This window comes from Streptopelia decaocto (assembly GCF_964273445.1).
Source record: "Streptopelia decaocto genome assembly, chromosome: 2".
In the NCBI taxonomy this organism is placed as follows: domain Eukaryota; kingdom Metazoa; phylum Chordata; class Aves; order Columbiformes; family Columbidae; genus Streptopelia; species Streptopelia decaocto.
The window spans coordinates 132,386,886-132,521,466 of NC_138655.1; the positions used below are offsets into that span (position 1 = coordinate 132,386,886).

The following is a 134,581-nucleotide window of genomic DNA, read 5'->3' on the forward strand; positions in this document are numbered from 1 at the left end:
AGAGACTACTGCCTCATATTTTTATAAATTAAAAATTCACTGTAACTTTTATAAAATGAGCTGATTCCATTAGAGTTAATACAGCTGTACAGCCCAGAGAATTGGGCTTTTTTTACAAGAGAAAGGGCTTAAATTTTTTGTGACCATCTATCTTCTCTGTGGACAATTTCTTTTCCAAAAATGCTGCAGTTGCAAATGACCATACTGGGAACCATATGTTGAAAATAGGTGCTTTGTTTTACAGGAAAAATGGGAGTGTTCATGCAGATACAATAAGCTATTATTTAGTGTTCATAAATAAGTGAATGCATTTCTTATAAAGCTGTAGTTGCCAAAAGGCATGGTAGCAATGTAGGTGGTCTTCTAACTTTTTTAGTTGTTATCAACTAATTGTAGTAAAGAAAGTACTGTGAAGCAAAAGATGCTGGAAATTAGACAGAACTGGTAACTAAAATGATGTTTTATGGGTAATAGCTTGCAGCCAGTGTAATTCATACTGCATTAAAAAGTGCTGTGTCGCAAGAAAACTCCAAAAGAAAACAGATACTCAGATAGTGACACATTTTTTCAGGCTAGTCAGACTTCCAAATATGCACATATGCATATAAATATATCATTCACAAGAAGGAAATGCTACAACATAGTCTATTGAATAGTTATTTGTCATATTTAACAATGTGTCTGTGATTATACACAGTAATTCTGACTCAGATCTTGGAGCAACAGAGATTTATTCCCACTGATGACAAACCTGTCTGTTTGGTTTTCTATTCCCTATTCTGAAGAATGAAATTGTATCAATGGCTCATATTTTTACATTTTCCTAATTTCTTTACCTGGGCTCCTTAAGTATATTGCTTTCAGTAGCTTTCCAAAACTTCCTTTCACGTATGTCTCTAAGCTTCTCTCATATCTTGTTTCTTTTAGGTATTCTGTTGGTCCTTTTCTCCGAAAGACCAGCAGCCTTCAATCAGTTCCTTCTCAACACACACATTTCCTAGGAATGTCAATACTAATCTGTTGGAGACAGAGATAATGTAATGAAATAAAGCTGCACAACCTGAGAGATTAGACCCCCATCTGATCATTCCCCACAGTTTATTTATGTGTCTGAGTAGTACTGTTTATCTCACTGAATACGTGTAATCTAATGGGGTGGCCCTTAAGGTTTAAAAAGCACCACAGTCAGTATAAATGCTCCATAAAATACAGTTATGGTCTACATTAAAAAAAAAGTCATTTTGTGTGTCCAAGTGGATGGCCAGTTTTCAGAACAGGTGGCCCAGCCAACTCCGTACCAACATGGAAATGATGTCTGTGCTGTGACTTTTAAACTAAGAGGTCCACTGTTAAACTTTTGTGCCTCATCCTGATAGCAGAGAAAGATATGTCCAAATCTGTGTTTTAGTACAGTCATTAACTTAATCTGTCATTGTACCATTGACGTATGTATCATTGTACCATTGATATTAATTTTCTTCCCATCTTGCTTAATATTTAAATATTGAAATTTAAATTCAGTTTAAATACTGACATTACTTAGCACGGTTAGCAGCCCCTATCTGACTACTATAAAATGATTTGAAATTCGGGAGAATACTCCTTGTTGATACCTATCAAATGAAAGGTAAGAAATAATTTTACTCTAGACAAATACACTCAAGAAAAACATGCTTTCAGGAAAAAAAAAAAAAAAAGAAGAAAAAGAAGTTTTGTTTATAACTGTTATAACAGCGGGATAACAGGGTTTATTTGCTTAAAATGAGGAAATAAAAAGTTGCTAGACATTGTCACTTAGGTCAGTATAATCACAGGAACTGTCTTTCAGCACATTAGAAATTAAACAAAAAAAATTTCTCTTGACAGGTAAGAAAAAATTCTCTGCCAGGTATTGGAAAACACATTATAACTGTAATGGCTGAAAAGGAAACCTACCAAATAAGAAGAAAAAGGGAAAAAATATAATCTCCTGGCATAGATAATTACCAAATTTTATTCTATCTCATACTTGGATTTAAAGACAAAATGAAAACTTTTTTGGGGCTTTGTTGTGGTTTTTTTTTTTGGCTAACATTTTAAGTCCTAGATTCAACCCTGTATTTTATAACGGGGATCATTCAGCTTCGCTTAATGGAAGAGGTAAATGAAAAAGCTCACAGGTTTATATGGCTGCATGTTAGGGATATGCACACAGGAATCTTTTTGTTGTTGTTGCCACAGGCTTATTAGAAACTAGCTATTTTGCCTCATTATTTTCTACAAGTTATCTTTATTTTGTGGATGACTAAACCTGACCTGCCACTGTAAGAGGTTTCATTAGGTATTCTAAAGCATCCAGTTCCTTCAAATAATTCTTTTTCAGTCATCATAGCACTATTCCTGTTAAAATCATAGTTCAGGCATGAGAAGACATTGGGAAGTACTATCAAGTGCAGCTCCTTCTGTAAAAATAAAGACCAGTACCCTGTGAGCTAAGGCTAATAAAAATCAAACCTAGGGACTTTTTCCTGCAGCCATCGGATCTCACCAAAGCTGGAAAGTCAGTGAAAATATTACTATTCACCTCGATAAATGCAGGCCAGTCCCATGCCCAAGGGCTTTGCAACTTGCTCCCTGGTGTCTTGCCACTGTTGGTGCTGCTGATACTGATGTGTCCCATACACCTTTGCTGAACGTGGAGAAAGCTCGTCCAGCAGATTTGGATGATTTACATTCTCAGACATGGCACTGCAAAATAATAGGCTATAAAAGTAATTCATTTAGCAATGTGACAGTGCTGGCTCTGAAATTACTAAAAAAAAAAAAAAAAAAAAAAAAAAAAAAAAGTTTATTTATACATCACCTCTAATCCACAACAAATCAAGGCGCTCACCATATTTTGCCAATTGATTTATGAACTGTATATCAGAGGGATCATATGACTTAGAATGAAACCTCTGGAACAGAGTTTCATAGAAGAGCAGTGCAGAAAACAGTATGGACAAGAAATAATGTGCATGTTTAACAGTACAGTGTTGGTACGTGCTGTGCCATTTGGAATTTGCCCAGGACTCCAAAGCTGACTCCACTAACCTTGTGAAACTACTACAGCATCATAAAAAATCATGCCTGATATTTCATCCAAGACTTGAGAAAAAGTCTAAAAGTGCAGATTATTGATCACCACTGTAGATGACATTCTAAACCTCATTTTCTTTCTTATCCAGCCAAGTGTCTGTTAAAAGTTTTTGCAAGAGTTGCTTGCAACAACTGCTTTCAACTGCTACAAAGTACGTTGCAGTGACCTAGACAAAGCCATGACACTTGAGAACATTTTCTTTCTCTGTTTACACACACACTCCACACACTCTGTCTCCAAATGAAAGCAGATTTGTTTACTAAATTGGGATGGGAACAAGAAAGTGTCCTGTAAACTTTCTTGGATAATTCAGAAACTACTAATAGACCTTGTGCAAGCATTTTGTTATCAGTGAAATGAACATCACCCATCTCTTGACTGCTGCAACAACAAAGTATATAAATAAAAATATTTTGCATCTGAGACCTGCATAAAAGCTAAATGACATCTTCACTTGAAAATATGAGGAATAGCTATTAGTTTAATTCATTAAACTAAAGAACCAAGAAAAAGAATTGCTGTATTTCTTGTTTATAAAAATGCTTTCTATATCCTATTTTTTTACAATATAGACTACAAAATGCCTTGTATTTCATGGACAATGACTACACAGCTAGATTCTAGATCTACGTATTACATTTTTTATATAAGAAATTCGTCACCTGAAGAAAACTGTAAGGTGCTCAAACCTGAGAACAAATGCTTTCCAACAGTCAAACTTTTTATTTCTCCATTAACATTAGGGGAAGTATGGTGACTAAGCTGAAAACATCTGCTTTGCTCCTTGTATATGGAAACTATAATGGTCTATGTATGGTGCCAATATCAATATACTGCTTCTTATTTGCCGAGCAGTGCTGGCTATCATCAAAAGCACACCTTTAATGGAGTAGCTGAAAGCTAAGGAGGCGATTGTTTCTAAATCTGTTCCTCATCATTTTACATCCCAGATGAGGTGAAAAACAGAAACACAGTACCCCGCTCCCCGCCCTCTCTAACTAGTGACACGTACGGGTTTAGCTCTATCTCCAACTCAGAGTCTGCCAAAACCAGTGCTAGTGAAATGTGATCTCTCTCCTTTTTCTTGCCTACAGAGCTGTTAGTTAGAAGACTTAGTGAGGAAACAGAAACAAATCACAAATACCGAGTGTACTCATCTCTATATGGGTGCCATTAACAATATCCTTCAAGCCAGGCTCCAGGGATTTCTTGTTGGTGGCAAAGGAGCCTAAATAAAGTAGATAAGCCAAACACCCATTGTTTAGTACCAGCAACATAAAGAAGATTTTGGCAACTCAAGTTCTCCACTGGTCCAGCTCTTCTCACAGTGACCACTGAAGGTGTTTGCTGACCCAGCATCCAGGTGCTGCACACAGATAACTTTGCCTTTAAATTCTCTCCAGAAGAAACAAAATACTAGTTAATTCCATGAGCTTCAGAGTTCATCCTTCATTTAACACCAGGAAGGATGTAACTCCACAGAGCTGCGATCAGTTTGACTTTCCTCAAAGCCAGATCTGTACCTACAATACCCACAGCAATTTATTAAAAAATGGCATGATATGCATAGGAAGAAATTAAATTCTCTGGTGAGGATTAAGGCCAGCAAACAACCCTTTCTGTGCCTAGACTGTAAACAGCACTGACTACACACAGGTGTCATTTAGCGCTCACTGCTCATAGCAGCCAACCCCGCACACATGCATGAAAAAGTAACATCTTTCTTCTTTCCAGACTAGATTTTCCCAAGCAAAAAGTTATCAAGATATACTGTGATGCCTTCCTGTCTTTTATCTTCTCCTTAATTATCCTTCATTTTCCTGTTGTAGCTAAGTCAAGATTTCCTTTCCATCCACTTTTCCTCCCACCTTGCCTTAGGAATGACTTCTCACTGCACTCTCTCGTTTTCGGCTGATTCTTTGGTTTGTTTTCTATTTTGTCTCATACAGTGGGACTTCTTCACATGCCTCTGTGTTTTTTCTCATGTCAGTGAAGCATCTGTCACACTGTTGCTATGACCAGAGGCTAATAATATACAGTAGCTGTGGACTGAAAGGATATGGGGGGACAACAACATTTTTGACATACAAAGGCAGAATCTGTCAGGAAACACTCGTTATATGAAGCTGTAGGTTGTGCCATTTTTCCCTACTTCATTAGATAACTGGGTCTTTGCCATGAAAGACATAATTCAAGAATCATTTACACTAGCGTATATGAAAACCAATCTCTCTACAGCTGTTGACGCCTAAGAGGACATTACTGTCCTCTTACAGCCCAACCTCCAGTGCTGAAATCACGCTGGTGTGCCATGGTGTGTTCAGGCTATAGCTCTAGGGCCCTGGAAGGTCTGATGCAGGATTAGCCACTAGTGCTCTAGAGACAGACTATAAGTTACTCAGCACTTGCATTTCATAGCTGTTTGGAATTATTCAAAATAACAAAAAAAAAGTGTGCATTTTGGAATAAAAAACTAAGACAATATTACTTACTTGAATTAAGAAACAACAAAGAAGATGCCACTGTAAGCACTGCAATGATCAGTTACAACATCTTCACAGTGTTGAGTATCACATTTTACTTTATCTTACATATATTTCTTACAGAATGAAGGCAGTGATGTCTGCCATGTGGACAGGAATAATTTTTTGCCAGTTTCCCTACACAGTATGCTAGGGACTTGATATTTTACTCCTGTTAGGATTAAAGTAATTTGTGTTGGCAGCTTTTTTGCAGAGATCCACAGAGTGTGTGCATCTGTTGCTCATTAGCAATTGAGTATAAATATTTTTTAATGGTTAATAAATTGTAGCAACAATATGTTAAAATGGTTTAAAATTGCAAACTTGTTTACTGTTTACTATCTTTTCTTTCATAGGTATCAGTATAGTGATGGGGAGCGCAACATCAAATTCACAGTTTGGATCAGTTTTCACAGTTATCTCACTAGCATGACTAGCAATTACTCCAAATATTCATATATTATGAAGATGATAGCCATTCAAAGCTATTTGTGAGAGAGATACCCTCTTCCAGAAATAAAGCAACTATTTGAATTCACAGTTGGAGAACCTTGGGGATATTAAGCTGAACTTCTAAAATCTTAAACCTTAAAATACACTGTCTAGGGTTGGATATTTTCACAAGTTCTGTGCTGGAATAAGCACCCAAACAACAGCTCTTCATCTGTAACTTCTGTATTTTGATCTCCTTGGTCTGCAAAATTGTGTTAGAAATTTTGCAACAGTTGTCTTTCAAATGAAATTTCTGGTACTTCCTTATTTGTATTAAGATGAGGAAAAAAGTTTCAGAGTAACATTTATTTCAGCACATCAGTATTTTACTTCTGCTTCTGATCAACACCAGAAAATGTAAGAGCAGACAAAGATAACTAGTGAGTGACAAGGAGAGGTAGGGAAGAGTTCAATCAAATTTTCTTGAGCCTCAAAGCAGATCTAGTTCACATTTTAAGCAGAAGTCTTAAAACCATTATTAAAATTGATTTTATTTTTCCCAAATCTTCATGCTATATTTGTTTACAATGTCATTTTCGGACATTTTTGACATAGCTTATGCCCCTTTGGACAGCATCCAATTGAGCCACTGTATAAACAGAGAAACACCTGAATACATGCACCCCATTATTTTTTCCTCCGTGAATTGTGGGAGATCTTTTTCCTGCTCTCTCCCAAGAGAACAAAGGCAAGTGTTTATCAGCTCTATCTTTGCCCTGCAGTGTAACACGGGCTCCAATCTACGTGGTCTGAAATGAACTGGTGTGCCTCAGCTGGAAGCATCACCTAACAAAATATTGATGGGAAGAATGTAGGGGAAACTTGGGCAGGTCCTTAGAGAGTGCCAGCTATTTAGCCCACTCCTAGTAAATGTTGTTTCCATTACTTTCAGGTCTTCTCTGTAGATCTTAGCTCCTCAGTTAGTGATTACACTGGAACACCACAAGCAAACCCAAACCTAAATGACATGCAATAAAGGACCTTCTGCCTTGCTGTTTCAGTAAATATTTTACATCAGTAAAGCCAGTTAGACCAAACTTTCTGCCACAAATTTGGGAAAAAATCCTTCTTGGAAATGTGGTAATCCCTGTGATAAAACAGATGTATGTTTGGAAAAGGTGTCCCAAGCATTTCTATTGATGTGTAGTTGGGGCATTTGTGTCTCAACAAGAAGAGCAGACATCACAAAACAGCTGCTTTGTCTATTTGGAGTGGAGTGGAAAGAACACATTAGAAAGAAGGTGAACAGCATCCAGTGGTGACAGAACCAATTTAGCCAGTGTGATAAATATGCCAATGTTACTAGGCATAATGGCAGCATTCTGCAGAGACTGATGACAAACAGCTTCTTCTTCAGTGCTGGTGCAGCATTCAACGTGCCCAGACTGACAGGAAAAGGGGAGGAAAGGAAATGAAAGGAACTTTCACATTGAGTTTCAGTTAATTAAAAGCAGAAATTTGGGAGAAGTCTTACCTTTTGAAATCTCACTTGTCCCTCTTTAGATTATATAATGCCCAAAGGCTGAATAAATATTCTTTTGGTCTTTGGAGCCAAATTATGACTCTGCTCCACAAACATTCCCAGTGCTGTTGTATGTGCCATAGAAGAAGCTGAATGTATGTGTTTTATTTTTTTTCTCCACCATCAGCAATGAAAGTCATACAAGAATGTTAAGTATTTGTGGTCAATTTGTTCTCGAAATAAAAAAAAAAACAAATAGATAACAGGAAATCACACTTCTGTTCTGCATTTGTAAGATTGCTAGAAGGAGCTGATTGTGAAAAGGAAGCTAAAAATCTGACGATTTACAAGAAGTGACCACTTCCCCTTTAGGGGCTGTCATCGTATTCTGATTTACCGAGGGTACATTTTCCTGAATCTTATACCAGAAATAAGACAGTAGTTCCTCTATTTGTTAAAATCACCAGTAACAAATAGTGATTTGCAGTATCCATTCTAGTAGTTATTCATACCTCAATATATGAAAATACTTCATAAATCAGAAATTCCAGGAATTGTCTCAGAATCTATTTGCATTTCCTTTTGTACCATACACCGTCATTTCCCCATTTCAGCCTCTCAAAAATAACACTGTGCACAGTCCAACATTTCATTTCTTTCACATTATTTTAATGCAAATAAAGACTTTATTAGAATAATAGATTGTGTATAGTGATTGGTCATTAATGAATTTTAAGGGATAGTTTACCTGAAGTATTGAGATATTTCCTGTAAAATCTTGGAGGCCCTAATCCAGGAAAACATTCCAGTGTTGAAACAATTCCCATCAAGTTGATGTATTTTAGTTAAGCATTTGCAGGTTTGTTGTTTCATTTTGTTTTGTTTTGGTTTTAATTTTATTTTAAAGTTTCCCACCTGCCTAAAAGATTTGCAGTTGGTCATGCTCCGAAGTACCTCAGTTTTGAGAAAACCAGTCACTTGATGCAGCTCTTGCACCCAGACCCAGGATCACTCAAGCAGACAAAGAGCTGTGGGATGGGATCACCCTTGGTTTGGCACATTCACTGCCCATGCAGCTGGTGGAGATCCTCACAGAATGTCACAAGAGTCACCAGTTTCTGATAAACACCTCCAGCAATAGAAAGACTGCTGTGATTGCCTCTTTTTAGCATAAAGCCCAGTTTCAGCAGTCCGGACAGAGAGGAGTCTGAACAGAGAGCATCCTTCACCTAGGTTTTAGTCCACTTTCTGGGGTGTATAGAAAGTGTAGGTTAAACCTCCTCAATTAAAAAAATTACTGAACTCCAGAATTTCCCCATTGCATTGGGTACTCCAGTCATTACTGTACTGCATAGTCATACCACCTACACTTACCCCACCTTCTCGACCACGCTGAAAGAAAAAAAGCAGGACCAGCTCATTTCCTCAAAAGCAACAACGTAAGGCCCTTACATTTGAGAGAGAATCTCAGGCTATAGATCACAACTAGAAAAGTTCTTCTCCCTCCAGCCAAAAGTGAGGGAGAGTCAGGAAAGAAGAAAGGGTTCATAACTCATTCTTGTCCTCATGGTTTCTCATTGGCCCCTGAGTGACACTCTCGTGGACTCTCTTTGGCAAAGTGCTGGCTGTGCAGGCCTTGTTAAATACTGTGCTAAAGAGGGGACATCGCTGCTCTTTGTTTAGGGAACACAGGTACCCACTGCTTCTCAGCATCACATGGAAACTAGGACTGTTCTTGATGTTATTCTTAGGTAACTTTCTTCAGCCTACAAATTCTCTCTTGGTACCGTGACTATCACAGCCTGGCCCTGCTCCTGGTTGTCCTCTATCAATTACTTAATAAGCATGAATAGCTTTTTAAAAAATAGTATGAGAGGAACGGTAAACTCATTAAAAAGCATAGCTTCCTGGCACAAATATAATTATCAATTCCATCATCTGAGAATGCAGCTCCTGTGACTCCAGTGACACAACAAAAATGCTTCTGCACTAACATCTGAGGTCACGCAGTATTTGAAAGACCTTATCTCACTCCATACTTGTTCTAGTTTCTTAAAATTCAGACCAATTACTACCTCAGCCAGTTTGTTCTCATATAACCATTTTCTCTTATAACCTCTCAACTGTGCTGTCCAGCCTCTTCTTATAGCGTGCATCTTCTCTGACTCTTTTTTAATTATACTTTCTGAACTGGTTCCATACATACTTACTTGATTTTGAAATTAGAGTTGAACTGTGAGCCCCAAAAATGAATTTCAAATTGAATTAAAATGTGTGTCTTTAGTTACTGTGATTATCTATATAAAAGGTTTTATATTCATGTTTTAAAAAAACTTGAAAACAAAAGTATGTTCTTGTTCAAATTGTGCAAGCTCAGTATTTTCAGATTTTGTCCTTTCATTATTTTAGTGAAGGAACAGATATTAATTCCCAGTCCAGTGCTATGCCATCTCTGAAGGCCAGCAGAAACAGGAGTGACATTTTAGTACTGTTGGATAGATGTGATTCTCTTGACTTATTACTTGAACAGAAATGTTTATCATATGCTTTATGTTTCTCTGGGAAACTACTTTAATATTTGGGTCTGATGCAGCTCTCATCAGCAATGTCTTTATTAGTAAATAAAAAATGTCCTGAGCAGAAAGTCAAGGTTGATAGATGCCCCATCTCTGGAAACATTCAAGGTAAGGTTGGACAGGGCTCTGAGCAGCTTGATCTCGGTGAAGATGTCCCTGCTTATTGCTGGGGGATTGGAGTAGATGACCTTTAAAGGTCCCTTCCAACCCAAACTGTTCTACAATTCTATGAGTCTAAGGTCTAATCAAGAATCACCCAAACCATACATTTCCTTCAGGTGCTTTGGATGTGGTTGCCCTGCCTGGTGCATGGGGAAGGCTCTAGATATGGGCACAAGCTGGGCCATGTTACTCACTTTCAGAGCCAGAAAACAGTCTCAGGTCTCTTTGATGACCTAACACAGCTGCTGGTGTTCTCATCATCAAGTCCAGTGAAGCTGGGAGAGCACCTTTGTCACTGGGCCTAGTGGGTGGTATTGGTCATTGTCCTGCAGTGAGCGACAGATGAATTAGAGCTCTGTAACTTATTGCACTCTATGATTTCATCTTAGAAGTGCTAACAAAGCCTATCAGCTGAAAATGTCATTTGCAATGAAGTAGAAGCACAAATAGGACAAACAGAAGAGAACACCTTGAACAATGAAGGACAAATTTATACCTCAACTTCTCTACCGATCTGATGATTAGAACCCAGCTAACAGTGTGTAGTACCTAATTGTGGCCCTCAATATTCTGTGAATAACAATAGAGCCAAATGCCTACTCCCAATGTTGGATTTTAAATTTTTTTGTCAATAGTGCCAAAAATTATGGCTGAATCAAGTCAGATTGCTGAATCTATTAGCTCTGGTGAGTTGGAAGTAGGCTGTTAGATCTTCTTCCAAATTATGTATTATACTAATAGATAATGTACTGTGTTGTTACAAAGCTAATTCTGTTTAACTTAGATAACAGGACTAGGGACTGGGAAAAACACTGCTTCAGGGATAGCAAATGATCTTCTATCTGTAAAAGCACCCTTATAAACACACAGACATGCATACATGTAGTTGGTACCCATCCACACGATGGAGGATGGAGAAAGTGGACCTTGCTCATGTCCTTGGAAGTCAGAGTGAGTTGTGTAAGCAGACACAACACCTGTGATAGCAGCAAATTAGAGCTGGGGTGGGGGACGGGGAAAGATTGAGAAAAAGATTGAGTGTTGTGCATGTAAACTGCATGGATCAATAATTGGAAATAACCAGCTTGACTGTGGGGTCAGAGCTCACTTGGTAAGTAGGGACTCACACGTCATGCACACCTCAGCACTCCCTGCTCAGCTTCCTACCAAGGACAATGACAACTGCTCATTTGTCATTAAAGTGGTCTCATGACACATCTTTTCATCTCTTCCTGTTCTCAGACTCAGGAAGAGCAGTTTGATGTCTGGCACAACCAGGGGAGAGCTGATCTTTTGTCACCCATGTTTGAAATAAGCATGTGTTATATTGGCAGTATTTCTGCTTTGTCTAGACATAAATCTAACCTTGGAAAAGGCTGAACAGCCTCAAAAATATCTAAGATCTCTGTGGCAACAAAACAAAACAAAACCAAAAAAAAAAAAGAGGTGATTTAGATCCAGTTAATTTGTAGAGTACCTTTCACATTTGGCCTGAATTTTCTCAACATATGCTTGCCTGAGGAGCCTAGTGAGTGTGGTGTGCTGCTTGTTTCTTCTGCGAATACAAACCAATAGTGAAGATACAAGAGATTACAGGGCAGGCTTCACACTTTTACAGTTTTCAACAATTCTTTCCTGATCTCTGCATACTGAAAGGGCCTCACTTAGAGGTGCTGCAGGCAGTAAGCATGGCCAGAAGGGATGGGTTTCACCTTAACTCAACTTGCCTGGCTGAAAGACAAGCCAGTGTTCCTCTAGAGTCACAGGAGGGAACGAGGCATCTCGCACCTATCCAATCCTTAGCATAGGCTGCACTATTTTCCTCTTAAGTGCCTCTCCCTCTCTCCTGCTCTTTCCAGCTGCAACAGAGCCCTTCGCTTGCTCACTTTTCATTCGCTCACTTCCCTGTACTCCTCAGTTCCATGTGCAACTGAAAGAGGAAGTGTTGAAACAACCGAGATCTTTTCTCACAATATTTCTGGATGAAACGGAAGCACTGAGCACTGGAAACCTTCTGTCTAGTTTTGCACACTCTTGAGGACAAGTAAACAGCTTCTCTAGCAATATAGCTGTGACTAGACAAGTTACAAACATGAGTGAAAACTTGCAGACATCAAGGACTCCATGATTTATAATCACTATTACATTTTAGCTCTACCTCATGGTTATATAAATGATGTTTGCCTTCTGAATGAAAAATATTAAAAGGGAATAAATCAAAATACACTTTTGTTTGTTTGTTTGTAAAGGAGAAAGAAAAGCTATCAGTGTTTCCCTCCCAAAACTTACTTGGATATCTCTGAACTCAGACCTAAAGACTTTTCAGGTATTTTAAACTTGCTGGTCCAAATAAGCATAGACCCTGACTGCCTAAATCTGGTGGCTGAAAATTTCAGCACCACAGTTGCACCAGAAGTACATTGAAAAATGGAATTTTTTGAACTAGTTGAGGACCTAAACACTTTACAGAGTAAAGCCCTCATATGAGACTGCATGGTAAATAATAACCAAATAGAGTGGGGAAAAATGGGAAGGAAAAAAAAGTAGGGGAAGGATAGAGAGTATTATTTGATATTTATGACTGTAGTTTCTGTATGACCTGTATGGACAGCCCTATGCAAAAGGCATTGCAATAATTGAACTAGCAACTGAAGAATGAATAATTGCCCTGACATTTTCATGTGTTATAAATATCTATCCAGGTGCTGATGGAAAAAAAAATTCACTTGTGGTTTTCCATGCCACCTGAGACACTGAGTTCCTAAAATTAGATCTTGACAAACAGCTGAATTTGTTCTTAAATGGTTTCAAAGGTTTCTCTGGTTTGTTTATGTTCTTTATGAGCATTTATCTTGGAGAAAAAATTGCTTGTTGCAAAGACAGTAACTACAAGGGATTACTTTAATAAACAAATGACAATTCAGCCTAAGGTTTTCTTGTAGCAATCAGAGAGAAAAAAAAAAATATTTAAAAGAAATTTGCCCAAGCCATCTGCAAACAGACCAAGAATATCCTTCAAGAAACTGTATCATTTCTTTCTGGACATAGACAAGCAAGAAATACCAAGGTCATCCTTACAAATGTATCTCCAACCAATTTATAAAAACATGAAAGAGGTTTCCCAGTATTCTTCAGTTACCTGTTTTATCCTTCAGTACTTTTATAACAAGGAATTAAAAAAACAAAACATCACAAATATCTTTATAGCTAAAAATGTGATTGTTTTTTCCTTGTTCTACCATAACAGAAAAGAATAACCGGCCTTCCTCACAGCACCTTTTGTGTATCAAACGCTATGTTCTATGCTATCCACCACTACATCTTAGTCTTCTCTTTTCTAGTCTACTCCTCAAACCTAATGTTTTCTAAACTTATTTGAAACTTATTCTAAACTTCTCTGTGTTACATCCAAGATATCTACCAAGATGTCATGAAGTCTGAGACCCAGTAATGAATAAAGTGTTCTTGCCAAGGCACAAATGGTACAATGTAAAGAGTGAAAAGTACTGATCTTTTATATATGGTGCTCTTATCTCTGAATGTCTTCTGCTTTTTTCTAAAAGTGCCATATTGCTAATGCCTTTTTTCATTTGGTGTCTTAGATCTTCAGTATTTCTTGCCTGACCCTCATTTTTATGAAAAAAATACTCAAATCAGGCCTCAGATTTTTTGTCCCTGTGTTACATTTACCTTGGATAGAACATGTTTTGGGGACTGATATTAATATCCATATGTTTTTTATTCTGCCATGAAGATAGCTTCCAGCCTTAGCAGTCCTATAGAGTCCTGCCACGCTTGCTTTACAAGCCAAGGCAGCTTTAGTCCTGCAGTCCAGTATTTACAATACAAACCTAATTGTCTTTATTAGCCATTATATTTTTCTTAACAAATTAACATTTGAAAGGCTTGGTAATTCTATTTAGAAGGTCTGTTGTGGGAAAAACAACCTCCAACAAATGATTGAATTCCTCAGGCTCAATGCAATCATATTATAATTGCTTGGTACAAGGTACAGATTGCCTTTGTGTTTTCATAAATGGTATTAATGCTTGGAGGATTCAGTAACTCCTCATTAACAGGCAAAATGATTGAGTGCAACTGACTTCCAAATAATGGCTTTGGTCAGATTATGAGTGTGCCAGAGAAACATATACCCTAAATGTCTGAAATAGTATTTTCAGCTTTCCCTTCTGTGCAGACCATGTATTTGAAGGGATAATAGACTCTCAGCTAGCATAATTGCAAAGTATTTTCTTATTATCTCTGGCTAAATATCTACGTGGGCTAAGCAGAAAGGCAAAATTTGAATACCATTTCCTGCTGCTGCAGAATTAAACTGTAATATCATGGCAGCTATCACAAAGGATTGATCCTAGATGCAGAAGTACGTTTGTGGACTGACCATACTTGTTCACCATAAAATAGCAACAGCCTGTAGTGTAGTTCAGAATCTCCGTGGAAAGGGGAAAAAAAATGAAGCATCATTTGGCACATAAGAGTATTCATGCTGTTATTTTTTTTCTTAGTGCTTGAAGCATTGTATGTCTATATGTTGAAGGAAAGGCAAGTTCTGTGCTTTGATAAGGCATTGTGCACACCCATTATATAAATATCTGATCGAGCCAAACAAGGGTTTGGCACTGTGTCCCTGGTCTCTGCTTTTTTTTGCAATAGTGATTAATGATGTTACTAGGCGTATGATGCCAGGAATTTTCTTCAGTTTCAAACATCTGGCAAACTCTTAGCCTCAACAGCTTCCAGAGAGGTAAATGAAGAACTCTTAAGTGAGCCTCTCAGGACAAACGACCATGACATTGGGAGTATCATCCCACTGAAAGCAATGAAAATTCTTGCACATAAAACAAAGGGAGCCAGATTGGGCTACTGTCACATGGTTACTTCCAGATAACTTCTTCTTAAGTCATAACAACCATGAAGGCACCTCTACAAAGATTGTCTTACAGCACTATTAATGCAAGGAAAATTCACCTATTACAACTTACAACTAGAAAATGCATGTCAAACCTACTTCCAGGATTAATAATATTGCTATTATTGAGCTAAAGGCCTTTACTTACCTTAGAAATGTGCTGCTGAATATTGTTTTCTTTGCTCAGGATGCCATTATTTTAAATAATAAAGAAAGGTGGGAGTGGGAGTGCGGGGGTGGGTGTGTTCTCAGCACATAGCACTGTGTATCTAACCAGCACATCACTGCCAGCACTGTGAGAGTACCCCACAACCTCAACTGCACCAAGATCACACAGGGTAACACAGATCTTGCTCACACAAATTTCTATTTTAAGTACTGCTATGCTGTAATTGAAGCGCCTGTTTGTTATACTCTGGTGATTTCCAGCTGTAGAATAGAAATAAGTTAAGCACTTCAAAGAGCTGAAATAATTTACTCAGCATCTTCTAACTTATTATGCATATCAGAAGACAAGATAACTGAGTGATAACATGCAAGGATGTTGCATAAACAGCTTTAAAGCATTTCTTATTAAAGCACTGTGTGGTTGGACTAGATGGTGTATCTACTTGCAGGAGGCAGCACACTCTAAGGAATTTTAATGGATCAAAAATTACAAGGCAGAAGTAGGAAGCTGTAAAATAAAGACTAAGAATGAACACTTCCCATTTTAATAGTGACTTCAACAGAAATCTAGAAGACAGATCATCATTCAGATCAGCTGGACAAGCAAAAAAGCAGGGTACCATGTCAGGAGAAAGTAGGAACTGTATTACAAAAAAATCAGGAAAAAAAATCCCCTAGCATCACCTCTGAAAAAAATTTCAAGTTAAGAATTAGGTTCCTTATGTCTCACAAGACTGAAAAATATTTTCTTGATGTCATCCATAGGCACAAAAGATAACGAAGTATAAACCCATAGCACACAAACAGGTTTGTCTCTTGTAAGAGAGGAGGAGGCTTACAATCAGCAACCATTGGGTATTAAAGTATTTCTAGTTAAATGTGACTATCAGTTTTGACCAGGTTCCCATTTTACACTCTATTGCAGAAAAATGAGCAAACTGAGGAAGCAGGGAGCACCATCAAGCAGGGTCACTACTGAGCCGAGGAAACAGAAACTCAGCACATGGAATTTTTCTTTAACTATGGAACAATGTGCTTAGCCCTAGGCAGTAGGATGTAGGATTTCTGATCACCAGCTCCCCTTTGAAGGGGCTGCTCTCCTCCACCGATTGGGGATACAGGAAAGGTGCGTCTCCCCAGAGGGAGTTGAGACAGTGTCCCCAGCATGTTGATCCCTTGTTTCCAGTGGGAGTTGTTCCTCAGAGAGGTGCAGCACAAACCTCCTTGGGGTTTATCAGGTTAGGCAAATGAATTAAATACTTAACCTCAGTTTCATATGGAGAGACATTTTTGTTTAAATGGGAATTTCATATCTACCAGTTTCTTTTCAAATCTGGTTGACATGATTTCTAACACTATTTAGACCTAAGTTGTTGGCTGGTTTGTTTTGGGTTTTTTTAAGAATTTTAGAAGCAGATGGAAATTTTCAAATTAATGGGGTTTTTTTGTAGAATTTCTCCTTGTCTGGTTTAATTCCAAATGCCAGTTAAGCAGGATAATAGTCCAAGTGAAAAGAAGAAGGTGTGTGGGGGCAGGGAGGGGAAGACAAATGAGCAGTTCAATATCACACAACATTTATCACTTAATTGGCAACTTGTGAGTCTTTTCATCAAAATAATCCTGTCTGGTGTTATACTTTCCTCTGCTTTTCACATGTGCAAAAAAAGTCTCTTTCAAGAGCACTTAATATTTTTCAGTTATCTCTTCTATGCTTAATTAGTTTCTGAGAAAAACAAGAGACTGCAATTAAAGAAAAACCATTTTGTTTTGTTCAGTGTCTCATTCATATTTAACAGTGATAACATAGATTATTAAATCATGACTAGCAGCATAATACTTTTGTACATACATTGTTCTTTATTTATGCTCAAAAGCTAAGGAATTTATATCTTAACCACATACAGTGTTATCTAACACAGAGTTTTCTGGAATATTTTTAATGATGTGGGTGGTAAAGATGATTAATGTAAAAGACACAAACAGCCTTCTCCAAGTTTTTTTCTCTCACAGAGTTAATACTTCCATGTCCAAACTTGTCCATTGATGGGAAAAGATAAATTTATGTTAGACTATACCAGAACACAGCTACACAAATTCTGCCAACTTAGGCTTGCTCCTCTGAGCCAGCAGTCATTGGTGGAGTCACTGGAGATCGCATATGTGACGACTGGATACAATTTCCAATGTCTGTTGCAGAAAGCTTCATTAAAGGAGGTTCAACAGTGAACTTATATCTAGCTGCAGGACTCTGGAACAGTGTGTTGGCCACAGGTAGGACAAAGGCAGGTCTGGAAAGTACAGTGAATGTGCCCACTGGTAGTACTCTGCCAAAATGGTCCCCAGGACTATAGGCCAGGCATGCAAAGTCATGTCCTTTTCAATCCCGATCCCTGTTGCCTCAGGTGTGACACCTGAGTACGGGCACTGTATCTGGGTTCCCTCTTCAAGGCAACCAAGATACAGAGCAGGAAGGCTGGTGCACTCACCCCACCTGCAAGCTGTGGAGCATACTCAGGTCCCAAACCTTAGACACAGCATAAGAAACCACTGTACTTCTGCAAACCAGAGAAAATTTATTCCCTGTTGTCCTGAGCCTGGGGAAGGGAAAAGTGCACTAAAGGTTTACCCATACCTATGCAAAGCATGAGTTTAATGGGAGCTGAAAGCTTTCAACATCTTCCCAGAGGCAAGTTAAAATGCTGGTTTAGAATGCTTGGCAGAATTTGGCTAAACGTAAATAAATGTGACAGTGGAGGTAACTCTGTTTACCAGTTAAGTCAGGCTTGTGCCTAGGCTAGTAAGGCTGGGTCCTGACCTATGGACCACTCAGACCATTAATCTCCTGACGCACAGTCTGATTGCTCCTGCTCCCACCTATGTGTCTGCAAACTCCTGTGCAATGGAGAGGCTGAACTTAGTCCTAAGTGCAGACCCAGCATGTTCACCTGTTGCAGTCTGAAAAGAACCATGATGGTGAACACCTCTTGCCAAGGGCTGACGTATACGAGCACCCTAGGTCTCTTCCCACAGTGCAGCATGAGCCACCACTTGGCCCTGTAATGCAACAGGGGAAGTGTACTCATATAGTCAGGTACAGCTGTAACAGAATCCAGCAGAATCCAGCACTGGTTCCAGCTAAGCCCACCAGCTCAGACATCTGCCAAGCTACAGCCGTGTGTGTAAACACTAGCAATGAGCCCAGAGACTCACCAAGACTAGTGTCTGGTTTCCGGGTGGCTATATATGTAGGTATGTATGTATATGTAACACAACATGGAACTGGAATTCTTCAAGGATAAATGTCAGTTCTGTGCAGTGTGTATGTAAGAGATTTACATCCTCTGTTGGCTGTGACTGGTAATGTGCACTGAATATTATTCTTTATTATTAAAACAGTTCACAGAATTGTAAGGATAATAGAACTACTCATCTAATCTGATATATTGCATAAAAATTAATCAAATTTTACATAGTAATTAACCTAGTATCACCATCTCAGTTTGAGCGAGAGAGTCCTGATTTTGTTGGGAAATATCTTCAGGGCAGAGACTGAAAGATATTTAAACTCTGTAAACATGTAAAACACACGATAGTGGGTACCACATGTATCCTGGTTGGCTACTCTGTGAGATGCTATTTCAGAGACAATAGACTGAACTTCATTCAGGAGCTGTCTGTTTAAGAACAAGTAAAATCAGACCCTAAATCATAAATTTTGAACATAACCCAGGAAGAAAGACACTCAAGATCCCTCGACAAATATCTGGAGACACCTGTCTCAACACTAACTACAGAAAAATTTTAGGAAGACACAAATAGCTTCAGTGTGAGTCCTTCTGCAAGAGTCAGTGGCTCTGTCCACATGTTTGAAATCTTCCACCAGGAAGCCACTGTACTCTCAAGCCACAATCCTAAATCCCTACCTTGTCTCCAATGGCATTAGTGATATCTTTTTTTTTTTCCAAAAGAGAGAATTATTTGCATCATGTGATCCAGAGACATTTCTCATGGTACAGACTGGTTTCATTTCACCCAAAATCTCATCGTCAATACACCTCATCATACACTGCCCAACTTTAATGGTGTATCTCACAATGAGTGTATTATACCCATTTTCCTCATCCTTCCACAATAACTACTAGCAATGAAATAATGCACACTGTGATCACTGTGAAGAAAGATGCACTTTCCACTCCTCAGGGTGAGTGAGGAGTAAGGGGAGAGATCTTAGATCTCACCAGAGCAATACAAACAAACATTTGTACATATACCTTCCTTGGGAGGGTGTCCGTTCTTAATACACGTGTCCCTTTGCATATTTTTGGACTGTTTTCCCTTCTTGCTTGCTAGATGGCCATGGAGGTCTTGTAGTAAGGACCAATCTAATAAAGGATTTTTAAGACCACTGCAACAAAAATGTATTAAAATACATTTTCTTTCTCTCAAATATTGGTAATGTTATGAAAACACACGTATTCTGAAAATGATTTTGTTACAGAAATACAATGCATATTGTTCAAGGGGTAGTACTGAGCAGACTAATCTGATTATTCCTGCTCTTTCTGAAAACAACTGTCCCTAATTTTTACAGTAATAAGCTGTATGATATAGGAACTTGAAACACCTATATCCCTGAGCTTCAGAAGACTCAGACAATATGTAACACAACTTCAGATATCAAAAATCTTTTGTAAATACCCAACTCGTGATAATCAATAGCGTAAGCTAAAAATGTTTTAGTTTAAAGCTGTTAACCTCCAAATCCTCCTGGTTTTTTTAAGCTGAATAAAGGTTTAGACCAATCATTTGAAATCTGATTGCTCAGCTATACCCGGGGCAGCAAACCAAATTTGTTTAAGTCTAATTTTATTTCAGGCTTGAGAATTTTGGTCATCAAAGGTTGCTTCAATAATCGTGTTAGCTTTACATTGGAACAGATGCTCCTAATTGTAGGACTAAAGTCCTCAACTAAAGACTTTACTCACATGAAGTCTTTATTCAGACAAAACTCCCATTTATCCCTTTAAACACAAGCCAGCGTACTTTCCTGAAGGAGGACTAGAGACTGAACTAACATCCTGCACTGGAGTTTTTCCTGCTAGTCTGTGAATGACATCCACTTCCTAAACAGAAGGTTTGATGGTGTTTTTAAAATATCTGAAAAACTATGACAATTTGCAGGGGTGGGTTTTATTTTGCATTATGAATTCTGAGAGTAACGAATTAGCATAGAAAGTCTGAAGAATAATTTGAACTTCTGCTTTGATTGCCACTTTGGTTACATGGCTTACAGTTGTAGAGAAAAAAAAATGAAGATTTGTCTAGGGCCTATCTAACGGCAAACAATAAAAGTGTCATTCTAATAAGACAGGTTCTAATTTGCAGAAGGTCAGAAGGAAATACTATAAACAATGTAATCTTCTCTAGGATCCCACCCTTTATGAAAAGGAATCAGCAAGTTAATGCTACAATGTTTTTAACCACCTTTGACCCTTCTTGCTGTGGAAAGGGTTCGTTTCTGTGGCACATCTAACAAATAATTCACAAAACAGATTACTATCACATTAACCTTGATAATTGTTTTCTCTCAACTATAAGAATAAATTCCTTAGTATTACAGTCGAGTTGGACACAGTCATATATTGCATACTGAAAGTTAATTTGGACATAGTTAGAGTTGTCTTGGATGCACCCTGAGAAAGGATACCTGCTGGAAGCCAGTGAGGGTGAGGAGCAAGGACAGAAGAGTCCAACGCCAAAGGAAACCAGGACTTGATAAGAAGGAACTGGCTGGGCACAGAGACTCAGAACAAGGGACTAGGAGGCAAATGGTGAAAGTTTAGACTGGGACGGAAGAGCTGGGCAGTTTACCTTCAGACATATTGAGTAAGAACGATTGAGACATCAATATGGGCATCTGCTTCTCAGAAGAGGAGTGTGACTGGCTATCTAAGAAGGGGGAAGGAGAAGGGTGAATGAAGGTGAGAAAAATACAAAGTCAGGGTGTTGGGGAAAAACTGAGAAAAATTTGTGTTCCCTCAGACAGAGGCCAGGGCTGACACCAGAGCTGTTTCATGGAAAGGCTTCATGCAATGTGCTGCTCCTCCTCAGGCTTGAGACAACCATCTTCTCCTGCCATCATTTCCTCTCTTAGAGGTCCCTGCACAGATTTAAATGTTACAATCCTATGGAAGACTATGTGGAGGAATTTAAGAGTTATTTGCTTGCTTGTTAAATAAATAAAAAAAAAATAATAAAAAAAAAAAAGTTATCGGGGCCCTGAGTGCTTTACTGGCCCATCTGGCCTCACCTAGACCCTCTACCTATCCCTGTCCATGGACCAGAAGCCCCTTTCCAGTTCAGCTCAGGGCCTTCTGTCTCTGCCCCAAGAATACTGTAAGATGCTGGTCTCCAGCCCTGTCTCCTGCTCTCCCTGCCCATGTGGGCACTGCTCAGCCAGGGCTGGGCTCACCCTCCGCTCCCAGCTCCAGCTCCCTCCTGGGCCAGCACCACTCTCCCCGCTCCCTGGAAAAAATAGAAATAGAAATATAGAAAGACAACTGAATCTGATTTGGCCCATTCCTATGGAACAACTTTGTGAACAATAATATAAAGAGCCTATGACGTAATAAATAACTTGATCTTCTATAAAAAGTTTGAGTAGTGTAAAGTGACAGAGGCAGTGTCATGGGTTGAACAGCAAAGGGAAATGTTAACAGTGTTCTTCTTAAGTTCTGTGCATGTACCAAGATGAGAAGATACTCTGGTTAGGATGAATTCTTGTATGAATAGCAGTGCTTCAGCTAATAGTAAAAATAAATCAAAATAACTTCCCTCTTTCAGTACTCCCTTATCACGAGTTGGATAGAATCTGTTCAGTTCAGAAATTATGTCGTCTGGGATTGTTTGCACAACCCATGACTGCCTTGAGATGAGTCAATTCTGTTGAATTAAGGTTATGTTTGGTTTGGGTTTTAACTTAGTAATGCTATAGCTCAGTTTGCAGATTTGGCTGTTTTAACTCCCACATTGCACCTGAGTGTTTTTATGGTATCCACCTACCATGTACCTTCCTTAGATAAAAGATTTCTGCATTTAAGTCTTTTTAGTTTTTCCATTGGTATAGGACACGCCAATATCACATGATATTGCTTAAAAAAAATCACATTAAATGTGAAACAGTATAAGAATAATTTTCTGAGAGATGGGGGAGGGGAGGGAGGGGGAGGATGGAAAAAAACACCCACCACACAACAAACATGTAGACCTAAACAAACTCATTCTTCAGACTTATTTTTTGACTTCCAGTGAAAAAGAGCTAATTTCCTGAAATCTGTGATGTTCTGTTACAGTTCTTATCTCATCACTCTTATTCATTTCCAAGAATAGATATTATACATCATCTGATGTGATAAAATGTTATGTTTGTAAGTCTGATATGAATCATCTTCGAGTAAAGCTGTGGCACCAAATTGACTGCTCTCTGTACAGGCTCTGGTATATAAATTAGCCTGATGCCATAAATTTGAATTATGGCACAGGAAATACCAAACTTACCCACTTAGCCGCTAGTAAAACCAAAATACTTATCTGGATTATTTGCCCTGAAGTGATTGATGCATGACAAGTTTTAATTATGTGTTTTATTCTGAAGCTGCTCCGCCAAGAAAAGCTAGTAGGTAAAAAAAAAGACAAGTTTTTGAGGATCTACACTCTTAAGAATCTTTAGGGTAAGCCAGTTAGAAATGCCTTCTGTCTTATGGAGAAGTTCAACAATGCTTATGGGTGTGTATGCACACCAGGTCTCCCTCTCACTCTTATGGTCTAACTGACAGCTGATTAACGTCTCTTGAGAGGATCAAATGGGCTATGAAAATGCTTAGAAGCCAGTTGAAACACTGAAATGGTGTGGACATGAGAATAACTCTCAAAGGAAGGCTTCATGTTTTATCTGCTAGTAGCGCATGCCTGCAAAACGGGGAAGAGTCAAAATGACTCAGTAGCTTTTGATTACAGTACTCTGCCAAATCAAGCTTTTAACAGATTTTGGTTAACAAGATAAGGTTATTTCTGAAATTATATCGCAGCAAGTTGAGTACTGTACTCCACGTGAGAATGACTTTTAAAAGAAGGTGGGGGAAAAAAAAAAGGGGAGGGGGCTGTTAGGGAGCTGCTGAATCCAGCAGCCAAAGAAAGGTAAGACTGCCCCTGGCACATCCCTGGGTCCAGCAAGCCCAGTAGGCATGCACCCAAAACACCACATCTACACATATATACACAGCATATTTACATATCCAGCCATGCAGATTGACACTGACAGGCACACTAAGCATGCACACGAATGTAAACAGCAGCTACATCCTGTTTGCGTCTGTGGCTGACCAGGATGAAGGTCTGTTAATAGGAATATACATATGCATATGAACAAGGTGGGTCCTCCTGCAGACACCAACACACACCTGTCACTCAGCCCCAGACACCATGGTCTCTCCAGGAATTGCCCTGGACCTCCTGGTCCCCATGGTAGCCAGCTCCTCTGGTGGTCTCACACACACTGACACATATCTTATGGGTGTTTTGAAATGTGGCTCGCAGACAGTTGACCCGCTTGCTGGCTAGTCCAGTTTGATATTTGCTAGCTATCGCACACTAACATATGTGCTCTCACTCTGGCACCACAGTCATGTGGTCCTCTTAACCATGGCCTGACTCTGTTTGCTGGTACGTAGACCTCTGAATACACACACACATACACACACACACACACACACAGGAAAACAGTTAGAAATGGAGTTTAATAAGAAGATAGGACAGACTGTACTGGTTGGGCACAAGGCACAGCCAGATAAATGTGGTGACTAGCAGGCTGTTTACATGTCTACTGACTAGCAGCCTGTTTACATATGACCAGCCCTGACTATTTTCCCACATTTCTTCCTCCCCAAATTGCCTTGATCCCTCCTTTCCTCTGCCTTTGGTTAGCCCCCTAAACCTCCCATTGTAAACCTTGAGTAATGTCAAAATAGTCTTCGTCTGCAGCCTATAATGTGTCACATACCCTCAGGCCATGCCACCCTCAGTCCAAAAGGTGCTCCAGAGAGCAGCTGCTGTTGGTGCTGAGTGTCACCTCCCAGCTGGGGGCTGATGGCATTGCTGGGAGAGACTTAGGAGGGACCGTGTCCCTTTCTCTGACTGGGTTATGGGCTTCTCCCACTTGCCACTGTGCCCTTAAACTCCTTCTTGTCTGTGGAGATGAGATTTTTATCACATAAACTAGAAAAGTTTTCCTTCCAGACTTGGATCCCATTGTGCAGTTTTGGGGCTGAGACAGAAGGGGACCCTGTTAATTATGCCTAGGAACTGAGGACAAGCACTCGCCTAGCTAGACCATAGCGAGCCCCTGAAGTCAGCCTTTACAAAACAACTGGAATATTACAAGCAAAAAAATCACCATTTCAGACTGAATCTTAAAAGGGGCTCTGTCACCATGAGCACAATTAGGAATCAGAAATACCACAAGAGACCTGAGGCAAAAATCTCCAAGGCCATGTTCACAGCACAAGGAGTCCCACAAATTAGAGCAAAAGCAGACAGCAAGATGACATGTGATGTTTGGAAAAAATACAAGAGGCTCAGTGGTTTTTAACTCTTTGCCTGAATTTGTATTACCATTCAAGTGTACAAAACCTGGGTAAATACAAAAGACATCAGAATTGCTAGGTCAGGGCAATTACTCCTGTAATAAAGAGCAACATTGCAGCAGGATATTATCAAACTACTCTTTTGCACTGAAAGCAGAAGGGACTGCATTAATTTAGACAGAGATCTGTAGGTCACTGTAGGAAAGACTGGCAAATCTGGATTAAAACACTGGGCATCACAGAAACATCACTGCTCTAAAATCCAAATATCTCAACCACAGTAGTCATTGCAGCTGGTTCCTAGAATATCCCTCTGCTGCTCTAGGCCACTGGGACAGTAATGTCTCTTGGATACTCTGTGCCATGCACCACATGGATCAGATATTACATGCCTTCAGCCTCCCACTCCATCCCCTTAATGTGGAGGCAAAAGTAGCAAAGGTTTTGGTTGCTTTGTCCCAGGCTATTTGCAAATGCAGATAAAGGTACTGACTGCTGGCTCCCAACAGCTCTTCCGCATGTCCTTGCAACGGCATCACAGTATCACAGTATCACAGTATCACAGTATCACAGTATCACAGTATGTTTGGAATTGGAAAGGACCTCAAAAGATCATCTGGTCCAATCCCCCTGCTGGAGCAGGAACGCACAGGAACACATCCAGGTGGGTCTTGAATGTCTCCAGAGAAGGAGACTCCACAGCCTCCCTGGGCAGCCTGTTCCAGTGCCCTGTCACCCTTACTGAGAAGAAGTTTCTTCTCAAATTTAAGTGGAACTTCTTGTGTTCCAGCCTGATCCCATTACCCCTTGTCCTATCATTGTTTGCCACCGAGAAGAGCCTGGCTCCATCCTCGTGGCACTCACCCTTTATATATTTATAAACATTAATGAGGTCACCCCTCAGTCTCCTCTTCTCCAAACTAAAGAGACCCATCTCCCTCAGCCTTTCTTCATAAGGTAGGTGCTCCACTCCCTTAATCATCTTTGTTGCCCTACGCTGGACCCTCTCCAGCAGTTCCCTGTCCTTCTTGAACTGAGGGGCCCAGAACTGGACACAATATTCCAGATGTGGTCTCACCAGGGCGGAGTAGAGGGAAGGAGGACCTCTCTCGATCTACTAACCACCCCCCTTGTAATACACCCCAGGATGCCATTGGCCTTCCTGGCCACAAGGGCACAGTGCTGGCTCATGGTCATCCTGTTGTCCACCAGGACCCCCAGGTCCCTTTCCCCTACACTGCTCTCTAATATGGAATTTCCCAACCTATACTGGAACCTGGGGTTGTTCCTGCCCAGATGCAGGACTCTACACTTTCCCTTGTTAAATTTCATCAGGTTATTCCCCGCCCAACTCTCCAGCCTGTCCAGGTCTCGCTGGATGGCAGCACAGTCTTCTGGTGTGTCAGCCACTTCTCCCAGCTTTGTGTCATCCGCAAACTTGCTGATAGCACACTCTATTCCCTCGTCTAAATCGTTGATAAATATATTGAATAATATTGGCCCCATCCATAGAAGGGTCTCCCCAGTCAGCTCTGCTGGGCCAAGCTGATCTGGGTAATAGAGATTTTGTCAGTATTTGAAATTCCCTTGCCTGGAAATGTCCACTGTTGGCTGATAATCATTTTATATTTTCTGAGAGAGAGGAAGGTGGAGAAAGGAGTACCTTTCAGAGGCTCTGATACCAGTTACTTGGAGCCACTTGTATGATACGTCTCAGCCTTTGTTTTACATTAATGCTTAGGCTGTAGACAATGTGAGGCTATATCTTGCCTCTGCTTTCTGCAGTACCTTTCTTATCCCATCCCTACCCTCTGCATAGGTTCCCCAGGTGTCCAGACAGCATGAGACATATCATGGCACCCTCACAGCCTCAGCCCCCACAGTTGCACCCCATGGATAAGCAAGAACAGCTTGCTGGGGCTGGTGCATGCCCAGGTCTTGCTGCAGAGCTGGGAGACAGCCAAGACACATACCTGGGAGGAGCTGAGTCACAGAGTAAGAGACTCCTTGGCTCCAAGGTGTTGCTGAACAACACATGACATGTTGTGACCTTAACCACCTTTCAAAATGCTCCCCAGCCCTGTTACACTATAAAGGTTCCATGCTGCAGTTGGGTTTGCTATTCATCCAACTACAAATATGTCCCAGTGAAAGCAATGGAGAAAAGATCTCAGTTACTTTGGACAGTGAGATATATTATAAGGAAAATGAATATGCCTGTTTCCTTTATTTATGAATCAACTTTACCATTTGTGCAAAAGCTCTTAAAGACAAAAATAATCTATTCTCCAAATGACAACAGATGAAAAAAAAAGATAGGGAAAGAATAAAACTACCTTTTTTTTCTCTTCAAAACATGTATTTTCAATAAAAATCTGACAGAATGTTTCACTATCATTAGCACTAGGGAAAAAAATCTCATCTGTTTTCACTGTAGCCTCCAGTCCTGTCATTCTGTTTCTTTTCACATAGATTATTGTAAAATACTGCTGCTGTTGTGCATTCACCTTTCCGGCTGCTCTGGGAGACATCACCTTGGGGCCACCAGAGCAGCTCTTCTGCTCTGAGTGCATTACTCTCCAGCTTGCAAAAGGATTTTCCATTATTGTTAAGTACATTTGTGGTATACTTAGAGCATTTCTACCCTGAGGTAGTGTCAAACTGGCATCGCACAGAAATGCAGCCATGACACAGCGATGATCTTGTTAAATGCTGAATAAAAGATGTTAATATGCTGGAGTGCTGCCTGGTGAAGGCAAAGAGCTGCACCATTTTGTGCCCACTGTACAATGCACTGTCAGCCAAACCCCCTCCTTGCTGTACTGCCCAGCTCTGCCTTTGGTTGTGTCTTTCTGTGCCCTTTGAATCTTTTAGCCACAAAGTGTAAAAAGTCTGTGCCTATTTAGGCTCAATATGGTCTTTTTTTCAGTGGTCAAATGTTCCAAGAGCATTTTCTCTAGAGCATCTGAAAGTATTTTTATAAGGTGACTCACAGCACATCTTTTTAGTTTCTCTTTGAGTTAGGACCTTAGAAAGTGCATCCCACATTGCATCCTCTCATTAAATACCTGTGGAAAAAAATGTAATAATATCCCAAGAAACTACTGCAAGAAACTTTGCAAGCTTCTGCTTCACTTCTCTTTGAGCAGGGAAGGTGAAGTCCTCACCAGGTTTACAGTTTCACAGGTCTTTCAGATATACAAGGAATGTGACAAGAGATCCCCAGGAGGGTTTTCTTTCTCCAGATTGTTGTTTCTTTCTCAAAAATGAATGCTCAGCTTTATTAGTGATCAGAAATCTTCTAAGTCAGCACAGAAGGCTGTTTCTGTCCCACCCATCAACTTCACTCCTACAGTCCGAGTCCCACAGGCTTGCAGAAAAAAAACAGAAACCCCAGACACACGATCTAGAGAGCCATGGATACCATGAACCTCTGACCAGAGGTAAGATCTTCTGGGCACGTGAAGCAGAAAAAACAGCAGTGAATGTGAGTGTGTGAAAGCCCCAGAGAGAACTGGCGCTCTGCTGCGGACACACAGAAAGACACTGCACCCTTCTCGAGGAGCCTCTGGCCCAGAGGGAAGTGATGCTAAACTTCAGCTTCCAGAAAGAGAGGAGAAAGTAAATGTAAGTTTGCCTTTTGCAAAGCCATTGATAAACACTATTTTTCTGCATGAGAGTAAATCACAGACAATTTAAAAGTCTTCACTGCAAGAGATACAAGAGGACTTCCCCAGCCTCGTTCAGTGACTCTCTTCCCACTCTCCCAGTTCATGGATGGTATTACAGAAAGACGCTTTTTGTTTTTACCCTATTTTCTATATTCTTGTTAAGTATTCCCTGCTAGCAACCTTAGCTGGTAAAATACTTAGTTAAACAGATCAGAGGCTTGACTCACTGTGACTGCTCTTCTGTTGCCTTCTCACCCATTTCATATCACTTGCTCGAAAGGGAAGGGTCACCCCTCCTTGGTTCTTGTATTTGACACATTGTTTGGACCTTGGTAAGTGGGTATTAACCTGACCTCTCAGTAGAGCAGAACTTTGCACTCACATTTTCACAGAGCAGGGCATGGAAAAATAGAGCAAAGCCCTGTGAAATCAAGCTGACAGTTCCTGTAAAATCCCAGACACCTCTCAGAAAACACAGCAGTATTTCCTGACCCTCAGAACCTCATGACAATGGTAGTAAATTAAAGATTTTAGCATTACTTCTATTTAATTTATTTTTTCACAGTCTTTCTATTATTATACCCATGGACTCCATTTTGTGATTAATTCTGAGCAGAAGTTTAGCATTTGTTTCCTATAGTTTTAAGACTGGTCAGAGACGACAAAACACAAGAGCACCTTTTGGGGAGAGGCTTCCTCACACAATGCACTGAAATGCAGATACCTGTTTCTTTGCATTCAGTCATGTAGAATGACATCTCCCTGCAGACCATTGCACTGACTGCAGTCATACTTCGTCTGCACCCTTGGGGAAAACATACAAAAAAATCCCTGCGACATCCAGATGGTGTAGTGAGAGGCTGGAGTGAAGAGAAGCTCCGGAGTTCCCTGCCTGCGCGGAAGCAGCCAGAGCCACTCTCCAACAGCTACACAAAAGAGCCTCTGTCTCGGCTGATGAGAGATCCCTTTGAAGCTTGGGAACCCTGACTGGCAGCATTTCATATCTGGGCATCTTTAGGTTTGGAGCAATGAAGAATGGGAAAAAAGAAAAATATGAGAAAGGAGAGAGCAGGGGAGAAAAAAAAAGGTAGGATCAGCTCAGAACAGGTCTGGCTAAGAGCCAGTGACAACAACATACATTTCGTGTTACCCCACCTATGCCATTTTTTGTTTTAAGGTTTCCTCATCAGTATGGAAATTTCCAGTCTATTTTTGACCTTTTGACAAGAGGGTGGGAAATCGCTCTCAGCTGAGAAGGCATATTATAATTTACTGTTAAGAGACACAAAACATCCTCATTGTAAAGGTACATCATAAGACATAACAAGCTAAGCCAAGAGCATGCAGTTTCATTTTAAAGAAAGTACGCATTGCTAGTTTCTCTATCAGATTACAGGGAATTCTTTATACAAACAAATTCCAGCTACCTGCAAATAAACCGATTGTGTTTGATTACAAATATTTCCAGGTTTAGAAAACTATAATTCACTTCTTAGTTCCCTATTGTGGTATGGTTACAAAGTATTTTTACCCCTCTATGTCTTGCTTTCTCCACTCACAAACCATAAAACTTCCTTGTTCAAAGCTGAAAAAAATTTGTAGCTGATTCTTGTACAGCAGTAAACATTTGTTCTTTAAAGATGTAAAACATTCTAGAAGTTGTAAAGTTAACAAATCTGTTCCCTTAAGATGTTTTTCTTCATCACTGACCAGTTCCTGTTTCCCTAATGTAGAAAAGAGGAAAAAATGCATTCACTTTTCTGACCAACCGTTCTTTTATCTTTTTTTCATTTTTGTACCTTATTCAATTAAATGTCATTTACTGTGGCTGCAGTGGCAGAAAATGTCTTACAAAATCAATTAAGCTTTCTGTCTCAGGTCTTTGAATACAAAAAGAATTAACAACTCATTTCATCTGCAATATTCTCTTGTTTATTTTGTTTCTCTGTTTAAAATGCATAGCTTTGATCTTATGAGCAAAGAATCCTAATATTAAATATTTCAGAGAGAATGCAAGTGGCATGCGTAAGACTTTTTTTGATTGGATATAAAAGGAAGCTAGAAATTTCTGTCCACATCTGAAAACAGGACAGGCTGTGATTCATCAAGGCCAAAGCAAGAATGGTACAGAAAGAAGTAGATTTCAAGAATTTGTGATTCAAAACTTTAAATCCTGCTTTTTTGAACGTGTCAAACTTTCACTTTCTTCTAAGTATGCTTCCCAAACCTTTCAACATTTGCACTTTTATCATAAACTCGTAGGACTTCAAAATGTCCTTTGTTACTATAACAGTCTCTCTTATTAATGTTTGGAGCAAGGGGCTGCCCAGCCATGATATCAGACCTGTATGCAGTTCAGAGGTGACGCCAGATGACCAGACGCATGGCCCTGCTGAGGTGCTGCCGGGCTTAAATGACCGTATGATGAGTCCACGCAGGGCTCAGCTGTCCTCCACCTCATCCACATCCTGCTGGAGGAGCCCCAGGAGGCCACTGTCACACACCCCGTGCTCTCTCTGAGCCTCCTGTCCCCTTCTTTCCCCAAACAACTGGTACTGGTCTGTCTGTGGAAGAAGTGGGTGTAAGGGGAGGAACACTAAGGAAGGTTGGCCATTCCTTGATTAGTACTTTCATTTTGCTCTGATGTGTGAATGTCTCAAAAAAAAAAAAAAAAAAAGATATTTCAACATTTTCTTCTTCCTCCTACAGTTCAAGACAGGCCATGGGAAAGAAAATCCACTGATGATTAATTTAATGAGTGAGGAGATAGGGATTTTTATTTTACACACCTAAGTAGATAACAATGAACGATTACATTTTTCTTTAAGATCTAAAATATGTCCTCAAAGGGGTAGGTGTAGCTGGGTGAAAGTTTGTGTTGTAGAAAAAACATAGGAGACTGAATTACCGCTCTGCTTAGCCTCAGAAAAAAAAAAAAAAAAATAAAATATTTAAAGCCTATGAATATAATTTATTTGTGACTTGCCTACAACTTTTGTGCTCACTGATTTCACTTAATCGGCGCTGGCAGAGTACTTCAGCCTGGCAGAAGTGCTGCTACGTTACAGTGCACTGGCTCCCTTAAAACGCTGTGCAGCAGCTAAACTGGGGCGGCCCAATGTTTATCGAATCCTCAGCTGGCCCTGGTGACGCAGGAGAAAAGTCAGCCCAGGCAAAGGGAAGCGGAGGCAGGCTGCCTTCCGCTGCACACCTGGAAGCCTGCGTTTGCCAAAAAGAAGCCCCAGAAAGTCCTCCCGCCAGGGGACCCTTGCTTCCCTCCCAGAAACATTGTCCCGCTGTGAACAGCATCTCTTTGCTCTCAAGGGAGCAGTTGCAGAGCCCCAGGCAAAGCCACTGTGTGACTGCACTTCAGATGTACTGATATGAATGCAACCACTTGGCTGCATTGTAACGGTCAGCCCAGTGAAAAGCCAAAAATCATCAGCCATTAAAAGAATGGTCAGAGTTCAAACACACCCACTACCTCTGCCATGATTCACTGGTGGGGAGCAGAGAGCCATGACTGAAATCTAGCTCATCAGCATCAAGTCAAATATTTGCTGTCTTCTCACGTAGATGCCACTTGATGTCCGAGCTGGCGCCAGCTGGGCTCCTGGTTGTTAGCTGACGAGACATCATAAAAACTCAGAAGCAACAGTTAGCTCATATACAAATGGACTTACTAACATCTCCTTCTTGGATGTGACACAGCCTAACATGTCCTGTGTTCTTGCTAAAATAAGTACACACAAGCACAAAGAGCTTTAGTTATCATTACTGTTACTGCTAATAGCCAGGAATATTAGGGCACTTACCACAAGCCGATTGCTCCCTGCCTGGAAACCTCTGCTGGGAGCACAAGGCGGGTGACTCACTCCCTTCTTCCTCTGGGACTTTGCTCTTCCTTGTCCTGAGTATTTGAAGTCCACACCGTCATCACAAGGTTTTGCTTTCTGGTTTGTTTTTTTTTTCCTCTTTAAGAGAAGTGTTTTCATTCTTGCAATGGGTCTTGTAGCATTCGTGCCAGGCTCTGTTACTCTGAATGGTCAGACAGGAATTTCACCAGGACAGTTAGTTTCCAGCTTTCTGCTGAACTTTTGGGAGGCAAAGATCTATTCATTTCAAACGAATAGCTCAGGACCTTTCCCTTTATGGCTTACCACAGTCATAAAATAGACATTTCTTTCTCTCTCCTATCCCATCTTAAAATACAATCAGCTTTCGTATAGTCAATTGCATGTACAGCTCTGATAGTACTTTAGCTAGGAGGAATTAGTAACACTGTTTTGAGACATGATACTCAGTACAGAAAAGCCAAGTGACATACCCTAGATCACTGATCAAGTGTAACACATATAAAAGTGAAACCCAGGTCTACTGCCCACAGGAGCTTTCCTGTGCAGTGTAGCAGAGCTGAAACATGGTTCCAGTCCTGAAGGGTTCCTTTAGGATCTTCCACAGAATAAATAAATACAATTTCCCACAAACACGCCAGGCATTTCCTGCTATTAAGCTGTTCATTGGTTAACGTAGCAATGTCAAGAGATCAGTTTTAAAATATTTGGCACCTAGAGTGACAATTAGGTTCAAAAAGATGTTGTCCAGATTGTGAGAGGCAAATAACACTTGCAGCTTGCACTCTCTTGGCATCAACTGCTTGCCCAAGTGTCTAGATATAAGTTATGTCCCTAGCAGATGTCACACAAGTTTAAAAGGCTGTTCTTTACTGTAAACTCACATTATTTCCAGTATGTTGGATTAGTGTCTGTGATAAAGAGCTTCACATCTGACTGAAAGAAGCATCTTTTTTTCTCTGAACTGAGCAACAGCTGACTTTGCTGGCCCTCTCTCTTTTTCATCCAGGCACCTAATTGTCTTGGGGAAAATGGCCTGTTTATTAAGTTAAACAAAACAACTGCTCCCCAGAACAGACCAATTAAACAGAATTTATATGAGGACCTATGGGTTTATTGGCAATTGGTTTAAGCTGCTTGTCCTATTTTAGGAGAGTATAATTTTCATTAGTTTTTTCCCTCCTGTTGAAAAGACTACCAATTACATTGTCGTAAATGAGGAACTACATTGTTTAATATGGCTGTTTAAAAGGATGTTTATAGATTACATGATGACAAGGGTTCACTTAGGTCTCATAGTAATTAATAGAAATGAATGTGTAGCAGGAGAAGATACGCTTTTACTTGACCTTCTTGCCCTACGTTTTGGACCACTTGGAGATTGTTTTATGTAACCTCTCCAAAACCTGACCTTCATTGCCCTCTGCTGGCTACGTCGTTTACTCGTTGCACAACATAACTCCCTGTGCACAAACTGGGACGTTAGCTGGACAAACAATGGGACACCCTAAGACAGCTGCTAGAGGTAGGAGCTGTCTCAGGGACTGCTGGTAGCAAAGCTGTGGTCTAGCTTTGCTGCATACCACATCCATGGTAATGAGCTTAGTTCCATACAAGTACCTTACAGCAAGCAAACTGCTGCTTAGGGCAAAAACATCATTTTAGAAAAAATCAGTTAATATACCAGCAACAAAAAAATGTTTTTGAAAAACTCACATTAGTTCAAACTTGTACATTAGAGCCTTCTCTGATAATCTTGCAAAAAGGCAGTGATTGGACACTAATATATTTGAAAGCCTATTATAATTACTGCATTTAGAACAATTTTATTTCAGGATCAGTGTAAAAATAGTCAGCTTCTGCAATATCATAACCCCAAACTAGTCTACCAGTGTTTCAAAGGAACTGGTCGTGAAACACTGCACAGTGATAGCCACCTCTAGGTTACTGGTACGTAGTCTCACGTCAGCAGTAAACGGCATTTGTTAGTAATGTGATGATTTATGTGAAATGTGGTTACAGGCACAATCCGGCCTCTCACAGATGTGTTTCCATGAATCCAGAGAATTTGATAGTCAGATATTTGGTTGGCAGGGGCAGCTGAGGGGCCAGAGCTGAAGAGAGCACTGAAGCAGAGCTCATCTCGCCTTCTTAGAAGTGAAGAGCATAGACCACAGGTTATGTGCACTGGAGGAGCAGGGACGTTTGCAATGTGGTTGCCTTTACTACACCTAATTCTTGAATAAGTACAATGTTGTTGGGCCTCCTTTCATAAGCAGTTAATTCACTAAACACTGAAAAAGCTCTCCCTTCATACATTCCCCATGTGCTTGGCAGGTGCTGATTGCACATGCTGTAGGAAGCTGGCTTTGAAAGAGTGATGAAAATCCCCTTTCTCACAGCGATAATGTAGCTCATGACTCTCTGGCTCTTTTATTTTTTCAGCCATATCCTTTTCCTCAAAAATAGTTCTGAGAAGATGTTTTTGCCAAATATAAGATGGCATATTTGGCAGAGCAACACGTAGACGTTTTCTCACCAATCAGGAGGATTATATTACAGAAGTTGAACCCTACAGGTAATTTATGCAAGAAAAAGATTCAGAATTAGGAGAACAGAACATTCTGGGCACCTTGAGTTCAACAATTAGATCAAAATAAAATCACAGTGTAGTGGACATAGAAAACTGTGGAGTGGAAATGTCTTTGAGGAAGAAAGAATTGACTTGAAAAAAAATATTATTTAAAGAGGAGACAAAAAAAAGAAAGTTAAATGAGTCATAGTCTTGGAATGGAGAAGTAGGTATTTCTCTTGTTTTGCCTGAGTTCCCCTTCAAAATCAGCAGTAATAATGCCCTGCGGTTTTCTTTGAAAAGGTTTTAAGACACAGAGGACTGCATCCATTTTCCCACGGTTCATCAGTGGACTTTATCAATGCTGTCTATAACTTTCAAGCTAGTTACTGGAAACTCTCAAGTCTCTGCTAGGTCTGCTAGACAAGATTTTCACATGAGATCTCCGAGTTTCTTGTGCACAAGAAGGTAAGGAAAGTCCCCTCTGTGTAGCTGTCATAGGACCGATTAAAGATGAATACACCATTTCCTTTAAAGGAAAGAGAAAGAGGGAGATTGCTATTCTATTAAATTCAACAATTCAACTTTCAATAACAAGTTTATACAGCTCCCTAGCTCCTATCACTTATTCATCAACATTGAGACTTGGACTATTGTCAATGCATTAGGGATAACAGGCCATAAGAAGAAAGCTAGACTTCATTAGAGCAAAAGATGAGACCTGACTGACAGAGAAAATGTTCAGCCTGCAAGGATCTTCCAGGCTTCCCAAAGAGCAACATGCCTGTAGTCAATGTGCTACACAATCAAGGCCCCAAAGTTTAAACCTTACTTAACCCACCCACTTCCCTCTGGTCTAATTTGGCTGTTAAATCCACACATCTTGAAAGAGAAAACAGCTGCGGTAAGTCCTGTGAGCTGCATGTACGTAGAAATGTGATGTGTTCTTCGCTCTAGCTCAACAGACTCCACATGGTGAACTCCTAGATTTGTCTGTCTGGGTGCGGGTGAGTCAGAAGTGAACAGTACAGTGTGGGTAGAGGAAGTCTCCTCAAACAGAGGCAAGGCTGAAAGTGGCTACAGTCAAATTCTTCGGTACCCTGGTGATTTGCCACCTGTGACTCATCTGGCTGTCTTACCATAACCGAGTATCTGCTCTACACAGCCCCAGAAGGGAACGCTTCCCGTCACACACCTCCTGGCCTTGAAAACAAACATACAGTGTGACTTAATGCTTCACACCCAGTACAAATTAACCTTAAGAAATTATATCATTAAAATGATGTCCTCCTGGTGGTTATGAAAGGCATACATTAGACAGCTAAGCAGCTGTCCCATTATCTGACGTTTTGTCTTTACATAGTTGGGATTCTCGATACTGACTGGAGTTGAATGCCAAAATAAAGTAAGATGCATTGGGGATTAAAAAAAAAAATAAAAACAAAATATAAAAAAAATAATATTGAAGAGTTGAAAGTATTTACACTCCCAGGATCCCAGGAGATAAGAGAGAGAGATCATAAATCCTTCCCTGTCATTAGAACAGATACTAGAGTATCTGTCCTGTTCAGGAAAACCCACAGAAATGGGAAATGTCATTTATGAATAATTATCCCTTTTTCTGGGCCCTTCTCACTTTACCAAGCCATCTGTAAAAACGACCCCACCTCCATCAGAGCAAAGGCAAAGAAAATTTATTTTTGACAAGATGACAAAATGTCAGAAGGGATCCTCAGCAGGATCCTAGGAAATGGATTAAAAAGAAGACAGCCTTCTTTTTAAAATGTCATGAAATCAGATTTTCTAATGGTATCCCATGGCTTTTTCCTATTCTCCATTAGTCTGGAATTGAATATGTTCAAAGGATCTTGCCATGAAAACTTTTCCTATAGAATAATGAAAATCTCTGCTTCCATCTTGAAAGCAACATGAGCCTGCTATACATTAAAAGAACAGACAACAAATGAAGTTACCATGCAAGTTCTGGGAAAGAGAAATGTAAACTCATAATCGTCCCTCCCTTGCCCCTTTTGATGTCATACATACATTCATGAAAGAAATGCAGAAACAAATTGAGTGGAGGATAACGAGTCTGAGGAAAAGTTTCAGAAAGTTCTGGCTTCTCTTTTAACAAACACCAAATCAACAACACATCATTAGCTCATAAGAGACCCCATCCAGAATCAGTGAAATCAGCGGGAAAGCTCCCAGTTGGCTTCAGTAGGTTCTGAATCAACAAAAGCACAGTTACAACGCTTAAAAATTTCTTCAGTGAAATTACTTTTTTTAAATGAAAATAGTTAAATTCTCTTGGGGTCATTTGTTTTCATTTATGTACTTATCTGTCTTTGGTGGAGCAGGCTGGAAATAAATAAATAAAGTGGTTTTCATGTCACCCATCCACTAAACCTTTAAATTTCATGTCTTTTTCACTGGAAAGCAAAAATGAAAAACAGCACAAAACAGGGAAGAGTTCAAGAAGGCAACAGAGCAGTCAGATCAGAGAGATGGCTGACCTGGAAAGCTGAATGCCTGCTGGAAGTCGGGGACAAATGATCCCAGACGTGGGCAGCTTGAACAGTTCTCTTACTTTCTTGATTGTCACAGAAATAAAGTCATGGATAGAGTCCAGTAGGGGGCTACAAAGATGATGGGGTAACTGGAGCATCTTGTGAGGAAAGGCTGAGAGAGCTGGGTCCATTTATCCTGGAGAAGATTGAAAGGGGATCTTATAAATATCTTAAGGGTGGGTGTCAAGAGGATGGGGCCAGACTCTTCTCAGTGGTGCCCAACAACAGGATAAGCAGAAATGGGCACAAGCTGAAACAGATGAAGTTCCACCTGAATATGAAGAGAAACTTCTTTACTTTGAGGGTAGCAGAGCACTGGAACAGGCTGCCCACAGAAGTTGTGGAGTCTCCTTCTCTGGAGATATTCAAAACCCACCCAAGCATGATCCTGTGCAATTTGTCCTAGGTGAACCTGCTTTAGTAGAGGGGTTCAACTAGATTATCTCCAGAGGTCCCTTCCAATCCCAACCATTCTGTGATTCTATGTGATTCTGTGATTCATCCAGCTGTTGACCAACACACACAGGTCCTTTTCTGCTAAGCAGCTTTCCAGCCACGTCTTCCCAAGACTGTACAACACTGATCTGCTCTTAACAAGTGAAACACACCTGCAGTAACATTAAACCTCTGGTTTGCTGAGGATGTTCAGACAGGTAGAGTGGCTATAATTATCTGTACACATTCAGACATGCTCTTTTTTTAGGAGACAGTTTCAGTTGGGTTGTTGTATTTGGTGTAGGTATCAAGGTGTTGGGCAGGGGGGAGCCTGCAGGTGTGGTCCCTGTGAGAATAGGCCAGGGACACAGCTGGCTGCAGCCAGCTCCAGCAGACCCACTGAGCTAAGCCCATCAGCCCGGCTGGTGGCACTTCTGGGAAAACATATATAAGAAAGGGCAAAGACACCAGACAGGTGGAGGAGAAAGAAAAAACAACAACAACAACAAACAAACAAACACAAAAACAGTGGAGCGAACACCAAGGCCAAAGAAGGAGAGGGGGAATGAGGAGGAGGAGGAGCTGCACGTGCTAGAGAAGATATTTCCCTGCAGCCTGTGAGAAAAGCATGCTGTAGCAGATATCCACACTGCAGTCCATGGAAGACCACACTCCAGAGTCAGTAGATATTTCTTGAAGGAACCACAGCCTGTGGAGAGGGGGAAACTGTGAGGAGAAAGGAGCAGTAGAGAGGAACTCTTATGGACTAACCACAACCCCCTATTGTCCATCCTTCCTGAACCTCCTGGAGTGGGGAAGAGGTGTAAGAGCTGGGAACAAAGAAATAAAGTTGAGCCTTGGAAAAATGGCATAATGGGAGGAAGGTGTTGCTTTCGTTTTTGCTTTTCACTATTCAAATATATTTTAATTGGCAATAAATTGAATTTCCACAAGCCAAGTCTGTTTTACCCATGATGCAAATTGGAAGTGATTTCCATATCTTTATCTTAACCAATGAACCAATGAGCTTTTTCATTCTATTTTTTCCCCTTGTACTGTTGAGGGGGAAAGTGAGTTAGCAGCTTGAGGGGTCTCTGGCTGTGGCCAACCCACCATAGTTGTATACCTTTCTGCTGCTACTAGCTGTCGTTTCCATTGCATTATTGTCTCAAAGCTCCAGCTCACACATGAGTTCCTTTGCACAAGATGTTTCAAACATACAAATTTCTTCTCAGTCTCTGCCAACCACCAAAGTTAATAAACATGTAAGCTAAAACAACACTAAGAAGCCATCTAAATAAATGCATTAATGACATCAGTTTTCCCTTCTTTCTTTTTGACTCTTATAAAGTGCCGTATGTACTTCATGCTGTCCTGCCATCCTCTCAAGAACAGTCTTCAGTCTTGTGTTTAGCATTACTAAAATCTGGAATAACAGTCTCTTTTTTTTTCCCCTTCTAAATGTGTTTTAATTAGCAAAATCTTTATGCCTTGAGATTTATTACATGTCAGTACATGAATTGATGTTACTTGAGTCCATAACACTTTATCTGTTACTTCATAGCCATAATTTACTGCATTCAGGCATCCTATTTGTTTTGCTGACTACTTATCCATATTGTCCAAACACATTTGCTGAGTTGTCTGCTCAATAACAGAGCTGCCAAACAGAGCTGACAGTTGGGAAGCTCTGGTAATCTGCAACATCTGAAGACATTGTACCCATGGAAACCAGGTCTCTGCTGTCTTATCACACTCAGGACATTACTTTTATGATTTGCAATGTTTATAAACCCACCTAGCAGAGTAGGTCTCACTGCAAGAACCAAGAGAATGACTTGAATCCTCACACCTTGACCATAGTCAACCACATTAGAAATGACTACCTGCTTATTCAAGTTGGAAGGTCAGAAGTGATTGTACTTCATGCCAGCTGCACCATGCCCTTTGAGTTGTGGCCTGCATAAACTAGTGTATTCCAGCTGCACTAACCCATAGGATTACATAGACGCAAAGTGTAGCTCAAATTCTGTCAGGGACAAGGCAAAACTTTGATTTGTGTTTTTTCTACCCAGTATTGCTATACAGCATACAAAAATTACATATGTGCTTTTGTCCTTTTAATAACAAATTGTCAGGACTATTACCCAGTTAAGTCCTGTCTGTTGCATTCTTCATAGCTTCCATGTCTCAATCCTTCAGTCTTTCTCCTCTTTTGCATTCCTTCCCTAACAATCCTTTCTTTCATATGGGGTGAAATAACACTCCCTCCAAATTAACATGGACTTACAGGCTGGCACAAGGTCTCTGTCACTACTCAGGGTAAATCTCTCAGCCTAGGAGAGAACTTGAGCCTGAATGCGTCTTACAGGTAACATCTCAGTGGAAATTTTTTTCCACAGTTATCAGAACACTGTAGCATTATGTTTCCTGAGTACTGCCATTTGACTTGAAAAAAGATGCAAAATGCTTTATGCTATCTGTGCACACAGAACTATGTGAAAAAAATATGTTTTTTTGTTTTCCATATGGAGGAACTCTATGAACTCTGATTTTCTGTACATACATTCAGAGGTCCATGACTACGTCTGAAAATGTTTCTTGTTATCCCTTCATGTTTCCTATAAAAATCCAGTATGGTACCATAAATGTCAAAAATGAGACCAGATACTTTCAATTACTTGTTTCAAGAAGATGCCTTTTCAGTCACAACCTCTTACTTAAATGGCAGCTGTTTGGGTCACATTACACGTCAAGAGCCAGACTTAGGATTATTGAAATTTTCTGTATGTTTAATTCTCAGAAGGCAAGGAAGAACGGACTTCCTACATTTCATAGTTTAGGTATCAAGTGAGGATTATGTCAGACACATAGGCTATCACTGAAAGGATGGAAGTCTTGAGAGGAATATGCCTATACTGAATGGTTTAGTTTCATTTGATATGCATCACTGTGGTCAGAGCTGTACAAGATCTACAGTCGTATCATGCCAATGTTCCCAGCAAAGACAGGTGAGTATTAATAGATGTGGTTTCATTGTGGCCAAAGGCAGCACCTTCAAAACTGTGTGGAAAGGCTTTCAAGAACAACGAGGAATTTAGATGAGGTGTTTGTTTTCTATGGTTTAGCCAAGAACTAAAAGAAAATGTAGCAGGAGGCCTTGCAGATGGCCTTGTACAAAATACTAACGTTTTTTGTTACTTTACCAGTTTCTTCTCTAGGTTTCAATTTAAAAAAACCCTCATTCTTGGAGTCAGAAGGGTCTGGAAGACATGCATTCCATTACAAACCTGAAACAGCAGTGTTGTAAGGCTGGGAAATCTTGCTATGGTACACCACACAAACCAAATCTGCCAGGCAGGCATGGATTTGTATTACTTTAACTGTGTTAGTTCATCAATTTAAATACGTGCTGCAAAACTTAGAAAATTCAGCTCAGCTGCAAGTCTTACTGGTGAGGTGGTTGCAAAAGAAGTAAAACTCCTTTCTCTATCTATAGCCTTTAATACAACTGAGGGAGTCCATTAGTAAAGACTCCACTGCTTACTCAAAAGAACAATCTCTATAGCCCCACCATGGTCTTCATATTAGCTGAAGAATCCTGTAAGCAGAACTTCTCATTGTCCATCTCTAAAATTTATTTCTCACCCTGTCTTAATGTAAGGTGTTTCTGTGGAGCTGAAATTTGTCCCACAGGAGCAGGTATGGACCTCCTTATGTAGGTACTTTACACTTGCTCATTCTTGCACACAATGACCTAAACCAACAACAGTACCAGGGATCCCCTCCACCTGTGAAAGGATGTGGGAGAGCTGCCGGGAACTGTTGGCTTTAACAAATCAACTCAAACTTCAAGCTCTTTTATTAAAAATGTAAATGGTCCTTCTGTTTTCTGTAATATGAAATTTTTAAAACTATATCTAAAATGTTACTTTTGTGTTACAATACTGCCAAAGTTCTGAAAAGGAAATCCTGTCTAGACATTTTCAGACATATCTATACTTTATTAATCTCTGAAAAAAGATTTAGATCTCTGTGGTAAATGTAGTTTATTTGACACAGGTAGTGGTTTGTAAATCTTCTCGTGCACATCCTGTTCTCTGAACCAAAGAATAATGAAGAAAAGCTAATCATAACAAGCTTCAAACAAATTAATTTTTTACAGTAGGAAGTTTACCTCTAGCTGGGGGAGAGACACAACTGACTGCACATGGAACTTCCAGGTAACACCTTTTTTCAGAGATTTCTTAAAAATACTTCGCTAGCTAACCTCCATCTCACTAATGAAAGACACTGGATTTCTCTTTGTCTTCTAATACTGTTCTTCACCTGCAATGCCTTCTAGAGGCTCATCTTTTTATACAATTCATATTTAGGGAATTGTTTTTGTCTCACGTGTTTGCCATGAAAACACAAACCAACAATTCAGGATGAAGTTTTCACACGATAAGGAACAAATTAAAGTAGTTAAACATTTTACATTAAAAACTACAATTACTGTTCATCAGTTACAATAATAACAGTAAAAACAGCAATAATGAAAACATTACTGCTGATATTTTTTACTTAACAGTAGTCACCTCTTTGCCCAGCCTGAAACTGGTCTACAATAAAGTGTGCTATAAAAGCTCTCATGGAATTTACATCTCTGTGTCAGAACTGTTGAGAAAAAGCTCTGATAGACATAACACTATGAGCATGAAATAATTATAATCAGAACTGTTAGAAAATATTATCATAACATACATAATAGTTATATATACATTATAATGCATTTCCCAAGGGCACAAACGTACCAAAAATGCTGTGATTCCATAATACAGAAATGGGGATTTAAAAAATAATTTATGCAAATGATAACTCAAAAGTGGTGGAAAATGCAGGTCCTGAGGCTCATCATTAGTATGACCAACAAGTATTGCCGTAAAGTTCCAGAAAGTGTAGCTCAGGCAAACACAGGAAAAATCATTGAAGCAAATATTGCACAACAAAAAAAAGTACCAAATTAAATAAATAGGAATGACTATAAAATATTGATTAATGATTAAAATGTGACATAAAATTTGACAGATTTAATTAATATTTTGCAAAGTAAAATATCAAAGTCACAAAGATAGACATTAAGAAGTATTTTCCAGATGTCAGATATCAGAACCATGTGAAGTAAATGGTAAATCTGATAAAATATCGCAAAATAAATTATGCAAGTGAATAAAATAAGCAGTTATGAGAAAGCTATGTAACTTCTTTTTTTTTTTAAATACAAGTTAGTCATAAGTAACTTACCTTAGATCTTCACTTTTAAGACAGAAAAGATGAAGCATTATCAAGATATTCATGCATTATTAAGATGTTCACAGAGAAGATGCAGGAATAATGTAATTTTGAAAGTTATTTCTCAATTATGACTTTACTGATGTAAATTATCTTTAAGTAATATTGATAATCAAAGGAGGTAGATTACTTCGGTGGCAAGAACCATGGAAGAAGTCCACATGTCTGTGTTCAAAGCTACAAAATATACTTTCTAACTTGTTCAACTCATACAGGTTGTGTAGCAATCCTTTAGGATTGAAAAGGAAAGAAAATACTCTCCCTCCTAGTCCTGCCCAGAGACAAAGGAAATGTGGACTCTGATCTTCACCTCTTGTGCATTTGACTGCCTTGCCTGGGCTTTCCTCAACCCACCAGCTCATTCTGCAGTGGGTTATACCTACAGTGGTCATGTGGTGTAGAACAGACAGGCAAGTTCTACGTGTACTTCATCAATCCCCAGCTTAGGGCATCCTCCACATCACAGTTGACTTCACTGGTGTAGGATGAAACTCACATTGAAAGAAACAGGACATGGCTAGAGACTGAGGAACACTAACCTTGAGCTGTGTTTTGGTCTTGTGGTATTAAAGGCACCCATGATTTAGGTGTGTTGCACATAAAATAACGTGACAGCTAGGAAAGCACAAAGAAGGCTTTGAAACTTTTTGCATTACAGACTTCTTTTTTGTGCATTTTGGAGAGACTTAGAGAGCTGGCTTGGATAACCTGAGTCAGGTTGACATAGACAATAATTTTTAGAATTAATTACTGCACTTTGGAAAGAAATAGAGCAGTTCTGTTAATTCAATTCTACATTTAGATACTGTGACTTTGTTTTCTGCATTATTTGTGAGTGTCTATGACAATCACAGCTTACCAGCAGAGTACTGGCACTGTGGCAGCGAAGCACCATGCATGCTGAAATTTGGCTGGGGTATTTGACATTTTTGTTCTCCTTCTCTACTTTGAAGACCTCCTCCTATTTCTTCTGCTGTTTTCATCACATAAAATCTTTGTTCAAATGTTCCCCTATTTATTTCTAATTGATATAATTTCTCAGTGGTTTTACAAACTTTCATTTTTTGCTGTGTATAACAATTAAGAAATCAGAGAACATTATTGTCACTATTGCACTAATGAATAAAATTCAGACACATCACTCACCAAAGATATTGTGTAGAGTATTTTGATAAAAAACAAAAGTAGAACCAAACAATCGTGGAACAGATGAAAAGATGCCAAGAAAGATTAATATAGCTGCGTAAACATGGCTACTTAGAATAGTCTGAGATTACTTGTTGTAAATAAAAATATTTTTATATTTTTTGTCTAATATCTACTTTTATACATTTGCAATAGCATTTATCTCTGTTTTCTAGTTTCAATTATGCCTGCTGGGATGATTTTTTCCAGGTTTGTCTGTTCTTTGGCAGGTTGAAAACACTTTTGAGATTCACCTCTGGGATAAATTCTGATATATATGTGTTTCCAAATCTCATTTTCCAGATGCTGCTATGAATATCAGAGACATATGAGGTAGTTTTAAGAGTCATTACAGACTGTGCCATAGACAAAACAGAAAACCAGTTTGGTTCTTCTCATACACAAGAACTTTTCCTTCCTTTAGGGCACAGTTGTGAACACAACCTTTAAGGGTGTAAAGTTGCAGGCTTGAGCTTTAAATCTTTAATTATGAACTGCTAAATGAAATGGAGAGATTGCCTCTAGGTCCCTGCCTGCTTTTAATCACATCATCTTAACCTGTGGTTGCCCAATTCAAACCATGTCTGCTTTTCCATTCTAACCATTTCTGCTGGTTGTTTGAGTGAGGAGAGAATATAGACGTGCTTTGTTCTAAGCCTAAATTAATGAGATTATATTTCTAGAGTGTCATGAAATTCAAAAAGAAAAAAATGCAAATTCCTGAACCTGGGATGAGTTGATCCACTGCAGTGATGTAGTCTGGAAACTGACCAGCTGTAATAGCATCTCTACTGAAAAGGACTTGGGTCTTGGTTGACAATATGCTATATATGAGGCAGCAGTGTGTCCTGGCAGAAAAAAAGGCCAGCCACATCCTGGCTGAGTTAATAAGAGTCCTGCTAGTGATTAGTCTCATTTATTTGGCATGTATTAGACTGCATATATAAACCTTCATCCACTTTTTTTTTTTCCCCGAAATACATGAAAGACAAAGATAGACCTTAGCAATATATTTAGCAAGACAACCTCATGATGATCAGGGGCTGGAGCAACTGTCCTGTAAGGAAAACCTGGAGCATTTGGGCTTCTTCGTCCTGGGAAAGAGAAGTTTTAGGGCAGACCTAACAGAAGCCTGCCAGTGCTTTTTGGGAGGTTAGTAGAAGGAGGCAGGCTTTTCACTGAGAGGATAATGGCTGTAAACTGGAACAGGGAAGGTTCCCACTGTACTCGAGGACAAAAAAAAAAAAAAAATCTCTCAAGATAATTAAGCATTTAATTAGGTTACCCAGAGAAGCCATGGAATCCTTTTCCTGGCAGGTTTTCAAGACCCGACTGGACAAAGCCCTGAACAATGTGGTCTGAATTCAGTGTCAAACCTGCCCTGAGCAAGAGGTTGGACTACAGACCTCCCAGGGTTCTTTCCAACTTGAATGTTTCTGTATTTAAACACCACCAGTTAGAAAACAGCAAATAGATTTCTCTTACAATAATTGCAGAAAACATTGATTTCTCCATTTTAAAATGTATGCTTTGGAAGAAGTCAAAATAGCATGAGCTGCTGGCCAAAAAGGAGAGTTTTATGAAGGTGAGAGGAAGATAAATAAACAGGCAAGAAACCACTAGGTTTTAGAGCATCATCCAGTTATTCAAATGCCATGTCAGCCCTGCAACTAATTTGAGCCTCATGATGCCCCTCTGAAGTGTTTCTCTGAAATGTGCTCTGTGTAGTGCATGCAATAGCTGATTCTTCCTGTTCCTGTCATGACCCATCATTTGCTTATGCTTGCTTTACAGTTGAGAAGACATTGTCAACGTAAGAGAACTCCCTTCAGTAAGAGCCCAGAGTCAGCTTTCTGCACATGAGGATAGGTTAATTTTGGCTGTTGGTTCCTCCAGAGACATCTCCACTGTACCCTCCTTGTCGTCCCCACCTGACACATATGGGGTAGATTTCCCTGCACATAGCTTTACTACAGATATCTACAGTACAGGATTCCATATCTGAGCTAGTCAATGTGTCTTCCATGGATGTGATTTGTGATCAGTGGAACCTCAACATGTAGAGATATCCACCAACCTATTTTAGACTTCTACATTAGAATGAGACTAGTCATAGTGCAGATATCTGCATTTGCCAGAGGGAAAATCCCCATGGCATTTGATTATGCTCATATTAGAACTGGGTCTTTCATCTCAGCTAGAATACAAAAGCATAGTAAATTGTGCTATGGCATCCATATAGCACGGATATGCAATTTATGCCTACTGGAAAGCTATGCTAGAATTAAATCAATGTGCAAGAGAAGGGGAAAGTATTTGTAAGCCACTAGCATTCTCCCAAGTAGTCCAATTCCCACCAATGAGATGCCGTACCAGTTACCTCTGCAGTAACGCTCCATCATGGACCTAGTTCAGCATACTATCTAGTTCATGCTCTTATGAGAAACAGCAGACATTCTTTCCAGCAAGTTTCCACTGATCTTTGCTATGTAATTTGTGTTAGGTTTTCCTGCCATAATTAAATATCATAATTAAATATTTTATGGTTTTATTATTATTAATTTATTTGCATTTGTCTTTCCTGCAATATGGGCAAATTAACTCAGCCATTGGTAGACTTTCTTTTCCATTCCAGTTTCACCACTGAAATCATACAAATACTGATGAAAACTACATAATTTTCCTTCTGTCTTCACTTCTCAAGGAATGTCATGCCTTGGAAACTCAACTTTTTCTGAAAATTATTCTCTCTTTTCCCTCACTTATATTCTTCCCATAAATAGGTAGGTAGATAGATAGATAGATAGATAGATAGAGAGATAGAGAGATAGAGAGATAGAGAGATAGAGAGATAGAGAGATAGATAGATAGATAGATAGATAGATAGATAGATAGATAGATGATAGACAGACAGACAGATAGACAGATAATGAGTTATACTGTTCTACAGAGTGGCAATAATGCTTTTTGGCCAGCATTAGAATTGCTCTTATGTATCATCCTGAATAACTATGGTTAAAATGAAGGCGTTTTTATCCCCTTGGAAAACCATGACAGAAAATAAATTCTTAAACTTTTTTTCGTATCAAAACTATTATGAAGTTTTCCGGATAAAATTATATGCTGTAAGAAGATGGGTTTATGTTTCAGAAAACATACCATCTCATTTCCAAAAGAAAAATACTGCTGAACATGACAGCACAGGATCATTAACACAAATGAGAAAGTTGCCTTTTGTTGCAGTGGGATCCAGATTTCGCTGTATTTTCTTGAAAGAAAAGTATGGAAAGTAGTCCTAAAATTTTGGCTAAAGTCAATATCTAAGATAAATACAAGACCTACATGCTTTTCAATGATCTATGTTTCCCCATATATCTGAGGATCATTTGTTTTTTCCAAACATATTTATTTCTGTTTAGGCAATAGTTCTTGCAGAATATGGAGGAATCTACAGTTAGACAGTCCAAGGCACCTAAATTTGCAGACGAGGACAATCTCCTCAGTATTTGCCATCAGTCAACTGAGAAATGGGGGATCTCCCAAAAGGGTAACTGAGAACAGGAGTCTAATTTAATTTATAGCTTAGCCTAGACAAAGTATCTTCCTCACTAGCCACATAAAGCAAAGAAACGTGAATCCCACTTCACAAACTTTAATCTGAACACATTGTGGGCTGCCTCAAATTTGCAGTGGTGTAAGCTGAGAGAGAAATTTCATTAATTTGCTTTTCATCATAGAAATGCAATGTGGCAGAACCTGAGCAGAACCCCGGGGTAGTTGCAACCTGCACCTCACCCTGAACCACGCTTCCTGTAACACTGCACCAAAATCTTTCAGCCGAAGATCAGTTGCAACACTTTACATGTGCATGCAACAAAAACATGTTTCTTATTCAAAAAAGGAGAAAAGACAAAGTCCCTGGAACCTCTTACAACATCTTTTGTGCAACATTACCATCACTGATAACAAAGAACTGCCAGGTTATACCTGTCTACTGAAACACCTCATTAATCCAAACAAAAGATCATCCTTTATTCTCAAAAAAACATTTATAGGACTGTGCCACAGCTGGAAGCTATTACGCAGGCCTTGGAAATGATTGTCAGCAGAATATCAGTTGAACAGTTGTATGGTGATGGCTAGGGCACATAACAGACTCATTAACTTCAGTATCAGTATCACAGGCTTTAGTGTTTTGGATATCTAGACATTTGGGCCTGAAATCTGTTAAGATTTTTTTTTTTTTGAGATCTAACATCATCTATTTCAATGTACATGCTAAGAAAGAATGTAGATATAATGAGATCTTCCAAATATGTTACTGGAAAGGTATCTAAAGGGACTAACATCAGCTAGTGGGAACAAATCTCCTAAGGTCTCTTTATCTGTTGCCTCCCATCTGGATCCTCTCTGGCTTCTCTAAATGGTGATTTAGAGTAGACTTAACCTACATGTATGCTGTTCATCTCCATTGCCTAAAGTAGTGGCTTTATGGAGACAACTGCTTTAGGCTAGGTAGGAAAAATGCAAATTGTTCCGGCTTTCCTCACTGTAGAGGCTGGCTCATCCACATCTTACAAAGATTGTTAAAGATGGAAGAGGCATTCTTATACAAAATTATTTTCACAGAGACTACTGGCAGACTTTTCTGCTCAAAGCTGGAGGCCTGTCAGTTGGAAAAGATCCTGGAAGATAAAGGTGTGGGTGTAATCATGGTCAGCCGTAGGATGGATCATACTATGATTGAGCGTTTGTAACTAATATTGCGGGAAAAAAAAAAAAAAAAAAAAAAAAGAAAAGAAAAAAAAAAAAAAAACCTGAGGGAATTGTGACACTAGGAGGTATCATACTACACATTTCCAGAGAGACAGAGTGGTTGTACAGGCCCTCATGGGGCCATATCAGTAATATAATGGTACATTTCTGTTTAAGAATGCTGAACTCCTGCTAGAATAGATGCACAAAAGAACAACTAGATGTAGTGAATAAATAAGTTTTCTTGCAATGAAAAACTCAAAATCCCTTCTTTGTTCAGTCCAGAAGAAAGAAGACCAAGCTGAGATATTATTTCCCTGCAGAAATACTTATGAGATAATGCTCCAGGGCAATGCTGGCAAAAGAGCACTTGATCAGAGGTTGCCAAGTGTACATTTAGGCTGGTTAAATCAGAGTTTCTCTCAAAGGAGTGATTTTCAAAGGTAGGCTTGAGACAGAAAAATAAGCAAAATTCCTAAGTAACTTCAATGCATATATAAGCAGAATATTATGGTGTGGCTGCCTTCAGGAGTGCAGCGCTTGATGATTCAGTCCTACATTTCTGTCTGTCTCCTATTAATCCTTGGCTTTGAAAAAGCAACAAGAAGAAAATACTGTAGCTAGAAGCTAATCTGGAGCTAAAGTTGTTTCTACATTGCGATGGCCAAAGCTGAAACCTTTCTGTTGGTAAAGCAGCGTGGTCTGTCAGTCGGTGAGGAATGATCAGCAGGAGTCCCTTTCTAGCAACTGGCTGTTGGGCACAAACACAGCTGCAGCAGGACAGGTCTGCATCAGAAGAGAAGCTTGTCTGGCTTCTTTAGGAGAAGCCTTCTTGGAGACTTGCCAGAGACCTCAATCCCATATTCTCTGATCCAGTATAGACACTCAAGAACAAGCTTAACTTTAAGCATATGAGTGGTCCTATGGACATCAATGGGGTTGCTAATGTGCCTGAAGTTAAATATATATCAAGTGCTGTGCTGGAATTGGGCCAACGACTCAAAAACTCACAGGATCAAGGTTTGGCTGAAGAACAGAGAGTGCAAAGAGAGACAAAAACTGAGAGATACTGAGTTGTTCTCGTGCCCTCTTGTGTCAGTTCTTCATGGAAGCAAGTCCTGGGATAAACCCCTTATAACAGTAAAAGTGAAAGGAATACCTGTGCAGAAATCTTAAACACTTAAAGATGCTGTAAACACTCTCATTTTACAGCACATGATGTCTTTTGATTTTTAGATGGTATTACATTTTAAAGCAGACACAGTGATGTCACTGCAGGAAAACATCACAAAAACATCACAGCAACAGGCATCTTTTTCAACAGATGCCTGGTTGACTCACTCTCACAGCTGCAGGAAAATAGTCCAATGTGTTTCTGGAGAGCATTCTTGCTTGTGAAGTCTTTATTGGGACACTCTGACAGTAGGGGAATGCAGCCGCTTTTCATTTCTTGTGGCAGTCAGAAAGTTACATTGAATATTTCTGAGCTCTCAATCTCTTCCAAAACACATGCTGAATTTCCTGGCTCTCTTTCTTAAAATCTGGTCTGTGTTTCTACCCCTGTCACCTCTCATATGCATGTGAATCTAAAAAAAAAATAAAAAAAAGGTATTCTGATTTTTCAAAATCTATTTTTAACTGCTTTTCCAAGCTTTGTGGATTTTTATATGCAATGACTACTTTTATTTTTAAATTATTTCTATTCTGTACTTATCACTGGAATGCTGCAAAGTTAAAATAATTATATTTGTCCTTTTGCTATTAGTAATGCAACACTGCCAACTAGAGGCATTGCGAACTATCAAGTTATTGTCTTATAGACCACATCAATAAACTTAAAGGGTTGTATAACTATAAATACTGAAAGCTTGTATTTGTTCTACAGAAATCCCACCCAAAGCCTCCAACTACAGTAGTTTTTCCATTTAATTTTCTTTAGATTTTGATGCTTCAGTAAGTCATTTATTGAATCCAAACACCAAAAGCGTTGTTATTCTATTAAAAATCACATCATCTAGAAATATAATTAAGTCAAATCTCAAACTACTTCAGGTTCCTCAAAGACTTTCTAACAACTTTTATAAATATACATCCACAAGACATTGCAAGTATTAACAAAATTTAAAATGTTAACTTCAATGGCAAAATAAATCCTAGATATCATTTTCTCAACCCATATTTTAAATAAGACTTCATAATCTATTGAAATGAAGAAATCATGCTCACTATTCAGCTGGGCTAAAAACCCATTTCTGTAAGTTTTCAGCTCTGTGAGACAGCATGCACTTTGAGGAGGCGGGTATTTGTTCTCAGTTGAAGCAGTAAGATTGAAAATAGAGAAAACATGGACTTGACCGGGAAGGCTTAGTTGCTGCCTGCCTCATGGATGTGCTTGCTAGATCACTGTGTGAGAAGAGACTCAACATGAAGCTGTCAATGTTGATACACCATGTGCAGACCAGATCTTCCCAGGCCCCACTTGCAGCCCCAGCCCTCTTCCCTGCCATGCCCATGGTGTTGTGGCACAGCAATGTGCAGCTGCCCAGGATCTGGCAAGAGTGAGCTAGAGCAGAGAAGGACAAGGACCTTCAGCAGGTCCTCATGCCAACCAAGGTCTAACAAAGCCCTGGGGAAAAGCTCATTCCAACTGCGCCCCATCCCTCTTCTGCCATATTACCAAATCAAAAGCAACCCTGCGTGTAGCAGAGTCTGGTGGCAGGGAGAAAACCAAGAAGCCTGAGGCTGCACCATACTCCCAGGCTTCTCCGCCATGCTCCACACTTGAAGGGTGCAGGACATACAACTCTCACTACTTCTAGTTAAATACTGCAAACAGAAAACAGCTTGGGAAGCAGTACCTGCACCAGGTCTCTTTGGAAACCTGTTCCCAAGAAACTCTTCTGAGATGGTGAACTAAAAACAGGCAGCGGACAACCCTTTCTGCTCTTTTGCAGCAGTCAGGAGTGCACTGTACGTCTCCTCCTGGGGTGCACCAGGAGCTTGGGAGGCCAGAATGGCTTCCAGGGCTTCCCTTTGCACCTTATTGTTCTGCACCAATATTCAGAGGGAGAGATGCCTGGATCTAAATAACATGGTTTTTCTTTAGCAGTAACCTAGAGGATTGTTTGAAAATTGCATGGCTAGAACCACAATGTCACAGGATGATCTGCTGGTAGAAGGGCAAGCCCTGCCTGTCAGAGCTCACATGGCATTAAACAAATGTACTGTCCAGAACAGTTTGTACTTTTGTACTGAAGGGAGGAGCCAACAACATCCAGCGTTGGTTTCCTTTTATTTACCAAAACACATTTATTCTGTAAATCTCAGCAAAATTCATGACAAATAATAAACCACATTTTTTTCCCTGACAGTCTTCAAAGCTTTATATCTATAAAAGTGACTGGGAAATTTGAGAAGCCTGGAGGGCAGGAAAATAATCTCATTAGGAAGTGGAAGCCAATGGATAGTAGTGACTCACAGAGGCACAGAGCTGCAGAGCAGCTTACAGCGAGGCGCCAATTAAGCCTGGAACCAAGTTTTCTAGAGACTGGACCGCAGGGCAGTTTAAGGCTGGAGGAGCCAGAGTGTCCCAAAAATGCAGAGAAAACACTGGTGTGGTTTAGAGGTGACAGTACTGGAATAAGATGAAGGCCTAGAAGTGAAAGCATAGACATTGTCTTGGGAAGCAGATAATATGATTTGCAGCCACTATAAACCCCTGTAAAAACTAAATCAGCAAATGTTTTTCCAGTTATATCTTCATGCTTTAGTTCCATAACAATGTAGTTACAGGAACACAAAGCTAAAGAAGCACAGTGGTCCAATGGAAGCAAACCACTAGGGTTCAGGCAATACTGGATTAGTTTGTCACTCAAGCATTACCCAGAACTCTGTTTTTAGGAAGGAAAAAAAAAAAAAAGGTGCATCTGTTGTGAATGAGCATTTAATACCAGTAGCAACATTTCCACAATGGTGATAATTTTGAAAGACACACACACGTCATACCTAGATTTCTGTAAACAGCTTTATTGAAATGAACCAGAAATTTTCTAGTAATGATTTTTGGCTGTCAGTCAAAACCTAAACTCAACAAACACTTGCAGGGTTTTTCCATTTATTGATTTTTCTGTTTGGCAGTAAAAGCCAGTGCTCAGCACTCTAAGCCCGAAGCATAGTTCTCAGCTCTGGTACTATGTACTTGATTGTGCCCTGAAGTCCAGACCCACTGCACATCAATGAGCTGTGTTAGGAGCCAGAAGTACCTCTCATCCATGAAAATATGTGCTTTGTGTAGCTTTCTCGTGTTGTTTAGTGTAAAATTTGTTTGGATATCATGTTTGTGTAATCTCCTAATTAATTTTGTGTTGATTTGCAAAGGCACTTCGTGCATGCATGAAAGTCTTTTGCAGAGTTATCAACAGATGTTGCAGGAATGATACTGAATTACAGCTGTCACAGCAGTTGTGATCTCAACCCTTGCTCACAAATGAGCTAAGGCAGAGTTGGACAGAGTTAAGAACTTCATCAGCAACCTCCCTTTCGGGAGTAGGAGATCAACAGCAAGTGTTTAATTCTCCAAATCAGCCCATGACGATCAGTCTTGTTCCTAGTGAGCACTAGCTGGAGGTACCATCTTTAGCTAAGACAGAACCAAGGACACCCCAGCTTCTTGCCATCAACATATTTTAATCCTAATGCCCAGTTTCAAGTACAAGAGGGCCAGTCGTGCCCTGAGGTGCATCCAGCACAGCATTGCCAGCCAGGCAAAGGAGGTGATTGTCCCGCTGGAACAGGCTCCCCAGGGAGGTGTCACAGGCCCAAGCCTGACAGTATTCAAGAAGAGACTGGACAATGCCCTCAGACACATGGTGTGAATGGTGGGGTTGTCCCGTGCAGGGACAGGAGCTGGACTTGATGATCCTTGTGGGTCCCTTCCAACTCGGGACATTCTATGACTATTATGAACTGCCTATTTATGTTCTCCTGAATGGAGTTTTCATTTGAGAACCATATTTATATTCACAAACATGCTGTTCCAGCTTGTGGAGTTACAAGACAGCTTTCTCTTCAGGATTGAGTCCTCTGTCCTGCAGATAAACGTAGATTTCACTGCCAAGTCTTGTACATCGTTTGATAGACTGTGGCCAGTATAATTTGGAAGGGTCAAGCAAGTTGAAAGGAAATATGTGGACACAAAATATTATAATATCAAATCCTAGAAAGGCACTATAATCATTAAGCAAGTGCACCAGGATTCATGCAGCCACATATGTCACTCTGGGAACTGCCACCTCTTATTTTTCCATTGTGAACCGAAAAAAATCTGTATAATTGAGAATTAATTTACTATCATATTGGTTAAAAAAGTTTCCTAAAGATGGTATCAGTAACATAGGATTAAATGCAGAGAAGGATTTGGTATTTAAAAGTTGCTTGCTCAAGGAAACCCACACATGCAGGTAGAAAGCATATCCTCCACTGTCATTTGGCACTTAAGTATCTGGGGACCAGAACTGGGTGACACAACCATTATGAGAGGCTTGATATAGCCCTTTCATAGACCTTGGCACAAGCTGAGCTCACCCAGAAACCCACACAAAGCTGCTCAGCCCTGCCAGGGCTGCTGCAGGGGGCAAAGCCTCGGGTGCCTCAGGAGCTTCACTGCCAAAGCAACGGCAATTGGCTACGATGCCTACAGCCTCTGGTGAAGCTGGGTTTCCCTTGTCCTCAGGCCTGCTGCTCTGTGGATTGAGATCCATGACCAACTTCTTTCTTTCTTCCCTTTCTCTTCCTACTTTATTTTATTTTATCTTATTTTAATTTAATTCCAACAGTTAAAATGCATGGCAGCCCTCCTGCTGAGTGAGCGGGAACAGCAGCCCAGCCCTCACTAGCAGACACCTCTGGCACAGCCCCATAGCCCCTTCACTGCCTCCCCCAGAGCTCTTTGGAGGCCACAGCCATATTCTCGCTGCCACCAAGGGCTGCTGATGCATCTGTACTGAAGCAGCTTAGTGACGTAAAGCCTTTAAAACTCACCGTGATCACTAGTTTTTAATCTGAATGAACACAGCTCACCTCCATGTTATGATGTAATGAGTCAGAAGTAAATCAGAGTTTTAACAGGAGAATTATAACAGGGCAAGAAAAGCTTTCAGGATGCCAGGGTGAAATAAAATCACTTATATTTACACCCACATTGTGCCAGAGAAAATTAACCATTCTGAGGGACTTTTCCTACAAACAGAAGACCTTCTGGCGTTTTCAAGATTTTCTTTTTAGAATGCTGACAATCTCTGCTTAGTCCAACATGCACTTGAGTTACACTTGTTCTTAGGACACCTTTAGCAGGTTCAAAAAGAAAGAAATATCTGCTTACCATTGGGGCCTGATTAATATCCTCATTAATGTATCACGGCAGTTTTTAAATGCAGAACTAGGAACTCTCTGTGATGTCAACTTTCTGAAGTAAAAAAAAATAAAAATCAAACATTCACAGTGTTGTCCATCATCACTTAACTCATTATAAGTCTTTCCACACATATGCCTGTGCAATTAAAATTGTAAGGATAAAAGTAGGTGTATATTACAAATTAATTTTCATGCCATCTTAGTTACTGATGCAGTGAAATAAGCAATGGTATTTACCCTCTGCGAGTCTTTTCCCTGGTGTTTTTTGGTTTGTTTTTTTGTGAAGGTAGTTTAGCTTGATAATTCATCTTATAACCCAGATATCTTGCTTGATCTTCACTGGTATCTCGCCTCTCCAAGGCAGGGGATGTGTTCCCTACAGGATGGTTCACCGGGTAGGGTGTAGAACAGGACAGCTTTAGTCATTGCTACTTTCCCAAGGTGGATATGCTCCACCATGGAGGACCACAGCTGAGCCACATGAGCAAGTGAGGTTCTGCTGTGGGAAGTTCAGCCAATTGACCTCCGTTCCTGCCTGCACAAAGGTGGGTGTGAGTGAGGTGCTCAGGCTTTCAGGAGCTGTAAGACTTGCACAGGGTGTACTATTTCAGGAGGGTGTCAGGTACACCAATGCCCTACCATACCACTCCAGGGTACCAATGAACCAAACAGTGACTGGACATATACTATACTCCGAGTAGAGACTTCCATAATGATTAACTACACCAAGGTTAGAGTTGAGTGTCTTGGTTACTAGCAGGTTTGCAGGTTGCTCAGACACCTCCTGAAAGACAATGCCTAGAACAAGTCCTCTTTGAAAATCCAGGGGAAAATTCTGGCACCATGCCAACAAAAAAACAAAGGACTTCCATGAGGTAGACATTTCACTCCCCACTTTCGGAACAGTGTGGTCCAAGCAAAAACAAGCAACAGCCCTATCAAAAATTCACACCCATCCTGATGCAAGGACCTTTGTGGAACAACTTGCTAGGAAAAGAAGGAAACCTTTTATATAGGAGTAACTCATCACTGAAATCTGAATCCTTCCTCGCCTTTTATTTCCTCCATCACTGACACTGGTGTATTTTTGCTTCTCTTTTCAAACCCAGAGCCTTTTGTCTTACTCTCATAAAGGAAGGAGCTGACACTTGCAGGCTTACAAAACAAAAAGTCAAGCCATTTGTTTTCGTCTGCTGAAGAAACACGTTCAGTTTAATGTGACTGAGCTGGAAACCTTCTCTGGCTTCCTGCAGCAAGACCAGCTCACCTGCAGCAGCAGACAGCATGGTCAGCAAGGCTTCTTCTAGATCAGCTTCTGAGGCTACAATGCTTACAAAATTAGGATAGTTTTTTCTAATAGACCAAACAAGGTGTCTAAATGCTAAAACAGAAACCAGCTTTTTAAAGGGTCTTAATATTCTTTTTTATTACTGTAGTAGAGACGTGCTTCATATCATCATCTTGTTCATACCTTCCCCTGAGCACAGGAAGAGGTCAGTCCCCGTGGAATCCAAAGAGACAGGAGGAGCAGAGAGGAGGCGTCAGACAGGAGTTTCAGTTCTGCAAGTACTGAAGGAGGAGATCTTTAACAGTCGAAAGCAAAAAAAGTCATTTTCATTGGAATTGAATATACTTCATTTTATATGTAATAGGGGTTTCTTCTAATGAGCCTGCTGCAATTCAGGGGATTTCACACTTAACCTCATGAGGAGCAGCCATAGCCCATGAGAAACCACACAGAGTAAGTATGTGTCACCGCAGGACTTTTTTCCCTAGAAATTCTCTCAGATGCTGACTTTTCTCTTTTATCTTTTATTCTCATATTGTGCACTCAGCAAATTCAGGTTTGTACTCAGCTTAAGGTTCCAAATAAACAAGTTCCCATGGGTTAACAAATCTGATATGGTTATCATGTTAACTGAGCCCAGCGTTGCCTGCACTCATGCTCTTGGCCTGCAAAGCAGATGGTTATTACAGCTCAGCAGATGTAGAATAGCTCATGACACCGTTGTAACTGGATCATGCAAAAGCCATACCTGAGCAAAAACTACTGGGAAAGACATGGTAAATTTCACTACTCAGACCTAGGGATCTCTGCAGGTTGGGGATAGGAAAGGCTGTTTAGACCAGCAGCGATGCTCACTCATGCTACAGACTGTGGCAAGATACTTCAGTTTGAAGACTGACTTTTCTGTCTGCAGAGATATCACCATGGTATTACTTTTGGCACTGAAGATTTTGTGCACCTTACCCAGGTAAGTATTTTGTCTAGGCTTTGACTCAGTAAATTTTTATACGAATAAATTGTATTTCTCTTATGCAGTTGGTCCATGTTCACTTTAATTTCCACGTATGCATAAGTGAGAGTAAATGTCACATGGGGTTGTCCTGTTACACCCTGATCAGCTTGTTGTTCTTTACATCAGGGTATCCCTTGCTTTGTGCCAGAACAAACACAATGCCTCGGAAAAGGTGAGATTGGGGAACTGATCAATACAGTGAGGATGGGGTTTTTTTCAATTAGCATTTGTGGAGCACTAGGTAATGCAAAATTTAAATGTCAGTTTCACATCTCACATATGGGCTCATACGTACTTAAATCTGCTGCTGCATGACTCACACAAAAGCAGGGGAATGAGATTCCAAGTGTCAGTTATTCTCCAATGTTTTTCAAATACTACAGACATTTTTTTCCAGTATTAAACCTTGACAAGGTCTATTTGACCAGAACTGCCAACCTCTCCATGGCAAGACTGACAAAGGCTGAAATTCTAATCTTCAAGAGAAGATTAGAGCACAGAAGATTCTAGAGCACAGAAAATAAATTGCTGAACATTGTCCTGTCAAATAAGGCCATTCGCAGGTAGCTCAGCACTAATTTTAATCTATTTCATTTTATGTCTTCCCTTTTACTCCTTATGATAAGGAACCTGTACAGTAAAGAACATAGTATCTCAGGGTTGAAGAACACAACATCTTAGGGTTGACCAGAAATACACTTCAATACACTTGGAAAATTTCTATATTTCTAATTACTTAATGATCTGTAATTAGTTGAAGAGTAAGAAGAACTAAAGCTTCAGTGCCTGGACTATTTACATGAAAACCCAAAGTTTGGATGGAGGGAAGTTCTTTAAATCATCCCTGGTTTTACTTCAGATAGTCTTTTTAATTTACTTAAAATTTAAATGAAGAAATGTAATATAGCACTTTGATTTAAATATCTGTCTGCATTTATTTTGTAACTAAACTACATTCCTTGCTTTTTCAGCCATTTCAAGAGCTAAGTGTATCATGGATTTAAGTATAGTTACTGTACTATTTTAACTGGAAATGTAAGTTTGAAATCTCCCTTACAAATGTTAAAGACAACTCAGCACCAAAACCACAGAAATTCTTATTTTTCACTTTTTGATACAAAAAACATTTGATAAAACATAATGCAAGAATCGTACATTATTAATCATTTACATGTCAGTGGCAACAAGCATCAGTAGATCACAGCATCAAAGACAAATAAGAATTCAGACTTTACATGAAAAGGAAGAGGAAAAAGTGTAACCATACAGTCCATATAACCAAATACATGGGAGACAAAGAACCAAAACAGGATTGCTGCTGATTCCCTTGCAAAAGCTATGCAAGAAGGAGGGAAGATGCAAACCAGCTAATTCCTTATTTGTGCAAAGATGATGAATAAAGGACTTTTCCTGTATTAGTCAAGTTAGGTCAAAATTATATCAAGCATCATGTCCAAAGAATCAGATCATTTTTAAACTACACCTCAGAAAAGCAATAATCAGATACTGTAAACCATATTCTTTAAACAAGGATTTTTATTTCCCCATAAAAAAAAAAAAGTTCCTTTTATTTGTTAATTACATTCCTCTACACAAAGTAAACCTTGTGTTTTCCTATTAGGTTCATACCTGTCTTCAAGCACCAGTGAACCTAGTCATTCACTGGGAACAAAAGCACCTACAGTTCCATCTTTCATTGGTGGTTTCTTTTTTCACTGGACATAAGCCAGATTCAAGCTGTTTGAGGGGGAAGTAGCAGACACACATAAGCCACTATTTATTTCCAATCCTCACACAAGATATCTGATACAAGCCAAGATGAAGAGAAGTCCAGGGATTCAGTGTATAAGCATGGGAACTCACAAAAGCAAACGTTGGAAGGACAGCAGAAAAGGAAGGGGGAGGGTGGAAACCCATGAATTTCATTTTCAGCTAAAAGTTTCCTCTCAGTTTTTCCCAGGTGAATGTGCTGTTGTTGCTACACAGAGACCTGGGCAGCCCAGGTGTTCTATGCTTAAACCACACTGATGTTTAAGTGACCAGTTTATGAAAAAGAAGCTTCCATCAGGAGAATCGGTTGCTGCTGGTAAGCAAATATTTCTCATTCTTATCTTTCCTTTAATATAGCAATAAGGTTCAGTTGACAAATGCATTACAAACCTAGTTAGATGAAAAAGACAAATGATAGATGCCTAGAGATAAGCTAGCAAAACATTTGTTCTGACAGAGGGATGAAGGTAATTTATATGGTGTTGGCTGTCATTTTTCCTCTTAATCAATTAACCAACACTGGATCATGTAACATAAAAAATTCAGAATATTTAAGCTGCCTCCAGCTACAGCTCCATAAATTATCCTTCTGAAAACCTATTGGTTTTCAATAGGATGATGATCAATTATTTAATCTTCAGAAAATTAATCCTGCGACTTGAAGAGATTTACACTTTGATTTTTTTCATTAATACATCATGAAAGAAAGACCCTATTCATGCATTCCATACCAGGCATTCCATTCCATACTTTATAGAGACATTATCTGGTGTGATTTCAAAGCCATAAATAGCATTTTAACTCATTAATATAAATGCTAAATTTTATTGTTAACATCTAATAGGTAAACCTATACTAAATAGAGTTATTAACTTTCACGTATAGTTGCTACAAATACTCATTTGTTAGGAATGTAGTAGTAGGGTGTAATAATCTGCTTTTGCTGACTGAATTTAGTGGTCTGTACAGAAATGGGCAAAATCACCAAAAAATCCTCATCCCACAGAATTAACTAGAAGTTAAAAACACTGGAAAACTTCACATTTTCTTGTTAAATATCCAGAATCTCCAACCATCAAATTAATGTGCATAATTAAGAATCTCCAGAGGAGACTCCCTTATAAAATGCAATCAACAGTAGTTAACATGAACAAGCCTAAAGAGGAAAGTACGTGAAACAAAGAACAACTCTAGAATTGTGATGCCATGTTGGGGGTAAGGGAACCATTGTGCACAAGAGTGAGGAGAAAAATATTATAATGGATATATTAATTATTTTAGCAACTTTCGAAAATGCGGAAATCTTACTATAATACTTCATTTTTTTTCTAAAATTTTGTGCATTTTAATGTGCACATTTTTCTCCAGTCATGTGAAAAGAAAGGTTTTGTTGGATTGAGATTGCCAGCTACTGGAAGTGGTACTGAATTTGTTCACCAGAAATTGAACTGTTTAACAGGAATGTTAGTAATGTTGAGGAACTTACTGAAGTAAGAAGAAAAGCTGCACTTTTGATGCCTCTCTGTCCTAAGAATCGCGAAGCATCTTCTTTTGCCAGTGTTTAGGGCTGTAATACCATACAGGATATCACTTTAAAATTCAAAGTTGAAATTTTCTTTGCCAATATAGGCACAAGCGGTTCGGGGGATTTATTTTATTTTTTTTTTAAGTCAAAGCATTTTCTCAACAGGTCATCCTGGTAATGCTTAAAGTTCAGCCTCTGAAAAGTGAAATCTCCAGAGAGAACAGACTAGGTTGGTATCCTAGGCTACATGTATTATATTTTTTCACTTACTACAAATCATCAGGTATCCACGTGAATATCTGAACTTTCATGCCTTCAGATGATTGTACTGGGCAGAAAGAAGACTTAGCAGTTAAAAATTTTGGCTTTGCAATGCCTTTCCTCAGCCATCACTTTTTTCTCCAACTTTTATCAAGATCAGAAGTTACTTAATTTCTTATAATAATCTTTGTCAGGAAGCAAAGCAAACATCTTCAGTATACTGGAAGTAACCAGAAGCACAGATGGATTGTCTTATTATGCAGGTCTTGAGCTGAAAATCAGTTTTAAGATGCCATGGATAATGGGGAAATTTTTTGAGTTTTCATTGTGAGAAGCAGCTGGAAATTTCTTGTACATTTACCTCAGTCTTTAGCATCCAGGCTCACAGAGTGCAGGCTAAAAAAATGATGGCAATTTCAACATTCGGGAGAGATTTGCTCATTTAAAATTTATTATATCTGGAGGCAAATATTTGTCAATTTTCCTGTTTTATTGAGGAGGATATCATGAGACATCATTTGACCAAAAAAAACCTACTATCCTTGAAAAAGAACCCATGCTGCTGCATTTCACTGAAATTAAAAAACCAACAGAATGAACTAATAGTAGCACTGTCTTGAAATTTTCATGGTCCAGTATTACAATGTTGTACTAGCTCATAAGAAAAAAATTGTGGGTGCCCAGAAATGAACTGAAATGAACTTTGTTTCCCCGATCACACTGTTGTGAGAACTGTCCCCTGCAGCCCAATTTTGGCAGCTGAAAGCAGTACTGCATGATAAAATTAAGCATTTCCATTTTCCACTTTTCTCCAAAGGCGTTTATAGAAATAACCAAAACTACTTCTGTAGTATAGATTGTTAGGATACTACTAACACAGTGATTTACACTGCACCAGGTGATGAATCCATGTGACTAAAGCTGTTGCTTTGTTTTCCAGTTTTCTTGCTGAGCTGAAAGGGATCTTCTCAAAGAAACAATGCTCCATTCAACATTGGCCTTGTCCCTCCTGCTAATTGCAGTCTCTTCCAACCTTGCAATGGCAATCAAAAAGGAAAAAAGAATACCTCAAACACTGTCAAGAGGTACTGTGTATTTACTTTATGTTATCTCTTAATCTTCCCATACAGGTCAGCAAAGGTTTTCATTTAGGAACTTCCTGAAATCATATATATATATATATATATATATATATATATATATATATATATATATACACTTACTGGGGTGTGTTTCTCTATCCTTAAATGACACTCTAAGTAGTGAATCTTCTTATTTCATGTTGTTTCACTCCATCAGTTTGTTCTTAAGGATATGGCTGAGCATCCCATATAACCTACATAATTTACACAACCCACAGAGACCTAGCAGAAGCCAACAAACTAAACTGAGTCTCTCAAATCAGGGTCGGACCATCACTGAAACAATACTGTTTCATATATCAGCTAAAAGATAATTTGTTATGTTAACTTGTTAATTACTGAAACACAGATTACTAACTTCAGTTGCTATGGAAATTTTTTTCTACAGACCCATTTTTATACACAAAAAAACAGTTTGAGCTACTGGTGGGTTTTTCAGCATTACTTTTTGGGTTTTTTTTTTTGCTTTTCATCAGATAGTCAGAGTTATGCTTTGCAATGCATAATTCCTTTCCTTGTGGTGCATAATTTTGCACCTGGATGCCAACTAAAGAATCTATTTTAAGTTACCTATGCCTGATCAATCCTTAGAAATACAAACTGAGAATTAAGTTACCGAGGTCTTTTCCTCTTCTCCATCTTCCCTCTCCTTTCGTGCCTATTCATCCCCAAAAATGTCGAACTCCCTCCCTGGCCTCTTCTGCAAGCTATGCCAAGCCTGCAGATCCCACAGCCCACCCCTGAGACCTTCCCATACAAACTACTGGCAAAGGCCCACCTGTCACAGAGGTCCCATCTGAACCTCATTGCTCAGGGAGCACTGGACAAAATCATGCAACATCTGAACTAACCAAAGAAAAATTGCAAATCACTTCTTATAAGTGGTATCCCTGGAGAAGGGTTATAATACATCTGGTATCTATTGCCTCTCTTGCCTACATCAGATTTTATTTTTCCCACTAAGTTTAAATGCATAAGAACATAAAAAAATCCCTTCAATTCTGCCAATTTTTTGGGGAAAAAAAAAAACCTCACAGAAGGTATCAGTTTTCTAATTCTGATTTCAGGCCTTTTGGGATGCCTTGAGTGCTTTACCTGTAATTTTCACAGATTAAAGGTGAACACTTAAACTTACTGCTTAATGACCATAGGTGACTCCTCTGTGGAGCTACCTATGTCAGCAGCTGACTTCAGCCAGGGCTGGGAACACACTGGTCTACACGCCAGAATCCCACCATCATCAGACAGATCTGTAATCAAAGGCACTCTCCTGAAAGAAGATATGACCTGGTAGCGTCACAAATGATTGTCCCGTGAGAAAGCTAACAGCAAATCTCTGCATAACCAGGGCTGGTCCAAGCACTGTCCAGTTGGCACAGAAGAAAATGAGCCTTAACCTGGTCCAGATTCAGAAGCTGTTCTACAATTCCCATGGGGGCCATCATGAATGGAGTAACACTGACTGGGAGGCAGGGATCTACCACACAGGGGCTGGCATCTTTGGGATCCGAAAGCATTAAACCAACTGGACAATTTCCTTTTTGAGATCAGTGTATCACCAGCTACGGATGAGCTATGAAGCTGATGATTCATTAGAAGTTTTTTAGGTGGAGATTTTTGTTTAACAGGCATTATTTTGTTAAATTATAAGTACTTGCAACACCGGGGTTTGAAATTAAAGAGTTAAGCTTAAAACTCAGGAATATTCTAACAATGTTCATATTAAAGTTGATCTTATTTGAATTGTCATGTTTTATTTTTCTAACTTTATAAGCTAACTTTCTCTTTAAGCCCCAGAGTCTACATTAAATATGGAGCAGAAAATATAAAGATATAAATTATTTGGGTGCTGATTCAGTGACCTCTGAGAAAGAGAACTAACAGGTTTGCTAGAGGACTTGAACTGGATATTCAACCAGCTGAGGCTTTTGGGGGGTTGGTTTGGGTGGGTTTTTTTAATCTTCCAGAGCACCTTTTGGGAGATACGGAACTAGTATATTCACAATGTTTGGGAAACATTGCCTGACAAAGAAAAACAAATCCTATTTGTGTACAACTGTTGATAAATATAAAAAAAAAAAGTAATTTGTTATGAATTACTTACCTGTCCACCAGTTAATCCTTTTGTTATATTTCTAGGATGGGGAGATGAAATTACCTGGGTACAAACTTACGAAGAAGGGCTTTATCAAGCAAAAAAAAAGTAAGAGATTAAAAGGCAAAGTTGTTAATCAGACAGTCATGCCTGAATATGCTATAATGAAATAAAACAGAGAAACACAGTGGCAGCTAGTCACCTGCAGACCACCCAGTTAAATAAAACAGATATAGTGTCTATAAATAAGAGTTGTTGCAAGGGTCTTGTGATTCTTAAGCAACGTTATGGGCTGATAGAGAACTCTGCGTTTAACACTCTTATTTCTTTGTCACAACAGCAGTGTTGTCATTTGAATAAGCAATGATAAATAGATATGATGATTTTTTAAATACTATTTTTTTAATAGATATATATGCCATTCTTCCTCTGATTACTTCCTTAATCAAGAGCTGGAAATCAGCTGCATTTGCTCTTGCATGGTGATCTGCTGCCCCTGATGTTTTCCCAACACTTTATCAGTTGGCATATGAACACAACGTACTCACAGTTTCTCACTGTCCTGGTAGAAATTAAAGTTCTAATTTGAATCTTCGCTGGGATTCAGCTGAAAATACATTTGAGAATTCAAAACAGTATTAATTTAAATCTCTGTTACAGTTCATTTTTGATCATAATAATGTGGCATAAGCTATTTTTAAATTGAAGGCAAATTATTTTTAAAATAAAAGGCAACTAATTTCATGTGCCCTATGTACAAATGCCTAGGAACTGAACAACTCTTCACAGTGATAGCAGATCAATCATTAGTAACTGATTTACTGAACAGTAAGAGTAGTTTAAAAAAACACGAGAACAAATAAACAGAATTGTTTTATGTTTTGACATCCAAAACCAGAAAATTTTGATACTTTTACCAAAATATTTACAGAAAAAAAAAATTTACTGTATACCTGTTCAAAAAAGCTTAAAAAAATGTGAAACTTTTCACGGAAAGTATTTGATGGTAAACCAAATTTTTTTAAAAAATATTTTATTCCAGTTCATACGGGTTATTTTTATTTTCTTACTCATGGAGAACTTCACACTTAGGCAATATTAAAAATCTCTTCAGTTTGATTATATGCTAACCAGGAATGAGATTATGATGGCTCCGTTTTTTTCTTTCTTATGGAATATCTTACTTTAAAAAACCCATTTAGATAGAGAAACTCTATTTCTCTATTTCTTTCTTTTATGAAGGATTTATGTTCTTTTCCCTTGCTTGAAAATATAATTCTTTACAGAATGCCTGTAGGTTTTACTGTAGGTAAATACTTGTAGATAAATACTTGTCAAATGATCTAACTACATGCTTTATTATTATTAATAAAGTAACAAGCCACTGATGGTAATTCATCACTTGGAAGACTGTCAATACTGCCAAGGTAATTTTGATTTTTTTGAGCGTTAACATTTTGTGAATATTTTTATAAGAATCTGCACTTGGCTATATATTTACCTTGCACTTACTTAAAATTATTTAAAGAAATAGGCAAATGAAAACATACTTGAAAAGCTAAGAATTTATTACTGTTATTTATAAAAACTCCACTATGAAACTACCAGAAAAGAACATGAAAAATACTGAGTTTTGCTCTCCTGCTATCCCTAATGTAGCACTCGTCAGTTTAAATTAAGAGACCCAGATTTGCTACTGACTCATTGAACAGATTTAATATTGTTTGGCTCTCCTGAACTGGTAACTAGAGAAGGAGATGAGGACAGGGCTGCTGAAATCAATCTAATAAGAATTTTCTGAGAATAATGCACTTTTGTCAAGCTGAGACATGGTATCCATTGAGACAAGCTTCATAAATAACAGAAGAGAGCTTCCATTTTCATAGCCGGGAGGTTGTACTGACATGGGTCAAAAAAACAAAAAGCAGTGATAGAGCCCTTAAGTGTCTCCTCAGGAATGTTGTCAGCAGAGACAGGAACAATGTGGCCAGTCTCCAGCCAACGTGGTTCCTAAATGCAGAAGGAAAAGCAGTATTTGAGATGGACTTGAAAATGACCGTGTCTTTTCTAGCACTGAAGAAAGCTTTTGCAGAAAATGAAGAGATACAGGAAATGGCCCAAAATAACTTCGTTATGTTGAACCTCATGGTATGAAGGGTTTGGGGAGATTTGACTTGTATCTTTTTTTGGCTTGTGTTTTCTCTTTCTTTGTCTTGTTTTTTCATGTCATTTTAGTTAAATGTCTCTGCCATTTCAGTACCATGTAAGTACAGGAATCTGTGCATGTGTATACACACACAAGTAGTACCTTTTTGGTTTTGTCCTCTGGTACAAGACTATTCACAGGTGGTACTACTTCAACAAAATTTACATAAATATTTTAATAATTAGCTTTAATTTCTCTGACAGCATGAAACCACAGATAAAAACCTGTCACCTGATGGACAATATGTGCCTCGAATCATGTTTGTAGGTATGTAAAATATTTATGTATCTTCAAAGATGTGGTATCTGAATCTATGCCAGTGTCCTCCTTTGGAAACATCAAAATAATTCATTTTTCAAAAAACAAAAAAAGCTCAAAATTTATCATTACCATGGCATTAGTCTAAATCTTGGCAGATCTGAGTTCAGTTCTCCCTCTATCGCAGGCTTTGACCCTCAGGTTACAGATATGTTCTGAACAGTTCCTAATTAATGCTTGGGAGCAAGATACTTAAGTGTCCATTAGTGTCTGGGCTTTTGTTCTCCATGCGTTTTGCTAGAGCTGTTATAAGGCAAAAGTTCACTGAAAACAGTCAAATATTTGACTGAATGTAGGTGTCTACAGTGTGGACATGACCACAGAACAAGTCAATAGTCAGTGCCATCTTAGCAATTGTTTACTCCATCATGAAGCTGACTTCTGGAATACATTGGATGAATCATGTCCTAGAGTGCCTGTTCCTTTTCATTGACTGTACAGGGAGTCTAGAGTGACTAGCTCTGTGATGGCATCCATAGTTAGGTCAGATGAAGCCCACACTCTGAGGAGCAATGTAGTGACAGGAGTCAGTTAACAAAAAGTTTGGAAAGGGAACTGGGAGAATACATGTCCACAACAACTTGCTCCTATTATGGAAATATTAAGAATCACAAGATTTTCATTCTGAAGACTCTAGGTAGGTCACACCAGTATTTCAGTATGTATCCATGACCCTCACTGTGTGTGCATCCAGTCAAAATGCCCTTCTCTGATGTAACCCCAGAACCTGTAAAACAGGATATGTATGTGTAATCTATCACTTTAAAATAGCTGCATAATATGAAAAAGAAAATTAGCTTTTGTTCAGGATTTCTCCAGAGCTGTTAGTTGGAACACAGCGTAACAGCCTCGTAATTACCTCATTGATGAAATCAGAACAGTTCAGAAAGAGGGCTGTCAAAGTATCACCTCTCACATCACCATCAGCTGTTGTGGGAATGGAAAGTAGTGCTTAATACAATTATTTTTTCAGACCCATCTCTCACAGTAAGAGCTGATATCACAGGAAGATATTCCAACCGGCTTTACACTTACGAACCACAAGACATACCATTCTGTAAGTGCCCTCTTCATTGTGTTACTTTGCTTTTCACATTGTAAGCAGCCAGATACACCCCATCCCAATCATTTGTGTGTGTGAACCCATTAAGATCTCAAAGTAATGAATAAGGACTGTGTGTGAGCATTTGCAAAAAATTATAATGGTCTAACCTGTTCTAGCAAAACACTTAAGCACACCTATTGTCCCATTGAATTTATTAGGACTACTCAGGTAAGACAAGTTGAAAGATCACAGGTGATAACTTTCAGGATCAAGATCTGAGCAGTTTGTTGGAGAATGGTGAAAGTCAAAGGTACCAAACCGCACAATGTAAACAGCCAGTGGTGGGAGGGAATCAGAAAAGAAATGCTGATGGTTACCTGGGTACCACCTAGCACCCATATTTCAGAAAGGAATGTGATTTTACAGGTTGAGCTAGTCCTTTCTCTATGCGATCTATCTGACACCAGTGCAGTATCTCACCACAAATATGCACTTCACATCTGATTATCAGGCTTGCTGTTGAGAAGTGAGCAAGTTGAAAGGGGCCTTGTCAAACCCCTTTAAGTTAAACATGTTGATTCAAGAAACTTTTTACTTCCTGCTTTGGTATGAATGCAAGAATCTTCACAATAAAAAGCCCTGAAATATAACTTGTGACCATAAATTAATTTCAGTGTGAACAATTTACAAATCAAATTAGGTGGGTTTTTTAATTGTACAAATGTACTTTTTACAGTTCTTACTTATTTTTCTTTCAGTAATAGAGAACATGAAGAAAGCACTACGCCTCATTCAGACGGAGCTGTAACCAGTAACAGTGAAATGACCATAGCCTCTACGAGGTGAAGCTGCACTAGAAAACCTAACATTTTAAAACATTTTAGTTAACCTCTCTGTCTCTACTAGCATTTTGAACTCTTACCATGCAACTTTGAGATATCGGATTTCATAAGAAATTTATATGTACAATTTGAAAAATAAACACAGAAAGACTATCATGTCCATTTGAAAAACAAGAGGATAAATCTATTAAACACTTTGAAATTAGTTATTCTAATAACTAAAAGTGATGGTTTAAGGTGCAGCAACTTTGAGTTGTGTTTTATCAATCCAACTATGATGTTGATAAGTCAGCTATGACTTATGACCAAGAGTTATAACCAATCTTTTTTATGTCAATTTGCAATTTGTTATATAAGTTACCAGCTGTATCTCAGCTCCTCATTTTTATTTTTTATTGCAAGAAGCTTGCAAGTCACTAATGTAACTCTGATTTATGCACTTATTTCTCAATAAAGGAAAAGAAACTTTGCTGGCAAATCAGACAGGAAGGCCCTTTCTATAGATTTTGGAATAGCTTATATAGAAAAAAAAAAAAAAAAACAAACAAACAGTGATCTGGGCTTAGCTTTCTTCTGTATAATTCTTCAACTATCATTCTGATAGCTGAAACAGAACAGACATTTCACACTGAGCATGTGGTCTCAGGTGATAACCATCAAATAGCAGCTACAGGATTTGCTATTATAAAGATACAATGAAGCAAGAGAGATGGAAGGAGATAGTTCCAGAGGCTGAGGCTTAGTGATGCTTGTAAAGCTGGGTATGAGAAAAATGAGCAGGTCTGTCCTAGTTCTTTTCATTGAATTGGCACTGAAGTCATGTGAAGCTCATCCTAGGTCGTTCCTTCTTTTTCATGACAGTGGCAGCTTAGTGAGTAGATTTGTACATCCTATGATGTTGTCTAAACACAGATATAAAAGACGAAGGAACAATCTTTGCAGGACAGCTTTGCTAATTACAATACCTAGTATTAATTTGTCATGAACAAGTTATATTGTGCCTATCTATATCTTCATAACTATGTAAAATTTGGATATAAGAGTATATTCCAACAGAGTGGTGATAAATGACCTGTACACTAGGAGAAAAAAAAATCTTGTATTAGTCATTAGCAGTCTATTATTTTCATAGTCAGTTAAATGTTTTTTTAGCCTACAGGAAAATGCTAGAAACATTAAACCGGTTACCACATTCCTTTGAGTTGTGTTTAGCTCTATTCATTTATGTCCATTTTTATTCCAGATTTGGCAACATCTCCCAGTCTGTGGGCATACCCTCTTTTGAGCATATCAGGGATGTTCAGGAGAAGGGATGTGAGCAGCTGCCAGAGATGACAGAGGGTGGCCATGACAGCACTTTCAAAGTAGAGTCAAGAGACAATTTACTTTGGGGAGAAGCACAGCACAAAACAGGAAATGCTTGAATATGGTAGATTTAAAATATCAGCAAAAGATTAGGTGGAAAATGGAGGGTCTTTGCTGTCATATTGCAGGGATGTATTTTACCTCCTCACATTCACTTTCAAAATCAGCTAGGATCACGCAAGACATTGGCTTGAAACAACCTCTGCTCTAACTCAGGCAGGAAATCAAATGTGGGATAGTTACACTATTAGTCAAAGCCTGTTTCACCTACTACAGATTAAGAAGACAAAGGTTTCAGGCTCTGCCTGGGTATTTGAGGGAAGGTTACGCTTGTGGAAGTGTTTGCATGGCTATGCTTTCATTACAGTGTGAAACAAAATCTTTCCATTTCAGATCTGGAAAGCAGCTTCGAAACAAACCTGTTGTCTTCCCTTTAACTCCAGTAATTACATCTTTGTCCATGGTATTCTTGTTTCCTTGCCAACTACTACTTCTGTTACATTAATTGCAAAGATGATAGTGTCTGCTGTGTAATACTACTTTCACGGATTACCCTAGTCAGTCCAGATATTCCATCAGGCTTTCAGGAGGAGATGGACATCCTCACACATGCAAATGCTGAAGAGCATAAATATCCTGAGGGATTATCTGGGATAATACACTGGATGAGCAATTTAATTCTTCTTTCCTGTTAAGTAGATACATGCACATATATACAACCCAAACCCAGGGATGATGTCCTTTGTGTGCTGATGACTGTCACTCTTGACACTGAAATGTTAATACATTTATATATTAAAGAGAGGGAAGCCACAAACACAGTCTCATGTCACATCAGTATAATTCCATCAGAGAAGGCTCAGAGGGGATCTTATTAATGTATATAAATACCTGAAGAGAGAGGGAAAAGAGGACAAAGCCAGGTTCTTTTCAGTGGTACCCAGTGACTGGACCAGAGACAATGGGAACAAATTGAAACACAGGAAGTTCCCTCTCAACATAAGGAAACACTTTTTTACTGTGAGGGTGATTGGGCATTTGCACAAGTTGTCCAGCGAGGTGATGAAGTCTCCATTCTTGGAGATATTCAAAAGCTGTTGGGACACAGTCTTGGGGAACTGGCTTTAGGTGGCCCTGCTTGAGCAAGGGGTTGGACCAGGTGACCTCCTGAGCTCTCTTCCATCCTCAACCATCCTGTGAAGTCAGCAGTCTCAAGTCAGGGGAATTGCTTAGCTGGATTTATATCTTAACTGCTTTTAGACAATTGTCAGCTAAAAATATGTCACTATTTTCCGTTAATAGAAAACAAGACCTACTTATTTAACTGGCTGGAGAAGAATTGCAAAAGCAACATAATTCACAGCAACAGGGTCTTACATCACTTTTACAGTTTAAACTGTCAGGGTTGTAGAGATGAAGGGTGGCCCTCACAGCAAATGAATAGCTAATGTGCAAGAGTTATTCCTAGATCCAAGGACACATTGTAGTTGCTCTGAGATACGATTACCAAACTCAACCCACATCTTACACCTGTGGTTGCCCCCAGTGAATTTACTGTCTCAAGAAATCCTGATGTATAGCGTTTGCTCTGGTTTATCTGAAGATGGCGCATATTGGCTACTCCCACTCAGTCAAAATCAAGTTTATTAATTCTTCGCTGCTGATAACAACTGCTAATAAGATACATACTTGTATATATGCACTTTGGCTTCTGCAGGTATATATTAAAATGGATAGTATTGTCATGCTTCCCTCTTAGCATCTAGGATGCAGCAGATAGGGCACCAAGTTAAAAGACTAGATACTCAAATCCAATACATCTTAGTCTTTATAAAAACACTGAATTCCTGTATATATCCTACATTCTACTCAACTATGAGGATACGAATTTTAACTTCCTTGATCTGAAAGTTTTATGTTAACTATTATTTTACACAAACATTTGCATATTTAGGGATTATATTTGTGTCACTTCTTTTAGTGGATCAATTCACAAGTAAAGAGATGGCTGTCAAGAATCTACAAAGCTGAAATCCCAAAAGATTTGTGATTCAAGATCACAAGATCACAGTCCAGAATTTACCTGGGCTCAGGAATGCTAATCTCCATAGTTCGACTGACCTCAGAGCTGTAGCGGAAAATAAATTGTAGAATTATCACTTTTTGGGATTGTGGAAGAAACAAGTAATGCAAGCCCTGGGCCTAGAAGTCTACTGTTTTCTCCTTATTTTGTGCATTTGATATTGAGCCAGCAGACAGGAAATAAACTGTGTGAATAAATAAACTACTGCATTATAAATCACAAAATTTTCTGAATAAAATGACCACTGACTTTCATTTTTGAACAAAAGTTAGCCTTGATATCTATATTGCAATGCACATTATTTTAACATTTAAAGAAAATCTGGATTAATTTTCAAAGGTATTATTAATACTGGTTGCATTTGTAATATAGAACAGTATTTTCCATTGTAGTTTTTGACAGCTTTGACAAACTACTCATCCAAGCAGACAGCAGGCATTTTGCAGAAATGTCACAGGCACATGAATTAATCTGTGTCTGATGAGATCGACTTTGCAAAGTGACTAAAGGGGATTTCACCTTCTTCTTTCCCTTCTCAAAACCCCATAGGTATCATGCTTAAATCTGTTCTCAGGCATAGCTTTGAGTAATGGGACTAAATCTTGGTGATTTTTAAAGATTCATATCCGGTCCTTTTGGTGGAGCTAGATATTCAGGTAAAAACCATGCTGTATGTTGTACACATATTTTCCATTCACAGCTTAGTTCAACGTTCATCCTTAATTTTACAGCTGCTACTATCTCTCTGCCTTCTCCTCTTTGAATGGTATTTTGCCAGGTAATATCTCTCCTGATGGAACAGAAACTCAGCTTACAGATTAAAGTCTCATACCTCAGGATAAGATGACATGTCTGTAGCCTGTGCATTGGCAGATAAAATATGATTCTTTCCTTTTTTCCCCTGAAATGAATGGCATGAGATGCTACTCCCTCTTTTCTTCCCTTCTTGCCTGCTTCTGTGCCACACAGTTTTATTCTTCATATTAGTGGGCAGGTTTTTATTCATACTCTTTACTTCTCTCTCTTAAGGAAGACTGGGAAACTGTTCCTTTCGTTCCTTGGTTCATTTGAACTAAACCAGCCAGGTTTATTTGACATCCACTGTTTGGGTTAGGGCTGAAGGAAGAGAATAAAATGCTAAAAATGAGAATGCAAGAGCAGCAGTTGTTTTACACAGAATAAATTCAAACACAATATGAGAGCAAGTAGCTGAGAAAGCTTACCTGTGTAGACTGTGTGTTTTTATAGAACTCATAATCTGTCTACTATATGTATGGATGCTTATACTAACATGAACACAATATAGCATCACCTGTAGTGCCCACGTTTTCTATAAAAAATTTCTCAGAATTCTGCCTTTGCTACAAACATGACATATTCCAGGAAGAAAGTTTTATTACCCTTGTTCACATATCCATACCTGCTTTACTGTCTGGACTTATCTGTTGTAATCAGACCAAGGGCAGTCAAACAAACGTGGACTTAACGTCAGTGAGGTGAGGCACAGGAACCTGAGAACTGACAGAACAGGATCCTCCCCTATGTATCCGTCTCAGCGTAGAAAGGCGTTGGCTTTTCTAGGCAGATGGCTGATGTATTGGTCTGCACAGCGAAAGCTTTTTCCTGTGTGCAAATATTTGCGCTTGACCAAAACAAAAGAAAGCCACCATACCTTTGTGTACCATGGAGGTGAGAGCCTGTGGGACACCTCAGCACTTAAAATGCAAAAGTAACTTGAACTTGCAGAATAAGGCTGATAGACTTTGGATTGTTTCATGTGCTACATGTGTTCTTGCCAAAGGCTGACACGGAGAAATTTCCAAATGCTGAGGTGTCCTCCACAGGATTGGCCAGGTCACTCATCTGATTCTTTTTGGTCCTTCTTTTGTTCAAATGGATTCACAGATCCACGGGATGACTCAGGTGGAAACAAGAAGTCTCCATGGCAATTAGAAAGTCCAAAGAATCCACCAGAAGGGGAAGAATATTTATTCTTCCACCAGAAAATCGCCAGCATTTGCAATCTATATATTCACACTTTTTCCTTGCTGTTTGAGGTGCTCATGCTCATGCTATCACTTACCATCTTGGGTTGCTACTGTGTATTGTAAAGTAACTTATCCACTAGTCACTAAAAGTGAATCTATTTCAGCAGACCATTTTTAAGAGCTATCAGATATTTGCTGATCTCTTCAGAATAAGAGAAGGCAGATGAAAACAACAGGTCTCCCTATATTTGCATATTAAGAAAGAACCCAAATACAGCAGTCATCCTTTAGTTCACACTGCTATATCAGGAACTGCATTTTGAAATTTCTCTGTAATTCCAACTCCAACTGTTCTTGAACAGATGTTCATCAAGTCACTCTTCGTACACGTCTACATGTGATGTGAGAAAAAGAAAAGTAAACATATGCAATAATTTTTCAAGGTTATAACACTCATGAGACAACACTCCCTAGGAGTCTCTTTTTTGGTGCTTAGACTTGGATATTGTTTCAGGAAAGAGCCTACAAGTACTTCAAAAATATCAACTCTGCCTTCTGCTACCTTTCTGTGCACACTGACGATCACGCATTACTGCTTTGCACACCCTGACTGCACGTTCCCAAGGAATTGTTTGTAAAAGGTTGGCACATGCGAACCCACCCTGCTATTTAGCACTCAGTCAGCTGAGGAGACCTGAGTTCACGGATATACGTACAAAGCACCAGCTTCATTACTTATGTTCACATATAGGGAAGAGGACAGTGACTGCCTGGAGAAGAAGCTACACTCTAAGGTGAGGTGTATTGTACAGGGTCGGGAGAAAAAGAGCCACAAACTGCTAAGGTATCTTTTGCTTCAAGTCTACAAGCAGGAGGGGTTGTGATTTTACACAGCTCTGGAGCATTATCGGATCATTGTAAGCACAGAACAATAGCCCACGTCTCCCAGACCTGCAGTGCTTTGCTTTGGGGAAAACTCCACATTCAATATATGTTACTGTTAGCAAATATTTTCACATATATATATTCCCGCTAAGGAGCACTCTCATCCTAATTGAAAGAAATATTCCCTCATTGCCTCAGTGGCTTTAGTTCTCACTAATTTGTATACTCTCAACCTTGACAAAAAAAGACAAAAATTCCTAAATCCCATAATGAGCTCCCAAAAGGGAACTCAGAGGTTCACAGCAGCAGTTACGCAGAGCCTGGAAACTCAATCTTTCCTTCCTTGGAAAAACACCCTTTCTTATTTGCTAACCAAACACATTAATAGAGAGGGAGCCACACTCCAGTGAAAACATTATGAGTTGTTCTGCATTCTTGGACTAAAGATACGAGATGTGGAACAACTACTTTAAAGAAAAAGAAAACTTTGGGATTTGCTTGTTTGTTTTTTATAAAAGCCAAGAAACAACTTTATTGATGTCTCACTGAGATTTACTAAATGAAAAAGTACTTTTTAATATGATATTTCTAGGAGGTAACAGTGCAAATGTGAACCTACCTGAAGTGTGTATATGGTACTCAGTATATGAACACCATTGAGTATGGCTACTGGCAATACCTCAAGGCTGCCTTTCCTGACCAAACACGTTGACTGCACAGATGGTGAGCTGAACTTGCACAGCTCCAGGTATAGCTTTAGGGCATCTCTGGAGCACAAAGGACCAGACAGCTTAAGCATTAAGCAACAGGCAGGTATGCTGCCTGAAGGTTGCCTGTGATATGGGAGTAGCATGGAAGAGACAGACAGATCCTTTAGTTATTTTTGCTGAAGAGAGTCGCAGGAGCTAAGGATGTTTAGCTTTCCATATTTTTATAGAGAAGGAACTAAAACATAGGCAGGTTAAGATCACACAAAAAGCATGTAGCAGGGCAAGGAACTGAAAGGGCATTTATTAAGCTAATGTGAGTGAAAATAAGCATGAACTAACTAATGCTGCCACTCTCTGATAGCGAAATGTGTTCTTTTGGTTGTGTTACTTCTTGAAATTAAGGGCAAAAAGGTATGCACTAAGATAGATGAAAGAGAGCATCTGTAATTTTATAACCAATGCATAAGCCTTAAAACATAAAGCCTTTCCTTCTTGCATTTAAACAAATTAAGGGATACGTGTCCTTTTGTTAGAGAAAGAATGACTCACCAAGAAAGCTAACGACAATTCTTCCTGTGCTATATAGTTTCATAACATGCTCTACTGAGCCATAAACAAACCCAGAAATAACAATGTCTTTGAGAAAGAGTAAATTGCAGAAATATTTGTGGTAAACAGATAATTCCACAGTGCTGAGGTCTTATGGTAGCTACCATGTCTACAGGTAAAGTTCAAATTAATTTAAAAAAGAAACTGTGGTTCTAAAGCTGAAAATAGCCAAATATTGCCAGTGCCAGTAAATACTTTGGCATTACTCGATGTGTATATTTCAGTCATGTAGACTCAATACGTTTGTAGTGGAATGCTGATAAATCACAAAATGTTCAAACTATATAGTAACTATAGGGGCAAGTTGCCAAAAAGATGTCAGGCTGATAACCATATTTTGAAACAGCAAAGTTGAAAAACAAGTAAAATCTTCCATGAAAATAATCACAATAATTTAAAACAGTACAGGGAAAAATAAATAACTTCTGTGTTTGTATGCATAGCTTCTGAATATATTGGCAAAACTCACAGATGAAACCTAGAATAAAAAATATACTTTCAAGAGTATTTTATTTATAGAAGTATAGATTGCTTTGCGTGCTGATAGGGGGAGGAGAGGAGGAAATAAAGTTTATTGCTCTTTAGGATTGTTGTTAACTCTTCTCTTCTCTGGCCTTCATGGGAGGAGGACTTGAACCACCCTGATCTTTACTGAAAGGACAACACAGCAGAGCACAAGCAATGGAGGATGTTTCTGGAGGGCACGGAGGATAGCTTCCTGACACAGGGGATCAATGAGCTGATGAGAGGAGACACTCTGCTGGACATCATTCTTATAAATAAGGAGGAACCAGTCAAGGATGTGAAGGTCGGAGACAGTCTTGGCTACAGTGACCATGGCATTGTGGAGCTCGGGATCTTGTGAGGAGTAAACAAGATCACAGCCCTGCACTTCAGAAGAGACTTTGGCCTGTCCAGAATTGTAATGGAGGACAGAATTTGGCCACAACAATAGCATTTAGGCTGATGAGAACACATTTCCGCTTTCTGGCTATTACAACCCCCACATGATTCTGTCTGTGAATGATTACCTTACTATGCAAATAAAATGCACTTTTCCTAGTAGACAATACTGACTCTGCTTAGATGGAGGGAAACTATGGCAGCTACCGTACTATATTGTACTTCTTGGGTCATTTTGACACATGATTAAACAATAATCATAATCCCTTGGTTGTTACGATCTTAGCAGAAGTTTATCAAGTAGCTAAACACTGGTTGGCCTTATCCAAATTAAGGGGAAAGGCTTATGTTTAGAGGTCAGGTATCCACTACAGCTTGAGGAAGGCTATAGGAAAAGCCAAGGGATGTCACTGCATCTACCACATATGGAGCTAACTTCTGTTTAGAGAACAGTGATCACCTCAGAGTAAAGCCTTGGCCTTCAGTGTGTAGCCAGTTACCAATCAAATCTTGAAGTTTTCTTACAAGCTTTTTCCTCTTATGTTAGCAGTATTGCTCTAAAATCAGAATAACTGCTAGAATAAAGTGCCTGAATCAGAACAGATGCACTGAATTGTCTGTTTTTACCTGAAGGTGAATGTATACAAGCACATGTGGACTTATCACTCTATGTGACTTACCTACATATCTCGTGGTATAATACAATTTAAGCACATACTTGTAACACACTGTCTCTCCTGTAATAGGTGGTTGTATTTTTAATTATTAGTTTTATTGCCTATAGGAAGGATATAAACTTCCTGTGCATGGAACATCAAACACGTTCTAAGTGTGTTTCTGCAGTTCAATTGTAGGGGTGATTATATTCTCGTCTTATAAAAAGCTTCATACAGACAGAATGCATCCTCCCAGTATATGTTAGCTTTAATCACTATTTTATGCACCTCTTAGGGGTACAAAATATATCTCAAATATCCATGCAGTTACTAAAGTGATTAGTGTGCAATGATTACAGAAAATTTTCAAACTCATTTCCTATATGAGCTAGTCTTCATGCAACTAGAATAGAACAGCATTTAGAGATTAGCTTATTTAATAGAAAAGGACATCTTACACAGCCGAAGTCACAATGCTAGGCAATAGTAGATTCCGAACCAAAGTACAGATTTATTTTTTCATTTTAGGCACAAACTGATGTAAATGAGTGGTAACTTATACAAGTATAACTTATATGAGTAGTTTAGTTGGGTAAGACAGCAAAAGAGTCTATATGTGGGCATGATAATGTATTTAGTAACTCATGCTACTAAACCATTAGTTTACTGCAAAACATTGGATGCTAAGGAACATAAGAGTGATACATTTGTTAACTTGTTTTTAAAAAGACCACACGTATCTCAGTCCTCCTGATCACTATTACCTTGTCCCATGGCACAAAATTCGCATTCTCCCTTGATTTAAGAGGAAAAATGAAAAATAAAGCAATGTCAAAGGTATGACTGAATCTGGAACACAGCAGAAGAAGAGTGAACAAGCTATTCACTAAGAAATTCCCCTGTGTACCTCAAATTATATTTTCCTAAATGTGAGCCAGAATCAAGACAGGGACTAAAACGCTGAGGCTGTCATTCTCTAGGAGAGAAAGAGGAGTCAGCCGTCAGTGGCTGCCAGGGGGATGGAGGGTCATGCCTGTCACTCATTATCTGCAAAGTGATTTTTTTTTCCCATCAAAGATGCTGGTCTGAGTTATTTCAAGCGGCCAACTTCCAGCACAAATTTGCAGGGAATGAGCCTGAGAATCTGCCCTGCCCATTAATAGCAATTACGCATTTGTACTCTCATATCACCAGATCATGGAGCTCTCTGATGTAGGCAAGGCTGTGCCTACGTCTTGGGCCTTCCCAAGAGAAGCAAGTTACAATCATGACCAAAGAAATGCCATTTAGATTAGTTGAGCTGGTAAATGAATCAAAGAAGGTAAGAGTGCCAGTTTCTACACCGAGAAGTGCAAATAAGGAAATACTTCTCCAGTTGATTTTTTTCAAAAGTGAGTAGAATAGAATATTATTTTATCACCAGGACAGATAATCTAAGTATTATTCATAAACAAAAGGAATTTTCACAATAAAAAAAATACTATAACACATTAATTTTTAGGTTAAATGATAGGTATGATAGAGGGTTTTTTCACTAAAACAGCACTGTCTTTTTCTGTGTTATAAAGTTACCTGCAAAATAACATAACCCAGAAATGGGCACATATCTGTGAGAGTAAACTTTTGGTCCTTGCATAGAGTTTTGATTGTTGTTCAACACTTCTTTGTCATTGTCTGGTTTATTATATTACTGATTCTATTTATCTTCATTTATTTCAAGATCCTTTTTTCTGAAGCACCGGTGAGAACACAAGTGAGCCAATCCCTTCACAATGCATCTATTCACTGTGCACCCAATAAGCAGTTGCTCAAGGTTACTCATGTCAAGAGTAGTTGCAGTTGTTTCTACAGGGTTTGTGGAAGGCTCTGTGGTACACAGCATCCTTTCTGGCGCTACAGGAAGTTCATATCATAAGTGCCTGTATCGCCACCCTGATTCTTCAGTTTCACCTCCAGCACAGAGCTGCATCCAACGAGGAAACGGCCAGAAAGAGCTGCCAGTGACCATCACACCCTCCCTTTTTGACACAGAATGCGCAGGGCAGGTTTCTTCCCTTCTCACTGCATGACAAGTCCTGTGTTTTGTCAAGGATCCTACGCACAGCAGGGAAACCAACCAGAGCTCCTATCTGCTTTCCCCTTGTCTCCCGGCATCCACCCAGCTGGGCAAACACAGCAAGGCAGAGCTCAGCTGCAGCAGCCAGCCTGCACAGCAATGCTGCTCCCTCTGCAGAGGCACGGCTGAGGCACAGAAACTTCATTTCCAGAACACATTCCTTCTCCCAGGTTGGTTTGCACAAAGCAGCCTATGTCCTTTAGCTCTTTTCCACAGATAAAATAACTTCACTGAATGCACAGCGAGGCCTCACTGTGAGGAATGAACTCAATATGACCGGCTTAGGGACCAAAGGTCTTACCAAGCATCTACAATGCAGAAAGAGTAGGCAAACAACATGGCAAGAATGATCAAGCATTCAAGAACCATTCCCTACAATTTTCTTTTCTAGAATATGCTGTCTCCTGTGCTCCCTCAAGCCCAGAACATTACAGGGGAAAAAAAAAGGCAGCATACTAATGTGCAATAAGCAGGCAAGAAGGAAACAAATAGCCAGAGTCGGAATGACAGCTATTCCCTCATGTGGGTATATTTAAGGGCTTTGTTGAACAGGCTGCCATGTGGAAAACCTCCCTATGTTTCCCCCCATGCAGCAGCTTTGTGCAGCTGGTTTTGCCCTCATTTCTAGGCTCCTAAGCAGCAGGAATACAATCAGAGCCAGCACTGAGGCACTACTCAGCCTGGGCTGGCAGAGCTGAGCCCCTGCCCTCTCGCTCACCAGAAACACACTGATGTCACTTAGCACCAACCATGCCATGGACATCATACCAGACACAGTAACAAGAGGCACGACCATCTCCTGAAGACAGCATGCCCTTTGTCAATGGGCAGATTCATTTAACTTGACAGTCTCCCTTCCCAGGCATGACTTCTTGGTTTGGAATAGATTCACCCACAGGGGAGCAGGAACTGGCTCTGCTTGGCATTTCTTCTCCAGGGTAGTATCACTGGTAGCAAGTGGTGTTCAGGCTATGTGTTGGTTGTTGACCATGTTGAAAAGACCCTCAGATGTGTAGTCTTGACATCACTCTTCACAAACCAAGCAGAAAAGTCCACAAGGCTTTTCAATTTCACAACAGTAAATAATAGTCTTAATGGATATCAAAAGTTTGAAATGGCCATGAAAGAAGCTTGTTTCCTGTTCCTAAATATTAACTGAAAAGGCAACTTACTGTGTCACTGCTTCAGCAAGAACTCTTGTCCTTTCTGGAGCCTGCATGTGTATAGTCATACATAGACAGATCTTAAAAAAATGTAGATTTAACAGACAGGCACAGCAATTTGAAATTTGTAGAGCATATTTAAATTATATTTTGAGATTTGCATTTATTAGAAACAGGAAAGATAACAGGAATTAAAGCAAATAAGATTTAGGAAAAGTATGTGATTTAGGACAAATTATTTAAACCTAACTAACCTATAAATAATTGCTTAATACCAAAGGAAGTTCTTTGAAACTTTAATTAGTAGCAGCTTGAGAAGCGGAAACCTTCATGGATAAATATAGCATGGGTATATTGTATCATGAAACTGTTCTTGAAAATGTCAAGGCAGTAAGGAATAGGAAGGCAGCCATTCCCAGTCTGACATGTATTCTCTCCTGCAGTAAAAGTGTTTTGAAAGGGATTTGCATGGCAGGAATTCTCAACAGATTTGCTATCACTTACCGAAACATGCTGCAAGTAAAACAACATTTGCAGCAGACTTATTATCTGACCTAGGTCACCTCCTGATTAAACATATATAGATTGGAAGGAGATCAGTCATTGAACCAAGTAGAAATACAAGTCAAGCTACAGCTTATACAGAGGAACTATATCCAATTAGCTTTGCAAGTGAGCTAAAGCAGGAATTAAGAGGAAGGTAGTTCCAGGGCACGTCCGCCAGCACGTCCGGTTCAGGATGCCTGGACACACGCGTGCTCCATTGCATGCCTGATTTATATTTCCACATCCTGTGCCGCAGAGAGACTGTTTCAAAGATTATTAGATCTTGACATTGCCATATTTGGGAAAGATTAAAAATGAAGGAATGAATTTTTTAAAAAATGAGACAAGTAACAAAAAAGTTGCCTTGCCATATTATTTTAAAATCAAGAGTTATAAATGCACATATGTGCGTCATCATGCCCTCAGGTCATTCAGGGAGTGGGCTGAGATCTCACCCAAAGTTGGTGCCTCAGTTCAAAGCCTATCCCCAGAAACTGGACAGGAGCCAAGATAAGACTGAGCATTTATGCATGACACATGGGCACACCTCAGCTAGCTTAACCTTAAAACCATGTCCAGCAGAAGTTAATCTCTTTGTATAGTGCTGATGAAGGAAGGTGTATTCAGCAATATAGCAAAGCTCACCCAAGAAGAAAGGGTAAGCTCCCCAGTGACTGAGAGAAAGGAATGGTGTAGGAATGAAGGCACCTGGCTAAGCAGTTAACTGATCACCTGTAATTATGAACCTGAGGCACTCCATCTGTCAAAATGACAGTATGATCACTGCTGTCTCCCAAATAACCACAGTGCTGCACAGGCCAATTTTATTCCTCAGGGGATTAAAATATTTCATGGTATCATATTATATAAGCTAAAATTTACCACTCAGGAGCAGAAGATTTTCCAAATATTCATGTAGCTATGCTGTGAGATGCTGATTCACTCACTGATGTGTGCATTTACAATATCGCTCTGCTCCAGTACCTCTGGCAAAGGTGACACCATCAACTTCACAACCCCTCTATACTCTCACATCTCCATTTATACCACTTCTCTTTTTGTTATTATAACAGTATAAGTTTCATAAATGAATTGATCTATATGAATAAATTTTTTTTTTTTGTGGGATCAGACTCCTTTCAGTGATGCCCAATGATAGGATGAGGGGCAACAGGCACAGACTGAAGCATAGGAGGTTTCATCTGAACATGAAGAGAAACTTCTCTACTTTAAGGGTGCCAGAGCACTGGAACAGGCTGCCCAGAGAGGTGGTTGTTTTTCCTCCTTTGGAGACAGTCAAAACTTGCCTGGACACATTCCTGTGTGATCTGCTCTAGTTGTACCTGCTTTAGCAGGTGGGTTGGACTAGATGATCTCCAGAGGTCCCTTCCAACCCCAACCATTCAGTGATTCTGTGATATGCTTAAAATTGTTAGTTACTTGCTTTCCTATTTGGAAGCATTAATAGTAGAGGTATTTTAAAGAAAAAATGTACTCGAGTTGAAGACGTCATATTGAGATGCCCAACAAGAACTCTAGAATGACCCAGGTTCACATTCAAAACAAACTCCTCCAGAAAGGCAAAAGTTGTAGCTATTGTGCATTGCTAAACACCTAGCACATGTTAAAAAGAAACATTTCTAATTAGCAAGAACATGAGGACAACTGAGTATCACAGAATCACAGAATGTCAGGGATTGGAAGGGACCTTGAAAGATCATCTAGTCCAATCCCCCTGCCAGAGCAGGAACACCTAAATGAGGTTACACAGGAAAGTGTCCAGGCGGGTTTTGAATGTCTTCAGAGTAGGAGACTCCACAACCACCCTGGGCAGCCTGTTCCAGTGTTCTGTCAACCTCACTGAGAAGAAGTTTCTTCTCAAATTTAAGTGGAACCTCTTGCGTTCCAGCTTGATCCCATTACCCCTTGTCCTACCATTGGTTGTCACCGAGAAGAGCCTGGTTCCATCCTTGTGACAATCACCCTTTATATATTTGTAAACATTAATAAGGTCACCCCTCAGTCTCCTCTTCTCCAAGCTAAAGAGACCCAGCTCCCTCAGCCTTTCCTCATAAGGGAGATGTTCACTCCCTTCATCATCTTTGTTACCCTGCCCTGGACTCTCTCCAGCAGTTCCCTGTCCTTCTTGAACTGAGGGGCTCAGAACTGGACACAATATTTCAGATGTGGTCTCACCAGGGCGGAGTAGAGGGGAAGGAGAACCTCTTTGGACCTACTGAACACCCCCCTTCTACTACACCCCAGGATGCCATTGGCCTTCCTGGCCACAAGGGCACAGTGCTGGCTCATGGTCATCCTGCTGTACACCAGGAACCCCAGCTCCCTTTCCCCTACGCTACTCTCTAATAGGTCATTCCCCAATTTATACTGGAACCTGGGGTTGTTCCTGCCCAGATGTAAGACTCTACACTTGCCCTTGTTATATTTCATTAAATTTTTCCCCACCCAACTCTCCAGCCTGTCCAGCTCTCGCTGGATGGCAGCACAGCCTTCTGGCGTATCAGCCACTCCTCCCAGCTTCATGTCATCAGCAAACTTTTTGATAGTACACTCTATGTCCTCATCCACATAACTGATGAATATATTGAATCATACCGGCCCCAGTACTGACCCCTGAGGCACTCCACTAGATACAGGCCTCCAACGAGACTCCGCCCCACTGACCACAACTCTCTGGCTTCTTTCCTCCAGCCAGTTCGCAGTCCACATCACTACCCGATCATCCAGACGGCACTCCCTCAGTTTAACTGTAAGGATGCCGTGGGAGACTGTGTCAAATGCCTTACTGAAGTCAAGGTAGACCACATCCACCGCTCTGCCATCATCCAACCATGAGGTTGGTCAGGCACAGTTGCTGGGTCTCACATTTATATCTTTAACATTGACTCAGCATGAACGGGAGAATAAGGCAATCTTAAAAATGGAAAATGGTATAACAAAAAAATGAAATTGTAGGGTGGAGCTTTTATTTGCATTTAGTTTTATATCCAATTCACTTCCTCTTAGTAAAACTGCAGCCACATTCTTTGTACAACTTCACTGCAAGCTATTCTTTAACCAGCACAATAAATCCAGCATTAACTTTTAGCCATCTGATTTGCTGACAGAGAACCACATTCCTGCGTTAGGATGCCCTCTCCAGTACATTCAGAATTCAATATCATCCTGCATAAAACACACAAAGAGGAAGGAAAAGGATATCCTCCTTCACAGACAGACAAAAGTCTCTGCTGTTTACCTGCCATAACATTTAAACCTCATTATTGCAATAAGCCACGGGCACAGGCTCTCTTTCTGCCCCTTATCCTAATAAAAGTAAAGGCAGCAAGTAGAGTATTTTGGCTATTAATTAAACAAAACCACTCCCAAATTACTATGGTGCCACAGAACAAAGAGCCAACACCCAGGGCTGCAGCTATTAGAGGTTCCTGCTTGCCAGCTCTGCAAGTTGTCCTGGGTGAGATGCGGTTACCAGGCAGAATTCAGTCAAACAAAGACAACTGGAGAACAGCATTTTCCTGCAACTGGCTAGAAGGTTTTACAGAATTCAGCTCCTACCACTGCCAACCAAAGCACTTTATCAAGCAATATTTCTATAAACACCAGTTTGCAAGGAGAGGTGAATTAATTTATTATAGCAGCTGATGTAGTCAGAAAAAAACAAGGGGTGTTCAGTTTGAGATGTGCTTGGTGAGAGCTGACCTGTAAAAACTGAGGCATTTTCAGGCTCAGGTTCCCTAATAGACCATCAAAGTAGCATCGCTTTACAAAAATTACCTTTTGACAACTGGTCAAGAACAGAGCTTGGTTTTAACCTAACAATTTTTAGAAACTGTGTTAAGACAGCTGCATAGAGAAGTTGGAAGCATAAGCCTCTCTGCTTAGTGAGAACCGGATCACTAAATGAACTCACAGAAGGTTTGTTTGCTCACCAAACAGGCAACAGGAAAAAAACATGGCAACATGGTGTGCTCTCAGGAAGGCAAAACTGTGTGACTTTCCTGGGGGGGTCCTTGCTGATAGATTCACCTTGATGGTGCTGCAGAGCAAAAGGCATCATTCTGCTTTATGTGAGCGACACTAGTGACAGGAAGAAAACCTTGTAATTGTGCAGAAAAAATAATACCTCTGGAACACCTTTTCTCTTTGATTTAAATTATCTGTAAACACAAAGCACTGGTTCGTTTTCACCACACTTTTGTGAATTTAACACTTCTTCCCTAAAATGAACATCTTTAATAATTTAGCATGGACAACTTTAATATTTTAACGTGAACATCTTTAAGTATCTTCGGTCTCTCAAGGCCCATATCAGTTACCTTGAAAAATGTGTTAAATTACACTCTTTTTTTTCCTCATTTCCCAAATCATAATGAACTAAAAAGACTCTGAATAATTCAGACCTGAGCTCTGCTAGCCAAATGCACATGTAGCAAATGGTCACTTGACTTCACTGCAGCACATCACAACATATGTAGTACAACATGTTTTCACAGCACAGGTTCTGGCAATTCAAGCTCATATAGATAGATTCAAACAATATGGCAGCTTCGAGATATTCTTACAGCCTACAACTGCAACAGTTAAAAGGTAGAGCTGCTTGCATTAGGAGTTTTATATTCCTACGTTTCCTGTATTAAACAAAAGAAATGGCATGTTTTTATTTCAAAACCAATCTGACTGCCTTAGAGAGAGTTGGAAAATCCCTATTCTTATACTGTACTCATGCTTAAGCTTCATTGACATAGCAGTGTCAGTCGCCAAAAGGATGATCTCCTAGTTCAAGATGCAGCTTACTACTGCTTACATCAGTTCTTAGGCTTTTTGCGATGACTCTAATTAATCAGTTACAAGAATGTTATTTATTTTTTCGGCTGAGCCAGGATAGTAAGAGCAGAAAGGGGGAACTCATTCTACAGAACACATATACATGAGAGATGAAGTCAAGCAAACTAGATGCTGATATTGCACACACCAACCTGGAAGTTTGCAAGGAAATACAGGTGCTACAATCTTATTGGTCAGCAGGAAGAAGAAACCTGAGTATAATGAACACCTCTAGTAAAACAACAGTGAAGGCATCATTAGTTAGACCCACTGTCTGTTAGACTGTCATTTTCTTGTAAAAGACAAGAGAAGAAAAAAGATTTTAGAGAAGGCCACACCAAAGGTCATGACTCCCAACCATAGAGCACAGCTTTAAACGTACACAAGCATTGTGAACTTGACAGGTTAACAGTTGGACTTGATGATCTTTCAACGAAAATGATTCTACGATTCTGTGATATCTGCAACATCAAAGTGTTCACATCAAACTCATTTAAAGCTGCAGGTAATTTTTGACTTTTAGAAGTCTATTCCTCTGCCTATTCCTTTCCAGATTTTTAAATAGAAAGCACAGGGAGCTAGAACAGATGGTGGAGCCTACAGCTGTTTGCAGGTTACTATTTGATCATCATACAAGACCAGTGAAAGTAACTCCTGTCATACAAACCTTTGATGAATAGTAATACGCATTATTTTTTGGTTTACAGATAAAACAAGTAACGCACACAGACACTGCAGCAGGATGAGAGAAAAACAAAAAAGCCTATTACAGACCCCACTGCCTATGGTCTGTTGGCACAAGGCACTCACATAGTTGAACATTACTGAAAAGTAGAGCCTAGATTATTGGCTTCTCTTCAGGTAACTGACGTCATTTACCCGACTCTGTTATTTATTACCTTCAGTTTGCCTGTTTTTTTTGGTTTTGGGGTTTTTTTGACATTAAAAACTTACAGTGAGTGGAAGGAACAGTACTGTGCATTGAATTAGCAACTTGGATCTCAGCACCACCAGCCAACACACCAAAATAACAGACATTAGAGCTTCACACTAACCAAGCATAGATGGACATTTCCCCATTCCTGCTGTGCTGCTGATTTATATCCCCCCTCCACCCATACCAGCAAGCAGGTGGGTGCTACCAGTTGCCCCCAGGTTATTTCTGCCCAGCAACACCTGCAGAATGCAGCAGGCTGCTGGTTGCAGGCAGCTCCCCACCAGCTGCCTGTTTGCTCTGCAGCTCTGACAGCTGCACAATATGAAATAGGAGTACAGGAGCTGAAGCCCCAGCTTACTGGTGTTTGTAATAACTCAATGCATTCAACTCTTAGAGTGTCAAAGTAGGGTAGTGACACGTCTGTCAAAAGAATGCAAGAAATGACACCTTATTTAATTTTTTTTGGCAGACATGTTGAAAGCACAAGTGGATCCTAACAGACGATTGCCATAGCAACTTTAGTATGTGCAATTTTACATATATATGACTCCTCACAAAGTTTTAAGTGCTCTATTTTCTCATCATGCTCTTATCTCCATCATTGCCACCCCATTTTATTGGTATGTAGAGATTAGACCACCTGTGACTTGACTATGTGGGAATTCCCTGCCTCCCAGGGAATCTCCAGGTGGTAGGGCTGGATACTGGGCACAGCTGGATGCAAAGAGACCACATTGCCTGAGCTCACTTCTGTTTCAGCCATTCTCAGCTGCCAGAATGATCTCATGGGGCGGGAGGGGAAATGAGAGCTGTCTGCCCCATCCCAAATTCTCACTCTCTATATTAAGCATGGCTGTAATCTAAGTCAGCCCTTAGACCACTATAAAATAAGTATTTCACAAGATTTGGGGCAGCATTGCTTACAGCAGCTACAAAATATGCAGTTTTTTTAAGGAGCATTGTGCATTTGAATGCAAAGATAGAGCCACATTATCATCATGCCACCAGCTGGAACTGGGCCAGCAGGAGAGAGGGAACACCCATCTTCCTATCAGCTCCCTGTGACTGATACTGCTTGTTTAGTGTCACCGCCTGCGGGAGTGTGCTTTCCACTTCCAGGCCATAACGTTTAAACAAGACTTTAGGTACACGTTGCCTTAAGTCATGCGAACTGGCTTAAATAGCCAGCTAACTATTCTGATAGGGATATTACAACTGTATTTGTACAGTGTATGACCCACATGGTGGTGAAACACAAGCACCTCATGGGTAAAACTTAGTAACCATTCATTACTCTTCCAGCAATAATATCCTAACCTGTGACCACAGTATGGCACCTTTCCATTAATTTAGCTTTTATGTGGCAACAGGTCAGCTGTAGTTGAAAGAGGGATATGTCTGCATTCCATTATAAATTCATCTTTGCACTATTTAACTTTTCTTTTGCATATGCTGCGTATGTAGAATCACAAAATAACAGAATTGTTGAACTTGGAAGTGAAACACCTGAGTGGAAACTCTGGACCACGTACTGGTGATGCGTGCTAAGAGATTATTAGCAGTAAAATGTTGTTCTTCAAAGAAATAGAAGGAAAGATTCTCAACCCCATGAGATGGGCTATTTTTGCTGGCTTTACTGAAAATCCAGCAGAACTTTATACTCACACAATCAGTGAATGCAAAAAGATAAGAATTCTGTCCTGGGACTATGTCAGGTTTTGTAGCTCTACAGGGATTTTTAAAGGTGACCTTGGTTAAGACTTTTTAAACATGTGTGTCCCTACTATTTTTGTTATATCGGCAAATCAAAGATTATTGTAAGAAACAGAATATTTGCATGGCATAGAATAGAGGCAACATAAAAGTAAAAAACTAAGGAAAATATGATGCTTGAGGCACTCTGCAACAGAATGACTTTATTCAATGGAAAGACAAACCAGTGGTCTATAATACATCATTAAGACACTGTGTAAGAAAAGGAATTACGTCAATATTTGCAGACAAGAATTGCAGTGAGAAGCCTTCAGAAGCACATTCAGTGGTCTGCATCAGGAACTACCTCATAGCACGAACCAGATGGAACAGACTTCTGTGTTATTTCAAAGCTCATGTTATGAAGTTTAAACAGCTGAAGGTCAGACACAGGATGAACAACACTGTCCCCCTGCATGATCACTGAATAATGACATTAAGATTCCAACTTCAAACTTCATTGAACCAGCTCTTAGAAACCTGGCAGCAGACTTGTCTCACCACCTTTCTGGGTAACTTGTGCCACTGCTACACTATCCTGCCCATGAAGATGATCTTCCTGATGTTCCAAGACACAGTTCATGGCCCTCAAACTGATGGAATAGTTCAGATCCTTCATCTGTAGCATCTGTTCAAGTAGTTGAAGGCTACTATTAGATAGTTCCTTATCTTCCACTTCAAGAGATTAGACAAGCCGATCCAATCTCTTGAATTTTAGTAGAGAAGCTCAGTTGTGACATTAGACAAAATTTAGAGTACTGCACACAGGGAGTGGGGGGCTGGGAGGAAAGTAAAAAACCTCCTCCCACATAAAGAAAAAAAAGGGGGGTAAGAAAATGAAAACATAAAGGAGTTTATCACTGATCTAAATCTGGAGAGTCAGTTTTACAGCTTTGTGGCTGAGGTCCATATCAAAAAATAAAATACATATTTAAAAAAAAAATACTATATTCAGGATCTGGGAAATCCAACTCAGAAAATCAGACTGCTAAATACCAGATTTAACCTTGACGAAGCAGCTGGAGTTATCCAAGCAAAGATCCTCATCCAGTTCAGACTGAAGTAGAGAGAGAAAAAATGGTACTGGGATGTGGACATGGTGAAAATATGACAGCTGTGAGACCTGCTGCAGAAAAATTCAAGGTTGGAGTTCCTTAAACTGTGCAGTCTATGTGACTGGCTAAAACTGCACATTCTGTGAGAAATACACAAGCCAAGGCAATGACAAGAATTCAGGAAAAGATGGAGCATGCTGTGGAACACATCATGCAGGCCAGAATGTGTCAATACCACAAGAGCCTGCACAGCTTGGAGAAAAAGGGCAGCTCAGCAGAACAAATAAATTCTGCTGCAGAGGTGATGCTGATCAGGATATTGTCCCAAAAGCAATATTAAATACTGTGACATTAGTGCACAAGCAGCAGTGGTTCTAAGAAAGCAATTGTGTCAGTGGGTTCAGCTGGAATTTCACTGAGCAAATGTTTTTACTGCTCACTAATAAAAAAACTAAAAGCAAAAAAACAAACAAACAGAAAAACCTGACCAGGATGGGATTCTTCATTTTTGCAAGCTTTCCAGTAAATTTATAAGAATAAAGAGAATAAAGCAAATAAAGAGGATCACATCCTTGACTATTTCTGGACCAGTTCTGGGAGTCAGAGCTGGCATCATATCACTGATATGATCACTCACTAGAAGCCAAAGTCTTCAGATCTTTCAGGTAAAAACATCAGAAAAACTGAGAGGGTCTGGGCTACAGATAATCAAACATAAATTTGAAATAAGAACAATTAATACAAGGTGACACACAGAGAGATCACAGTAAGGTGGCAGGTCCAGGACACTCACTGAATTGCAGGTATCGTGGCTCAGCTACTTGCCTGTACCACTTTATCATTCAAGAACCAAGGCAGGCAGGATTTATAAACAAGTTATATTAACAAAAAGGGGTTAACTATAAACTCTCCATTTGATACTAAACTGTCCAAAACAGAAAGGTCTTCCCACTATCCTCATCTATCACAGTATAGTAAAAATAAGAAACTGCTGTCTTGCAGATTTTGAGCAACACTGAAAATTGAATATCACTTGCTCAGACAGGGGAAGAGTCATTGGCTTTAATCTTGAAGCACAGCAAAATTTCTGCTTTTAAGCACCGCTAGTTATTTTGGTTAATTAAAATGCATTTACTTAAGTACAAGACTTTCAGGCACGAAGCCTTGCTGATCATAACTGACTTACCCACTTAAGGAGACCAGGTAAACAATCTTCTCCACAAACTCTGGTAGAACCCCAGCTTCCCAATCCCTCTCATCAAAGAATCCCTCTGCACTGATTCACTGCCGCCCTGTGGGACTGAACAAAATATTTCAAAGTTAAATCTAAATGTTGTCAGGATGAGGCTTTCTCTCACCAAATGCAAGCTGAGCAATGAAACCCTTCCTAGGCTGAAAACCTTGAAACTCCTTGGTGCAACATCATGATATTTTCCTTACTGTTGTGAAAAAGGGCACTAAAAAATAGAAGAGCAAGTATACTTACTACATGTGTTCAAATGACTTACTGATTTTAAAACACATCAGCAATGCCTTCCAGACATCCCAGTATTTCACAGCTCAAAACGGAGTATAAGAACAGACTACATGACAAATCCCCACCTTTACCTGAAGCTGTGTAAAGGATGCTCCACGTTCGCATTTCAGCTTGCCAATTTGTGCCAAGTGGTGGTGACCTGTGTTATAAATGTGCACATGCAAGTGGAAAAGAATGTCTTCAGAGACATCAAAATCCTGATGGATTGGTGGTTTTTTTTGAAAGCAGAAATCAAAGGGTCAGAATGTCATATTTTAAATCCTAACCATCTCTTCCGCCATCCAATTTGAAAATATTACCAATAAACTGTAGGTAAATGGAAATAGATCTAAGGTGGGAACCAAGGAGTGGGTGAGGGCTTAGTTTTGAGAATGCATTTTTAGACAAAACCCAATTTTTTCTTTAGAAAAGTGTGTGAGTAGGAGCCTACCTGCTCATTAGGGCTTCATGTAACCAGAAAGCAACTAGAATTTATATTACAGGCTTTAAGACTACCAAATGCTATTAGGTGTGACCTGGGAAGACAGACAGCAAGAGTGTGTTAAATTACAATTATGAGCTGAGACCAAGATTTCTGAAATGGTACCTATTGTTTGCATCCTACATCTACACTGAAGTGGATTAGGGATGTAACCTGATTGTCCAAAGTGAGTGCTCACATGTACAAATATGGATCTCGGAAACTTATTTAGGATATGTTTTATTAATAGAAGAAAATCTGAATGGTTGTTTGGAATATTTGGATACATAACATAGAAGCTAACAAAACACATCTCTGAATCTTCAGGGAAAAGTGCTAGAGAAGGATCAGGGATGCATAAGCAATCTTTCTCATTTTATTTCTTTATCAGAACACACACTTGTCATACAGAAACAGGAGTTAAAATGACTGGCATCCCTGGGAGCTTTGGTTTCACCCTTCTAGTAAGACAAGCAACCAAGCAAAGCAAGGTACTACCGTACATTTGTGAGGAACAGCATTTTTTTTCCTTGAGTTCATGGCCTTGCTTCTGCACCAAGTTTTCCTAGTTACTACTTGCAAAAGGTATTTTTAAAAAAGCACCATATTCTCTTAAGTATATTCATAAAAAAAAAAAGGGGGCCCTGTTAGCAGCCATCAGAAAGCACTGTGAATTTCAAACAGGAAAATCCATATCTGATGGATTTCATCTACCCAACTGAGTAATGTTAAGTATTCACTGCCCACAGACGTGATTTTAATCTCACTGAAATATATGAGGCATGCACCAAGGAGAACATACTGTAGTTTCAGCATATATTGCTGAGGACAGGATCACATTGAGCCCTGAGGAGGGACCACCTGCAAGCAGTGCAATGGTAGAGATGGCCTTCCAGCCACCTGAAAGGTCTCACTTTTCTAAGTGTTGTATTGTATTATGTGTGTATCTGAAACCTAAAATGGTTTATTTTAATGTTGTAGTTAAAAATGAATGTTTATAAAACCAACAAAACATGGCATTTGAAATAAAGATCCCTTTAGACCTCCGCTTATGATCACAGTTTATTGTTATACCTTCCAAATACGTTTTTGCTGAGACCTTTACAATTTTCCTTTTAGGTTTTATTACAGTTTTCCTATATGCTGTTACCTGTGCATGTGTACACAGATATCTGTATAATGTGCATAGTTAATTATCTAATTAACATCTAAAATTCTGAGTCATCAACCTAACTTCTTTAAAGGACTAAAAGAACAGCAACTCATATTGATTTTCCAGCCAATGAAAAAAAGACAAATCACTCTTTGGGCAAATCAGGATTCTTGACTTAAGCTTACCTGGACTTGGATCTTTGCCAACATTTTAAAATCACCTTTCAAAAAAGGTCCAAAAAGTCTACAGAAACACCTCTGAGCTTTAGATGCAGCCTCCAAAAGGAATCTGTAATGCTATTTAATTACAAATTTAACCCTGAAAGTTTTGGTGGGGAAAAAGACTGGAAAGTTTAGCTCTTTGGAAGTAGTAACCTAATTCAAAGCTGGTGGGCGGAGTTGGGGTGTGTGAAGGTGCATAAATAGGCAGTAGGCACGGCAGCATTCACACTGCAGCCAGATCACCTTCACACCCTGGCAGGCGTCTGGGCCAGGACACCAGGTGAGGCGCCGCTGCAGGGGGTACCTGGGGGAGCTCTGAGCCCGGCTTACCTGGGGTGGGATGGTCGATCCATGGAAAGAAAAGACTGCAACAAAGTAGGCACAGTTCAGCACAGCTTGCCAGGAAGAAAAACGTGTAGAGAAATGTTGGCTTTGTAGGCTGAGGAGTTGAGAGAGGAGGGGTTGTTTTGGGGGGTGGAAAACTTAGCAGAAGTGCACATAGGCTTCCAGAGGCAAAGTTTTTAAAGAGCAGGTTTAATGTTCCTCTGTATTTGCTTTCTGCATCAGCAACAGCATAAACTTTGCCTGGTCTTTGCTTTCCTGGTTGTTCCATACCTCCTCTTTTTTTTTTTTTTTTCTGTTTGGGGAAGCATTACTTCCACTATACGGGTCGAGCCAAAACAACTATTCAGGCAACCACTGAGTTTAATTTAACTTTATGCAATTTTCTTCCTTGCCAAGGAGACTTTTCTCAGGGCAGAAAGGCAGCCTGCTGCAAAAGTCATATTTCCTGCCTTTGAAACAGTGACTCTTTGAATGTTTGAGGTCTGTTGGGCATCCCAGTAGGAAAGAACACTGTACCACTGATGCAAATTCTGCTAATGTCTCCTCCTGCAGCTCCTACTCAGCAAAATGCTTCTGTTGCCCTGGAGTTTCATTTTCATTGTCTGAATTTTAAATAATGTCAGCCAGTTATAATTTTCGCATGAGCCTTTTGCATTTTCTGTATTGCTTTTGGAATATCTTAGATTCTCTAACTGTACCCATTACATTAGTGTTTTAGTTTCTAGGAGAATATTAATCGACAAAACATAGGGTCATGTCGCTAAAGTGTTTTATCCCCTCAAGGAAGCATCCCAGCTGAAACAGAGGAGCTTCCCATCAGATGTGTCTAATCTCCATCTCCATGCCAGAGAGGCTGGCTCAGGAAAAGTCCTCTGCTTTGTGTTGCTTAAACTAGTAAACGTTCCAGACAGCAAGTCCTGCCCACTCTTTTTATTACAGATTCTATTGGTTTTAAGGATTATATGGTGCTTTTAAGGGAAAAGACAGGATCAGAAGTTTAAACAACAGCATTAAGCTGTGTCTATACCAATGGCTAACTATAAAGCCTAGCTTAACATTTTGACTTCTCATTTGAGTTGCTCCCGCTGCAAAATGGAAAAGAGCTGAGACAAGTTAATTTTTCACCGCCTGGGCTGCTAAAGTCCTTGGTTGCTGTAAGACTGGGAGATCGAGGTACAATTGTGAACTTATTAGGACTTGAAAGTACTTTTGGAATTGCCAAAACTCAGTTGTTTAACTGAGCAAATTAAACATATGTAAAAAGAAGAGAGAGAAGCCAGCACATAAGTGCACATCTTAGAAGGACCACAGCCTAACGGCATGAAGGGAGCTGTAGAAAGCAGCCAGGCCCTTCATGGCAATTTGCTGAGCAAACCTCACCCTTGCTGGACATTCCCCCAAGCCCAGGCCCCTGCCTGGAGCAGTTCATTTCAGCCCTGACTCACCCTCCCGCATGCTTGGGGCTTGACCTGCCCCTCTACCGCCCTTATCCACTGTGTGCCCCAAGGCAAGCACCTGCCTGGCAGGCAGGACAACATGCAGCTTCTCCCACCTGTTCCAGGAGCAGCCATGGAGAAGAGTTATGTGTCCGTGTTCCTGCTGCTCGTTGCCATCTCCTGTGCTCTGGCAGCAAAGGATACAGGCAAGAAGGAGACCAAGGAGACAAAGGAGACTACTGCCAAACCGAAACTGCCTCAGACACTCTCCAGAGGTAAAGAAAAAAATAAAAAACACACACCAAACAAACAAAGTGCAATCTGCTAAACTTTTGATTTCTATGCTGTTCTAAAATATTGATTTTCTTGCAATTCATTCTACAAATAATTTTTCTAGTATTTCCCAGCCCTCCTCCCTCTTTACTACGGATTCAAAGCCCTCTGGCAGCACCTCTGTTCAAAGCCCCGCAGCAGCAGGGGGCGGGACGCGAACCCGCGGCCACCTGCCCCGCTTATAACGCGCCGCCTGTCCTTTCCCTGCAGGCTGGGGAGACCAGCTCATCTGGACACAGACGTACGAGGAAGCCCTTTTCCGTGCCAAGCACAGGTACCGCGGCCCCGGCACCCCTCATGGTACCCCCCTAGCGCCCCCTAGCACCCCCTACTATCTACCCCGCTCCTAACAAGGAATCTTCTTTTCCAGCAACAAGCCCCTGATGATTATCCACCACTTGGACGACTGCCCGCACAGCCAAGGTAATCCCCCGGCACTGGGAAAGGAAAAAGAAAGAAAATCCAGTTTTCAGTTTCTGGCTAAATGCTGCTTAAAACAAAAATAATTAAATCAGCAAATCAGCCCCCACTGCTTGCTAAGGAAGGCTCAGTGAAATGCTAACTCGCATAAGCATAGGGCATGTTCTTCAAGTTACTGTCACACGTAGGCATTTTCACAGGTGCAGAAATAAAATAAAATTGGTGATACAGTTTTGCACGAACTGGTACGGAAACAGGCAACATGACCTGTAACAAATCCAGGTTCTGTTCATGTCACAATCAGGTAAGAGCAAGACCAGCAACAGTGAAAAACAGTGATTTACTGGAAAGGACGTATTCAGCCCTCAGTACTGTTGGTGACTGCGAGTGAATCTGGCCAGGGACTAAACAAGACTAGGCTGAAACTGAGCTTTTGTGGGATTTCTGGTAACTGGGATGGTTCTTTCCCCAGTGTTTCTGAATTTACCTGAGGGGCCTTCTTGCTATGAGCCAACCCACACGGCAGGATCTTTGTGACCATCCATAGCTCCAGTAACTTCAGAAGGATCTTTGTACAAGCGTTAAAATCCTTTCAAATGTACAAGGCTGAGGTCCTATGCACAGTATGGTCAGCGCCTTAAGAACTGGAGCCAGAAACTGCAACAGTAGAGTAAGAGGTTTGAAGGGTCCAATGCTCAAATTCAAACTTATATAGACAAGTTTGAGACCAAGCTGCACCATCTGAAGGAAGAAGGGATATTTTGTACCATTATAATTACTCTTTACCGCAAAGTATAAATGTGTTGATCACCTTCCAGTGGAATTAACTTAAAATCTTCAGTTGCTGTAATTGTAAACTGGGAATTCTCGTTTTTGTTCTGTAATTCTGTTTGAATTTCTTTTTCAAGGACAATATATTTCAGGGGCATATTTTTAACTTCCATTCCCATTTGTTTCCACTGTAGCCCTCAAGAAGGCCTTTGCCGAAAGTAAAGATATACAGAAACTGGCTGAACAATTCATTCTCCTGAACCTTGTGGTAAGTATCCCAGTTACACTTCATTAAGTGAAAGCAATAAAGTTATGTTTTAATTATGGCTTCTCTAGCTATAATTAGATGGTTTAACAGAAAGGCTGGCTAAGAAAAATGACTAGTGCTGAAGCATAATAGATTTAGTAATGAGTCTCTTTTATCTGTAGCTATCATAACCTCAAAATATGAGGGAATTTAAAGTTCAGTAATAACATTAACTGTTGCTATCAATTTGCAACTCCAGCTGTTAAAACTTTGCATCTCAGGCTGACTTTTTTAATGGCAAAATGTATTATTTAAGCTCTATTTCATAACACAAAGCAGAAATACAAAAAAAATATTATGTAACATGCCCTCCTGCAGTCCTCACTGGGAACTTTATCTGCTTCTTTTTAAGTATGAAACCACAGACAAGAATCTTTCCCCTGATGGCCAGTACGTCCCTCGGATTTTGTTCATAGGTGAGTATCTCCCGCATCAAAGCTGATCTCAGATTGAGGCCCCTGCTGTGCCGTGCATCTCAAATTCTCAGGCTTGCTAGCAGGAATATATTCCATAAGAAACAAAAAAAAATCTAGTTGGTTTTGTTGGATGAAATTTAAAAGCAAACCCAGATGGGTCATTAGCTTCACAGGTCCAGCATTCCTCCCCCACTGGTGCCACAAATGATGCAATTTCTTCCCTTGTGGCATTGAAATGACGTGATGCCGCAGTCACTGGAAGGAGTAGACACTGGCTCAGCCTTGCTCATCTTCCTATCCCTAAAAATACCACAAACCCATCAGGTTTCCATTTGTAACAGTCTCAGACAACGCAGGAACAGCAGTGACCTTGGAGGCTTCAGGGGCCAATTTTCAAAGCTCAGAACTCAGCTCTGTGCTCACCTCACCTGCACTCCCCCCCATAGGCTTTTACATTTTGAACACGTATTAGCGGCCATGCATGCACCCCAGTGTTCCCTCTTCCAGAACAGATACATAACCTTACATACACACGTATCACTAACACATCCCTTGATAAATCTATCTTGTGATGATCATTTTCAACAGACCAAGGCAACTGCCATATTATCTCTGCCTTTATTACTTATTTTTTAAAACATTAATAGCCTGAAAGCAGCCTTAGCTTGTAAAGTTAATTCAGGTTCTATGCAGTGGCACAGGGTGTAAGGCTCATCAGCATTGAACAGAATAAACATATCCACTTCTGCGTGAACACTTAAAATTGAAATGAAGTGACTGTGTAGAAGAATGATTTGTTTGGGGTTTTTTTAGTGAAAGCAGACTTGTCTTGCAGAAACATTTAGGAAGCAAGCAGAAGTGCAGAAAGCTTTATTTCCTTCTGTTTGAAGGTTAGACCTGTTCTCTACAACTTCTCTCATCCTTTTTGTTTTCTTCCAGATCCTTCCCTGACTGTGAGAGCAGATATCACTGGAAGATATTCAAATCGCCTCTACGCATATGAGCCCTCTGACATTTCGTTGTGTAAGTAGCATATTCTGAAATACTCTGAAATTGGTTACACTTTTCACACGACAAGGAATAACACCAGGCATTATAGCCTTTCGCAATCAGTACTTACTGAAAGATAGTTAACCAGGATTAAAATGGAACAGGATGCTAGACTTAAACTCAGTGAGGTGAAGAGAATGACAGCAGAGCCCTGGAGCCTTAAACATTCATCTGTTTTAAGAGAAAGCACACGTCAGTGTGAACGTGCATAATTCAGCAGTATTCAGTGTACGCAATGGTGAGAACTCTCAGACACCAGCCCTGCCAGCTCGGGTCAGGAAAGCTCCGGGGAGGAGGGAAGAGTTGTGTGTTCATCCTCCCTCACCGCCGCACAGCTCCCGTCTCTGCCCTGCGAACGCCTGCGCGTTTGCGTTAACAGATCTGTGTTCTCACCGCTCAAAATTAAACAGATGATGTTCAGAAAATGCTTGGAAGAGCACAGTGCATCAGAATCCGTATAGCAATAGGCATGTGAGCAAAAGCTTTAACAAGAACGACATTTTCTCTACCACAGTTGTAGTTGCTGGAATAGGAAGTTGCAACATAAATAACATGTATAAATATTTCATTTCCAGTGTATTCAAATATGCAGAAAGCACAGAAGCTCCTGAAGACTGAACTGTAAGGGGAAGAAGGAAAGCCCTTAAATACTATGAAGTCTGATCTTCAACCTCTTCTCCACTCATTGAAACTGGTGAAGAGCCTATTTAGAGCGATATTTAGTAATGTGTAGTGCTGGTTTATATACACAAACACTACAGTTTTACATTAGCACTTTTGTACTACGCAGCATATTTAAAAGCTGGAGGCTTTTAATTTAAGGCGTACAGAAGAATATTGTATGATCCAACTGTAAAAAATGATTTTTTAAGAAATAAATCCATTTCCAGTGTTTACATACAAAACGTTGCTGTGTTGTGGATTTTGTGGGGATTTTTGTGTTTTGGTTTTTTTTCCTTATAATCATCTAATATTATTAGAAAGACTAAACCCACTCTGTTACTTGAGACCACAGCTTGCAATTTTACACCTAAGCCCTTTGGAAGGAAAAGGGCTGTTGTGGGTTAACCCCAGCCAGCAGCTCAGCCCCACACAGCCGCTCCTTCACTCCTCTCCAGAGGGAGTGAAGAGAACGGAAGGGTAAGAGTGAGAAAACTTGTGGGTTAAGGACAGTTTAATAAGTAAAGCAAAAGCTGTGCACACCAGCAAAGCAAAACAAGGATTCATTCACTACTCCCTATGGGCAGGTGGGTGTTCAGCCATCTCCAGGAAAGCAGGGCTCCAACATGCATAATGGCAACTTGGAAAGACAAATGCCATAGCTCCCAATGTCCCCCCAATTCCTCCTTCTTACCCTAGCTTTTATTGCTGAGCACAATGATGTGTGATCTGGTATACCTTTGGGTCAGTTGGGGCCAGCTGTTCCAGCTGTGCCCCCTCCCAGCTCCTGGTGCCTCTCCAGCCTCCTCGCTTGACTCCATGTGAACACCGCTCAGCGACAGTGAAACATCCCTGTGTTACCAACACTGTTTCGGTCACAATCCAAACACAGCACCATACAAGCTACTTTGAAGAAAATTGACTCTACCCAGCCAAGCCCAGTACAGGAAAGCAGCTTTTTATCTCCAGTTCTAGCAGCCAGCTAAACGCAGCATTGCTCAGCCTGCTTTATCTCCATTTATTTTCTCATAGCACCAACCTATGTCTGAGCTGTCATTATCAGCCCTTTCTTTTACAGCTAGATAAGAAGTGCAAACCTTTTACAGAAAAGTACTTGCTACTAGAGGATGGGATTGTTTACATGGGCTTTTTTTGTTTCTTTTTTTTAAACATGCTGCATTCTGACGTGATCTGAGGATCACATTACCCACTTGAAGAATTTTTTTTAAAGCTAAAAATTGTTGCCCTTAGAAGACTCCTGCTTACATTGGAATTCAGAAAAGCCTTGAGATGATTAATAGAAGTAATATTATATTGAGTATATGGTTGATTTCATGATGGTGTTACAGCTTGTGATTGCTCATTTACAAGCCCAAAAGGAATAAGAGAAGTCAGAACTAAAAGAAACCCTGCAGCTGAACACATGGCTGTACAGACCACTAGTGAGAAACACTTTGCCCAGGAATGTATCTCCACTATCTCCTCAGCTTTTTGGGAATGATGTCAGCCATTATTGTTGGCACTACTATTACCACTACTAGCACTACCAGTCATGATGATGACCACAAGAGAGGAACACACTTGGGAGGGTAGAACAGGTAAGAGAAGTGTGGGTTTCAGCTCAAAGGAACTTCTCAGCAAAATTACAACCTGCTGATATGTCTCTGGCAAGCTATGCAAACCCTACCACCCAGAAAACCTCATGTGACACCTGGAAATGGCCTCAGTCATGCCACTGTGTATTCCTTCAGCAGTTCAGCAAGATGTTCCATTCTACTGCAGCATCCAGAAGACGCGGCGGGGCGGGGCAGGGGGAGATGCAGTGGCGGGAAGCTGCTTGTGCCATCACATTTACAAGTCTGTTTTTGCAAGACTCCTAATTAATGTCATTTGCTTAAGCAGATGTACTGATGCATATCCTAAAATGGATTTAAGGCAGAATCTACAAGGGTCCAGTAGTCTGTGTGCTATAGATGCAAATACACGAGCTAGTTCAGCCTGCAAGTAGCAACAACTTTATTTTTGAAACTGAAATTAATTTTTTGCACTCAAGGCACTTGTCATTTGCTTTTCACCTTAGCCAAATTTTCAAGAATCTTAATTCAAATTAATTCTGCTTTTTTCATCCTCCCCTCTAAATGCAGATTATTTAGGCCTATAGAGGCATCAAGCCAAGCTAAGACACCTAAAAACCTCTTTCAATTTGTTTGGAAAACCAGTGCTGAAGTACATACAGTCGGTAATCTGAAGTACACTGGATGGATGAGGTTTCCACTAGCATTCAGACAATCTTTAAATAATTAGGCCTAAAATAATCATGCAAGCTAGTAACACTAGCACATTTCTACTCGTCAGCTATAGACTTTAACATACATTTTTAAAGGTATCAATTCAAGTTTTGCAAGCTTTTTCTTTTTGTAATAGTTCTTCTCATGTGAAACCACGCAGATGCTGCACAGTGGTATCAGTATGCTAGTTACCATTTGGATTCACTTTCTCAGATTGATGTAGAAGAATTATATTTTATTATTTTATAGCCAGTTACTTATATGTGATGAAAATGTGTAGGTGTTTTGAAGGAAATCAAGACAGCTTTCTACATTTTCCTAGAATAACCAACTTTAAGAAAGCATTTCAATGTAATTAAGGTCAAAAATATCTAATATAAGGACTAAGAATGCTCCAAGTTAAACCGCTTTGTTATTTTGATACTTTGCTGCTTTTGTAAACAGCTTCTAGAAAATCCGGTTACAATTAAGCCCAATTCTCGATCCTATAAAAATTAAAACGTCTCTCTAGAAGCCAAACAACAAAATCTTTATATGACCAAACTATTTTCTCAAGAGAAAAGACAAAGCAATGAAAAAAGAAACCTTCTAAGACAAAACCCACCAAGAATAGGCATAAATCATTCTTTAAAATGCTGTATTTCAGCACATCAGAACAATACATTTCTTGTATCATGACACACGAGTCGAACCTCCCAAGGGAGGTTACTCTCTTCCACCCAAAAAACAAAGTCAGACTCAATGTGTTTTATTGTCCCGCTTAAGAATCAGGTTCTGAAAGTGAATCCACACTCTAATGGGAATCTTCAAGGTTTGTGCTGGGGTTTGTTTTGTTTTGTTTTTAACGACAACCTTGAAGAGACAAAATATGGTAGAAAAACTTTAATCAAGCCATACAATCCATCGATTCACATGTTTTGAGACACGACACTTTCTGAAGTGGTAACATTTTCAGTATTTTCTCAGTGATGCACACTTACACTCCAGTATCACCTACCACATTTATGAGACCCAACCCACCCAAAACTGAGCACTGAAATAGTTAGGACAAATCAAAATCAACGCAGCAATGTGGTATTATCTTAAGCTTCATACACCTTCTTTGTAAGACTTCTCCTTTAAATTACTACATTTAAACAGTCCTGTCTATACTAGGAAAATAAACTCTTGCTGAAGGCAGTCACAAGATGATCACTGTCCTCAACAGGTATTGAGAACAGCTGGTTAGTTGCTTAAACAGGACAGCACTTGGGGGGGGGGGGTGTGAAAAAATGCTGCATACTTTTACATTATACTTCAGCAATAATCTGAAGGCTCTTAAGGTCTGAGTACACGAGTGGGCTCTTACACTGCATGTGCAAGTATGTGCTTGAAACAGATGTCAATACTTCTCCACGTAGGAAGCAGTAACTCAGAGCAAACACCAGGAGATGGCGCTGACAGCAGCTGTGGAAGAATCAGCTACACCTGAAGAGAAGATGTCTAGCAAGTTCTTAACGGCACTCTATGCCTTCAGGTTCAACTCTTCCCATTTAAAACCTCGAGACAATTCCTTCTTCAGGAGCACTGGGCTTTCTGAGGGGCATGTAAGTCAACTTCTTTTTGCCTCCTTTGCAGGAGCAAGGAGGCATCTCCCCAGTAAAGGGAGGCTATGAGAACCCACTTTGTCTGCCCTCATTCAGCTGCTGTGTACTTGGCATATGGCCTTAACACTCTTCCCCCTCCCTTCCTGCAGAGCCACATTCAGGCTGCAGCAGCTGCCAACCGCACCAGAAGCAGCAGCTGAACACAGTGCACGTCTGCAGTTCAGTGTGATCAGAAACAAATGGACATTATGTACCTTGGGTGTCGCGATGGCTGATGTTCCAGCTGATGCACCACTTCTATGACAGGCTGGAAGAAGGACCTTGCTTTCCTTCTGCTCAGAAAACACTTACTACATGGATAATGCACCATTCCAACTTTAATTCTTTTGTTTTTTCTAAAACAAAACAAAAACCACTACTGGAAACCACCACTGTTTTTTTTTTAAACTTTTTTTTTTTTTTTAACTTTCTTTTTCACACATCATTCCATCTCTCATGAAATCAAGACTGTTAGCTGGATGACAGAGGAATATACACTGTGGAGTTATTACAACAACAATTTTACACCATCTGAGAAAAGAGCTGTACAACAACTTTCCAGACATCGAGTTTCTTACATCAAAGATGACAGACACTATTGATTCTGATGTGCAAATCCCAAACTTCATTCACTTGTCAAAGAAAACAAAAGTTTCAAGTCAAAGATTAATCAGCTGCAGATTACATTCTCCTGATTTTACTCATTCATTGTTCTCATAGTGAAGATATCAATTTAAAAAGTAATTAATTATTTTTCTTCTCAACAAAATTCTAAAGCTACCAGAAAGGCAAAACAAACAGGGAAAGGGGAGGGGTGAAGAATATAGTAGTCATTAACATGTACTTAATGTGCACCACAGAAAACAACAAAGCTGCTATTTTTACTTTAACAGGAAAGTGGGAGACCATAATTAAGACAAAAAAATCTGACTCAAGTTAATTTCAAATCCTAATCAAATCATACTGTCCAACCATCCACCATATAATTTTAGCACTTTTATGAGAAATCATGTGATCTTTTGTAATCAACGAATACAGCAGAAAATACTTTAGTGGTTTTTTGGACACCAGAGAAGCCGGTATTGCTATAAAACTCACTGTATAGAGTTCAACACATCAACTACCAAAGTCTTAACAGAGTAATTTAACCAGCTGAGAGCAGCAATTTGACTCTGCCCAGCTACAAAATGCACCAGTCTACTTCAAGATAGAGATGCTTAGAAGAATACTGCAAAATTAAATATGAAAACTACAAATTTCTTATGGAAATCAAGTTTTCTTTTGCGTACATGTAGAATCCCTATTACGGAGAAATACCAAACTACATAGAGTCAGCATTTTGAAGTAGAGGGTGCAGACAGAAGATTCAGTCCTCTATAAACTTATCAAAGAAACGCACTAGGGTTTGCACGAGGATCCTTTTGGTTCCTGTATCTATATGTCAGCCAGACTCCTAGAATCTGAAAAGAAAAAACAAAGATATTAAGCAGAGGGTCTGCAACCCCATTTTCCATCACTTTAACAAAATTTGTTTTAAACATAAAATCCTGACAATGAATCTCCAATACAAAAGTTTACGATACTTTACTATTGCTAAAACTGCACAATCACACACCAGCTTTCTTAATTAGAAAAAAATGCACCTTCTCAGAAAGAATTCATACCTAGCCACAGAGAGAAAAATAAAGCAAAAAAGCCAAAACCGTACCTGCAATGCAATGCAAAATATTTGCCATATGCATGTCTAGCACTAAACTTCCCCCTCCCCAAATCATAAATATTCACAATCCTGTTATTCATGTAATGATAAACAAATCTTCCAAATTGTTTCATTTTACAGTTAACATTTAACTATAAAGCTATTTTTCTAGCACAGTTTCAAATCTTGTCATTCCCCCAACCACGTTCCCCCCTCCCAGCAGCTTCACATTCCTAGTAGAGAAACTGAGGGCAGATGTCAGAGTGATTCTGTTGAAGTTGCTATAGATCTTTTGTTGCTGTAATATCTACAAACCTTCTGAAAAGTGCAATAAGCAGCAGGAGTATTTTCACGTGCTCTACTGTGAGGTTACTAAAGACCTGCTCCAAGGACTTTTATCCACCAACCAATAAAGCAAGTATATGTATAATCTGGGTACCAAAGCAAAGAGTAAAGCACCTTTCTAACCTGATGTTTAAAATGTAGTTCACTCCTCAAGAAACTGTATCCTTGCACTACAGGATGCGCAAAAAAAAAATAAAACCCAAAACCAGAAAGCCCCAAAGACTGCAAAAATTTAAACTTTAGAGCACCACATTTTAATGTGGTATCCAGTTGTGGTTTGTAGTCTAAATAGCAAAGTTGTAAGAACTCGCTGTGTCAAATAAAGACAAGTCCGCCTTTTGGCAGGCTTAAACAAGCTGATGGCCTGGAAAAATATGACCCAATTAGTTATTTGACTCCTGAGGTGGCACTGAGAGTTCCTGTAACAAACCCTCTAAAATTAATTATTTCACAAAACAAAGCCTTAAAAGTGGGGAAAAAGGACTACATTTTCTAACCTCTTACCTCTGTGAAACTGAAGAAGAGTCCTATGCCTCCAACAAATCTCAGCACCATTCCAGAATATTCTTCTATTATTGGTGCACATGGTTGACACTGGTGACTTCTAAAACAATCCTGCAGCAGATACATAAGCAGAATCGCACTCCGTTTTCTGACGACATTCCATTAAGTGAAAGTGTCCAGTTATCTCTATAAAAGACTGCCAGCCATGGACAAAACTCAAGCAGTTTTAAAACGCTCCAAAAAAGCAAGTATATAAAAATGACAATGGAGTACAATCTTTGCAGGGTGCTGTGTGATTATGTCTCCAATAAGTTAGCTGGAGAGCTTAGTATCATTGTAACAACTACCTTACACATTTCTTTAAAAACTCTGATTTCTGCAACTATGAAAACAGCTGTACATATATAAACAAACACAATGACGTAAGTTTTTTCATGCATGATGAACTTACAGAAGAGCAGACTTCATCCGGATCAAAAACTCTGAATCCACAACAGTTCAGGTTTCTCTCAATATCTGTTCTTGCGCTGTTAGTGTTATTCCATCCCACCTCCAGAAGTTGACTCTAAAAGGCATAAGCAAATACATATTAATTGAACTGTTCTGCATTTCAATGCAAACCAATATACTAGGCCAAATCAATAATTAGCTGAAACCTTCAGATCTTGAAGTCTAACAGGATAATATATTAAAATACGACTTGAAAGTTAAAACAGCCTGTACAGCTAATGAAATAGCAGCACCTGACAGCAGCACATTCATGGTCATAATTCATTTTCTTCCTTTCTTTTTCCTAAAACTAACAAGAGCGCTAGTAATGGGACCTGCAATTCATCTAACTGGGACTGCTCAGACTTTAAACAAGAAGTGCACTTACATATAAAAGTTGATTACTTAGTCACTGTGCCCTTGCCTGCTTCTTATGCAGTTAAGAATTAGTCTCCATACCCCATGGAAGCTGGTTTTACTTTCACACTTAAGGGTCACCTCTGTTCCTCATGCAGTTACAACCTTTTCAGCTACACCAGCACAATTCAGTGGCCTTATCATCTTTATATTATGATTATTGTAGATATCATCAACTTATCTGGAACTGCTGAACACACTATATAGTCAAGATATCATGCTGCTACACGTGACCATGAACCTAGACAGGAAGCTTAAAACCAAAACAAAACACAGCTGAAAGTCATTTTAGGACCAGATGTATTTCTTTCTAGCTACCAGGGCCAAGCACTACCTAAGGTCTAGTCCTTATTTAAAAGGATAATGCTGATTTTCTTAAAATATGCTCTCCCCATTTTATGGAAGATATTTGTGTGTGTGTATGTATATTTATAGTATTATGCTATACATTAACTGAGAAGTCAGGAAACATTTCTTACCTGCTGTTCCTTGTTTAGTGCCAAACAGGCACAGGAGACAGAAAGCTGGACAATAAAGACTAGCAAAAGAATAATCATGTACTGGAAGCAGTAGTTAAGGATATACTCTCAAATTAATTTTGCTTTTATAACATGTTTCTTGCCTAGCAAGTTAACATGAGCAGCGAGGTTAATAAAAGGGGGTTCGAGAGAGAAAAATCTTAAGTCAATTTCTCCAGCTTTATAGACTGGTATTGTCATTTCAAGATACTTTACTTCAGAAGTAAAGAAAATATTTTCTGGGTATTGCACATTCAGATTTTCTTTTTCTTCAATGACATAGTATTGTAATTAATTACAAAATATTTTTTAATCTAGGTTAAAGTTATAAGTGAGAGTTGCTTTTGGAACATATCCTCACACAATTTTGGACTAATGCATCTGAAAACAGAACAAATCACAAAGAACAAACTTTGATACAAAATATCCCGTTTTGAAAATCTTCATGATTTGGCTGCTCCATTCAGAAACAGATATTTCTCTCACACAATTAAACTGTTTGTAAAGTGGAGGTCACTACTTAGTAATAGACCACAACTAGAAAAAATACAGATTTTTATGTGATGAATCTCTTTTCTCATTCAGATCAATTTTGTTATGCAAGACAGCACCACACACTGCTTACGGTGTCAGTGAGCATAAAGGGGCAGCAAAGCGCACTGAGAAGGCCTGTGCTCATTTCTAGACTGGATTCACCACTAGAGTCGAGGTATGAAACGAAGTGCTGCTTCTTGACAGCCTGTACTTCCCACAATGCATTCCCCTGCCAGCTACAACCAGCTCGCTATCTGGAAGTATCACCTTTCGCTACTGCTAAACATTGATAGTTCACATACTCTAGCTTGGTGTGGGGTTGGGTACACTGTAAGAAGCACCTGTGACAGTGACCCACCACTAAAAACTCTCAAAAAAGGGAAGATTTTATTTTTTAAAAGAGGAGATGCGAATACTTCCATCTTCAAAGCACAAACAAGGGAGGAAAAAAAGGAAGCTGGAATAAATGGGAAGGAAATTTAATTTAGACTGCACTTGACCAAAACAACGTTGTGAATTGCTGCTGTTTCTGAAGCAGCTTCTACATTCGTCTCAGCTGACAGAACAGATTGTTCACATGGCTTGAACCAAGTGTGATCCATGTAATGCATTAGAAGGATACAAAGAACAGCAACACTTGATGATGTTTCACTGCACCAATCAATCCCACTAAGGCAATCAGGAAGAGGAAGATTCCTACTGCAATTGCCACTCCAACAACTCTGAAACTAGAGATGAGGCCAAAGCCGATTCCCCATGCCGCAATTCCAATCAGCAGCAGGCTCACCAGCTGCAGGGAAGAGAAAAGAAAAAGTCAGTCTGCATATTAACAGAGGGTCAACCTACACACAGCTACATTCTTTACATTAAAGTTGTTATTAGGTACAGTTTTTCTTTCCAGTGCAAAGAGATGCAGCACAACCCTAAACAAACCAATCTACCACTTAATCATGGAGATCACTTCAGTTCCAGATGTTTTAAGGCACATATACTCTTCAACACTGCTAATGTGGAGCTTTTACAACCTAATCCACCTGCAAATCAAGCCACATTACATTATCTGCAACTGACTAGAGACACTTAAAGCAGAATTGACAAATAAACTAAAATCACTGGCTTCAATCACAGAATGGAAGAACGAAAATTCCAGATGTCTTCTGAAATGTGGGCAGTATATTCAAAGAAAATAGGATGTACAGCTCCACAGCTTTAAACATGTAAAAAAGTGCACTTTGCCAACTTACTGTAATCAGGAATACAGCTGTATTAGTTCATCAGAGAAGCTTCTATATAGTTCATGATATAATACAACAGTTAACAAGGTCACACAAAAATACTTTTTAGGTCTGTATCTCAAGGACATCATGTAGGAAAACAATAAAAGTGCCCTGTCTCTGCTATGTACTTCTGCAAGAAAAATAGCTCTACTATGAAGTCAATCCTATTTCAATACCCAAAATGCTCTTACGCTGTTTCCTTCCTTTTAGAGATGGTATTCAGGGAAGGTAGGCAGAATCTGTCCCAGTTAGTTTACTGGGATTTATTGTTAGGTGGGCAGGAAGCTCCAGCCTTTCCTGTTTCCATGCCAAAAGCACAGAAAAAAAATAAAATTCCAACATGAAAAGCTGAAGAGAAATCTGTAATGAAGTACAGCAGGAGGGAAGCAGCAGACAAAGCCAACCCAGATGTCCAACACACCGGTTGCTTAACACACTCATGTTTCAAACAGTTAGACCTACGCGTAAATTATCACCCATGACATTCCCTGTTAAATAACACCAATTCAACATACAAATTTTAACTTCAAAAAACCCTGACCTCACCAAAAAATACTCAGGAATTGTATCATTGTTAAAAAAAAAAAAACAGAACAAAAACAGTAAGTGATTAGTCTAGTCCAAACTCCTGGCTTTATTTGACAGCAAATCCAGAGCAAGCACTTAAGAGTTGTTCACCAGTTTCCATTCAAATGATGTATCTCATGACATTTTACTGCTTATCCAGAGGTGAAAGAAGTTAAATATAAGGAAATTTCCAACTTATCCGTGAGTATACTTAACCTAAAGCTGTGCATTTTTGTGGGTTTTAATACCAAACATGTTGGTGTATTTTTTCAAATGAAATACCTTTCAGAAGACTGACCCATGTAGTGCTGCTTTTGAAACAAGGAAATCGAAGGTAACATCAAGTAATCCAGTAAAACAAGTAGTCATGCTTATCAAGATCAAACACAGTGAGTATTTTCTCAAGTGTGTTCACACAAGAACACACCTCAAAAAAAACGTTTTCACCAAAAGCCAGTAATCCACAGGAGAAATTTAAGAGTCTGCAAGAAGGAGGATATTTGCCATACCTTTACCTCTCTCTTACCACATGAAGAGACGAAAGAAAACTATAAAATTCCAAAGAATTGATCAATATCAGTACAGTTCTAGGATTAATTCACGTTTGTCTTTGTTTCTCAAACAAAAAGCCTTAAGCTTAGTTAAAACTAAAACACAGGGCTAAGAAATCATAAATCTGAATTACATGGAGGCGAGAAGAAAAAAATAAAACAAAGCCTTGGCTCTGCCAGGGACAGATTTTCTGAATGCATGCTGCAGAAGACTATAAACTTCCTGATGTTTTATGTTAACTGCCTGATTAGCAAGGCTAATTTTTAAGTGCAAGACCTACCTGTTCTGATCTAGGCCCATTCATTTATCTCATACCACTGGGAAGATTTATTTTTCCACATGAGCATCAGAAGCAAACAACAAAAGAAATCCCATAACCCAGTTTCCAATCAGAAAGCGCTGGCTGATGTCTCATGCTCTGCACCAGCTTCTAAGCTCAGAACTCACACTGCCACTACACAGCTCTTCAAAGTGTTATAAAAAAGTCTCAAAAGCAATGCCAAATTCCAATTTATTTCATAAAGAAGAAGAAACTTTGCTCCTAAAGATTTTCATAAACACTTTTTCTCCTGCCTGAGCTATGACTGCAAATCTTTATTTTCACCAATCTGCCTCCAGGATATCAAAATGTGTATGTATTCAGCTCTTTGCTCATTTCAGAAGAGGTCTAAAACAATTTAGATGAAATTAGTTTTATTCTTGAAGTATCACAATCAAAAGAAGAGACCTAAACAAAGTCTGTGTTTAAAACACCTACTGGATAAACTCAGTGCACCAGCTGCAGGGTACCAGTTACTTCTTGCTGCTCGCATCTCAGTTTCCATTATTCTGATGGCGTACACAAGAAATTAGTGCGTATGACACTAGAAGTTATTATGGTGGCCACCTGGTCCAAAAGGTTTTTTTGGTAGAAACAGCCACGTACTGAATCTAGAACTGCTATGGTTTTCAAGTGGGAAAAAAACCTCTCTGGCTTTTGAACCCATTGTTGAACCCTAGATGTCCAGGAAACACGTGACTGGCTTTGAAAAATAAAGTAACATAAAATAGTTCAGTTTCTCTTTTGATGACATTCTAGTTTTAGAGCTAGTGTCATTTTCAAGCTTTACCACCACAATACTAAGGCTGTATTTTCTTTCACATGACGAAGTTGTCCATTGTCTAGTTCCTTAAAACATCTGGAAGTTCAGTATGATCACAAATCCATGCTACTGGGCTCTGGTTGCCAAGCTATGTGAAAATGCTATATCCATCCAGGCAGATACATGATTTGGATCAAAATAACTATTGGCTGCTCCAATTCTGGACACTTGAAATTGTGGAACGCTGACTTCGTGTTTCAACACTGCAGGTTTACAAACCATACCAGTAACAGATTTAGTTCCTGACTCCTCTGCATGTCAACCAAAAGATGAAATTATGGTTATTTCTTCATTTTCAGGTTTGAATTAGACTATCTGAATGTTGAACAATAAAACTATGTATGTACATATATAGTTTTATAATGCCATAATGTGAAAAACTAAAGTAAACACACACCACTACCAACAGGAAAGAGTAACTTAAGCTGTTTTGGGAAGAAGTTTTACAAGTCTGTAAAACACTGCAAGGCTCATAGTGTCAGGCATTGTTCAGCCACCAGAAATGACTACCCAACAGTGCTTATTTCAGTGTTTTGAAACAAAAGGATTTAGATGCAATATTTCTAAAAGTGCGGCTGCTAAGACTTTGTAAAATGTACCTGAAAAAAATTACTTTGTGACCCTAACTACTTCTAAATGAGTAATACATATATTCTAAACGTACAAGCTTTATTTACTTAATTTAAAAAGTCACCTATTTCTGTTAAATAAAGGAAAAAGGACTCTCTAGGGAGTTTCTGAATGTCCCATTTTATTTTACTGAAACCATATTTCACAGCACCAGAACTCCCCCAGATAAAACAGCATCATCTCAGGAAGACTGAGGTACATGAGAAACTCAATTTTACCTACAGGAGTTTACTTACATAAAGCTAGCCTTGGCTACTAATGCTTCAAATATTTGGTTGGTAAATCCACTAGAAATAAAGTCACAGTCCAGTTTCGCACAGTAGTCTCATTAGTAAACTGAAAAGGCTTTGGTTGAAGAAATGGCCTGTTAGACTGAATGACAACAGGCTGGACTGCTGAGCTTAAGGGTAGTAATCCATGTCTTAACATCCAGCTGGTAGCAGATAAGAGCACCAAAAAGTCTGATACTGGAGCAAATATTATACAGTATCTTCATCAACAATGTGGGTGATAAGACAGAATGAATCCTCAGAAAATCTGTGGATGATACCAAACAAGGAAGAGTGATTGAGTCTCCAAATGGAGATTCAACACAGATGGACCTTGATAAGCTTGAGGAATAAGCCAACAGGAACCTCATGAAGTGCAAAATTCTGCTTCTGGGGTGCTTCAGTGGAGCCTGGGAATGGATCAGTTGAACAACAGCCTGAGATAGGCCTGGGGATGACACTGGTTGCCAAGTTGAGTATGAGCCAGGAGTCGGCTCTTATTGCAAAGAGGAAAAGCCAAGAGGAGTGCAATCATGGGAAACTCAATGCTCAAATACTGTGTCCTATTTCAAGCCCCCTAGGTTGAAAAGAAATTTGAGAACCTGTAAAGAGTCACCAAAATGACTTGGAACCTTGAGGATGATGTTTGAGAAGCAGGTGATGGAGCTGGGTTTGTTTAATCTGATGAAGAGGCAGCCTAGGGATAATATAATAGCAACTGAAGCTGAAGGCACATTACAAAAACAACAGAAGCAAACTCTTCTCACTATTGACCGAGCACAAAACAAGAGGCAACAATCACAAGTAATGGCTTGGGAGGTTACACTGGACATCAGAAAAAATATCTGCAAGGTGGTGTGGTGCCGTACACAAAGAGGTGATAATATTTGTTCTCAAGGTCTTCACAACTCAGCAGACAAAGCCACAGCTGGCGAACGAGTGTTATTCATAAATCTGCTCTAAGCAGGAGCCTGGTCAGATGAGCCCCAGAAGTCCCTTCCAACCAACACTCCCACACACCACAGCCAGCTCTTCCAGCATGAAAGGTTTGCCACTCTCCACACCAAGCTTTAACAGGCAGATAAAGGGCAGATTTAGTACTTACCAAGGACTCCTCTGTATCATCTACCTCATTAAAGGTAGATGATACCAGCTCCTAAACCCCATATCAAGAAAACACCTTCTTACAAGCAGTAAGAAACTCTCTCAATAAAAGAGCAATGAATGATTCCTCAGAAGTACTTATACAGCTTCAAACACACAAGTATAAGTCTTGTTCTCAGAAGTGATTTTAAAGGTCCCGTTCACTTAAGATGCATTTACATAGAAAGTCAACAGGCACTGAGAGCAAAACAATTTATTACAATCTCAGGCTGGAGCAATCTGTCTCACAGGAAGACACTAAAAGCACATACTGTCCACAAACCAGAAAAACAACACAGAACCATGGGCAGTAAGTTAAATTTAATCTGTATTTACTATATACTATACTCTCCATCAATACAAAGGCTGGCAGCTTTAGTTGAAAAGCACACAAGCAAACAGAGGCTTAGCATAATCCAAAATATAAACTCATCAATTTATAGTTTACAGTTTTCACTATAAAATCAAGTGCTTTTTCTATGGAGAAAAAAAAAAAATCAAGCATACTGCCAATAGATAAAATCTTACTCAAATATCAGCATCTCTACAGGAAGGATTTTAGGGACTGTTAAGACCAAGACCAGTGGGATGGATCAGACTCCATTTTAAGTGACTTCCATTGTATTTTTATACATATATATACATGCACACACATTTGAACTCCAGAGATGTTTGAAAAATAACAATTTCTAGACAAAGGAGAATTTGTCACAGAGGCAAAGTCATCACAAGTTTGATTGCCCTGTTCTCCAATTAACTTCTGATTAACATGATTAAACCATTAGCTTTTACCATACTTGTCAGGGTTTTCTTTCCCCTTACTGCTGCATAAATTACTACTCCTCCTAAAACAAACAAACAAACATACAAACAAAAACCACAATAAAAAAATACTAATTTGGTCTATTCTTTAAATTGAAGTTCTCCTGTGCCCATAGCTGCTCGTTTCCCTCACTCCTGTACTGGAAAACTGCATTACTCTTCATAATTACCCCTTGTGTACTATCCACAAGCTTAAAGTCTACTTTACATAAAGAAACCAAGATTCTGACAAATTGTTTCTCTCAATAACGCCCCTGAGAAACAATTCAAATGCCAAATCCATTTCCCCCTTCCTTCAACAGCAATCCACAAGCAAACCTGCTGTTTTGATTAACTAGCAACTTTTCAGCATTTCAGCTAGCTTGGAGTGCTCGCTAGGACGGAAGTCATTTGCAGAAGTCAGTGTTCCCACCATTTTCTTGTAGCCTCAGCCCAAAGAGGAATTTAGTGAACAATGGACTTCAGAATTTAAATTTCAAGAAATACAGCTTCACCATTCCCATGTAAAGCAATTATATAGCATCTACACTGGTATCAGCAAAGGAAATATTTACAGAATAGCTGTCAGGCTGGATATGGAACAGGAACTCAAACCAGACAAATTACACATATGATGCAACACATCATCCCTAACCTCTCTCTCTCCCCACATGAAAGTTCATATTCCATTTCTTTTAAGAGGGCTTTCAAGTTTAAAACTCAAATGGTATACATTTTGAAGGCAGAGATTTCTACCACTCTCCACTTCAACTTGGGCAGCCATTTCTGCACAAACATAGAGAATCTTGAAGACAGTTCTTCTGGTCCCCTGCATTTGATCCAAAAACATATTAAAACAGCAGGCAGTACAAAGTGGTACATATTTAGCAAGCTAAGCCTAAGCTAAATAGATCTCCATCACAGCTGTAAGCTTGCCAAGTTGTAAGCAACTTCATCACCTTACAGTACTTCTTCAGCTTTACTGAAAGCACAGTAAAAGCTGAGGGGTAAGGAAAGCTCTGGGTACCTCCAAAGGATTTCTAAAAGAGAGCAAAATCTTGCACATTTAGGCGACTTAGTTAAATGAAGAGTAGTCTGGTTACTGAAGAGGCGTGAGACACATAACGTGGAACAAGCAATTTATGTGAAAGGCAGCATTCTTGTCTCTTATCATGAAAGCCGGTTCTTTCAGTTTGACGGTCTAGTTCAGAGTTCTTCATGTTACTGGCCAATGATTAGGATCAAATTGGTTTTGACCATATAACAAGCTTCCTTCATGTTAAAATGGCAGTGAGATTTAACCCCTGTTTTGTACTCCCTGCTCCTTGGAAATGCAAGCTTTCTGCTGTCTAGCAGGAACAACTATCTTCTGCCATGTTTACCTTTGCTTGTTTGTTCACTGTTCTTTGAGAAGTTGTTAAATGTTCTCAGGAAGATCAGTGATCCCATAGATGCTTCTTCCACACATATATCCCCCTCAACATGAAAAATAGTAAGAGCACAACTAGTAATTGAAGCTACAAAGCTACCACAGGGCACTCAAAGGGCTTCTCAATAATCGTACTGGTTTTAAAGTGTAAACTTGCACCACTAGGATGGCTGAAAACATCAGTGGTATCAAAACATACCATGCTACATATAGCCTCCTTCTTCTGTGTCCTGTCATTCTCCAGTTCTGTCACCAAAGGCAGTCTGCCTTCCAAGCTCCAATGCCACTATGCACTCTGTGCCAGACAAGTGAAAAAAAAAAAAAAAAAAAAAAAACAAACTAAAACCAGCCCATATGTTGTCTACAGACCCCATACATGTCTCAGTTTTGACCTGCTACCACAAACCACTGTCACTTTGGCTATAAATTGGCACACAGTATACCTGAGGACATTCCCAAGCACTGACAAAAAGTCTTAAAATATATATTTTTGCTGTGGTCACTCTTCAGTATTCTCAAGCATGAGCACAGAATCCTTCCCAAAAAAGCCAGCGAAAACAAAAATCCCCAAGACTAAGTTGACATGACCAATATTAACCTTCCCTGCCACGTATCTGGGACCTTCTGTACCACGGTTTTATTTATACATCAATACCAGATAGCACAGCTTATACTGACGCCTTAAAAATGTCCTTGGGAAAGACAGAAATGGCTCCAGGGCAACCTGCCCCATCTGCTGAGCATCCAAGTAGGAGGATGAGATAGACCATCCCAGCACAGGCTGGCACTGGGGCAAACTCCTGACACTGTTCTCCTGAACGCTGACCACAGACCACCAAATTCAGCAAACAACAGGACAATTACTGTTCACTTCTTACAGCAGAAAACAAGCTTACACAAACCAAAATGGAATTAAACTCAGAGATTGCAGATTTATTCACCATTGTGAAACCAAGTGGCACATGAAGCAAGAACTGTGTTTCTCTAATTCCTGTCTGCTACTACCTGGTTCCACATGGCTATTACGGCAGTCGGGAACTATCAGAAAACATGGAAAACCGTCACATTCGCTTTCCCTAGGAAAATCCAGATGTTGCCCATACCTCAGACACCAGGTTTCCCCTATGCAAAGAGAAGGGAGATGGAGCTGGCAAATCTGCACAAAGATGCAACATGCTCACATCTTTGCATCAGGAATGCTGCAACTAAGACAAACACTATTAAAGACCCTACTATGCCAAATACATCCTGCCCAAATCTGAGAATTTCTGTCCTCATCTGTGCATACTTCCATAATTCAGGAAAAGCAATTTTGATATAGACAGCAGAAATGCACTAATTGCACTTCCAATAAAAATGGCACCCAGAAAACAACAGGCACCAATAGGGAAGGAAAAAATCAAACAAAACAAATTAAAAACCCCAAATCCCAACAACAAAAAAACACAACAGCTTTCAAATACAATGCTTTGGAAAGTGATAGCAAAACCAGGACACTTAACAGGCAGTCTAGAAAGCAAGTTCAGAGAGCAAAGCATTATAAAAAAAAAAGTAAATTATTTTTATAAAAGTACTCTTTAGTGTTGAGGAAAGATGGATGCTCTTATGGAATGACCTCTGTGCTAGTAAAAATACACACTTTTAATGGTAAAGGTACCACATGTTTTACTTCAAATCAAATGGCCACTCCGGTGTATGGAAAACTGAAAAACTGCTTATCAAAACAAAGGCAAGATGTTTACATACTGAGAACAAACAGTTCATGTTTGCTGCTGAAGCAATAATTAAGTGACAAAAACAGCAAACACCATCCAAACGAACTGTCATTTTTGGTTTTTTTCATTTAAATATTTAATCTTGCAAGCTAGCTACCACTTCAATGTTTCATCGTGAGCTAGGACTTAGGAATTTCCCTTTCCTTTCTGAGAATCTGATTTGCAATAAGATATCAGCTGTTCACACTTTGACACAATTACTCAAGACTTGCTTGGAAAGAACACTGTCTACCTAAGGAAATCCTTGTCTGGTTCAAGTGAGCAAATACTGGTGGAGCCAGCAACTAGGGTTCTTATACCTGCAAGATTAGAAGTCTTGCTTTACATACACATCCTTGAATTTGGCAGAACTCTGTGGACAGGTTTTTTAAACAGTTTGCAGGGATTTGTCATTTGATGGGAAATGTTGATATGGTTGAATAAGTAACAACAAAATTGGTCAGATAACCAAAACTAATATTTTTAATGTCCTTGTATGCAGACAGTTCTTTCATGTAAGACTTTATTCCAGCAATACACACTGACTCAACAAATAGTCAATTAATTTCCTATACTTTTATAATACCCATAAGGAATCATACTGAAGGTAGCATGACGCAGCATAGATGTCAGAATTACTCATATAAAACAAATTTTAAAATAGAATCATGGCCTAAAGACATTAACTTAGTTCAGAGAAGAACCAAAAGTCATCATCTAAAAAGAACATCAAGCGAGCAATTAGGTTAGTGGGTTTCTGGTTTCTTGCCTTATACCAGTATCTGATTTATTACTGCCAGGACACACATTTTTCTTGGTGCACTAATATAAAAAGTAAAAGAAGACATCATTAAAACAAACAAACAAACAAACAAACAAGTCAAGCTCAAATATCCTATTCTAGAATTGTTTTAAAGAAAAGCAGAATATAAACTACTACCCCCAATATACAGTTCTGAGGCTTAATTCATCCCAAGCACATGATACAGACACATAAACGCTAGCTCAAAAAACAATCAAGAAGTGTTACCTACTTGAGCTAATATCCCTTTTTACCTTCACTACTCCCCACCAGTTATTACTCTGAATTAACATTGTTTAAAAAGATGTTGATTAAGTCCTTGCTCTGGTTGTCTTCTGCATTTTTTTTCCAACTGGGAAAAAATAAGTCCACCATTCACTGTGCTGTTGCAACCTATGTGTTATATTGTCAGGTTTTTGTCTAAATGAGGAACACAGAAGTCCACACATTTTGCTGGATCAACTCCACCAGGCCAACTAGATACCTTAAATGTTATTTCTGCAACTCAGAATTTAAAAGCATTAGTCCTGTAACTTGCTTATAACTAATAAGTGACACAAGCAATAACAACTGGATATTGCAGTTACTATCATTCAAAGAAGTCACTCCTTCCCTTCAGCAAAAACTTATGTTCCGCATAGGTCAGATGAAAGAATAGCAAGGTGACACCCACAAAGTAAATTCTGCTCAAGGATACACAAGACTAGGATCATAGGTGCCTTGTACAGGTATCACAAAGAGAACTACAGAGGTCTCAAAGATCAATCCACTCGTGCTGAGGCTAAATACACACAAGACGCCAACCAGACCCCTTAGATTTGGTTAATATATGGCTGTAGGACTAAGTGCTGGTACCTTCAGGAAAAAAAAAAAAACAACTGCTGTCCATATGACATCAAAATGATATTTGTGTCTGTATTATGTTAGAAAGATCCACATTTCTCTCTCTCCTGTCACATAAGAGATAATAACAACAACTTGCATTAATCTCTGATTTATGGAAAGGAGAAATCAGGATGGGACAATAGATCTATAACCCATCCACTGGGATGAGGGACCCCCATGAAAGGCTGGACCAGATGATCTTCTTAGGTCTCTTCCAATCTAGGCTGTTCTATGATTCTAACTTATCTAAATGATGAAAATCTATATATGCTAAACTTACCTCCAGCTATAGATGCCAGGGCAATGCTTACCTGCTCCCCTCTGTTCTGGCTGGGGCTAGCATGGGCAAACCACAGTACCACTCTGATCCTGGGTGGCTTTCACAGTGGGTAGGCTGGGCTCCCCAGACATGCTACGGAGACTTCTCAGGGTCATATTCCATAAGCTCCTCCAAGGAAGCACATGCATAATAGCACACCCTCTCCTCTATTAAGGTTTTTGTTCTGCTCTTTTCCAAGGGACCAAGGGTCACCTCATGGTCCAAATAATATAATAACAACCAACTCTGGCTTTAACACAGGTGGCTTCTATCTCCATCTGCACTCTGTCCTGGCGATCACCATCAGGTACAGTAACTGCCCGCTACAAGCCTCCTGTCTTGCCTTTAATAGGAGATCAGACAGTGCTTTCAGAAAAGCACTGATACAACTGCACACAAGCTCTGGCTGACCCCAGTTTCAGTCTGCTGAAAGTAACTCCCAGTTGTTAACATGAAACATTAGAAGACATACTATCTGTCTGGATGTGTTGTGAGAAGTCATTACATGTAGTCCTGTTTCTTTCTATTTCTGTGTCTTTTTAAAATAATGAAAAGAAAAACCCACAGCTGTACCACAAGTGGAAATTTTGTTGCTCTCTGTTGAAAACAGGTCCTCCAACTTGCCTGAACAAAAGCAAGCACCTGCAGGGAGCTCCCAGCAATTCCATTATTTCAGTTTAGTATATTCCTACTTTTCCCCTCACACATGTTCCCAGCACCCCGAAGTAACCAGACTTTGAAACCTACTGGTCGGTCCTTAGGGAGAGCCGGGAAGCCCCTCACCACGGGGCCGGGGCCCCTCCAGCGCATCCCCCTCCTTCTCCGATGTGCTCTGGTCTCTACAGGCCTCGTAGGGCCCAACGCACGGACACGGCACTTGTCACTCACCAATCTGCACTTAAGCCGCTGCTACTCCCTGGCTGGGGAATAACAAAATAAACCCTCGCTCGCTCACGCCTGGGTTGGCGCAGCGACATTTGCAGGCAAGGAAGAAAGGGCAGCGGCGGCCCGGGCCTCCCCTCGCCACGGCGCCGCCCCCGCCTGGCCCGCTGTGGGGGGCGCAGGAAACGAGCCCCCGGCCCGTGTTACCGCTGCCCGACCGCCCTGGATTTTGATCCCAGGGAGCCACGTCTCCGCGGTGACAAAGCCCGGCCCGACCGGTGCCACCTTGCCTCGCCTCAGCCGGAGGCCGCGACCGAGCGGCGGCCCCGGCGTGGCGTCCCCCAGGCCCCTCAGCACCAGCAGCCGCCTCAGGCTGGATTGAGCCCCGACACCTCCTCATCCCACCCGGCGGCAGAACCCGCAGGGCGAGGGGGACCCCGCCAGGGCAGCCCTCGCCCCTCCCTCCCGCCGCCTCGCCTCAGCGCGGCGGCCACGCACCGTGTAGAGCAGGTTGAGGGCGCAGAGGCAGTTCTTGGAGCAGGCGAAGCCCCCGCACACCATCGCGCCGCCGCCGCCGGGAACCGCGCAGCGGGAGGCGGGGGGCGGGGGGCGGGGTGGCGCCGGCAGCGAGCGGGCGCGGCCGCAGCAGGTGAGCGGCGCCCGCTGCCAGCCGCCGCGCCCGCTGATTGGCTGCTGCCGGGCGCAAAGGTAAAAGTATGCAAATGAGGAGGCGCAGGGGGGGCTGGGAGGCTGGCGGAGGCTCTGCCCGCCGGCCCCGTCACCCGTTATCAGCGGGCACCGGCGAGCTTCCCCCCGCGCCGGCGGTGGGGTCGGTCGCGCAGCTCTGAGTTCCCCTCTCGGGGTGGTGGAATGCGGGCTGCCCGCCGGGAGCTGCCCGGGTCCAGCGCCACCTGCCCCTGGGCTGGCAGCGCTACCTGCCCCGCTGCTGCAGGCGCTGCTGGGGAGAGGGGAACTTGCTGGGCCTTACCCAAAGGTGCCTGGAGGAGGTTTGGCATCTCCTCGGCCATTTTGTTTAGGGAACGAGAGGTTTCTTCTTCCATGGTGATCTGTGTGTATTGTCGGTGACCTAATCCCCTGTGTAATTAAAAGGAAACGTTCAGGGATTTACTTTTCCAGGGCACTTAAGTTTTTGGAGCACTGTTACAGTTTTACCAGCTATTCATGAATGTATTTATTTCTATTTTTTAGATTTTGAAGAACAGTCATGTTTTCACTGTGATACTTCTTACATATTTACATCTGCATACTTCCTTAGTGTGAGAGTTAAATATTTTTACCTGGAGGTAGTCAAACAAAATTCAATAAGTTCCTACCAGTCGGTACCAAGTTTTTTGTTAACTGTTTTTAGTTGGCATGGATGGTGTCCCAGTTCACTGGTAGCTTCTAAAATCCTGTCTCTGCAGTCACCGTAGGCTGGGCTCACTGTATAATGCTTTATAATAACTACAACAAACCTACTAACTGTGAGGCACTTCAGCATGTACATGTTGCGTGATGGGTGTCCCAAGATACCTTATGTTTTTGCAGGGCTTCACAAAGAGACAAGGAAACAAACATTCTTCCCTTGGGATGTCTGTAAGGGTACATAGCACGGTGGTTTTACTTCATCACGGTTTTGTTGCCAGGGAAGAAGTTGTGGTGGTCAGTTCCTAGTAAGCAGAGGAAGCTGCATCTGCTTTCTGATGAATTCACGACAATTCTTAATAGGAGCTTGTCATCAAAGCAATTTAAGAGGGAAATTCCAAGAGCATTCTGCTTTGTGTAATTTGGCTGGCCTCCGTCTGCTAAGGGAAGTCACAGCAGGCTAATAATCCCTGCCAGCGAGTGAGACAGAAAGAGGCTGAACAGCAGCAGCCTTTGTCCTTGTCTGTCACTCAGATTTTTTTTTTTTAATGTCTTTTTTTCATGTTCTTTGATATTTTGCCAGACTTCTGCAACTAAATATAAAACACATTTTTGTCTCGTGCAATAGCAGACTCATCACTTATTTACTGGTGTATATCTACCTCTCAGCTGCTAGCCAGGCAACAAATTAAAATTCTCCAATATTTGTGACCACAAATTAAATCTGAATGTTCAACAGCTGCTGAAGCTTTCTGTTTGCTTCTCAATTTGACAGACACAGGCTATCCCTGCTGCTGGAGCTTTGTGAAGTGACAGGGTGAGTGACAAATCTGTTGTGTTTTGGGGGTTCTGTGTTTGTTTGTTTTGGGGTGGGCTTTTTTGGGTTGGTTTGTTTGTTTGTTTTTCCTTCCCTCTTGCTAATTAAACTGTTGATGTTCTGGCCTATTTGGCGTATTTGGAATGCAGATTTACTGGCTGGAGCTACTGTCTTTACAGGGCCACACCTCTGATTTTTGGGCCCAAGTCTGGCAGAGTGTAAGCCCAGGACAATCACTTGCTTCAGTGCAATTTTACCAGCTGTTTTTAATTGTGTTGTAGACACTGGTTTCAGAAGCTTTTTGGTGCCCTCTCAATAGGAAGGAGTACCTTGAATGTACACCATTTCCCGAACACAGGAAGCCATCAGCATATCAAATGTTTTTGTTGGATTTTGTTGCAAAGGCGCACATCTAAAGTTACTGTACCATTGTTCCTTTGGTTATAGTGCTGAATTATTCAATATTATCACCCACTGCCCTTCTTAGAAGATCTCTTTCACTTTTAATTATTAAAAGGTGTACCTCCACTTTCTTAATTAATGCTGCTGTTTCTTATTAAGGGAACCAGCTCCTACAGCCTTTTGTGGGTGAAAAGTAACTATTACAGGTTTACTTCTTCAGATTCAAGTAGATGTCTAACTATGAGTAATGCAACTTGGTTTTTACCCACCTCTGACTGTAAACTGTGGGGCACAGTTCAGCTGATATAAATAATCAGAGGCTTCCATTACATAAGTGGAACTGAGATTAATGTATAGTCTAGTTATTATTATTATTTTTCTCCCTCCAGTTCTCTTCACAAGTTATAGTACAAACTTGGAATAATATGGTTTAGATACAGAATAATACTTTTGCTGTTACAGCATTTGGCAGTGCTGACTGCTGTAATTTCTGGTAGGGGTCAGGGGTATGTCTGTGCTCCTATTCCCTATCAGGCTGCAGAATTTATTTTATATTCTGGCTAGAACTAAATTGGCTTAATTCGTTTAAAGGGATAGTTACAAACTGTTAGTCATAAAATGGTTGTCTTGGTTTTGGAGGGAAATCTTTCCTTCTCTGTAGGAGAAGTTTATTTGATTTTTTTTTTCTTTTTAAAGATTATTTTAAGCTGGTCCAGGTGAGGATCTTAAGTATTTGTTTCCTCACCCTTTGTCTCTGTGGAGGACAAGTTCTGCACCCCGATCTGTGACATGAATCCAGAGCTGCCAGACATAAGCAAGAGCAGAATTTGCCTTTTCCTTTTCTTCCCTCACTTTTTCTGATGCTTATTCTCCGCTTCCTTGCACAGTCTTTGTTCTCCTGCCCGTCTTTGGTGTCTTTCAATGACACTGCTGGCAGCAGGAGCAGCTATGGACAGAGTGAATTACTCGTTCTTTCATGGGAAACTGCGACAGGGGAAGAGCGCACTGGGCACTTGTAATGCTGCTGACGTGCACATACAGACCGCACAGAATTACAGAAGGAAAAGCTCCTGCAAGGCGAGGGGGGAGTGAAAAGGCAGAGTTACCCCAGGGCTCAATGCCAGTGAGCTTCTTACTAGTCAGAAGAGCTTCAAATGAAGCTGTTTGGGTACTTTGCTCTTAGTTTCCCTGTGAAGCTCCCATCAGCTGGGGTGGTTTCCAGGAGGTTTTCTGCTGAAACACTCTGGATGCAAACTCAGCCGGTTTACGTTATTACGTGCGTGAAATCTAAAGGTCTGTGTCACTTCTGAGGCACAAATTTGTACTTTGAAGGTTTAAGTGTGTACAAACTTCTCTTAAAGTATATACTATTTTCTTAAAATTCAGCCAGTGTGACCTTTTTTCTTGCTCTCTGCTATTGTGGAGTGTTTAAAACTTTGTAAGTGAAACATTGTTTGCAGAAATTGATTTTTATCGCTTTATTTTTCCCAGGTTTACGGTGAGCTGTTGACAGCACTTTGGGTAGTTAATTTCATTCTTTGTCTTGTAAAGTCATTTTTCTTCCCCTGTTGTTTGTATAAAGTCTCTCATGCACATCAAAATCAGGGAGGGGAAGAATGGAGTTAAAAAAAGCCAGAAGCTTCCAGGAGTAGGAATGCCGCATGCAATCTCTGTACTTGTAATTGTTAGACTTTAATTTGACTTTCTCTTCTTAAATGTATAAGCAAAATACTTGTGATAGTAGGAAAAATAGACATGCGTCTAAACGGTATGAACTGCATTGCAAGACAATCAGGCATGTTAAAACCACTGCTAATTCCATTCGGATTTTATGGAAACTTGGAATGCACCTTGCATGATTTTCTTCTTTGGCTACATTTGTCTTGGTATTTTGTTTGGTGTTATTTTCTAGAAGTATAGCACTGGTCTTTTTGCTTCCTTTAAGACACTATTATCAAAACAGCAAATGACAGTGTTAAAATCAGTAATTCTGTACTTTTTGCTATGATGATGCAGCATCTAGGGAATTTCTCATTTTCCTTTTATATATGCAAAAAGGTCCCATGGGATAGTTTTTAAAGCTTATTGAATCAGCCCTAAAAAACAAGCCAAGCATCTACTGTCTGTCTAAATTGTTTTCAAAGTATTTATTTTATACAGTTGACATTTTTAGATGTTCGTGTTGAGGTGAACAGTTTGGTGGCTGTAGGATCTATATTATGGTCAACAAAGTCTGTGAAGTAAAATGCTGTTTATAATTTGTGTATGATCAACTGTGTCTCTCCAGGTTCCAGTGTCCGGCCATTTCTTGTGGCACTGAAAAGGGAAATCTGAGTCATCTTGGTCACCTGAACCACCTCAGTTATTCAGTCATGTCAATTGGTCACCTTAGTTATCAGTAGTACAGCAGGTACTACATAGTAGTACAGCAGGAATATATGGAGTAAATAAAAAATATTCTTAAAATGTCATCTGCAGTAACAATCAAGGTTTTTGTTGTTTGTTTGATTTTTTTTTTTTTTTTTAAGAGCTAAATTCAGTGTAAATGTCCTGGGGACATACCCCAGTTATTCACTGAATTGTTTTGCAATTAATTCTCTGTGCTGTGGTGTTTGCATGCCGTCATGAATTTCTCTCCACTTCCTGGAACACAATCAGATCCCCAGCAGTGCTGTTACGTTCATGACATTTCACCCCAACCTTAAAGAAGCCCTTTCTGGTGCCAGGCAATAGGAGGGGCTGAGGTAGGTGTAGCTGTCGCGTGGATCTTTGCTGTCTGGTGGGTAGATGTGTCTCATGTCGATGATCATTATGATCCAGACACAAGAGTGAGATGATTCTGCCATGCAGAATAATCTTGCCTGTGTTGTTTGGATCAGAAGTTCTTCTCTGCCGGGAAGAAAAAAGAAATGTACAAAACCATTTGGCATTTTTATTTATTTATTTTTTTAGTGAAGCGGAGCATTGTAGATTGAGAAAGGGAAATTAGGACAGGAAAAGAGGCCATTTAAGTACAGTGGCTACAGCAACCCACAACTAGGCCAGAAATTAGCTCCTCTAAGAGCACAAAGACATAGCAAATATTCAGTTTAATAAATCTAACAAGTGGTTACGAATGACTTAGTGGAGAAATAACAATTTGTTCATCTTTGCTCTTGAAAAGACAGATACTGAATATATTATTTGAGAAACTTTCTGACCAAAATGGCATTAAGTTCTTGGAATAGCCTGGAAAGTTAAATCACTGCCAAAAAACTACCTAAAAGAGAGATTATTTTGGAGCAAAAGCAGCTACAGGCAAGCGTGAAGCCATTGTTCTGGATGGAGCAGCTGGATGTCCAGCCTCACTTTCGAAACCATTCTTTATAATTCCCAGTGGATCTACTATGCACTGGGTGAAAATAACATTGAAGTGTAACAATAGCATGTCTACTTGTTAATTCAGTTGATACCCATGTCTTTTGAATTGTCCAATGAATAAGGCTTACCAGACAAAAGACAGACTTGGTGAAGTTTGTTGCTTTAATGTTTATAGATGGGAGAAAACAGAACAAAACAAAGAAATAAGATAGCACCAGGGCACTGACTGTAAAGGAAAAGTGTATTTTGGAGGTCAGCCTTCTAAAAATAGCAAGATAAGCAAATACTCATTTTATGGGTTCAGAAGCTAGTTCTTGGGATTTTCTGATGCTCTTAATTTTAGGAATTGCCTTTTGGAACATTTAAAATACGTTTTAAATTAAGCTGATAGAGGACTAGGATCAGGAGAGTTTGTTGCCTCTCATGTATTAAAGAAACAAATAACTGGAGGCTGAAAATAGCAGTATAATGATATTTTGAATAGTAGCACATCAAAGGCTTGACTCAAAGCCCATTCCTTCTGTTCAAAGCCAGGATTTTGGGATGTCCAGGAGTGGGCTGGGTTTAGATTAAGTCTGAAAAAGAAAAGGGCTGAAGTCTAGATCTAGGGAGCAAGGTGATTTTATGCTTCCTGCAGCCAAATCCAAATTTGTTTGTGCTGTTGGGTACAGGGCATCTGTGTGTCTCTCTGTAGAGGTGGATAACTGCTGGGAAGGTGGTCTCTTGGAGACAGGGTTTATCCTACCCTGTTGTAGTGGGGAGTTTATCAGTGCGATGTGCTGGCACCTGATCTGCTGTCACATCTGTTCTTCAGGTCTGAAATAAACCCAGCAAACTGCAACGAATATAAGTTAAGACAGTAACTCTGGGATTAACAAGACATGTTAATGCCTGTGGACTGACAGTGGGGTGTCAGCAGTGGGAAAATAAATAGTTTTCAAATGAATTACAGTTTTTATTGGTCTTCTGTTACATCTGCTACAGGTTCTCATTACCATCACATCCCAAAGATTGCTTTATCAGGTTCAGGTGGAAACCATCACCACTTGGTTTTGGTTTGAAGGGAAAATTGATACCACCTGCTGAATGCCCTCCCAGGTGATTCTATAGGAGGCTTTCAAGAAATCCCGAAGTAATCAGGCGTCATATGCTAAGAAGCAGAAATCCAAAGTGTTTACAAGTATGTGGAAGAACAGTAGAGGATGGTCTGAGCAAGATGTCACACTGTGAGAGCGGGAGGATGGGGAGAAAAGCTGTGCATCATGAAGGAAAGCTCAAGCAACAAGTTTGTGGTGAAAGCTGCTTAGCTGTGCTTGTCACCAGGTCTGTCTGTTGGCTGTGTTGCTGCTCATGCTGTGCATGTGAGCTTTCTGACAAGGTCTGTTGTGGCCATCACAGAAGCACAGGCTGGAAGGGGCTCCCGGGGGTTGTCTGATCCAACCTGCTGCTCAAAGTAACGCCAACTTCTGGGCCAAAGCAGTTTGCTTAGGGACACATCCAGGCAAGTTTTGAACATCTCTGAGGATGGAGTGCCACAAACTGTTGGGCAACTGCTTGAGTACTCTCATGGTGAAAACTTCACCCTTATGGCCATTGCCTAGTTCTTTTGCCCTTGAGAAGAGTTTGGCTTTTGTCCTTGCTCTAACTCCTTTTAGAGAGTGGAAGAATGCAGTCAGATCTGCCCCCAGCCTTCTTTCATCTAGGTTAAATAAACCCAGTTCCACTGTCATTCCTATGTCATTTGTTCAGGAGCTAGAGTGTCCTTTTTGACCTGTGACATCATGAGCTGGTATTTTCCTTTGTCTCCCTGCTCAGGTGGGATAGATCACTTGTGAGAGAATGGAGATGACAGGTCCAAACCAGCAATCCACAGGTGAAAGGAATTCACAGAGAGAAAAGAAGAGAAAGAATGTCAGATTTTTGTGTATCTGGTGTTTCTTTCTGTGTTTTCTCTGAAGTGCAGTCAGTATGTGAATGCAGTACTTTTGAGCATGCGTGAGGAGCATATAGAAAAAGAAAAGTTAGAGAAGCAAACAGGAACAAAATGAAGGAAGGAAACAGTGGGGTTTATGTTGTTCTGTTTTCTTTCTTCTTTTTTTTTTTTTTTTTTTTTTTTAAGAAAATGAGTGAATAATCACCAAATGAGGGAAAGTTTGCCGTGACTGTGCTTCACAGAAAGTACACTGAATTCCAAGGAAATGTAAAGGTAAATCTAAACTTAATTCTGCAGAGATTTTTAAATGATGGTGGATTTTCAAGTTAAGAATTAGTTTACTTCCCAGTATGAGCTGGAATATGTTTTTTACACCATCTTGTGCTTTAGTTCCACCTTCTCCTGTCACCACAGGAGCGGTTTTTCTTCTAGAAGGGTGTTGAAGCTTGATGGCACCGTTTCCCTGGAGCAGCCCAAGTCACAGCAGCTCACAGTGTGCTTGGTGCTGCCGCTGAGACGCAGCAGCTGACAAAGCAATAACTGACATGCAGCTGAAAAACAAGGCTGTGTCAGCAGTACCAAACCATTTTAAATATGAACCTCTCTTTTTAAAGGATCCAGCCTTACACAAAGATGATATACTCAAATGCTTTTGAAGACTGCTTTTCCCCAGGAAATATTTAATGTAATTTAGGTTGAGTGAGCAATCCGTCATATTGGGAGCAGGCAGATCTGCAGCATTGACCACATACAAGTGCACTGTGGTGCTTCTTTGCAGCTGTTTGGTGGGATTGTTGATGTGAGTGATAATAGATATTATGTCTGTTAGCTAGTATAAGTGATATTATGATAGAAGCAGGCCAGCAGAAGCCAGGTAGGCTTTGTGGCCCTCTCCTTGTCAGCAGCAGGGCAGTATTTGTTTCCAGCCTCAATTTTGACTGTTGGTACTTAGAAGTATTTTTCTGAGATGACCAGCAGGAGTGGGACCCCTGGTCTCTCTCATCTGCTTCTCATCACTATATCTGTGTTGGGGCTGAAACTCCATCACTTCATCCCCGTAAGTGTCACTTGTGCAGTATTTCCAAGTATCTTGATGTCTGCCTTGAGTGTTGTCTCCATCTCTGAGGCAAAGGACAGGAAGGTCACAAGTCTGACAGAACAAAGCAGAAGATCCCTCAAAAATACAGGGTTTACTCCAAACACTGGGTAAGTCCTGCAGAAACTGCTAAGACAGTTCTTTTAAATTATATGCTTGTTTTGTTTGACTTTCCTGTGTCAAAGGCATGTGCCCTGCACTAACCAAATGCTGTAGGCACCTCTGCATTTGGGCAGTAGAGCATATTTGATATTTTTATTCAATCATCATGTTTTGTTTTTCCCTACAGTGCTTTATCAGATCTGTTTAATATTATTTTACTGAGTTGGCTAATTTCTGGCTTTTTGTTTGCCTTTGAAGAAGAATGTATTTCTGCACGTTACAGGGTAGCACAGCAGTGAAAGATGGCTGGGGAGAGGAAGGTCAGTAACATAATTATACTCCCTTCAAATACCTTTTCCAAAACTGGATGGAGTTTCTGGTTCTGATGCCTGCATCTTGGGGGAATATATTGATTTTCCAACATTTCCATTTTATGGCATGGAGTAAGAACCCTTATAAATTCCATAATATCTCCAGGTTCCAGATATTTTAAGTGACTGCTTGTGAGAACAGTTACCATGAATTTCATAATGGAAACAAAATTCCAGCTTAAATGTCATCTACAGGATGGTTCAGACCCTCTCACTGTCGCAGGACTTGAACTGGCAGGTTGTTGCTCTGCCGTCACTCTCATTTATGTTTGTAGAAGGCACTGCATTTGTGCTTTTCCTCTAGTTTATTTTTACGTTCCCATCTATACTATTAAAGCTGTCCCTAGTGGTTTCTTCCCTTGATATGGGGAGAAGCTGCCCTCCTTTTTCTTCCTCTCTGAGGATTAGAAGACTATACTTACTCTCTGTGCCTTTTTCATGTTAAAAATTAAGGGTTGCTTTGAAACATCAGCACCACCGTGTGTTCCTGTTCAGTCAGTTGTCTGTATCTGCTTACAGCTTTCAAACTCGCCCAGGCTCTGTGGAAAACGGTTGCTTTAGGACTTCTTTAGTAGATATATTCATTTATCTTTGGTTTATCCATGCTGATTCTTCTTGCCTATGTCTGTCTGATTCTTGCATGTCATCGGTCCTACTCAAGCCTAGTGGCGTCTAAAGGTGTTTGCACCCAGGCAGAGCATAAACAAGTGGCCATTTGATTTTCTAGTCTTCAAAGGGAGGAATGTGTTATCTAAGTTTAAATCATCCAGATGTGTGCGTTTATCATTTGAGCTGCATTTTGCCCTTAGAATTCTTCAGTTAAGGGCGCACCATCAGCTACTGTTTCAGGTAGGTTTCTTTAAAAAAAAAGTCATGACACACTAAATTATAACAAATATAATGACATAGTGCTACATAAATCACTAAACCTTAACCAGTTGTTATGAAACTATTAAAACTCACACGAACAAAAATAAGAAAACAGGTAAAGGAAACAGTGAGTGTGAATATGTACACAATGTAGTTGAAAGCTGAAATAAAAGGAGAGAAAGGGAGACAAAGCGATCTCTGCTGAATGTAACAGGGACCTGAGTGTGACTGGAAGAGCAGCAGCACGGAGGGAGCGCTACAGATGTGCTCTTTGGTGCAGAAGTAACAGCATGTGACCTTGATTTCTGCAGTTATTCTAAATTATTTTTCTGTCCTGCTTTTTGTATCCCATACTTCTCTCGGGACTAGTACTGAATACTCCTCCTCTCCCTCTGTCTTTGTGGTGTTTCCAGGTGCTGACAAGCTACTGGCCTGTTTGGGATCTCCAGAGACTTCGTCCCTACAAATCTGGCTGCTGTGATTATTTTGGGGCTCAAAGCAGTTTTCCCTGAGGACCAGAGGAACTGTGCCAGCAGATGTGGTTTGTGCACTCTGCGCAGGCTGCGGGGGGCACCAATGGGGGGTCTGAACTCCCTGTGGAATTGGGGATCCCCCTGCCCTCCCTGAGGCGAGGGGCTGTGGGAGATGCCGCTGCACAGGGGCTTCATCAGCAGCTGTGCAGGAGGGCAGATGTGTCTGATTGCAGGGCCAGAAACTGAGCCGAGGGTGATAAAATGTTTTCCCAGCCTTTTTGGAAACCTGGGCTAAGCTGTGAAGGAGAGGGAGGTGAGATACCGAGTTAAGTGAGAGGTGATCTGTCTTGGGGCAGAAGATGTTTCTGTGTTGGATTTATTTAATTATGCGTGTTTTGTGAGAGGAGAGAGAATTCAGGATGTTCTCAGCTGGGTGCAGGGTGAGCCTTAATGGTTTCTTCTGGAAGAGTTTTACAGGTTCAGAGGTTTCTGAATTCACTAATGTCTTATGCCCAATGCAAAATGCAGGAGATATGAAGTCTGTGGTAGCAAAAAGAAATATAACATGATTTCTGTTAGTCCCAGAATCCCACTGCCTCAATAAAACCACAGAAAAAATGTTTCTACAGGGTGTTTCAAAGAGGTAGACAGACTCAATTTGACATCACTATATCTTTGAAATTGGATCCATCTTTTTGAAACACCCTGAATAGTCAGAAGGTGAGAGAAGTGTGATCTTCCAGGTCTATCCATATACTGCTTCCATCTCTTGATGCAAGAGAAATTTCTGGTTGTGGCAGTATAGTCTCATCTCCAGGCTCTTTCAGAAGATGTCTTTGCATTGGCATTATCCCAAGGCCCTGGATTGTAGGGACAGACTTGGTGCAGGGATGGGTATCCAGCCACATGGTAAATACCATTTTTTTTTTCCCCAATTAGTGTAGTGCTGTCTGTGGCCCTTGAGTGAAAGTGGAAAGTCTCAATCTCCTGTATTTGAACTTCTTTAGGTCATCGACACAGTGAAAGAGAGAGATTCTGTGGCATATTTTAACTTTTCTTCCACTGACATGTCCTATTTATTCCACAAACTATAAATTATCTTCCTGCCCACTTCCCTTTAGAGTATCCTTCAGTATCATAAATACCATCTATTTCCTCTTGGGTGGTCTTGTTGATACAAATCTAACTAAATTTTAGAGTAGTTGTTCTCAATTGGTTTTTATTTTTTCAAGGCTGCTGCACCTGGAGAGGGACCAATTTACTTGAAAGCTTATTGATCTTTTTCCCAGCTAGACTAGTGGGTCTAATAACATAGGTCTGCCTACAAACCTTATTTTGGTCATATGCTTGGATACTTGGAAACAATACTAGTTTGTTATTTCTTCTGGCATAATTTATGGCTGTCAGCATTATGCAAATATCCCAGCAATAACTAGTAATGATATGGAGAGAGTTGTGTTGGCCTGTCAGCAATGTTCCTAAACTTCATCAGGGAAAAATAAACAGAAAATTCTCAGGCAACCTATGTGCTGGGAGAGACTGCAATGCAGATGCATTTTATCATTATGAAGTTGCCATGATACACGAATTTGTTCATTCTGGGTCAAATCTTTCTCTTTTTATTCCTGTGTGTTCTTAAATCAGAGAAATTTGGTGTTAGGGGAGTTCTGGAACAGTTTGCAGTTACCCTGCAGTCCTGTGGGGTGAAGGGTGCAGACACTCGGGTCTTGTAACGCCATCAACACAAGTGCCAGTGATGACTGTAGGAGGCAGTGGCAATCGTTAGCGTTGAACTGTTAAATGAGACACTTGGACTGAGGTAATTGAGTTTCTGGCAGCCTGAAGCCATGGGAGTGACAGATCCAAGTACCAAAATGTTACCCGTCAGTCTGCGGCTGTGTCATATTAGGAGCTCCAGCACTGGCCTCTTTCCTCATGCTGACTGGGAGATGATGGTGGATCTTGGCATATACAGTCCACCAACACCTCTCCAGTGCATAGGGGACATGTCCTGCATGTCTGCAAAATGGAGCCATCCATGTGGTCCTGCTGAGTGACAGCTGAGACTGACAAGTGCATTTTTTTCTTGCCCCTTGTGGGAGAGGTGGCAGGGAAGCAAGCACGTACTCCTCACTCTCCTTCTTGTCTGCATTGCCTCTGACTGGTACTAAGGATACTGCTCTCTCAGCATGGACCCGGTGCCCCAGGGCAGCAGCAGGGAGGTGAGACTCCAACCTGCACAGCTCCCACCCAAGCTCCTGAGGTCCCTCATAAGCTCAGGACTTTCCTATTGCAGCATAACGTGAGTAAACTGGAGAAGAGAAACCCAGAAGGGCCTGAGCATCTGAAAGCCATCAGTGCATGGTGTGGCACGAGCTACCAGGCCTGCTGTGGGAGGAAACCATGGCCGCCATCGTGCCAGTAATCAGATTTCTGCTGGGAAGAAATAGCAAGTGAGCAGGTAATCTGTGCCAAGGGCTGAACACAGGTTACACACACAGGCTGGCAGTGCTCGCCTGCCTGAGTCACGAGTCATGTTTTCTGCAGGTGACAGCATTACTTGCCTGCCCCGGATTTGTTTCTGTTGACGTGAAGGTGCAAAGGTGCATGTTGCTGGTAAGGAACAGAGGATCATTTTTGCTTTAATATCACAGCACAAAACAAAGAGCATGATGAGGAAGCAGAAGCTGACCCTGAAGGGATGCTTTTTCCCTCCTCCATTTTGTAGCTGGGATATTTGCTGCAAAATCAGAAAATGTGTCTTTTTCTTTTTTTGGAAAGGATATACTTATGTAATTTGACCTAATTTTGGTTCTTAATAACCAACACAGCTC

General features: G+C 40.0%; 3 protein-coding genes and 1 long non-coding RNA gene across 4 annotated transcripts in view; 2 read left to right on the plus strand and 2 right to left on the minus strand.

Moving 5' to 3' along the window:
- Positions 1 to 985, minus strand: part of LOC309436187 — a 4,724-nt gene extending 3,739 nt beyond the window's left edge. The window contains exon 1 of the long non-coding RNA XR_014183302.1: positions 837 to 985. This is a non-coding gene — a long non-coding RNA (uncharacterized lncRNA). The remainder of the gene's footprint in view (positions 1 to 836) is intronic.
- Positions 986 to 62,693: 61,708 nt separating this feature from the next.
- AGR3 (anterior gradient 3, protein disulphide isomerase family member) lies at positions 62,694 to 69,328 on the plus strand (the record flags this gene model as incomplete). The annotated part of the gene is made up of 7 exons (XM_082045864.1): positions 62,694 to 62,799; positions 64,996 to 65,059; positions 66,326 to 66,378; positions 67,023 to 67,099; positions 67,361 to 67,424; positions 68,449 to 68,532; positions 69,279 to 69,328. 7 exons carry the CDS (start codon positions 62,694 to 62,696, stop codon positions 69,326 to 69,328), a joined length of 498 nt encoding a protein of 165 aa, XP_081901990.1.
- A 26,935-nt stretch (positions 69,329 to 96,263) lies between these two features.
- On the plus strand, positions 96,264 to 100,052 carry AGR2 (anterior gradient 2, protein disulphide isomerase family member; the record flags this gene model as incomplete). The annotated part of the gene is made up of 7 exons (XM_082044903.1): positions 96,264 to 96,405; positions 96,674 to 96,737; positions 96,834 to 96,886; positions 97,849 to 97,922; positions 98,314 to 98,377; positions 99,317 to 99,400; positions 100,003 to 100,052. The coding sequence occupies 7 exons, from the start codon at positions 96,264 to 96,266 to the stop codon at positions 100,050 to 100,052; spliced, it is 531 nt and encodes a 176-aa protein (XP_081901029.1).
- Positions 100,053 to 102,883: 2,831 nt separating this feature from the next.
- TSPAN13 (tetraspanin 13) lies at positions 102,884 to 121,678 on the minus strand. Its single transcript, XM_082045471.1, has 6 exons — positions 121,457 to 121,678; positions 109,129 to 109,296; positions 107,934 to 108,014; positions 107,000 to 107,113; positions 106,549 to 106,659; positions 102,884 to 105,460 (listed from the first exon to the last, which is right to left on the minus strand). The coding sequence occupies exons 1-6, from the start codon at positions 121,517 to 121,519 to the stop codon at positions 105,386 to 105,388; spliced, it is 612 nt and encodes a 203-aa protein (XP_081901597.1). The 5' UTR covers positions 121,520 to 121,678; the 3' UTR covers positions 102,884 to 105,385.
- Between the last annotated feature and the right edge of the window lie 12,903 nt (positions 121,679 to 134,581).

Excerpts from the sequence above, each read along its gene's own strand:
- TSPAN13 (XM_082045471.1), bottom strand. The coding sequence starts at position 121,519 with ATGGTGTGCGGGGGCTTCGCCTGCTCCAAGAACTGCCTCTGCGCCCTC. Across the intron at positions 108,015-109,128 it reads ATCAAGTGTTGCTGTTCTTT|TACATGATTATTCTTTTGCT; the intron begins GTATCCTTCTAA and ends TACTGCTTCCAG. Across the intron at positions 105,461-106,548 it reads TCTTCTTCAGTTTCACAGAG|ATTCTAGGAGTCTGGCTGAC; the intron begins GTAAGAGGTTAG and ends TTTTCTTTTCAG.